Source organism: Hyla sarda, chromosome 1, assembly GCF_029499605.1.
Source record: "Hyla sarda isolate aHylSar1 chromosome 1, aHylSar1.hap1, whole genome shotgun sequence".
Taxonomy (NCBI): Eukaryota; Metazoa; Chordata; class Amphibia; order Anura; family Hylidae; genus Hyla; species Hyla sarda.
The window spans coordinates 408109552-408240110 of record NC_079189.1 but is presented as its reverse complement, the minus strand read 5'-3'; the positions used below and the strand labels follow the sequence as shown (position 1 = coordinate 408240110).

Sequence of the window (130559 nt, the reverse complement as noted above, 5' to 3'; positions counted from 1 at the left end):
ATCCAGATCAGACAATATCCGCTGTGTTCAGACTGCCGTCCAGGTGGGTGGAGCCCTGGGGGGGTGACTGCGCCTTGGCGATTCGCTTGAATGGGGTTATCTCCTGGAGGTCCTTCGCAGGTTTGGTTTTGGCCCCAACTTCAGGAAGTGGGTTTCTCTCCTGTATAGGTGTCCAAAGGCTAAGGTTCTTGTGAATTGGATCTGTTCTCCCCCGTTCTCCTTGGGCCTAGGTACGCAGTGGTGGAGCCCCTTGCCCTACGTATTCGGCAGGACCCTGACTTCCGTGGTATGTCTATGGGAGGCAGGGATGAACGTATCGGATTGTATGAAGATGTTATGGTGTTGTTTATCTCCAACCCCACTGATATGCTCCCATACGTTATTGACCTAATGGACCGCTTTGGGTATTTTTCTGGTTTATTCATCAATTGGACAAAGTCGCTTTTGCATACATATTGGCCCTCGGTTGTGTGTGGTCTTCCGGTTGTTAGGGAGTTTAAGTATCTGGGGGTATATATTAATAGGGACCCCTTTCTTGATCTTAATGTCAACATTCGTTCCCTTATACCATATGTCAAATCAAAATTTAGAGTCTGGGCCACACTGCCTCTATCGGTTATTGGCCGTATTAACCTTATTAAGCTCATTATTCTCCCCAAATGTCTATATGCGCTAGAACATGCCTTTGTCTCACTACTTTGCAACACCCTAAACTAGAGGCAGGCTTATCTCTTCCAATTTTTTTTCTGTATTATTTGACGCGCCAGCTGCGCTATATCAGTCATTGGGTTGTTGAGGAGACAATGCCTGAGGCAGAGCAATCTCTTGATAGATTAGTCCTGTCTATGACCCTGCGACTTATGCTAGAGAGCTCTACTCTGGGTGGCCGCGCATACCTACCCCTCCATAAACTGGCTATAAAAGTCTGGCAGGCCACTAAGGTGATATACTGATATCAGATATACCCTCAGATACCCCGTTATGGCATAACCCGAACCTCACACACATTGATGGAAGTCTGGACCCAGCTTTCTGGCAGAATGCTGGGGTGCCAACTTTAGAACAATTGTACAGTGATAACGTTTTATGTTCATTTGACCAATTGCAATCTAGTCATGCCTTGCCTAGACATAGTTTCTTTAAAGTGGGAATCAAAAGTTTGGGCACCCCAGGTAAAAATTTGTATTAATGTGCATAAAGAAGCCAAGGAAAGATGGAAAAATCTCCAAAAGGCATCAAATTACAGATTAGACATTCTTATAATATGTCAACAAAAGTTAGATTTTATTTCCATCATTTATATTTTCAAAATAACAGAAAACTAAAAAATGGCATCTGCAAGTTTGGGCACCCTGCAGAATTTATAGCATGCACTGCCCCTTTGCAAAGCTGATAACTGCCAGTGTCATGGATTGTTCTAAATCATCATCTGGGAAGACTAGGTGATGTCAATCTCAAAGCTTTTAAATGTCCAGACTCACCTTGCCCCAACAATCAGCACCATGGGTTCTTCGAAGCAGTTGTCTAGAAATCTGAAACTTAAAATAGTTGACGCTCCCAAAGCTGGAGAAGGCTATAAGAAGATAGCAAAACATTTTCAGATGTCAATATCCTCTGGTTGGAATGTAATTAAGAAATAGCAGTCATCATGAACAGTGGAAGTTACAGCAAGATCTGGAAGACCAAGAAGAATATCAGACAGAACAGCTCGCAGGATTGTGAGAAAAACTATTCAAAACTCACGTTTGAATGCCCAATCCCTCCAGAAAGATCTGGCAGACACTGGCGTTGTGGTACACTATTCCACTATAAAGAGATACTTGTACAAATATGGTCTTCATGGAAGAGTTATCAGATGAAAATCTCTTCTATGTCCTCACCACAAAAATCACCGTTTAAACTTTGCAAATGAACATATAGACAAGCCTGATGCATTTTGGAAACAAGTTCTGTGGACCGATGAGTTTAAAATTGAACTTTTTGGCCGGAATGAGCAAAGGTACGTTTGGAGAACAAGGGGAACAGAATTTAGTGAAAAGCATGGGGGTGGATCAATCATGCTTTGGGCTTGTATTGCAGCCAGTGGCACAAGGAACATCTCACGAGTAAAAGGAAAAATGGATTCAATAAAATTTCAGCAAATTTTGAATGCTAACTTCATGCCATCTGTGAAAAAGCTGAAGTTAAAGAGAGGATGGCTTCTACAAATGGATAATGATCCTAAACACACCTCGAAATCCATGGGGGATTACATCAAGAGGCGTAAACTGAAGGTTTTGCCATGGCCTTCACAATCTCCTGACCTCAACATAATTGAAAATCTATGGATAGACCTTAACAGAGCAGTGCGTGACAGACAGCCCAGAAATCTCAAAGAACTGGAAGACTTTTGTAAGGAAGAATGGGCAAAGATACCTCAAACAAGAATTGAAAGACTCTTGGCTGGCTACAAAAAGTGTTTACAAGCTGTGATACTTGCCAAAGGGGGCAGTACAAGATATTAACTCTGCAGGGTGCCCAAACTTTTGCAGACACCATTTTTTGTTTTCTGTTATTTTGAAAGTGTAAATGATGGAAAGAAAATCTAACTTTTGTTGACATAAGAATGTCTAATCTGCAATTTGATGCCTTTTGGAGATTTTTCCATCTTTCCTTGGCTTCTTTATGCACATTAATACAAATGTTTACCTGGGGTGCCCAAACTTTTGATCCCCACTGTAAGTATCTACAGCTGCATCATGCACTTAAAGGGGTATTCCAGGCAAAAGTTTTTTTTTATATATATCAACTGGCTCCGGAAAGTTAAACAGATTTGTAAATTACTTCTATTAAAAAATCTTAATCCTTCCAATAGTTATTAGCTTCTGAAGTTTTCTTTTTAACTGCTCAATGATGATGTCACGTCCCGGGAGCTGTGCATGATGGGAGAATATCCCCATAGGAACTGCACAGCTCCCGGGACATGAGTTATCAGAGAGCAGTTAGACAGAAAACAACAACTCAACTTCAGAAGCTAATAACTATTGGAAGTATTAAGCTTTTTTAATAGAAGTAATTTACAAATCTGTTTAACTTTCCAGAGCCAGTTGATGTATAAAAAAAAGTTTTGGCCTGGAATACCCCTTTAAACGCTCAGTTTCCGTTGGGGAGCCCACCCATTTCAGCCTTTCCACTGATAGGGATTCTGAAGTCCCAGGTACTTAGGGGACTGGTGTCCATCCTCTACACATGCCTTATCCAGGCTATGAACTCATGCTCACAATTGCCAGCTGTTCAGTACTGGCAGTCGCACATTCCAAACTTAACTGGGGATGACTGGGAGGAGATCCTATCTTTGCATATGCTGGTATCCCCGGCAGCCAACAATAAACTTATCCAATTGAACATTATTCCCTACAGCTACATCACTCCCGTTAGACTCCACAGAAAGGGTGGAGTCTAACGCCTGTTCGTTCTATGTCACCAGTCTATTATCTCCTATAAAAGTTCACCATTATTTTCTGGATGTACGGTGGTGTATACCCTATTTGGACAACCTGCTGAGTTCTAAGTTTACATGGCGACTGTTCGGCGGTTGTTAATTTGTTTCTCTGTTCTCTTTAACGTATTTTCTCTTTAACCCCTTAAGGACGCAGCCCTTTTTCACCTTAAGGACTGAGCCCTTTTTTGCAATTCTGACCATCGTCACTTTACGAATTAATAACTCGAAAACGCTTTTACCGAATATTCTGAGATTGTTTTTTCATGACATATTCTACTTTATATTGTAGGTAAATTTTTTGGCGTTACTTGCATCCTTTTTTGGTGAAAAATCCCAAAATTTCATGACAATTTGGAATTTTTCTAACTTTGAAGCTCTCTATTTGTAAGGAAAATGGGTATTCCCAATAAATTTTATTTTTATTCACAAATACAAAATGTCCACTTTATGTTGGCATCATAAAATGGACATATTTTAGCTTTTTGAAAAAATTAGAGGGCTTCAAAATAGAGCAAATTTCATGAAAATTGCAAAATCTGAAGGGACAGATGTTACAGAACTACAACTCCTAGCATGCCTGGGAAGTCTAGGCATGCTGAGAGTTGTAGTTTGGCAACATCTGGAGGGCTACCGTTTGGGCACCACTGTAACAGTGGTCTCCAAACTGTGACCCTCCAGATGTTGCCTGGCTGTCTGGGCATGCTGGGAGTTGCAGTTTGGCCTACCTAGTGGTTGCCACAGTAAAGATCACTTTACTTTCACTTTCATTACCTCCCACCCCTACATGGTTTCCCTACCTGTGCCTGTCTCCAGCGACTATCGGGGGTCCCCAGGCATCTTCTCCTCACGACATCCAGGGGTGTGCAGAACAGGGGGTTGCCATGGCAACCCACTGTTCTGCACTGCCGTTGGTCAGAATCAGTTCTGACCAATGGCAGGAGATAGGAGATCGCAGCACTACAACCTCGCTCCTAGCCCTCAGAATGATCGGGGCTGTCACTGACAACTCCGATCATCCCTATTTTCCGGGTGATTGGGTCACCAGAGACCCGATCAGCCCGGAATAGCAGAAAATCGCATGTCTGAATTGACATGCGATTTTCTGCGATCGCCGACATGGGGGGGGGTCTCAGGACCCCCCCCTGGGCGATGTGCCGGGATACCTGCTGAATGATTTCAGCAGGCATCCCGGTCCAGTCCCCAACCGGCTAGCGGCGGGGACCGGAATTCCCACGGGCGTATGCATACGCCCCACGTCCTTAAGGACTCGGGATGCAGGGCGTATGCATACGCCCGGCATCCTGAAGAGGTTAATGTTATTCACTGTGTAGGCCTCTGTGATATGTACCTCAGGATTTTGTCATTTGCATTTTGTACAAGTCACCTTGTCCATCTTGGCCTTACTGTCCTTTGCTTTTTGTGTGATGTTACTAGAGATGAGCGAACTTACAGTAAATTCGATTCCTCACGAACTTCTTGGCTTGGCGGTTGCTGACTTTTCCTGCATAAATTAGTTCAGCTTTCAGGTGCTCCGGTGGGCTGGAAAAGGTGGATACAGTCCTAGGAAAGAGTCTCCTAGGACTGTATCCAACTGCCGAGCCAAGAAGTTTGTGACGAATCGAATTTACTGTACGTTCGCTCATCTCTAGATGTTACAAACCCTGAGGGGCCATGTGGCCGCTGGTTGTTTACTTTTCAATAAAATGAATTAAATTTTTTTTTTTTTAAAAGTGTGAATTCTGGACATCACTGATGGCAGCCAAGCCCAGCCGCCTCCTCCAGCTCCTGTAATTGAACAGGAGCAGATGTAGGGCATACATTTATGCTTTGTTTCCTTAAGGTGTTAAAAGAAAATGTCTTTGTTACGGATAGCAACCAATTATACCACAAACTTCCTATTTTTCATAAGTGGTATCTACTTTCCTCATCTTTGAAGAAGTCTGTAGATACTTAATCTGAAATTAACCTTTCCCTTCCTTTTTTTCTCCTTGTCTGGTCCTTACCAATTTTACTGTTTACTTTTGTCTTATGAGTTATAAAGAAGCCACTTTGCGTGGCAATTAACACCATTGTATAGTTTTCGCTCAGTACATGTCCCTGTTGTTAGGATTCGGCAGGCTGGTGGTGGATCCTCTGTGTCAGTGAGGGATTGGCGTGGACCATACCGGTGGACCGGTTCTAAGTTGCTACTGGTATTCGCCAGAGCCCGCCGCAAAGCGGGATGGTCTTGCTGCGGCGGTAGCAACCAGGTCGTGTCCACCGGTAGCGGCTCAACCTCACTGACTGCTGAGACTGGCGTGGTACAGAAGGACTAGGCAAGAGCAAGGTCGGACGTAGCAGAAGGTCAGGGTAGGCAGCAAGGGTCGTAGTCAGGGGCAACAGCAGAAGGTCTGGAACACAGGCTAGGAACATACACAAAATGCTTTCACTGGCACAAGACAACAAGATCCGGCAATGCTGGGAAGGGGAAGTGAGGTTATATAGGCGTGGAGCAGGTGGGAGCTAATTACACTGATTGGGCCAGGCACCAATTAGTGGTGCACTGGCCCCTTAAATCTTAGAGAGCTGGCGCGCGCCCTAGAGAGCGGAGCTGCGCATGCCAGGACGTGACAGCTGGGGAACGGGACAGGTGAGCAGATTGGGATGCGACCCGCGAGCGGGCGCGTCCCGCTATGCGGATCGCATCCCCGCCAGCAGTGTCAGTGCAGCGCTCCCGGTCAGCGGGTCTGACCGGGGCGCTGCAGAGCGGAGAACGCCGCGAGCGCTCCGGGGAGGAGCAGGGACTCTGAGTGCTCGGCGTAACAGTACCCCCCCCTTAGGTCTCCCCCTCTTTTTATCTGCTTGTCCCTTCATACGAGACAAGGCCATTGGGAGAGACTCTTGAGTCTCCTTCCAGATAACGGAGAAGTCCTGGGTTACTTCATCTAGGGCAGGAACTCCAGAAGAAGTGGGAATGGGGAGGGGGGGGCAGAGGGTGAAGCTTGCCACGGGGCAGAGTATTACCAGGAAGGGGGCTATGAGGAGGCAAGATCTCTGCTTGCTTTTTGCCGAAAAAAATCAGAAAAAATCCTGGTAAGCCTTGGGAGGGATCGGTAAGGGTGGAACCTCAGGAGTTAGACAAATGGGAGCAGATGTGAGGCATCGTTTGTGACAAGAAGGACCCCAAATTTTGATCTCCCCGGTGGTCCAGTCAAGGGTGGGAGAATGACGTTGGAGCCATGGCAGACCGAGGAGGACTTCAGAGGTGCAGTTGGGCAGAACAAAAAATTCTATTTTTTCGTGATGCAGTCCAATGCTCATAAGCAGGGGTTCTGTGCGGTAACGCACAGTGCAGTCCAATTTTTCTCCGTTGACAGAAGAAATGTAGAGCGGCTTGATGAGACGGGTTACTGGGATGCTGAACCTATTAACAAAAGAGGCCAAAATAAAATTTCCTGCAGAACCAGAGTCCAAGAGGGCCACATCTGAGAAGGAGGAGTTGGCAGAAGGAGAAATCCGCACAGGCACAGTGAGACGTGGAGAAGCAGAATTCACACCAAGGGACGCCACTCCCACATGAACAGGGTGCGTGCGTGCGTTTCCCAAACGCGGAGGACAAATAGGGCAGTCCACTAGGAAATGTTCGGTACTAGCGCAGTACATGCATAAATTTTTATCTCTGCGACGAGACCTCTCTTCATGGGTCAGGCGAGACCGATCCACTTGCATAGCCTCCTCGGCGGGAGGCACAGGGGTAGATTGCAAAGGATACTGGTAGAGAGGTGCCCAGAGATCAAGGTCCTTTTCCTGGTGGAGCTCCTGGTGTCTTTCAGAAAAACGCATGTCGATGCGGGTGGCCAAATGGATAAGTTCAGACAGGTTAGCAGGAATTTCTCGTGCAGCCAGCACATCTTTGATGTTGCTGGATAAGCCTTTCTTGAAGGTCGCGCAGAGGGACTCATTGTTCCAGGCTAGCTCTGAGGCGAGGGTACGAAACTGGATGGCGTATTCGCCTACGGAAGAACTTCCTTGGACTAGGTTCAGCAAAGCAGTCTCGGCAGAGGAGGCCCGGGCTGGCTCCTCGAAGATACTACGGACTTCAGCGAAGAAGGACTGGACAGTGGCAGGATCATTGCGGTCCCAGAGCGGTACGGCCCATGACAATGCCTTTCCAGACAGAAGACTAACTACGAAAGCCACCTTAGACCGTTCTGTAGGAAATTGGTCCGACAACATCTCCAAGTGTAGGGAACATTGAAACAGGAAACCACGGCAGAGTTTAGAGTCCCCATCAAATTTGTCCAGCAGGGACAAGCGTAGACTAGGAGCGGCCACTCTGTGTGGAGGAGGTGCAGGAGCTGGCGGAGGAGATGGTTGCTGTAGCTGTGGCAGAAGTTGCTTTAGCATGGCGGTCAACTGCGACAGCTGCTGTCCTTGTTGGGCGATCTGTTGGGATTGCTGAGCGACCACCATGGATAGGTCAGCGACACCTCAGCAGGATCCATGGCCGGATCTACTGTTAGGATTCAGCAGGCTGGTGGTGGATCCTCTGTGTCAGTGAGGGATTGGCGTGAACCGTACCGGTGGACCGGTTCTAAGTTGCTACTGGTATTCGCCAGAGCCCGCCGCAAAGCGGGATGGTCTTGCTGCAGCGGTAGCAACCAGGTCATGTCCACCGGTAGCGGCTCAACCTCACTGACTGCTGAGACTGGCGTGGTACAGAAGGACTAGGCAAGAGCAAGGTCGGACGTAGCAGAAGGTCAGGGCAGGCAGCAAGGGTTGTAGTCAGGGGCAACAGCAGAAGGTCTGGAACACAGGCTAGGAACATACACAAAACGCTTTCACTGGCACAAGGCAACAAGATCCGGCAATGCTGGGAAGGGGAAGTGAGGTTATATAGGTGTGGAGCAGGTGGGAGCTAATTACACTGATTGGGCCAGGCACCAATTAGTGGTGCACTGGCCCCTTAAATCTTAGGGAGCTGGCGCACGCGCCCTAGAGCGCGGAGCCACGCGCGCCAGGACGGGACAGGTAAGCAGATTGGGATGCGACCCGCGAGCGGGCACGTCCCGCTATGCGGATCGCATCCCCGCCGGCAGTGTCAGTGCAGCGCTCCCGGTCAGCGGGTCTGACCGGGGTGCTACAGAGAGGAGAACGCCGCGAGCGCTCCGGGGAGGAGCAGGGACCCAGAGCGCTCGGAGTAACACCTGTCATATTGCTGTTTATGAATGTTTGTTGTTTATTAAGACAATTACTAGAAACAATTAAAATCATTTACCAACAATTTACACTACAGTGTTAAGATAATGGGTGAGATTTATCAAAATCTGTGCAGAGGAAAAGTTGACCAGTTGCCTTTAATAACCCGATTGCTGTGAAAAATAAAAATCTTCCTCAATTTATTTCAGATACTGCTATAAAGGATTTTTAGGAAGCCAGTCAATCATCTATTTCTTATAACAGTTCCTCTCAAGGGCACCCCGAACAAAGAGATTCATTTTGTAAGGTGAGAGGGAAAAGACCTGGAAGAATTGGTAACAAGTTTTAACCCAGAAATTTAATCTAGCCATATTCTCCACAGCATTAATTTGTAATTGTGAACCTCATTGTGGACAGGGACTTTGTTAGTGATGACAATGTGCAGAGATTGCACAAATGGCTGTTTAGGAAATAACTTTAACATAGCAGACCCATATCATTGGCTGTCAAGCTTTTAGAATGTTTTGTCTATTATGCCATAAAAATAAGATAAAAATCACCTGGAATACACAATTTTGAGGATTTTGGCTGGCTATCATTTTAATGGGGAGTTTCGTCTGTTTCATGACGCAGTTACGTGCATAATCACGTGCTGCGGTCTTGTGACGCGGCTCTTCCGGGTTCAGTGCAGCCAGTTGTGATGGCGTTCGTGCGCCGATTGTCTGCCACAGGTGTTAACATATAAACATAGAATTTGTCGGCAGATAAGAACCATTTGGCCCATCTAGTCTTCCCAATAATCTGAATTCTATCAATAGTCCCTGGCGCTATCTTATATGAAGGATAGCCTTATGCCTATCCCATGCATGTTTAAACTCCCTTACTTGCAGCGACCACTTCTGCAGGAAGGCTATTCCATGCATCCACTACTCTCAGTAATGTAATACTTCCTGATATTACTTTTAAACCTTTGTCCCTCTAATTTAAAACAATGTCCTCTTGTGGTAGTTTTTCCATCTTTTAAATATGCTCTCCTCCTTTACCGTGTGAATTCCCTTTATGTATTTAAAAGTTTCTATCATCTCTTCTTTCCTCCAAGCTATACATGTTAAGGTCCTTTAACCTTTCCTGCTAAGTTTTATCCTGCAATCCATGTACTAATTTAGTAGCTCTTCTCTGAACTCTCCCTAGAGTATCTATATCCTTCTAGAGATAAGGTCTCCAGTACTGCACACAATACTCCAAGTGAGGTCTCACCAGTGTTCTGTACAGCGGCATGAGCACTTCTCTCTTTCTACTGCTTATACCTCTCCCTATACATCCAAGCATTCTGATAGCGTTTCCTGCTGCTCTATCACATTGTCTTCCTACCTTTAACTCTTCTGAAATAATTACTCCTAAATTTCAACATACGATGTACTCTCATATGCCATCTTTAGTTGAAGGCAGCATGAACATAAGATGCTTTTGTGTGTCGGGCCATCGCAAAAACTGCTAACCGGCTGCGCTGACTGCTTTAACTGCTGCCAGATAGCCGTTTAAAGTGCCCTATGTGCCCCACTCAATGATACTTACATGTCCCTGCCACTCCAGCCCATCAGTTCACCGCTGCTCTGCCCTGTTCTGTTGCAGTTATCACTATAAAAAGAGGTCTACTAGAGGGGCTACAAAAACATTGAACTTCATTAAGGCCAATTTTCACCAACTAAGAGACTTCAGTGACATAGTTTGGGACCGTGCCTTCAGTAATAAAAGTAGAGCTAATAAATGTCTTCTCTATTGTATTTACACAGGAAAATCCAATGACAGATAACAGGGGAAGGAATAATTTAAAATTTTCCAGCAAATCTCGTCTGTTTAACCCAGCAAGAAGTGCAGTGCAGCTTTAGTAATATTAAAAATCACAAATCACTTGGCCCAGGTGGCATCCATTCCAGGGTTTTACAGGAATTAAGTACTGTGCTAATTAGACCCTTATTCCTTATACTTAACCCCCTAAGGACCAAGTGTTTCAGTTTTTGCACTTTCGTTTTTTTCTTCCTTACATTTAAAAAATCATAACCCTTTTCAATTTTGCACCTAAAAATCCATATGATGGCTTTTTTTTTTTGCACCACCAATTCTACTTTGTAATTACATCAGTCATTTTACCCAAAAATCTACAGCGAAACGGAAAACAATCATTGTGCGACAAAATTGAACAAAAAATTACATTTTGTAACTTTTGGGGGCTTCCGTTTCTACACAGTAAATATTTTGTTAAAAATGACATCTTATCTTTATTCTGTAGGTCAATTCGATTAAAATGATATCCTACTTAGTCATGGCTGTAAATGTTGGCACCCCATAAATGTTTCTAGAAGATGAAGTATTTCTCACAGAAAATGATTGCAGTAACACGTTTTGCATTTTCTTTGTGTGTATTGGAACTAAACCAAAAAAGGGAGGAAAAAAAAAAAGCTAATTGGACATAAGGTCACACCAAACTCCTAAAAAGGGGCTGGACAAAATTATTGGTACCCTTAACGTAATATTTGGTTGCACACTCTTTGGAAAAAAAGTTACTGAATCAGTCACTTCCTATAACCATCAATAAGCTTCTTACACCTCTCAGCCGGAATGTTGGACCACTCTTCCTTTGCAAACTGCTCCAGGCCTCTCTTATTGGAAGGCGCCTTTTCCGAACAATATTTAGATCTCTCCACAAGTGTTCTATGGGATGTAGATCTGGACTCATTGCTGGCCACTTCAAATCTCTCCAGCGCTTTGTTGCCATCCATTTCTGGGTGTTTTTATGGTATGTTTGGGGTCATTGTCCTGCTGGAAGACCCAAGATCTCAGACGCAAACCCAGCATTCTGACACAGGGCTGTACAGTGCGACCCAAAATCCATTGGTAATCCTCAGATTTCATGATGCCTTGCACACATTCAAGGCACCCAGTTCCAGAGGCAGCAAAACAACCCCAAAACACCATTGAACCTCCACCATATCTCACTGTAGGTACTGTGTTTTCTTTGTAGGTCTCATTCCATTTTTTGTAAACAGTAGAATGGTGTGCTTTACCAAGAATCTCTATCTTGGTCTCATCTGTCCACAAGACGTTTTCCCAGAATAATGTTGGCTTACTCAAGTTCATTTTGGCAATATATAGTCTTGCTTTTTTATGTCTGTCAGTAGTGGGGTCCTCCTGGGTCTCCTGCCATTGCGTTTCATTTCATTTAAATGTCGACGGATAGTTCTCGCTGACACTGATGCTCCCTGAGCCTTCAGGACAGCTTGAATATCTTTGGAACTTGTTTGGGGCTGCTTATCCACCATCCGGACTATCCTGCGTTGACACCTTTCATAATTTTCTCTCTTCCGTCCACGCCCAGGGAGATTAGCTACAGTGCCATGGGTTGCAAACTTCTTGATAATGTTGCGCACTGTCGACAAAGGCAAATCTAGATCTCTGAAGATGGACTTGTAACCTTGAGATTTTAATTTTTCCACAATTTTGGTTCTCAAGTCCTCAGACAGTTCTCTTCTACTCTTTCTGTTGTCCATGTTTAGTGTGGCACACAGACACACAATGCAAATACTAAGTGAACTTCTCTCCTTTTTATCTGCTTTCATGTGCGATTTGTATATTGCCCACACCTGTTACTTGCCCCAGGTGAGTTTAAAGGAGCATCACATGCTTGAAACAATCTTATTTTTCCACAGTTTTGAAAGGGTGCCAATAATTCGGTCCAGCCCATTTTAAGAGTTTGGTGTGACATTATGTCCAATTTGCTTTTTTTCCCTCTCTTTTTTGGTTTAGTTCCAATACACACAAAGTGAATAAACATGTGTATAGCAAAACATGTGTTACTTCATTTTCTAGAAAAATTTCAGGGGTGCCAACATTTACGGCCATGACTGTATATAGGTTTGATTTTGTCGTACTTCTGGAAAAAAAATCATAACTACATGCACGAAAATTAATACATTTAAAATTGCCATCTTCTAACCCCTATAACTTTTATTTTTCCTCGAATGGGGCGGTATGAGGGCTAATTTTTTGTGCCATGATCTGAAGTTTTTATCAGTACCATTTTTGTTTTGATAAGACTCTTTGATCGCTTTTTATTAATTTTTTTAAAGGTATAAAAAGTGACCAAAATGACGCTATTTTGAACTTGGAATTTTTTTTTGCGAGTACGCCATTGATCGTGCAGTTTAAAGGGTACCTCTAATCAAATAAACTTTTGATATATTTTAGATTAATGAATGTTGAATAACTTTCCAATAGCATGTTAATGAAAAATATGCTTCTTTCTATTGTATTTTTCCCGATCAATCCTGTCAGCAAGCATTTCTGACTCATGCTGGAGTCCTAAACACTCAGAGCTGCCAGCCTGCTTTTTTCACAGCCAAACAGGCTGTGAACAAAGCAGGTTGGCAGCTCTGAGTGTTCTCCTTTGTGAACAAAGCAGACTGGCAGCTCGTAGTGTTTAGGACTCCAGCATGAGTCTGAAATGCTTGCTGCCAGGACTGATAGGGAGACCACTAGTGGTCATTTCTTTAAAGTGGAAAATTAAATAGAAAGAAGCATATTTTTTAATAACATGCAATTGTAAAGTTATTCTGCATACATTAATCTATAATATATCAAAAGTTTTTTTGATGAGAGGTACCCTTTAATTAACGATATTTGTATAGTTCGGAAATTTACGCACGCGGCAATACCACCATGTTTTTATTTTTACTCACTTTTTTTAAATCGGAAAAGGGGGTGATCCTGATGTTTAATAGGGAAGGGGTTAAATCACATTTATTAACTTTTTTTTCTTCTTTTTATGCAGTGTTATAGGCTATAACATTGCATACAGTGATTGCAGGCACTGTTCAATGCATTGCAATAAGAATGCATTGATCACTGTTTTCTGCGCTTGATTGCTCAAGCCTGGATTTCAGGCTTGAAGCAATCAAACACTGATCGGACAGCCAGGAAGAAGGTAAGGCACCTCCCATTGTCCTTTCAGCTGCTTGGGACGATTTCACCGTAGCGGTCCTGAACAGCTCCACTGAGCTAGCCGGTATGGATTTCTCCCGTTTTAGACGCCGCTATCAACTTTGATCACGGCATCTAAAGGGTTAATACCGGACATCAGCATGATCGTCGATGTCCGGTATTAGCCTCGAAGCTTCTTTCAAAGATCGGGAGCTGACCATGGATGTAAATATACGTGCGTGGTCTTTAAGGGGTTAAATATTCTATAGTGACAGGGATTGTTCCACAGGGCTGGCACTTAGCAAAGGTGATATCAATATTTTAAAAAAAAGGGCGCAAAAAGTGATCCTGAAAACTATGGGGGAGATTTATCAAAACCTGTCCAGAGGAAAAGTTGCCCATTGCAACCAATCAGATCGCTTCTATCATTTTGCAGAGGCCTTGTTAAAAATGAAAGAAGCAACCTGATTGGTTGCTATGGGTAGCTCAGCAACTTTTTCTCTGGATAGGTTTTGATAAATCTCTCTCTATAGGTAAGTATAACATCTGTTGTGGGTAAGATTTTTCAGGGTTTTCTTAGGGATGCTATTCTGAAATATCTTAACGAAAATAACCTAACATAGCTCCAACATGGGTTTATGCTGGATCACTCCTGTCAGATTAATCTGGACCGGGGTGAAGCTGTGGATGTTGTATATCTGGACTTTTCTAAGCCATTTAAAGGCAATATTCAGTGGTGAAAAACGTATCCCCTATCCTAAGGATAGGGGATATGTTTCAGATCGCGGGGGGATCCGACCGCTGGGGCACCCCGCGATCTCCTGTACGGGGCCGCTACAGCCCGCGGGAAGGGGGTGTGTTGACCACTGCACGAAGCAGCGGCTGACACGCCCCCTCAATACAACTCTATGGCAGAGCCGTAGCGCTGCCTTCGGCAATCTCTGGATCTGCCGTAGCGATGTATTGAGGGGGCGTGTCAGCCGCCGCTTCGTGCAGTGGTAAACACATGCTATCTGACCAGCGAGCCGCAGCCCCGTACAGAGATTGCGGGGGGGCCCCAGTGGCCAGACCCCCCGCGTTCTGACACGTATTCCCTATCATTAGGATAGGGGATACGTTTTTCACCACTGGACTACCCCTTTAATACCGTGCCAGACAAAAGGTTATTATATAAAATGAGGATGCAGGGAATAGGAATGTATATATGTAAATGGGTTTGCAACTGGCTCAGTGACTGGAACCAGAGGGTGGGTATCAATGGAATTTACTCTGGATGGGTGGCAATTAAAAGTGGGGTACCACAAGGTTTTCTTCAATATGTTTATAAATGACCTTATAAAGAGATTATAGAGTAAAATTTCAATCTTTGCAGATAACACAAAACTTGGTATAGTGAGGAGAATATAATATTATAGAGGGATCTGGGGAAGCTAGAGGCTTGGGAACAAACATGGCAAATGAAATTTAATGTGGATAAATCGAAGGTTACGCAGTTGGACAGTGAAAACAAAATGTACACTTATATGCTTAATAATACATTCAGAAAACTACTGAAAAGGGCTTGTGGGTATTGGTGGACAGTAAACTTAACTCTAGTGATCAGAGCCAGGCAGCTGCTGCCAAGGCTAACAAAGTCATCAAGTGAGGTATAGTGGCTTGTGACAAGGATATAGTCTTGCCTCTGTATATATCACTAGTCAGACCACATATGGAGTATTGTATCCAATTTTTGGCACTTGTATTTAAGAAGGATATAGCTGAACTGGAGAGGGTGCAAATGAGAGCTTAAAAGATAATGAATGGTCTGGGAGGATTACAGCACCAAGACAGGTTATAAAGTTTAGGGTTATTTAGTTTGGAGAAAAGACATCTTAGGGGCAAATTGATCACAAGGTACAGAGATATGAATGGACAATTTGAAGACCATGTCAAGGGGGCATCCGCTATGTCTAGATGAAAGAAAGTTTCAAAATTACCACAGAGATTTTTTTTTACTGTAAGAGCAGTGAGGCTATGAAACTCTCTGCCACATGATGGTGCGATAGCCGACTCAAACAGGTTCAATAATATTACAGGTTAGGGATATGTTGTGGTTCTAGGGTGATAATCCTGTCTGCAGTTCCACTTATTGTGGAAAATTCTGCTGACTACACCAACTATGGTTTAAGAATTAGAGTAAAACAAACATGCCCCTCCCCCGACCATGTGCTTTAGAGTCCCCAAAATGGCCACCAACTATATAAAACGGAAGCAGGAAGTACAGGCTAAATTCATAGGGCCTAAATAGGTTTGTAAACACCTAGAAACACTGATTAAGTTTTAATGAAATAATTGTACCAAGTATTTTGGCAGAAATGTCTTGTACCAGCAGTGTATCCCACCAAATTGACAATCACTCCGTAATCAGCAAAGTTAATAACATTTAATAAAACATTAGCAAAATCAAAGACATACATATAAGCATTAATACAATAGTAAATACTCTATGTTTAGCAAACTAGCATGAATCTACCCAAGTGATACATGAATATTTTGTGTAGAAATGGTACAATCAATATACTTATCCATCAAAGGCAAAGAAGCAGAAGATGCTTCCCTCTTGAAGGAAGATCCAAAGTGGCAGATGACCATATGTTTCCCAGTAAAATCCCCTAATGCCCCACCCATTTGGCTTAGTGTCTGCCTACTCTCCTCACATTAAGTGGAAAAACAGGTTCTTTAACCACACCTACTGTGGCTGTGTTTGAAACTAAGCTTTAGACCGTGGGGGCAGGGAAATGTATACTAAATGGGATATAATGGATGTAAAAACACAATTTAAATATCCATTACAGGATACTAAATTTATGGGGACAGAACGTTAATCCAGGGATTTATTCTCATTGCAATATTAAAGTCAGGAAGGAATTTTTCCTTTGTCGTGGGGCAATTGGCACCAGCCTCATGTTTTTTTTTTTTTTTTTTGCCTTTCTCTGGATCAACGCAGTGGTGTTTTAGGTTGAACTCCATGGACTCTTCTTTATTTCAACCTTAAAAGCTATGTTACTGTGAACATCTTGTTTTTACCTTTTTGCCTTCCCTCTCTTGGGAGGCTGGTAAGAATACTGATATTCAGTAATGGTGTCTAGCTCTGCTCACTAACACTATGATTCTAGCAAAGGAGCGTAAGCACATTTATCGATCAAAGAAATCATATTTTATAAATGTCTTGTCCTTAACACTAAGAACCATTGACATTACAGCCTTCAACTTCTGAAAGCAGTGGCATTGGATTCATTTATTTTTTAAACTTCATTGTCAGAGGTGTTTTCTTTTCACAGTGCAAGAAACTATGGGGGATATTTATTAAGGCATGTGCGCCTGCAAGCATAGCACAAGTGGCTAATATAGACAGAGAAACTGACACATTTATGTAACTTTCCATCTGTGTATTCTTTTTTTCTTTGAGCGGTAGAGGGTGTTTAGTAGGAAAAGTGGGTGTGGTTTCACTTATGTACGTCTTTACGCTGGATTTATCATATGCGCATAATTGAGCAAATAACACTCCACCCCAGACCACCTGTACATAACTGCACAATGTTTACTTTAAAGTAAACAAACACATTAATGAAAATCTGCAACTTCAGGTATAACTTTACCATTCATTAAAATTATTTTCACCCATTACTCCTGGTAAAGTGTAGCATGCAAGTTGGGTTCAGTTTTGGGTTTCAAACAGCAACATGATGTTGCACTATAATATTTTAGAAGGTACATCACTCAAAGTAAATTCTGGACAGCTGGACAATATAAATTGCATAGAATACATGCACTAAAACACTGCATAGTATATCTCCCTCAAGATCTTCTAATATATTCAGCTTTAAGCTACGCTCACAAAGTTGATATCGCAGTTACATCCAGCATAGAAATCAACTAAATATGCATATGCATGTAAACGAGCTGGTGTTTATGAACAGTCCTTCAGAAGCAAAGGTGAACATGAGCTACATAAGTAGCATGTTCTTCTGTATTCAAAATCTTAACTGCAGTATCAATTAGGTCTTCTCTTTCCTCCTAAGAAGTGTGAAGACAACCTCAGTAGTTGATCAGACGTGCTCACTGCTTAGGATTTATTTTTTATTTTTTTAAAGGGCACGATTCTGTAGAGTCAGGAAAGTTTTCTGAGATATCTGGCCAGTCAGATTTCTAGGCACCTGTGTGCCAAAATTTTTATGTAAGTATCTTGTCTTTGCATGATGGTACAACTATGCATCTGTATTAATTAAAGCCTGAATTGGTCACATAGGGAGAAATGTATACCTTTTTTCTGTTCAGTTTGTGTGCCTTGGTGCAAGCTTAAAAATATTACAGCACCACCAAGATCAGATGGTGTCACATATCATGGGCTGGATGTGTGGCACACAATGATAAAGCACTCCCTCTTCTTAAGTATTTCCATCTTCATAAGGATACTTCAGTCTGCTTGGTTTCATGCGTTCCGCTTCCCATTTCATGAGTACCTGTTGCAGAATAACCTTTAGCGAGGTTTTATCAAGAATATATTTGCATCAAAAAGTTTGACATTTTAAAAGTCATTCCCCAATTCCAAGAGCTCTTAAAGGAGCTTGTGAAAAACCTGATTCAGGCTTCAATGCTACAGCCCAGTTTTAGACTTGAATACCAAACGCAGACAGGCTAGTATAGCATTATCGCCAAACGTTCATTGACTAAAGTATTGTTGTCCATGTTTCTCCTTGGTTAAGCCCAGCCCATGTATGGAGCTCTCCATCATGTGGTCATAAAACCAGTACCTATATCTTGACAGTCTTCAAAATCCTCTTCTCCAGAAACCATTTTCAATTTCTCCCATAGCCTGTCATGCTTCTCTGTTCTGTCTTCAGCTAGATGAATGCTGTGGGGCACTACAGGAATAATTTTGCCAGTTTCATGGACAAATGGTGGCTGCCAGTGTTCGACCCACAAGGTATACAATTGAACCAAAGTTTCCTAACACTAGTCTGTTCACGTTATAAAGACTATGCAGGCATGGACTAATTTCTTCAAGAATTTGAATCAACTGTACAAAACCTGCTCCATCCTAAACCCACAAAACCTCAACCTACAGCATAGATACAGCATCACACATGACAAGCCAAGGCACCGCCTCCATGTCGTAGACGCCTTCCCGCCTAATTCCAGTCACAATAGCCCCTCCTCCCACTTCAGCTGCGGCGGCCATGTTTCCCTGTCCTTTAAACGACGAGAGTCTAAGTGCAAGGTCACACCAGTCATGTAGCTGACACCTCGAGCATAACGAGTAAAACACGCAAGCATGAGATCCGTAGTTCAATCACCTCCCGTAAAACACGCCAATAAAGCATACTCAGTCGCCGTCCCTATAAGAGCGTGATGTGATCCCGGGCACATCCTGCGCCGCCACAAGCCCCGTCCTGTCCGTAACTCCCCACACTACCGCCTGACTAAAGCCTTGAGCAGGAACGAGCCTTAACCACGCCCCGCCGCGCGCACACTTGGCTCAGCCAACCCCCTCCATTCCGGGGGTCTTACGACTGTCACGTGTCCTGCTGGGCGTGGCCAAGTCCCGATGACGTCGCCGCTGGCTTACTCCTAAGTTTTTCTTCACATTTCGTTAACGCACGTTGTCCTGATATGACGACGCTTTTGGGTTGAGCAGGGCGGGAGAACATCGTCCCATGGCCGGTTTTCACTGAAGTACCCGGAAGATCTGTGTCATCTTTTTCTGCGTTCACGTCTGCCCTGTACAGCAGGCTCGCTTCTTCTAACGGACGCGCGTTCATGAGCGGTTGGGCGGCAACTACCAAGGTTTGCGCACTGCGGAAGGGGCGGGGAAGTGCGCCGGAAACCGAGCCGTGAGAGTGTTAGTGTGAGTTAGGGTTTATGAGTGTGGGATGAGGCATGCTTCGTAAAGGCTAGGTGGACGTGGACTCAGGATCCCTTATTGGTCTGTGACAACGGTGTTTAGAGTGAGGTGGGTGATTGGTTTTCCCAGACATAATAGAACAGTTTTTTGTTTTTTTGCTATTACCTAAAACTGCTGTTAAACAGTCAGAGGAAAGAAGGTTTTTAACTGCAAGAATGGCAAGATTCAATTAAATGGATAGCATAGAAATGTAAATATTACAAGAGGTGATTTATTGCTTATGGCTGGGCTCACGTTGTTTAGCATATGATCAATATGTTGGTGGGAAGTCTGACATCTGACGTAAAGTGGTGTCCTGTAGTATAAAAACATAATGTTATGAATGGAATAGTGGGAAGGTCAGCACTATTTCATCCAGCGAACTTCAGCGCATACGTCTTCAGTGCATACTCATCCGTCAGGTAAATGAGGGTCTATGGATCTCTTTACTGCATGGGCCTGGACCTATCCTGGTGCTTGTGTCAAACAGAGCCCACTGCTTAATGCTGTGTGAACTTAGCCATAGGTTGTATACATTTCTGCATGTTTTCTAATGTCAAGAAACTATTGGTTATATTGTTACATTTTCAGATACCAAGAAAGTCTACTGGCGGATGTTAGTGACGCCACTGTAAGAAAACACTGAAGATATCGCTGTGAAATGGGTTGGGAACGTGATGTGATGCACAAGCAATAAGTATCAACGAGGGTCCTTTACATATGATCAGAGAAACCAGCGATTGACGCATTTTTTGTATTTCTGCCATTTTGTCAGGAAGAGCTGAAATCATGGCCTTTACAAACTACAGTAGTCTAAACCGTGCTCAGTTGACTTTCGAGTATCTCCACACTAACTCGTGAGTATTCTTCATTCCCCAAAGTGTGTGTTGTCTTGTTGATAGTGATAGTTTATATCAGTATACATTTTAAAAACAATTAATTTTGCTGATGTTTATGTTATATTCCATTTAAATGGGGTTTCCCATGATCAACACAGATGGGGGTCCCAGTGGCCGAACCTATCACAAAAATAGGGGCCTTGAAAAGTTGTGTGATGCTGAGACTTCATAGGTTTCTATGAACTAGGCAGATGTGCGGCTGTGTAGGACTAGTAGTCGTAAGCCCAGCAGTATAGTATGGAGGAAACACAAAAGCTGTGTAGAACTGGTAGTAGTGGCTGCCATTTTGACAGATTTGTCTGAGACAAATATACCTTGATGGCAGATGCTTGACACGTGACCGGCTTTAAATGGATACTTCCACCCCCAAACATCTTATCCCCTTTCCAAATGATTTGGGGTTAAAATGTTCTGTATTCCGTACGTCCACGGTGCTGGCACTGAGATTGCTGGGGGGCCCAGCAGCCAGTCCCCTATCCATCTCGGTGGCTCGGGGCATAGCGAACCCTTGGCCACGCCAATCCGACTGTTGCTGGATGTATCACACAGCAGTTCAGGGACCGCTGTGTGATACATCCAGCAACAGTCGGATTGGCGTGGCCAAGGGTTCGCTATGCCCCGAGCCACCACACCTATCTCCTTTCCTACAGCACTGGGACCGCTGTGTGACTGACACACAGGTCCCGGCCCATGCACCCTGAATCACTCCTATGTACTGCTCGTAACACCGGTGAGTTCACTGAGCTTGCACTCGCTCCCGATGCCTGTCAGCATCTTTGAGGTGGGTAGTGCTGGAGGCAGAGAGCATGTTCACTCTCTGCTTCTAGTGACTGCAGCTGCCAGGGGAGATGGAGCTCAGTGAACTCGCTGGCGCCACGTAAAAGCGATTCAGGGTGCATTGGCTGGGAACTGTATGTCAGTCACACAGCGGTCCCATTGCTGTAGGAAAGGAAATAGGTGTGGTGGCTCGGGGCATAACAAACCCTTGGCCACGCCAATCTGACTGTTGCTGGCTGTATGTATGCAAAAGTGTTATTGAGAACCTACAATAAAGTAGATAAAGGTAATGCTGGATTGATATTCTAAGCACATTTAACATACTATTCTTATCACTGAGAAATAAATATTAGCCAGCACCACCGTATACTTTTGGATACTGTGCAGTCAAACTAAGGATGTCTCTGACTCAGGTGGAAATAACAGGAACAAGGTGAGCTCTACACACTAGGAAATAGCAACATATGTAACTCCACAAAGAAAGGAAAAGAAAGCGGAGCGCTCACCATTCCGTGGCAGGCAGATGCGGTGATCCAGAGACCGGACACGACCTGACGAAGCGCCTGGAGGCGCGTAACGGTCAGTGGCCCTATGCATGAGTTCCCCCAGGTCTCCATCTGCCGTCTCCCTGCTTGAACCGATGTCTGGTCTCTGGATCACTGCATCTGCGTGACCTGCCTGCTACGGAATGGTGAGTGCTCTGCTTTCTTTTCCTTTCATTGTGGAGTTTAACATACAATTGTTTCTTTATATGGCCCAAACATCATGACAGTTGCGCTTTAATGGGGTCTTCTGTTCAGGATTTTAATTTCTTAGCCAGAATAGAGGCAAAGCAGAGACCCTCCAGAATTTTTGTTGGAAAATTATTTTTTTTACATCTTACCAAACTGATGTCATGTAAAAGTGTCTAGCACTTTGCAATTGCTGTTATAGTATGTTTTCCCTATTGTTCTTCCATGCCACTTTTCTTTCCATTTCAGCACACAAGAAAATATGTCAGCAGTGTATTAAACAGGTTGTGCCATTGGTTAACACAATGGTCGAAAAAATTTGGCAGAATCCTCCAATTGTATTCAGAGGAGTTTTAATTTTTAAATTTTTTATTTTTTTTTATAAAGCTGGGGCTGGTGAGAGACCAGAGTAGATAAGTACAACTTTCTTTTCCTGACCAGGCCCATATGGAGAAAAAAATAGTGACGCACTATTCTCCTATAAATAGCTCCAGCGGAACTGTAGCTGTGTTTGTTAATGTGATTTTTCTTTAATTACAAACTCTTAACAGCATGCATATGCCACATGAGGCTACATTCACATCATGATTTTGCCATACTGTTTTGAATCAGTTTTTGTTTTGGAAAACGTATCCCTCAAAAACTGACCAAACTGTATGCAACCTTGTGCTCATTACGGGTTCCATTGACTACTGTGTTATAAAAACTGTATACTGTTTTTATAAGGGACACAAAACCCTTTGTAAACAGAAAAACAGGACACAACTAGACACAACACAGTGATAGACTGCATTTTTGTGCACAGCAAAAAAACACACAAAACTGTACAACATCTTACACAACCGGATACATCTTGTTGTATGTTTTTGTATGGGAGGTCAATGTATATTATTTGCTATACGGTTGTAAATGTTTTCCAATACAAAACTGTATATGGGAACAGTATAGAAAAATCGTGATATTTATGCACCCTTACATGTGCTCTAATATAATTTTACATGTTGTTTTACCTGCAAAAACTATGGACATAAATAATCATAAAAAAAATTGCATGGAGTTAGTGTTTTCAGTCAAACACCATCTTTATCCTAAAAAACAACAGCACTAATGACCTCACCAATAACTTGAGTTATGAGAACAGAAAACATGCACTGTTAGTAGAATTTAAATGTACACTTTAAAAATACACCCCCGTGATCCACATTTGAGATTTTAGCATTTCTATTTTAAATTATTCTATTGCGACTAGAGATGAGTGAATTTACAGTAAATTTGATTCATCACGAACTTCTCGGCTCAGCAGTTGATGGCTTATCCTGCATAAATGAGTCCAGCTTTCAGGTGTTCCGGTGGGCTGGAAAAGTTGGATACAGTCCTAGGAAGGAGTCTCCTAGGACTGTATCCACCTTTTCCAGCCCACGGGAGCACCTGAAAGCTGGACTCATTTATGCAGGATAACGCATCAACTGCCGAGCCGAGAAGTTTGTGACGAATCGAATTTACTGTAAATTCGCTCATCTCTAATTGTGACCTTTACTCACTGAATAAATGCAGCTGTGCCCCAGTACTGCTGCACAGGCCTGCTCTTGAATTGACAGTCTCTGTAAATAAATACAATATACGGTGGTCCCTCAAGTTATAATATTAATCGGTTCCAGGGCGACTATTGTTTGTTGAAACCATTATATGTTGAGACCATAACACCATGGAAACCTGGTAATTGTGAATTCTGAAGCCCCCAAAATGTCATCCAAAAATAGGAAAAGGCAAGGATTAAAGAAAAATTAGTATATAACTATTACAGATAAAGCAAGTCCTTACATATAAAAGTAAGAAAGATCTGCTGGAAGCTGTAAATCACTATCTATGTAGCGGACAGGAGCATCTTCAGGGTCCTGTACAGTACACACAGTGTCCCAAAAAAGTAAAATGGAGCTGTTCCCACCTGGAGCAGCTATCTCGTGCACAGGTTAAGAGTAGTACAGAACAGGGGGTGCTACCAGACAGCCCGTCAGTGCATGCACTTTAGGAATACAAGGCTGTTTTTTTTTTCCCCCAACATTCAAAGAGGTTTATTGAAAGAAAATATAACAAACAAAGCATCAATGACATAATACTGTGAATGACCCTATGGACTTATGGGGCCAGAAACAAAGCTGGTCTACAAGTAAATATCAAAAGAAAAGAAAACAAACAATATAGGACCATCAGTCACATTGTGGGATCCAAACAGAAAACGCACCACAAGTATTGATCATAAAAACCAGGAGCAGCAGGGTAAGGTATGACCACCATCTAGATATCAAAGAAGAGCACTAGTGGGCATTAAGAACAGTAGTCTATGGAAACAACACTGGTGCAGAATAAAAGAAGAAACAAAAATGGTAAAGGTCCCTAAGAGAGATTGAGGAACAACAAGAAAAAAAAGAAACAGCAGACAGAGAACAAACAAAGAGGAGGGAAAGAACAGGAAAAAACAAAGAAAGACAATGGACAAGAAACGCTGGTAGGAGGGCCGAGCGCAGAGCGGGGGGAATACAGGGGTTTTACCAGTGAAATGCCCATTCCGATTGGTCGGTTCTTCGGGCCATTGACACTTTTTGAAGATCTGGACTGTCCATAGCATTGTACACTGCTTAAAAAAATAAAGGGAACACTAAGATAACACATCCTAGATCTGAATGAATGAACTAATATGAAATACTTTTGTCTTTACATAGTTGAATGTGCTGACAACAAAATCACACTAAAAGTATCAATGGAAATCAAATTTATCAACCCATGGAGGTCTGGATATGGAGTCACACTCAAAATCCAAGTGGAAAACCACTCTACTGGCTGATCCAACTTTGATGTAATGTCCTTTAAAACAAGTCAAAATGAGGCCCAGTAGTGTGTGTGGCCTCCACGTGCCCGTATGACCCCTACAATGCTCCTGGTGAGGTGACAGATGGTCTCCTGAGGGATGGCCTCCCAGACATGGACTAAAGCATCCGCCAACTCCTGGACAGTCTGTGGTGGATGGAGCGAGACATGATATCCCAGATGTGCTCAATCGGATTCAGGTCTGGGGAACGGGCAGGCCAGTCCATATCATCAATGCCTTCCTCTTTCAGTAACTGCTGACACTCCAGCCACATGAGGTCAAGCATTGTCATGCTTTAGAAGGAACCCAGGGCCAACCGCACCAGCATATGGTCTCACAACGGGTCTGAGGATCTCATCTCGGTAGCTAATGGCAGTCAGGCTACTTCTGGCAAGCACATGGAGGGCTGTGAAGCCCCCCAAAGAAATGCCACCCCACACCTTTACTGACCCACCGCCAAACCGGTCATGCTGGAGGATGTTGCAGCCAGCAGAACGTTCTCCACGGCATCTCCAGACTCACATGTCTGTCATGTGCTCAGTGTGAAGCTGCTTTCATCTATGAAGAGCACAGGGCGCCAGTGGCGAATTTGCCAATCTTGGTTTTCTCTGGCAAATGCCAAACATCCTGTACGTTGTTGGGCTGTAAGCACAACCCCCCCACCTGTGGACCCACATATCACCCTCATGGAGTCTGTTTCTGATTGGACACGTGCACATTTGTGGCCTGCTGGAGGTCATTTTGCAGGGCTCTGGCAGTGCTCCTCCTGCTCCTCCTTGCACAAAGGCAGAGGTAGCAGGCCTGTAGCTGTGTATAAGTGGGCCGACCCTGGAAAATAGTAGGGTGGGTAAAGGGCGGAACAAAAAAAAAAAAAAAAAACAACAAAAAAAAGGAGCCGCCCCAAACCAGCAAGGCATGTGGCATGCTGGGATTTGTAGTTTTCAGCACAGCAAGAAACAGGAAATAGAAGCAAAGATAGGAAAACAAAGTGGGTGATAAAAACATAACAAAGAACAGAAATAGAGTAGCCTAAACAACAAGAATAGAAATTAAACAAAACAAATAGGGTAAGTCAAAAACGGAAAAATACGTTGACCACTGGAGTACCCCTTTAATAGTAGGTAGTAGTACCCCCCTGTAGGTAGTATTGATTGAAGCAGCACAGGCCCAGTGTAGGAGAAGTGTATGTCAAATCCACCTCCATAGGATGCCATTATGTGAATGGGGGAGCGCATCGGCAACCTTTGACTTTTGAGGATGGGCCGTACTGCAGTAAGTAACTCCCAGAGGTACTACCTACAGCGACCCCTAGGTAGTTCCCCCAGGCAGTTTTCGGACCTGGTATCGAGGACATTTGCTCAAGTTTTTGATATTGTGCAAGTGACCGGTATCTGCCCTAACACCGGTATCGGTATTAGGACATCCCTACCATTTAATGTGTATGGGGGCTTCCTGGGACCCCTGTGATCAGACATGTTATCCCCTGTCCTTTGGATAGAGGATAACATGTCTAGGGGCGGAGTACCCCTTTCAACTCCTCTCTCCATTCAAAATACATCAGTGCTTGGCTGAGCATTCATTTGTATAGTAGAATTGTGGGAGATATGCCACCATCAGCATTGCAGAGTACTCCAGTGCAAGCAAATATTTGTGTAAAGAAAGTAATTAAGTTATGTAATACCAGTGTACTTGCATTGCACTTTCTGCAGGGATACCAGGATTTTTCACCAACACAGTTCCAACAAAGCTCAGTATTTCTTACTTGTTGACCACCATTCTGCAGAGTTTGGTCACCATTTGGGCCCAATACTTCATCCATCCCAAGATATAGGGTAGGCTCAGCCTTCCTCCCCAGCCCCGATTTGGCCACTCCCATAAATTGCATATTAATTTGTCCAGCATTTGCTTAGCAGGCATAGGCTTAGTTGTGCAAACGCCCCTTCACTTATACTGTCCAATCACGTTCTGCTCCTTGCGCCTGCATATATATAGAGCAAGAGAGAGATTAGCATGCATTCTATTTTTATAAAACATGTTGTTTATATTTTCAACTCCTTCTTTTACCATGATTGGAGAATTTTCTTTTGTTTGGAATGTTGCTGCTGCTGCTGCGGCATAGATGATTTAAACTATTTAGGCTAAGTATGTTTACCTTGATCATAGCGCGAGCACGCAGTGACGCCAGACATTTTATTGGAGCAGGAGAGGCAGAAATATGTGTGGGGATATGCATATGGGAGGGAGCTGGAGAAGTAATTTATTATAATTTGCTGGGTAGGGAGAGCAGGAGGAATGGCAGAAGTTTGTAGGAATGGCCTTTGTGGGAGGCATCATGGGAGCTGAAATCTCTTACACCATGCTCTTTACTTCCTGCACCAGGAAGCAGCGTGAATTTCAGTTGGCAATAATGGGAGAACATTATGATTTATTTTCAAAATAATCACCTTGCTGGAAAGGTAAGGGTCCAGGCTACATTAAGAGGAAAAGATGTTTTAAAGTTGCCTATATTGTAGTACTCCTTAAAGGAGTATACACTGTGAGCAAAACATTTAACCCCTTAAGGACCAGGCCATTTTACACCTTAGGACTAGAGCGTTTTTTGCACATCTGACCACTGTCACTTTAAACATTAATAACTCTGGAATGCTTTTAGTTATCATTCTGATTCCGAAATTGTTTTTTCGTGACATATTCTACTTTAACATAGTGGTAAAATTTTGTGGTAACTTGCATCCTTTCTTGGTGAAAAATCCCAAAATTTTATGAAAAATTTGAAAATTTAGCATTTTTCTAACTTTGAAGCTCTCTGCTTGTAAGGAAAATGGATATAAAATTGACGTGTTTTTACTTTTGGAAGACACCAGAGGGCTTCAAAGTTCAGCAGCAATTTTCCAATTTTTCAAAAAATTTTGAAACTCTCTTTTTTTCAGGGACCAGTTCAGGTTTGAAGTGGATTTGAAGGGTCTTCATATTAGAAATACCCCACAAATTACCCCATTATAAAAACTGCATTATAAAGTATTCAAAATGACATTTAGTAAGTGTTTTAACCCTTTAGGTGTTTCACAGGAATAGCAGCAAAGTGAAGGAGAAAATTCACAATCTTCATTTTTTACACTCGCATGTTCTTGTAAGCCTAATTTTTGAATTTTTATAAGGGGTAAAAGGAGAAAATGTATACTTATATTTGTAGCCCAATTTCTCTCGAGTAAGCACATACCTCATATGTCTATGTAAATTGTTCGGCGGGCGCAGTAGAGGGCTCAGAAGCGAAGGAGCGACAAGGGGATTTTGGAGAGTACGTTTTTCAGAAATGGTTTTTGGGGGGCATGTTGCATTTAGGAAGCCCCTATGGTGCCAGAACAGCACAAAAAAAAACACATGGCATATTTTTTTTCACTAAAATGTGTGTTTCCCCCCAAATTTCACATCTCTTCTGAGTATGGAGGTACCCCATAAGTTGGCCTGAAGTGCACTACGGGCGAACTACAATGCTCAGAAGAGAAGGAGTGATATTTGGCTTTTTGGCATACCATTTTGGAAACTAGACCCCTTGAGAAACATAACAAGGAATAAAGTGAGCCTTAATACCCCACAGGGGTTTCACGACTTTTGGATATGTAAAAAAAATATATATATTTTTCACTAAAATGTGTGTTTCCCCCCAAATTTCACATTTTGCAAGGGTTAATAGCAGAAAATACCCCCCAAAATTTGTAACCCATCTCTTCTGAGTGCACTACGGGCGAACTATAATGCTCAGAAGAGGAGGAGCGCCATTGAGCTTTTGGAAAGAGAATTTGTTTGGAATGGTAGTCAGGGGCCATATGCATTTACAAAGCCCCCCCGTGGTGCCAGAACAGTGGACCCCCCCCACATGTGACCCTATTTTGGAAACTAGATTTAATAAGTGGTGCAGTGAGCATTTACACCCCACTGGCGTTTGACAAATCTTTGTAACAGTGGGCTGTGCAAATGGAAAATTAAATTTTTCATTTTCACGGATCACTGTTCCAAAAATCTGTCAGACACCTGTGGGGCGTAAATGCTCACTGTACCCCTTATTACATTACATGAGTAATGTGTAGTTGAGGGTGTAGTTGTCAAAATGGGGTCACACGTGGGGGGGGGGGGGGTCCATTGTTCTGGTTCCATGGGGGCTTTGTAAATACAAGTGGCCTTCAATTCCGGACAAATTTTCTCTTCAAAATCCCAATGGCGCTCCTTCTCTTCTGAGCATTGTAGTGCACCCATAGAGCACTTTACATCCACATATGGGGTATGTTCTTACTCAGAAGAAATGGGGTTACAAATTTTGGGGGTCTTTTTTTTATTTTCCCTTGTGAAAATGAAAAATTTAGGGTGACACCGGCATTTTAGTGAATTATATATTTCTTTTCATTTTCCCATCCAACTTTAATGAAAATTTGTCAAACACCTGTGGGGTGTTTAGGCTCACTATACCCCTTGTTACGTTCCGTGAGGGGTGTCGTTTCCAAAATGGGGTTACATGTGGGTATTTATTTTTTTGAGTTTATGTCAGAACCGCTGTAAAATCAGCCACCCCTGTGCAAATCACCAATTTAGGCCTTAAATGTACATGGTGCGCTCTCACTCCTGAGCCTTGTTGTGCGTCCGCAGAGCATTTTACGCCCACATATGGGGTATTTCTGTACTGGGGTATTTCCGTACTTTGGGGGTCTTTTTTTCCTTTTACCTCCCGTGAAAATAAAAAGTAAAGGACAACACCAGCATGTTAGTGTAAAAAAAATGATTTTTTTTACACTAACAGGCTGGTGTAGACCCCAACTTTTCTTTTTCATAAGGGGTAAAAGGAAAAAAAGCCCCCAAAATTAGTAGTGCAATTTCTCCCGAGTACGGAGATACCCCATATGTGGCACTAAACTGTTTCCTTGAAATACGACAGGGCTCTGAAGTGAGAGAGCGCCATGCGCATTTGAGGACTAAATTAGGGATTGCACAGGGGTGGACATAGGGGTATTCTACGCCAGTGATTCCCAAACAGGGTGCCTCCAGCTGTTGCTAAACTCCCAGCATGCCTGGGCAGTCAGTGGCTGTCCGGAAATGCTGTGAGTTGTTGTTTTGCAACAGCTGGAGGCTCTGTTTTGGAAACACTGCCGTACAATACGTTTTTTATTTTTATTGGGGGGACAGTGTAAGGGGGTTTATATGTAGTGTTTTACCCTTTATTATGTGTTAGTGTAGTGTTTTTAGGGTACGTTCACACTGGCGGAGGTTTACAGTGAATTTACCGCTAGGAGTTTGCGCTGCGGCGAAAAATTTGCCGCAGCTCATACTTGAAGCAGAAAACTTACTGTAAACCCGCCAGTGTGAATGTACCCTGTATGTTCACATGGGGGGGCAAACCTCCAGCTGTTTCAAAACTACAACTCCCAGCCTGTACTGACAGACCGTGCATGCTGGGAGTTGTACTTTGGCAACAGCTGGAGGCACACTGGTTGGAAAACCTTCAGTTAGGTTCTGTTACCTAACTCAGTATTTTCCAATCAGTGTGCCTCCAGCTGTTGCAAAACTTAAACTCCCAGCATGTACTGATCGCCGAAAGGCATGCTGGGAGATCTAGTTATGCAACAGCTGGAGGTACACAACAGCTGGAGGTACAAAAAACAGCTGTTTGCTGTTTAGGCATGCTGGGAGTTGCAGCTCTGGAGAGCTATAGTTTAGAGACCACTGCACAGTGGTCTCCAAACTGTGGACCTCCAGATCTTGCAGAACTACAACTCCCAGCATGCCCAGACAGCAAACTGCTGTGTGGGCATGCTGGGAGTTGTAGTTTTGCAAGATCTGGAGGTGCACAGTATAGAGATCACTGTGCAGTGGTTTCAAACTGTAGACCTCCAGCTGTTGCAAAACTGCAACTCCCAGCATGCCTAAACAGCTCTCTGGGCATGCTTGGAGTTGTAGTTTTGCAACATCTGGAGGGTTACAGTTTAGAGACCACTATAGTGGTCTCAGACTGTAGCCCTCCAGATGTTGCTAAGTAACTCACCGGCTTCCGTCGGATCCAGGGAGCTGCGTCGCCGTCCTCTTCTTCCGCCGATCGTCGCCCGCTGCCTTCGCCGATGGGTAAGTGGATCTTCGGCGCCGGTCCCTGTCGGTTTCCCCGTCCTGCCCCGCCTATTGTGGGAGGGCAGGACGGGGAAACCGAAAGTAAACCCCTCCGCCCCCGATCTGCTATTGGTGGTCGCATCTAGACCACCAATAGCAAAGATAGGAGGGGCGGCACCTCTGCCACCTCACTCCTATTGCTTCGAGGGGATCGTGGGTGTCTAGGACATCCGCGATCCCCTTTATTTTCCGTGTCACTATAGACCTGTATGACCCGGAATAGCCGCAAATCGCAAGTGTGAATTCACTTGCGATTTGCGGCGATCGACGACATGGGGGGGGGGGGTCTGATGACCCCCCTGGGCATTTGCGCGGGGTGCATGCTGATAGATATGTTATGTTAATTATACTGTGCCGTAAACGGTGTAAATGTACAAAAACAAAGTCCAAAATTGCTGATATTCGGTCATATCAAATCCCAGAAAAAAATTAAAAGTAATCAAAATATATATGCAAAAGGGATACTGATAAAAAAAAATTACTGATTGTGGTGCAAAAAATGAGCCCTCATAAATTCCTGTATATGAAGATTTGAAAAAGTTATAGGTGGTCACAATAGTGCAATTTTATACATACTAATTTTGTTAAAGTTTTGTTATTCTGTTGTTGTTTTTTTTTATTTTTTTAAAGTGGCACAATACAGTGGTCCCTCAACATACGATGGTAATTCGTTCCAAACGATCCATCGTATGTTGAGGGATTCGTGCAATGTAAAAAGTGCATTTAATACTCACCTGTCCCCGCCGCTCCGGACCGCATCCTCATCGCTCCCGATGCTGTCCCAGGGGCTCCCGATGCTGCTCCGGCGTTTTCTTCAGGATCCTCTGGCTTCTTACGCATCTTCTCCGGGGTCCGGGCATCGCGTTCTGGTGACATTATTACGTTGCTGTGCTGGCACGGCATGCGCAGGACGTAATAACGAAGCTGGAAAGCGAGGCCCGGAAAGGATGCAGAAGACGCCGGAGGATAGCGAAGTGTACCCGGAGCAGCGGGGATAGGTAAGTGAACCTGTCCGGGATGCTTAAACTGCTATCCGACAGCATCTTAAGCATTTTGCGCTGTCGGATAGCAGTTAATGCGATGGCCTTGACATATAAAAGCATTGTATGTCGATGCTGACGTCGACATGCGATGGCCTCTGAGAGGCCATCGTATGTCGATCTGATCATATGTCGGGGCCATCGCATGTCGGGGGGTTACTGTAATAGAAAAGTGTGTAAAGATGGGTGTTATTTTAATTGTATTGACCCACAGCATAAAGATAATTGTTTAATATGTATAATAAGTTTTACCATTAAATGCGCTGCGTTAAAACAAAAAACCCTAAAAGCTGCAAATTTGCGTCGTTTTTTTTAAATTTAAATTTTCATCATAAAAAATATTTTTTGGGCTGTGCTGTACATTTTATGGTAAAATGAAAGGTGTCCTTACAAAGTACAATTGGTTGTGCAAAAACAAGCCCCCATAAGGGTCTGTGGATGGGAAAAATAAGTTATTTTTCTCAGAAGAAGGGGAGAAATAATGAAAACACAAAAATGAAAATTTTCTGTCCTTAAGGGGTTAATCTTACCCTAAATTGTTTGGGGCACTTTACAGTAAAACTGATGTTCTCTTTATTTTGTGGGTCAATACGATTAAAATGATATCCATGTTTACATGCTTTACTATTACTGTACTACGGTACTTAAAAAAATAAAAAAATAAAAATAAAAAACTAACTTTGTAACTACTGTACTGTTCTTACCGTACCTTTACACCCATGTCCCACTCCCCTTCTATGACGGCTATCAGCCGCCAGGACCCGTGTCTAATGCCGGACATCACCGATCAAAGTTGATTGCAGCATCTAAAATGTAAAAAAAAAATAATAATATATATATATCCTGGCACCTCAGCGGAGCTGATGGGGACCAATGCGATGAAAAATGGTGTCCTGATCAGCTGAGGGGATGGCGGGGAGGGCCCTTACCTGCCTCCTGCCCGTCTGATCGGTGCTCCAATGCTCCAGGAAGTTTCAACAGGCTGAAGCAATCAAGCACCGATAGCACTGATAAATGGCATAGCATTAATAAGTGTATGCAATCTGAAGATTGCATGTAATAGTCCCCTATGGGACAAAAAAATTGGGTAAAGAAAAAAAAAAGGTTAATAAATTTGATTTAACCCCTTCCCTAATAAAAGTTTATGACGCGCACCCTCATTTTTCCAAAAGAAGTTGTTTTTACCCAAATATCCTTGTTAAAATGAGGGTGCGTGTAAATGCATGTATACCCAGATAAATCTTTCTGGCACCACAGAAGCCTCTGCGGTTCAATGATTTAAAGTGGCCACTTTAAATCATGTAACTACAGCAACTTTCACAGGGCCAGAGTCCCACCGCCGCCTGATTCCCATGTCCCTCCCTATCCCTGGCTTTCATATTTACCTGTCGGCGTGCTCCTGCAGGCTCTGGTGGCGTCCTGCGCTGTTGCTTTGTGCTGCGCAATGACGAGTGATGTCGCTTTGAGTGCAAAAAAAAAAAAAAACTTGTCCTGAAGGGGTTAAAGAAAATTTGTATGATTAAAATCACTCTATTCTATGATTAAAATCACCCCTATAACTTTTTGGCACGTGTAACCCTACCCAAAACTGAAAAAATACCAAATATAGTGCTTCAGCTACTGGCCATTCGGTCTACCACATTCTGATCTAAATGTCTTCAATAAACTATTTCCAAAGTCCTAAACTGTTGGATCTTTAGCTCATCTCCAGTGTCCAGGTAGGCTTCTCCTGCTTTCACCAAGCTGGTGACTACTCTAGAAAAGTGATTGATCATGTAGATCCTGTTAATAAGGGAGATTTAGAGGCTGTCCTTCATAACCTGGGTACTGAAATGGCTTTTGCCATGAAACCATATTCACCTTTCCCCCCTCTCATATATGTCTTGCATAAAGCAACTGGTCAGGTTATCCATGCTGCCCAACTTTATGCCTGGAATCAATTGATCACCCTGTATGCCGCATTTTTAAAGGCCCTTTAAATTAAGGATTAATGAGCTGAGTGCATACTTCATTTTTCTGCTCTTGTTTCTACCTTTTTCCTGGTAATACCTCATATGTTAATGCTGAACACCTACACTATCTATCATTCTGGATTACTCTGCAGGCCTACTACATGTGGATTGAAGCTACAGGGCATCGGCATATAGACAAATAAAGTAGCATTCATAGCTCCATGAAAATAGACAGTCTATTAGACTTTTAGATTAGTAGGTTAGGCCTACATATAAAAAAATAAACATAAATGTACCGGTCACCCCATGGGTGCCAGCTTTGGTGGTCCAACAGACATGACAGTAATTTTTTGCTCTCTTGAAAGCTGGACAACAACTGTAGGGGCGGTGGAGAGATAATGATGATCTGTGGATTACAGAGCAGGGACTGTGGGGCCAAAGAATAAGCGTAAAGCTGGTACATCTTTAATAAATATAAATTACTTTATAATTAGTGCTTTTATAAAAAAAAAAAACATTCCAGAATACTCTTTTAATGGGAGTCATGGTAAGTGAACACTTCTGTAGCATGCTTATTGCTGCCTGAAAAATATATATGCTAGATGTTTTGTTTTTACATGCTGCCTATACACATCTATCTGAGGGAGATAGGAGGAAGAGTGAGTTCAGAGAGCAGACACAGAGATTTCAAACAGACTAAATGTGCTATGTATTCAATAGATCTTAAACTGAGGTTTGATTTATGGCTTAGTCTGTTAACTATTGCTTCATAATGCCCTCCATGCTTCTCCTTGTTCTTAGGTTGTGTATACAAATTTAGAAGTGTATGGGAGCCATCATGGAGATGGGCTTGCAGTGTATGGGAGCCATCATGGAGACTAGGCTCCACCTAGTAGCTAAGAGACAACTGAACATTGGTGATAAAGCCTGCAGAGAAGAAATCTAGGGGAAAATGCCATGTACAAGTAGTCTTTAATTGTCAGCACAGTCTTCTCTCTTAAGTGAGTGGGCGGAAAATATGATGCTATTATTAATTGCAGAAACATATTAATAGGTGGATTGTAGGTAACCTTCACAGACCTACTGTGAACAACAAGGCTATCTTTCTGGACAGCAATGCTGTAAGTTTAATTGAGTTATCACTGATTATACTCTGCCTTGATTTTTGACTTGAGTGTGTTTCTTGATCTATAACTTGGTCTTGTCACAACCGCAATAGTGTTTGAGAATACACAAAAACACCTTACATTCTATATCAATATTCAGTTGGTGTCTGGTGTGGTTTTGAGTCACACAAAAAGGAGGACTGACAAGTGGTCAAAATCTGTCAATATGGATAAATAACATTTTTAAAGTTTGGTTTAACAATAGTACACCGTTTTTGCATTAGTGGAATATGTCGAGCTGTTGGCCAGACGTACTAAAGGGCAAGTGATTTGATGTCCATTCATCTGCTTGTTTCTATCTCATGTCTGCTTAAAGCATTTTTCCTCCTATAAAAGTTGGCTCCTTTTTTCCTCATGTTGATATATTTTTTTTCCAAATAGGACCACACATGAGTTCCTGTTTGGAGCTTTGGCTGAATTAGTTGATAATGCAAGGTATGTATTTTTAAACCTGTTTTTTGTTTAATGGGGCTTAAAAATGAGAAATATATTCACTGACCACTAAATTCCTTGCCGGTCTACCACTGTGGCCTGCTGTGATGATGTCATGTATATTGTTCACATTATGCTACAGCCAATCTCTGGCCTCCTTCTGCATGTATAGTATGTGACTGCTGAAGCCACCAGAGCAGTGACTTTGGATTTAGGCCTTTAATAAATGTATTGATTATCTAGTATTTGATGTATGCCTTGTTGTTTTTACAGAGATGCTGATGCTACAAAAATTGATATTTTTACAGGTATGTTGGGATAAAACATCATTTATTTTGCTAATATATATTTTATGAAATGTTGCTAAAATGTTTACTTTTGCATGTAGATTGCAGTGCAATATTAAAAAACACATTTTAGAAATCCTGGAAGCATATTTCTTATTGGATATTGTAGTGCAGCCCTTCCACTAGATGTAAAGGACTAGGAAGGTGAAAGGCCAGAATCACAATTATTACCTGTCTACGGGATAATGATCAAGCTTGCATAGGACTGATGGAGATAGGCAAGTTGTCTACTCAGATAGACTTTAAAGAGAGCATCAATGCCCATGCTCATCCACCACACTACTTAAACTGGTGACACAGGATTTCCATTGTTGTGATCAGTGGGCTCCAATGGGTGGGACCCCCAGCCATTAGACACTAATCACCTATCCTGTGGGTAGGTGGGAGGTATTGATATTTGGACATCTCCTTAAACATAAGACAACTGTTTAATGGGTATAACAGTGGTACCTGTGTTACAGAAGTCAAATGAAGACCATCCAATCCCAGTTCTTTTCATAAATAACATTTTCTGTTTCAAACATAATCTAGTACTTAGTTTGGTTTTGTTTCTGCTGAAAAGAGGTTTGTTTGCCTGATGGAAGTCAAAGATATCAGACACTGAGACTCAATGAAAATTCCAGAGAAGCAACTCTGCTAAAAACTTTCTTAAAAAGAAACCATAATAGAATTATCTTGATCAGATCTTCCTTCAGATCATCTTGCTTTAGAGTCATCTAAAAATAGCATTACGAGATAATCCAATGGCAAAAGTTCAGCTGAAGATCATCTGTTCTTTAGGGATAGAGAGCAAAAGTCATTCTGAAATTCCCCAACTGGCCTAGCTTATGTTGTAGAGGAAGCTGTTTGTGAACGAAGTCTGAATTTTTCCAGACAAGAATGACATCCTCTTCCAAGTTGGTATGTTTTACCTATATAAGCATAGAATATAAGGCTGAAAAATGGTTTACTTTGGCATGTAACATTGTTCAGTACAAAACAGCAACCCTGCTTTTTCTCTTTTCAGACAACCTTATTTCCATAATGCCATGCTGTTCCATTCCTGACGCTCGCCAGTGTGACAGTCCGATTCACGCAGGGACTAGATGTTACTTTCTCTTTGCATTTTTATCACCTGCCAATGTGAGCCTCATGAGATGCATAGAGGCAGTGAAAAGTGACTTATGGTCCACACATCAGTTGCTGTGTAAGTTGGACAGGCATGTTGAAGAGCATCAGGACCAGAACAGCATGCTGTTGTGGAAATATAGTCACTTGGTAAGGGAAGGAGCAGCACAGCTGTTTAAATGTACAGCGTTACAACCAGGAAGTAAAGACTTTTTATTTGAAGAGCGGAACTTTAAATTTACCTGAGAGTGCTGCTCAAGCCTGCTCACAGCTGGGTATAGTGAAGAAGCAGCAGTTGTGATGTCAGCGTGCTCCTCAAGCGGATGAACGGGATCGAGGATAGGTTAGTATCATTATCATCAGTGTCACTCGCACTAGCCGCCTGTACCAACAGTTAAGTGCGGTTGACAATGATGACAGATAACCATTAAGTAAGCAGCATGGTTACAGCAACAGGACTAATGAAAACGTAATGTAACTGTTACTTTGTATTTATGGTAAATAAAATAAAGTATTACAAAAATACAGTATAATCATGAATCAAAGGAATCAAGAAAATGGCACATATACAAAAATGACACATAAAATAGCTATTCATCTGAAGAAGCCTACTTAATGTAAACAAGAAGTGAGTGATCACCATAATAAACTCATAGAATTGTCAGGCATTAAGACATGCTGTAGACCTAAGAATCTACTTGGAGTATAACAAGTGGCAGAAGACCTACACCAGGCCCCCCATACTTAATCCAATTCGGCAGTACAATATCTATGTTGGAACTCAAGGAAGGCATAAAGAACAATGGCATTGACTAAATAGTGTGTGGAACTGGGTCCATCCATGGTATGGCAATGGCCCTACGACCAAGAACAATAATCCCTAAAGAAAAATGTGACAATGATGCGCCCACTCTTCCTCCTCATCAAGGATACCAGGCTGACATACTTTAGGATCCAGCAGGACAGGGAAAACTAAAACCTGCAACAATAGGGACACAACAGCACCCCAATATGTGGATATGAAAGTACAATCCCACATCAACTGTTATTATTATTGTTATTATTTAGGGCTCCAGATGGTGACTATAATTGTTGCCAAAGATGTCATTTCTAGACTGCAAAACAGAAAACCAAATCAGATATTGACTTCTCATTGAGGTCCCCTTCTGGACCCCTTACCTGTTCCTGATAGATTGGAGGAGCTTTAAGGTCCCTTGTTTATTTATTCACATAATATTATGCAAATTTAAAGGGGTACTTCACTTTAGATAAACTTATGCCCTTTCTCTATCGGCTCCATTGGGGAACACAGACCATGGGGTGTATGCTGCTTTCACTAGGAGGTTCGACACTATGGCAACAAGAAAAGTAGGCTCCTCCCAGCAGGATATACCCGCCCACAGACACCTGAGGTAATCAGTTTAAGCTTAGTGTCTAAGGAGGTGGACATGGTCTGTAGTTCTCTCCAGACCAGGTCTTATGTTTTATTATTTCCTAGTTAGGGATGTGTTAGATTTTTATTCCATTTTCTTTCCTGTTTTCAGGTGGGGACTCGGGAACTGCAGCTCAGTGTTTCCCCATTGCGAGTAAGGGGGCACAGACATTGCGTATATGCGCTGTTCACCCCTTCTCGCCAACGGTCCGTGCCTGGGTTTGTACCTCATGGGTCCGGGTCACCCTATCTCCCTGCTCTCCTCGCTCGCACATCGTAGCCCGGCATGATGCAGGTTACAAAAGCTGGCTGAAGACTTCATAGGAAGACTTCATGAGGTAAGTTCTTCTGACTGAGGTGAGTATATTTCCCTTTCTCCCTTAGGGGCAGATTTGCAACATCTGGAGACCCTCAGTTTTTGGCCCACCTTTCTCTTGGGTCTAATGGGGCTGGCCTGGACAGGGGGTCCTTTATTACTGTGAGCAGTGGCAGTTTGGATGAGCAGTGGCAGTTTGGATGGGGCACAGCTTACATCACTTTATTCATATATATGTGTGTGTGGAAACGACTGTGTGTGTTTTTTTTTTTTTTTTGTTCTTTTTACATTGAAGCGGCTGACAGCCGCAGCGTTCTTCTATACGGGCGCTCTGAGCGCCGGCTTACTTTCACTTTCAGCAGCGGCTGCTGCCGCCGGCGTCTAGTCCGCTCAGTTCCCCGCGAGCGCACATGTATTCCCATGTGCGCTCGGGGCAAGGAGCGGGTGCCATTACGGGACTTCTTGTTAATACTTTGGTGGCCGCCGAAGCTTCTCAGGGCGCGAACCGACCACCAATCAGCGCTGTGCGCGCGATTATGGTGGCAGGGGCCAATCAGCGGTGCCTCTGCTCCTAACACGCCCCTCCCTTGCTATTGGCCGGCATTTCTCCTCTCTGACAGCCTGGAGACCACCACGGGTTTGAGTCCCAAGGTGGGACAGAGTGTTACATTGTTGTGGTTTAATTTGTTTAATTTTAAGTTTAATTTTAATGGGATGAAAGCAGAAGATGCTGGCTAAGATACTCGAGAACCAAGATTGGGCAAACAGAAACGCCTTTCTTGGGGACCACAAAGAGGTTGGAACAAACCTCGAAAACGTTCCCCTGAAGGAACCGGGACAATTACTCCCTGGATAAAAAAAGGAGCTGCATGGTCCAGGCATCCCGGAGAGTAAGAGGCGACCAACCACCCGAGAAAGTTCGGCGGGTGGGGGGCGACCCTTCAGGCCGAGGAAGGCCTACAGGTACCTGATGGGATCGCAAAACGGCCGGAACGGATAGCCGACCTCTGGGAGGAACGGGCTGGGAAAGAGGAGCCCTCTTTCCGAGATGGCGCCTGGCTGGACCCTTTGTTGGTACCAAAGGTCCGCAGAACCGGAAGGAGGACTTACGAAGGAAAGCGGTTCTGTGAGCCTTATCCAGAGGTGATAAATAACTCTTTTCCGCCCGTCGCCTCACTTCCTGAAGGTGGCGTCTGCATTCCAGGCTTTAAGCCACATGGAGGGACGGTGGCTACCAGGTAGCTTGTGGCAAAGGCAGCACAGTGGCTGCGCATGGATGCAGAACACAGAAAATCTCCATATGCGGAGCATCGGAGAGCCAGATTAAAGAAATCCCCCGGAGGGATCTTGAAGACTACCCTGGCGGAGTTGGGAGACCATACTGAAAGGGCCTTGACACCCAGGCAGAAGCAAAAGCAGGAAGAACCTGCTGCCTCAAAAGGCAAAATTTGCCAAAGCCTCCACCTTCATGTCCACTGGATCCTTGAAGGCAGCCGCATTAGCCAACAGCCGGGTAGGCGCCATAGAGAGGTGGGAAACCGGCGGATCCACAGTAGGAGAGGAGGTCCACCGAGCAATGAGGTCCTTGGCGAAGGAATACCGCGCTTGAACCTTCTTTGTTTCCTGAAACTTCTTGTTCGGGTGCCTCCAGGCGGATACCAGCAGGGCGTAAAATTCAGCTTGAGAGCTGAAAGTCTTGGGTGCCGGTCGGGCACGAAGAAGGAGACTTCTGGAGCAAAGTCCGAAGTTCCTGGGTCCTTTAGATGGAAGGTGTCTCTTATGGCCGCAACCAATGAGTACACCACATCAGGCACATCCGTGCGGTCCTCTGAGTCGGAGACCGAATCAGAAACCTCATCCACAAGTTCTACAGGTGAATGGGAACGAGGTGAGGCAGCCCTGGAAGAGGTCGGGCACAATGAAAGGAAACTTCTGGACCACGTCCGAAGCTCCTGGGTCCTTTAGCTGGAAAGTGTCCCTTATGGCCGCAACCAATGAGTACACCACATTAGGCACATCCGTGCGGTCCTCTGAGTCGGAGGCCGAATCAGAAACTTCTTCCACAAGTTCTCCAGGTGAATGGGAACGTGTGAGGCTGTTCTGGAAGAGAGAGCGAAACGGACCTGGTACGTGTGTCTGGAGAGCCAGAGCGGCGACCCTGGGAGCATTCTCTAGAGGAGCGACGCTTGCTACAGGTCGGAGTAACGGGGTGATGCCTGCGAGGGGAGCACCCGTGCCAGCCAGAAGACTCGGGAGATGAGTCAGATGACACACCCCTATGATGCTGTGATAGCATCAAAAAAGGGGGAGAGCGGGATCCTCCGGAGGGCCGGTGTAGGGAGGGCCTCTCCAAGGCAGTCACCACATAACGGAAACCTGAGCCAAGTCGGATATAGATTGGGAGAGGGAGGGAACCCAGGCTGGAGGGGCGGCCGAACCCACCGAGTAGAGTAGCAGGCGGGTCTGGGGGAGCAGTGGAGCAGGCAGAACAAGCGGTTCAGCAGAACCAGACAGTTTAGAGATACAGAGTTAACAGATTAAATGGAGTGGCTAACACTCCAGTTAACTGTTTAGAGGGAGGCCGTTCTGGGCCTCTCTCACCCAAGACTGTGTTCCATTCCACTGTGTTGCTAATACAGTCTGCTTATCATACTGTTTCACATGCCTTGAGATCCCCATAGACCACAATGTGCCTATTTTAAAATTAAACCGTAACACTCTGTCCCACCTCGGGACTCGAAGCCGTGGTGGTCTCCAGGCTGTCAGAGAGGAGAAATGCCGGCTAATAGCAAGGGAGGGGCATCGCTGATTGACCCCTGCCATCATAATCGCGAGCAAAGCGCTGATTGGTGGTCGGTTCACACCCTGAGAAGCTTCGGCAGCCCTAGGTGGGCGGAGCTAAAGCGCACCTGGCCGCTGAAGTAATAACAAGAAGTCCCGTAATGGCGCCCACTCCTTGCCCCGAGCGCACATGCGAATGCATGTGCGCTCGCGGGGAACTGAGCAGACCAGACACCGCTGGCAGCAGCCGCTGCTGAAAGTGAAAGTAAGCCTGCGCTCAGAGCGCCCGCATAGAACGCCGTGGCTGTCAGCCGCTTCAATGTAAAAAAACAGTAGTTTACACACACACACACACACATATATATGAATAAAGTGAAGTAAGCTGTGCCCCATCCAAACTGCCACTGCTCATCCAAACTGCCACTGCTCACAGTAATAAAGGACCCCCTGTCCAGGCCAGCCCCATTAGACCCAAGAGAAAGGTGGGCCAAAAACTGAGGGTCTCCAGATGTTGCAAATCTGCCCCAAAGGAGAAAGGGAAATATACACACCTCAGTCAGAAGAACTTACCTCATGAAGTCTTCCTATGAAGTCTTCAGCCAGCTTTTGTAACCTGCATCATGCCGGGCTACCGTTTGCGAGCGAGGCGAGCAGGGAATAGGGGGACCCATGAGGTACAAATCCAGGCACTGACCGTTGGCGAGAGGGGGTGAGCAGCGCATATATGCAATGTCTGTGCCCCCTTACTCACAAAGGGTAAACAGTGAGCCGCAGTTCCTGAGTCCCCACCTGAAAACAGGGAAGAAAATGGAATAAAAATCTAACACATTCCCTAAATAGGAAAATAATAAAACGTAAGACCTGGTCTGGAGAGGACTGCAGACTATGTCCACCTCCTTAGACACTAAGCTTAAACTAATTAACTCAGGTGCCTGTGGACGGGTATATCCTGCTGGGAGGAGCCTACTTTTCTTGTTGCCATAGTGTCGAACCTCCTAGTGACAGTAGCATACACCCCATGGTCTGTGTCCCCCAATGGATCCTTCGAGAAAGAGATTTTACGGTAAGCGTAAAAAATCTCCTTATTCACAGGATATGACATAAGTGTGTGATCACAGTGGGTTTGACCTCTAACCACCACATCTTTCACCTCTGGCCACTGCTTCTCCCCACTAAGCGCTCTACAGCACCGACCCCCACCATCAAGACAGCCTTCTCATATTGAACAGGGACCTGCTCAACTATACACCAGCTGAAACGGGTTCCCATCTCAGCCAGTGATTGACTGAACGGGCTGTCACTTTTCAGCACAAGGAGGCTGTCTCGGAAGGTGGGGGGCCATCTGTCACCTCTGGACGCTACTTCTCCCCACTGGGTGCTCCACAACATCTTCCCCCACTTTCTGAGATGGCCTCCTCGGTGCTGAACAGTAGCAGCCTGCTTAGTCAACCACTCGAGAGAAGCAGCATCCAGAGGTGAGAGATGGGGCTCCTTTTTCGGAAGATCTTCATTGCAGGCAATCAGACACTTATCTCCCTAGGATATAAGTCTATCTAAAATGGAGTACCCTTTGAACATCTTAGGACCACTCAGCCATCATACCATTCAGGAAGAATACTCAATCAGTCAGAGATGAACGTACTTTGATGCAAAAAATACATATTTATCTCAGAACAAACAACCATAGCAAACAACCTTGTAAAAATGCTGGAGGAAAAAAGTATCTATTTCAACAGTAAAACTTGTCCTTTATTGAATCAACCGGAAAGTGCCACTGTCGTCTCCATACGAGTTACAGAGGTGCAGGCACGATTAGTTAGGGCATAGGGAGAGCAAACCGATGGTAACTTTTTTGTTTCCTTTGCCCACATCTTTTAAATTCATATCGCAGAGATGTGGAAATCCTATCACCCGATGCCCGGGACATGCCCAGCAGGTAAACATTTTTTTTAATGCTTTTAAGCCCTTCTTTTGGGCAAGCAGAGCTGGACCTCTAATTTTAATAAGGCAGATCCTTACTCGTGCCCGCTCTATACCCGGCGTACCACAGCTGATTCCTGTAGCTGGGGGCTGCCGCTAATAGCCGACATGTAGCATTTGCCACGGCCGACTATTAACCCTTTAGATCGCTGCTGTCGGCTTTGACTGCAGCGTCTAAAGGGACCTTTTAACCATTCCTGGTGGTTTAGTGGGGTTGATGCCCCCCCCACCATCCCAAAAATGGCATAATATATTTATTTATATAATTCCACTATATTTTTGAGTTTTTCAGAAAAACCTCTGCATGTATCAACAAAAATTTACCACTAGTATAAAGCATTCAAAAAGTTATTACTGCTTAAAAAGACACGTCACATTTGAAAAACAGGGCTTGGTCATTTAGGTCAAAAACAGGCCGCGTCCTTAAGGGGTAAACAAAAAGTGACCAAAATAGAGACACTCATCTGAGTGTCAGAGTTGTCAGGTTTACTGCTTAACAAAAGGTAGTGATAATGTCTGGAAATGTGCAATCATATTTTGGTAAAGAATTTAACAAAAAGCACACCCAAATTTTTTTTGTTCTAACCATAACCTACAGTTTTTTCTGTTTGTTTACGACAGTGTCACGAGCAGAATTAAGAGGAGCTTTTATGCTTTGCTTTCTTGATGATGGAACGGGGATGGACCCAAGTAAGATTAATATATTTATTTATGTGTTTTTTGTAATAAATTCCATGTTATAAAGTGATAAAGCTCGAACTTTGTGACCTTTTTTTACCCCCTTTTTTTTTTTTTACTATGCTATTAATAAGCACTTCAGTTTTAGAATCAGTGTTCCAGAGTTCAGACCCCCAGGATCATGTCCTAAAGATCTACCATCGCTATATATTCTGAGAATACCCAAGTCGGTGTGTTGTATGCAAAATGTGCAAAGTAGCTGGCTTGGTGACCACATTTGGCAACAGCAAGCAGGCTAAAGGGGGATGTTGAGCCTTTTTAGCGAGAGAGGAGTTTTTTTTTTTTTTTAAATCTTTTGAGATATTGCAAGCTTTTGTAAAGTTTAAAGGGGTACTCCGGCACTTAGACATCTTATCCCCTATCCAAAGGATAGGGGATAAGATGCCTGATCGCGGGGGTCCCGCTGCTGGGGACCCTTGTAATCTTGCACGCAGCTCCCCAGTTAAAATCAGTCCCCGGAGCATGTCCGCTCCGGGTCTGATTACCGGCGACCACGGGGCCGGCGGCGTGTGACGTCACGCCTCCGCCCCGTGTGATGTCACGCTCCGCCCCTCAATGCAAGCCTATGGGAGGGGGCGTGACAGCTGTCATGCCCCCTCCCATAGGCTTGCATTGAGGGGCGGAGTGTGACGTCACACAGGGCGGAGGCGTGACGTCACACACCGTCGGCCCCGTGGTCGCCGGTAATCAGACCCGGAGCGGACATGCTCCAGGGTCTGATTGTAACTGGGGTGCTGCATGCAAGATCCCGGGGGTCCCCAACGGCGGGACCCCCGTGATCAGGCATCTTATCCCCTATCCTTTGGATAGGGGATAAGATGTCTAAGCGCCGGAGTACCTCTTTAAGGTTAACTAATTGTAGTTAAATATTTTGTGAAGAATATATACAATTATAATAATGAGAATTTATTTCCTTTTCTAATAGGTGAGGCAGCTAGTGTTATCCAGTTTGGACGTTCTGCTAAAAGAACTCCTGAGTCTATTCAAATTGGACAGTATGGAAATGGATTGAAATCGTAAGTAGATGTGTATAGTTACTATTAATGATATTGCATAAAGAACCAAACAAAGGTAATTACTGCTCTAAAATTATGTTAAACAGAATTATTTCTAAGGGTGACCATAGATATTAGATAGAAGTAGGTATATAATTTAAGTGTACCTGTTATGTTAGAAAAAGCTTTCAACATTTTCTAGAGACGGGTCAAAAGTTTTAATTGGTCGAGGTCTGACCAACTGCTAAAAAGAGGGCTAAATAGCTACATGGTGGAGCACTTGTCTCTCTGCTCTTTGTGCACGTGACTGAAAAGATCCCATAGACTTGCATTGAAAGTCTGTCTTAACTTTGCTCAAAGCTGGGACAGCACACACTCCTCCTGCTTTTGTCGAGCGATCGGGGACTGAACATCTAAAACTTTTGACATGTCTCTATGAAATGGCAGCACCACTGTCTGATAATTTCATTAACCTCTTAAGGATGCAGGGCGTACCTGTACGCCCTGCGCCCGGTCCCAGTGTTTAAAACGGGGTCATGCCGGGGCCCCCGCGTCACGCCGGGTCGGTCCTGGCTGCTAATGGTAGCCGGGACCATGGGCTAATAGCGCGCGGGACTATCGCGATAAATTTGCGATGTTCCGATCAGCTAGGACTCGAGCGGAGGTCCCCTCACCCGTCTCCGTTGCGTCCTGTCGACGTTTGATTGCTCCAAGCCTGAGCTACAGGCTTGAGCAATCGAGCCCCTAGAATGCTATACCATGCAAAGCTATGGCTTTGCAGGTATCAGGGTAAAAGATCAGTGTGTGCAGTGCTATAGCTCCCTATGCGATAACACTGCAGAAAAAAAAAGTTAATAAAGGTCATTTAACCCCTTCCCTAATAAAAGTTTGAATCACCCCCCCCCCCCTTTTCCCATTAAAAAAAAAAAAAAAAAAACTGTGTAAATAAAAATAAACAAACGTGCGTAAATGTCCGAACTATAAAAATATATTGTTAATTAAACCGCACGGTCAATGGCGTACGTGCAAAAAAATTCCAAAGTCCAAAATAGCATATTTTTGGTCACTTTTTATGTCATAAAAAAATGAATAAAAAAGTTATAGGGGTCAGAAGATGACAATTTTAAACGTATACATTTTCCAGCATGTAGTTATGATTTTTTCCAGAAGTACTACAAAATCAAACCTATATAAGTAGGGTATCATTTTAACCATATGGACCTACAGAAAAAAGAAAAGGTGTAATTTTTACCGAAAAATGCACTGCGTAGAAACGGAAGCCTCCAATGGGGTTAAAGAAAACTGTCACCCTGATCACCCACACTAAACCCAATACACTGGGTTATAGTGTAGGTGAGCAGGAGTCCATAGAAGGGTCACTTACTAAATTCGGTCCAGATGTTTCTGTGATATGGCCTTCAGAAGTTCCGATGCTGAATTCAGTTAATTGCGCACAGGAGGCGGGGCCCCTTCGCCTGGCTTCTCCTGCCTCTGTTTGTCTCCTTCTCCTGCCGGACCCTCAATTTGCATAATCCTCTTCTGCGACTTGCTTAATTCAACAATGGAACTTCTGAAGGCCATATCACAGGAACAACTGGACGGAAATTAGTAAGTGATCCCTCTTTTAACCCCTGGTCACCCACGCTATAACCCAGTGAATTGGCTTTAGTGTGGGTGATCAGGGTGACAGTTTCCTTTGATGCAGCAATGCCCACTTTTGTCCATTTTGTCATTACATTCATCATTAATCATTGGCACTTGGAAAAGGATGAATTATTTATCTAGGAATAGCGATTTTATTTGAGACAAAGGTTTGTTCTTGGTCTTCTAATTTTCTTTGTGGTTCCTTCATTTTACAATTTTGTACTGTATCATTGCTGTACTGGATCATTACACCAGTATAAACACATTCCACAAATAGTGATACAAAATTTTAGCTCATCACAGTTGCAAACTGTTATACTTCTGCAGTTACGCAAAGCACACAAAGTCCGAATTCCAAACTGACTAAGAACATTGCGTTCAAAATGTTAGTTGCTTCGCTCAATAATGATGGATTTTTTTTTTTTTTGTATGCACTAAATAAAGTATTTGGGCCTTTACCACATGTGCCAGCACTATTCTTCTGTAAGCATACAATACTTTCATTATTTTTGTTGTTTTTATTTATTTACGTTTTATTTTCAATAATTTTTTTTCCAGTGGCTCTATGAGAATTGGAAAAGATTTTGTCCTTTTCACGAAGAAGGGAGATACAATGACTTGTCTCTTTATGTCACGTACCTTTCATGAAGAAGAAGGAATTGATGAGGTTTGCAATTTTATTACACTTGTGGTGCTTTGGAAAGCAACTTGAAATTTGAAATAATAATAAACATAATATTCTGAGCAATAACAATAGGTGTCCTATGCAACTTCGTTGCTTGACCACTTAATAATCTAAACAATAACAGTTGTTTGGCGACCTAAAAAACACAACATATTTGGAATAACCACATGCCGAAATGTCAGAACTATTAAAATATTGGCCCAGATTTATTAATCTGTCTGAAACCAAAACTGTCTTGTTTTGCCCACAGCTCAGCTTTTATTTTACCAGAGCTGGTTAAAATATGAAATCTAAACTGTCATTAGTTGCTATGGGAAAGCTCTGCAGTTTTAGTTCTAGGTAGATTGATATGATCCCGCATGGTAAACTTGGAAAAAATACCAGGTTTGCTGATTGATAGTCACATCATTTGTAAGTAAAAATAAATTTAAAAAAACTATCAAAGTCCAATCAACACAAAAATGGTACTGATAAAAACTACAGATCATGGGCCTTGTGAAGTTCAATTTGTCAAGCAAAATACAAGCCCACATATGGCTCAGGGGATAGAAAATAAGAGTTATGTCTCCTAAGAAGAAAAGGAAAACAAAAAACACAAAAAATTTAAGGGGCACTCTGGTGCTAAACATCTTATCCCCTATCAAAAGGATAGGGGATAAGATGTTAGATCATGGGGATCCCGCCACTGGGGACCCCCACGATCTTTCCTGCAGCACCCCCGATTTTCAGCTGCACAGAGCGAGGATCGTTCTGTGGCTGATGACGGGCAATGCAGGGGACGGAGTATCGTGACGTCACGGCTCTGCGCCTTGTGATGTCACACCCGCCCCATTAATACAAGTCTATGGGTGGGGTGTGGCAGAAGTCACGCCCCCTCCCATAGACTTGCATTGAGGGGGTGGGGCATGACCTCGCTAAGGGGCGGAGCCGTGACATTATGATTCTCTGTCCTCTGCGGCGCCTGTCATCGCTTACCAGCTATCACTTAAACCCAACCCTTTCACTGTACAACTCTATCGAGAGAAAAGGTTGGATGGAGTGCCCATCCACGGAGCTCACAGGGTTATAACTCTTTTGACACGTCTGGACAAGATGTTAAAAGTTTATGTAAATGACAGTGATTCTTTACTAAAACTGATCATCTGTATTTAATGCACAAGTACAGTCAGATAACATTTTCTTTTACCATTCATTGACAATGGCCCAGATGTATCAATCTTCCTAAAATTTTAATTGTCTAGTTTGCTGAAAGCAACCAGTTACATCTCTGCTTTCATATCCTAATAAACTCTGATAAAATGAAAGCTGTGCTGTGATTGGTTGTTATGGGTGAAACCAGACCGTTTCGGTTTCAGACAGATTGGTAAATCTGGGCCAATATGTAGGTGTTTCTTTAATGGAAGAGAGAATGGCAACTTAAAGGGGTACTCCAGTTTAGGAAAATGTATTCCCTATCCAAAGCATAGGGAATAAATGTCTTATCGCGGGGGTCAAATTTCTGGGACACCCACGATCTCCTGCACAGCACTCAGGCTCTTCTTGTGCACACGGTGGGGGTCGACATCATAGCAGTGGCTTCTGCATGTGGCAACACAATTCTTATTATTATAAGCATGGTGTTGTGTGATTTTTAGTGACAGCGAACTTAGGGTGTGAATGTTACTGCCCAATCCTGACAATGGCACTATATTATGAAGGACATGGCAGAACTGGAGAGGGTTTAAAGGACAACCACCAACGTAATTAGGGGAATAGGAGAGTTGCTGTACCGACGGGTTAATAAGTTTGGGGTTATTTAGTTTGGAGAAAAGATTTAGAAGCAATTTGATCACATTATACAAATATATGAAAAGACAGTACATAGATCTTTCTATGGATCTTTTTATACCTAGGCCTGTAACCAAGACAAGGGGGGGGCATCCTCCATGTCTAGACAAAAGTCAGTTTAACCTTTTCAAAGATGGGGATTCTTTACTGTAAGAGCAGTTAGACTGTGGAACGCACTTCCACCTCATGTTGTGATGTGTGATCCATTAAACATGTTCTAGATGTTTTTCTTTAGAAATGTAATATTACAATGTAGAGATTTATGTGGATAGAAAGTTGATCCAGGGAATAATCCTTAGAAACTATGTATCTTAAGGGTATGTTCACATGTATGCAGATTTGGTGTGCAGGATTTTCTGTTGCAGATTTCGATGTAAACTAAATGAGTGAGCACAGCTTCTAATCTGCAGTTACAAATCCTGCGCATCAAATCTGCGCAGGATCCTGTATGTGTGAACGTACCCTTATGCAGGAACATGCAGTGCCATCAAACACATCATATGGTTGGTCCTTTAGCAAGTTAAATTAGGCAGTATGGGATTAAAGGGATTAAACAAAAGCAAAGAGATCCTTGCACTGGGATAATTAAGTATTTTGTTTCTCCTTTAACCTTGTTTTAGGTGATTGTCCCACTTCCTACATGGAATTCAAAAACGGGGGAGCCATTGACAGATAACATGGAAAAATTTGCCATTGAAACGGAATTGATCTACAAGTACTCTCCATTTCATTCTCACAAGGAGGTTATGGAACAATTCAAAAAAATTACTGGAGATTCTGGTAAAATATAGCAGATAGTGTAAAATACTATACTTTTATGTTACATAGTATTTTACATAAAGAAAACATAATGCATTCTATGTTTTTCATAGGTACACTAGTTGTAATTTTTAATTTGAAGTTAATGGACACTGGTGAACCAGAACTTGATGTAGTGTCTGATCCAAAAGATATTCAGATGGCTGGTACCTCACCCGAAGGAACGTAAGTAAGAAGCTGAAAGCTTTTGTGAAATGGCATATTTTAGAAAGTACTAACCTTTTTTTTAATAACTATTATTTTTAATTTTTTTGCCTTTCCAGAAAGTGTGTTGTGGTAAAAAATACAGGCACCTCAAATTCAGTGTAAAAATAAATAAATGCTTGTCCAGCAAAAGAAACATCCTGTGTATGGTGTCAAAAAGTATAATAAAGCAACTTGCTAATATAATGTTTTTGGCCATAGGGCACTGATCTCTCCATATCAGCTCTGTCCTCATGTCACATTTTCTGAAGCTCACAAAGAGAGATACAGAACATGGCCGCATAACTTGTACTATAATTGAATTGCTTCTCAGCATAATTAAAAAAAAACTAACAGGTCATTAGTGTACCTTGTTTACAATTGACCACATCAGTGGTCACTAGTACCCTAAATTTACCATCCATTAAATTAATTTTAAACATAAAACATAACTTTTATTACTGTGCCTATTGTTAAAAACCCAACAGGTGGTCTCTTCATACTGTGCTCAATAACTTGTAAAGCATGTAACTACATGCCACTGATATATGTGAATTGCGGCTGCAGTCCGCAAGTTACTAATGAGAGACCTAACTCTTGTTATTTTAAAATACTATACATATTGACCCCCCCCCCCCCCCCGACGTTTCACCACCAGCCGATGGCTTTTTCAAGGGTTTTTGGGCAAATGGCCAAGATAGAGATACCACCTGTTGGGTTTTTAACAATAGGCACAGTAATAAAAGTTATGTTTTGCGTTTAAAATTTATTTAATGGATGGTAAATTTAGGGTACTAGTGACCACTGATGTGGTCAATTGTAAATAAAGTTTATAACAAATTACCCTCCATCCATAGGTCCTTTTGTGATAATATTAGTGTACCTTGAGATCAAAATATGCAAGTCCATTTGCTTCATCAAGTCCATAAGTCTGGGTCTCTAAACCAGTGTTTCTCTATCGGCTCCATTGGGGGACACACACCGTGGGTGTATGCTGCTGTCTCTAGGAGGTGTGACACTATGGTAATAAAAAAAAGTCGGCTCCTCCCAGCAGGATATACCCGCCTCCAGGCCCTGAGCTAATCAGTTTTAGCTTAGTGTCTTGCAGGAGGTGGACATGGGTTTACTGTACTCTGGTTATTCTCGGCGGCCGGGTCGCTGTAGCTCCACCCACAGGGCCGCCGGAGCTTACTGGAGGCGCGAATCGCCCTCCAATCAGCGCTGTGCGCGCGATCCAGGTGGCGGGGGCCAATCGGCAGTGCCCCTGCTCTGGGAACGCCCCTCTCAGGGGTTAACACTTTACTGACATAGGGGACGCTATTCTGTCCTCTCTCTCTAAACTGACAACTAGACTGCTAGTCTCTATTTTGTCTCTATGACATATTATTCCTAAAATGCCCACTGACTCTGCCTGCTCCACTGCTCCCCCAGTTTCCCCGGATGTTACAATTCCGGTGGATTCGGCCGCCCCTTCAACCTGGGTTTTCTTCCTATCCCAGTATATGGCTGACTTGACTCCAGTCCCCCTTGTGGTGGCTGAGGCCTCACATGACATGGTGTCTACCTGGAAGAGGTCTGCCCTGCTCCGGCCCTCTGGTGGGTCCCGCTCCTCTTTTCCACAAGCCTCACGCTCTCACGAAGCGTAATAGGGGTATTTTGTCTGACTTTTACATTGAGTCTCCAGCTAGATGTGGGCGTCCCTCCGTGGGTCTCGCCTCCCCGTGTCATCTGGTCACAGACATCGCTCCTCCAGAGGACGTTTCCGGAATCGCCGCTCTGCCCCGCCAGAGCCGCGTACCCGGTCAGGGTCGCCCCCCTCCAGGGCTGCCTCCATGCGTTCACTTTCTCCTGGTGAACTGGCGGATGAGGCTTCCGAACCGGCATCTGACTCAGAAGACCGCTCGGATATAGTTGAAACGGTGAACTCATTGGTTGCGGCCATATGAGACTCCTTTCACTTAGAGGACCCAGGATCTTCGGACGTTACTCCTGAAGTATCCTTTCATCGTGCTCAACCAGCACCTCAAGGGTTCAGCTCTCACGCTGAACTTCACATCCTTCTGGAATCTGCATGCAAACATCCGGACAAGAGGTTCACAGGAATGAAGAGGGTTCAAGTGCGTTACCCATTTGCCAAGGACTTTGCCTCTAAGGTGGTTTGCCCTCTCTCAATGGTTCCACCAATTTCCCGCCTCTCTAGGCTACTACACTGCCACTGGCAGAAGCAGCTGCATTCAAGGACTTGACAGACCAGATGGTGGAGTCCTTGGCGGAGTTTGCCTCAGACGCAGCAGGCTCTGGGTCCGAGGCCCTATTGTTGTGGTGCTCACAACTCAGTCAGGGTATCCTGGCGGGATTTCCCCCGGAGGATCTATCTTGCTTTGGTTCTCCAATGCTGGGGAATTCTGTGCACAGCTTCCATGTAGTCAGTCCGTGGAGCTGCCTTTGCTGTGGGTTTCCTAGCGGCCCTCCGCCGCCCCATGTGGCTTAGGGCGTGGGATGTGGATGCCGCCTCCAAAAAGGCCTCTTGCCGAGTTGCGATGGAGGAAGGTAAGGGGGTCTCCGCTCGCGTCCATGCTGGTCGGGACATTGCGATTTTATCGCGATGTCCCGATCAGCCTGACTGAGCTGCCGGGAAGCGTTTACTTTCATTTTCGTCTAAAGCGTTAATAGTGCGCGGCACAACTAATAGCCCAGGGTCCCGGCTATCGTTAGCAGCCGGGACCGACCCGGTGTGATGCGGGTTCATGGTGTGACCCAATTTTAAACACCGGTACCGGGCAAGGGGTGTACAGGTACGCCCTTCGTCCTGACGGAGTTAATAGACAGGCAGGGCATGCCTTAAAGGGAACCGGTCATCAGATTTTACAGTATATAACGCATTGCAATTTGTTATTTATGGTAAAATCTTCTTTCTTACCATACCGGCAAACGTTCCTGCCCGCAGGGATTGTTAGAATAAATAGTTTAAAAGTGTTCCCTGCCAGCCTAGTAAGCAGTCCGCTGGGCAGAGAGCTATACTCGCCTATTCGCGATGCATAGGCTGTAATCATGCCCCCTCAACGTGATTGACAGCCCGGCACGGCCCGTGTAATTGCTCTGCTCCGTCTACTTAGAGAGCAAATCGGTGTTGAGGGCTGTCAATCACGCTGAAGGGACATGATTACAGTGCAGCAGATGGAACTAGGTCAGTATACAGTGGGGAGAACAAGTATTTGATACACTGCTGATTTTTCAGGTTTTCCTACTTACAAAGCATGTAGAGGTCTGTAATGTCTTTTTAACAGTGGGAGACGGACTCTAAAACAAAAATCCAGAAAATCACATGTAATGATTTAAAAAAAAAAAATATAATAATAATTTGCATTTTATTGCATGACATAAGTATTTAATCACCTATCAAGCAGTAAGAATTCCGGTCCTCACAGACCTGTTATTTTTATTTTTTTTAACAAGCCCTTCTGTTCTCCACTCATTACCTGTATAAAAGACACCTGTCCACACACTGAATCAAACAGACTCCAACCTCTCCACAATGGCGAAGACCAGAGAGCTGTGTAAGGACATCAGGGATAAAATTGTAGACTTGCACAAGCATGGGATGGGCTACCTTACAGTAGGCAAGCAGCTTGGTGAGAAGGCAACAACTGTTGGCACAATTAATAGAAAATGGAAGAAGTTCAAGATGAAGTTCAGTCTACCTCAGTCTGGGGCTTCATGCAAGATCTCACCTTGTGGGGTATCAATGATCATTAGGAAGGTGAGGGATCAGCCTAGAACTACACGGCAGTACTTGAAGAGAGCTGGGACTACAGTCTCCAAGAAAACCATTAGTAACATGCTACGCCGTCATGGATTAAAATCCTGCAGCACTCGCAGGGTCAGCACCAGCCAGCGCATGTCCAGGTCTGTCTGAAGTTTTCCTATTACCATCTGGATGGTCAACTGATCCTTAGGAGGAATGGGAAAAGGTCATGTGGTCTGATGAGACAATTATAGAGCTTTTTGGTCTAAAATCCACTCGCCGTGTTTGGAGGAAGAAGAAGGATGAGTGCAACCCCAAGAACACCATCCCAACCATAAAGCATGGAGGTGGAAACCTCATTCTTTGGGGCTGCTTTTCTGCAAAGGGGACAGGACGACTGCATCATATTAAGGGGAGGATGGATGGGGCATGTATTGTGAGACCTTGGCCAACAACCTCTTTCCCTCAGTTAGAGCATTGAAGATGGTCATGGCTGGGTCTTCCAGCATGACAACGATCCGAAACACACAGCCAGGGCAACTAAAGAGTGGCCCCATAAGAAGCATCTCAAGTTCCTGTAGTTGCCTAGCAAGTCTCCAGACCCGAACCATATAGAAAATCTTTGGCAGGAGCTGAAAGTCTGTTTTGCCCAGCGACAGCCCTGAAACCTGAAGGATCTGGAGAAGGTCTGTGTGAAGGAGTAGGCCAAAATCCCTGCTGCAGTGTGTGCAAACCTGGTCAAGAACTACAGGAAACGTATGATCAATGTAATTGCAAACAAGGGTTTCTGTACCAAATTAAGTTATGCTTTTCTGATGTATCAAATACTTATGGCATAAAATGCTAATTATTTATAAAAAAATTTAAAATCATACAATGTGATTTTCTATAATTTTTGTTTTAGATTCAGTCTCTCACAGTTGAAAAGTATGTTGAATAAAAATTACAGACCTTAACATGCTTTGTAAGTAGGAAAACCGGCAAAATCGTCGGTGTATAAATACTTGTTCTCCCCACTGTAGATCCCCACCCAGGGGACTACTTACGGGGCTGGCGGGAGACACTTTTAAATTATATATCCTCACTATCTCTGCATGCAGAAACATCTTCCGGGGATGGTGAGGAAGATGATTTTACCATATATAATGCGTTCCCATGGTAAAATTTGATGAACGGTTCCCTTTAACCCCTTAAGGATGGACCAATTTTTTACCTTAATGACCAGACTCTTTTAAAAAGAAAATTTGACATGTATCTCTTTAACTGGTAATAACTTTAGAACACTTTTACTGAGCGTAGCGATTCTGAGATAGTTTTTTTTTCATGACATATTGTACTTTATATAAGTGGTGCATTTTTGTTGACACATGCAGCATTTTTTGTGAAAAACTCCAAAATATTGTGAAAAACAGAAAAATTTCTGGCGTTTAAAATTTTTTTTTTAATGGTGTACAATGTGTGGTAAAAGTGATGTTATATTTATTCTGTGGGTCAGTATGATTATGGCGATACCCATTTTATATAGCTTTCTATGTTCTTTTTCCTTTTCTGAGCAAAATTCTTATTTTGCCATTCATTTTCCAACAGCCGTAACTGAGTAAGGGCTTATTTTTTGCAGGACTTTTTATTGGTATCATTTTAGGAGATACCTTATTTATCGGCATATAACACGCACTTTTTAGGCTAAAATTTTTAGTCTAAAGTCTATGTGCGTGTTATACGCCGATAAGCCGCTGCAGTTCAATGATTTAAAGCAGGCACTTTAAATCAATGAACTGCAGCGGCTTTGCAGGTGCAGAGACAGCCAACGCTGCCGGCTTCTATGCCCCTGCCTGCCCTGGGGTCTAGAGCCCTGCTGCCAGCGCTTCTCTCCCCCTGGCTATCGACGCCGACAGCCAGGGGGATAGAAGGGGCAGCGGCACCCATTGCCGGCGCCGCTGCCCTGTTGCCTCCCCCATCCCCGGTTGCATAATTACCTGTTGCCGGGGTCGGGTCCGCGCTGCTTCAGGCCTCCGGCGTGCGTCCCCTGCGTCGTTGCTATGCGCTGCGCGGCGCATGATGTCAGTGCGCCGTGCAGTGCATAGCAACGATGCAGGGAACGCACGCCGGAGGCCTGAAGCAGCGCGGACCCGACCCCGGCAACAGGTAATTATGCAACCGGGGATGGGGGAGGCAACAGGGCAGCGGCGCCGGCAATGGGTGCCGCTGCCCCTTCTATACCCCACGGGGCTTATAGATGGCCGCTCACCTTGAGATCTATGCAAAAAAGCATATCACCCACGATATAATCTGGGTACTGTAGTACGAGTCGCTGCTATGCCGATGGGTTGCAGGAGGAAACAAGTCGTCCTGGGAGTCAATATTAGAAGTAGAGCAGGAAAAAACCCTCAGGTATGGCGCTGCAGACTCTTGTAGACAGATGAGGCGGATGCCAAAGGTAATAGGAAAGTCCTCAGCAGGACATTTTATTAAAAAAACTATAAAATGGACAAGATTACGCGTTTCGGGAGGATCCCTCCCTTCCTCAGATCAGGATAAGGACAGTACAACAATAGCAGGTTTATATAGCCCAAAAATGGGCGCCAAAAACACATGGGAGGAGTAACAATCCAAACTTGAAAATCAAAGTACAGGAACAGAAACAGCACTTACATATAATATACAGTATGAATATACATTAGGAAGCAATACAATTACAAATTGTGGTAATATAAGGTCAGGTTATGTGTTGGACCATGACTAGCAACTGCTGGAGAATCGCAGTGGGCCGGAAGCTGTCAGCCGCAGCATGTGAACAGTGTAACCAAGGCACTTCCTGTGTGAGAAGCACGTCAATAGCAGTGAGCTCTGAAGCCGGGCTGGTTGCCCTGGACGCGTTGCTATGCTAGGAGGTCACATGGTCAGCTCTCTACCAATCAGCTCTGAATGTGGTTTCTCCTTACTTGTGAAGGCTGTGAGGATCGTACTGGCAGAGGACACTGACAGGCTCCTATTCAGTGTAAGCTGTGCGATTATTATCTATATGCAAATAGTGCTGTCAGGGGATACTGGCAGCCTGGTCAGTGTGGGCTGTGAGCACTGTGTATATAAGGATCGTGCTGTCAGGAGATACTGACAGTCTCAGACACTTCAGGCTATGTGAATCCTGTGAGGATCGCACTGTTAGGGGATAAGCAGGCATGAGAGGGAGACAAGATGTTAATAGAGAACTATACAGGGATATTAGTCTGTTAATCAGTGCAGAGAAGAAGTAAGCACTGCCTGTATAGTGATCACATTGTAAGGGGGAGACTCACATTGTCATAGGTAAAGATGAAGGTGATATGTAAAAGAGGACATGCTGGTGTGGTATTATGATGTGTAACAGCATGGTATAGTATAACCAGGTATTAACTGATAACAAGATTACTATTTTAGTCATGATCGGACCATGTTAGGTATGTGGTATTGATAGGAACTTGTGTAGTGATAACATATGGAGTGATATGCTGTGTCTTAAGGGCCATAATAGGTATAAAACCCTATATCAACCATTGGTGTATAATGGATCAGAACACCCTATGTAAACAGTACACTCTTTGTAACCTAGTAAAAATATAAATATGTGCATAGCATTAAGAAATATAAATATGTGCATGGCGTTAAGAAATATAAATATGTGCATGGCGTTAAAAATATATGTATATAAATGGGTCTAGGTACTATAAGAACATGTAGTAATGAAAACACATGTACAAATACATATGCACACATGCACATATATACACATATAGGGGGGGAAGGGGTAAACGCTAAGTTTTGTTTTCGCTCCAGCAAAGACTTAGGTTAGTATAATTTCTTATAATACTTTTAGGACAGTTAAGAAGTCATGCAAAGATTTAAGGAAGATAAAAATCTGAGGTTCCAAATGATGAGATTTATTATTTATAATTTATTAAGGACATTAGGTACAAAAATCTGTACGGTAAAAAGTTCAGTCCTGGGCATACATTTGGAGCAGAGCTGGATGTTCTTATGGAGGATTTCTTCAACATAAAGGGAAAAAAAAACTCCCTAGGAGAGTAGAGGCAAAAGAAGAACTCTTTTTAGAGGTGAATGTCCCCGAGGCATCATTCAAACATTGTGTTGTCCACGTACACAAGATCGAGGAAGCAATAGAGTACCTTGTGGGACCAATAGGCTGAACCAACGGAAAGAGTTCTTATGCTAGGATTCCTGTGGGAGGATGGCTGATTGGTTAAAGGGGTGGTCTGGGGAACTAAACTTAAATAGACACTAATGCCCTATCCACAGGATAGGAAATAAGTGTCTGATTGGGAGGGGTCTGACCGCTGGGACCATCCTGAAAATAGGGGATAAGTGTCTGATAAGTTCCCCGGGCTACCCCTTTAATCCAATTTCCCCATGTTTCTTTGAAGCGATGCATAGTAGCCTCTTAGCTTCCTCTACACCTATTGAACTTCTAGATATGCAGGTTCTGAAAGCTTTTCCCCCTTCTTGACCCTACACAATCAGTCAAGTATTGCAGTTTTATAGTCCTGAGATACCTAAACAGGTGTATAGCAAAACAAAATAGTTTTCTTATGTACCCAGTTTTATCGGTCCTTCCCCTTCTGTCTCAAGGGGAAGTAATGGTGTCAATAGTAATAAAGATTGCCTACCTACATGGGTTAACCCCTTCATGACCTGGGGTTTTTCCGTTTTTGCACTTTTGTTTTTTCCTCTTTAACTTTAAAAAAATCATAAATCTTTCAATTTTGCACCTAAAAATCCATATGATGACTTATTATTTGTGCCACCAATTCTACTTTGAAATTACATCAGTAATTTTACCCAAAAATCTACGGCGAAACAGAAAAAAAAAATCATTGTGCGAGAAAATTGAAGAAAAAACACAATTTTGTAACTTTTGGGGGCTTCCGTTTTTACGCAGTACAGTTTTCGGTAAAAATGACACCTTCTCTTTATTCTGTAGGTCCATACAATTAAAATTATACCCTACATATATAGGTTTTATTCTGTCGTACATCTGGAAAAAAAATCAACTACATGCAGTAAAATTTATATGTTTAAAATTATCTTCTGACCCCAATAACTTTATTTTTCCGCATACGGGGCGGTATGAGGGCTAATTTTTTGTGTTGATTGGACTTTTTGATTGCTTTCTATTACAATTTTTTTAGGATGTAATGTAACCAAAAATCAGCAATTTTGGCGCTTGGAATTTTTTTTTTGCTATTACGTCATTCACCATACAGGATCAGAAACATAATAATGTAATAGTTCGGACAATTACGCATGTTGCGATACAAAATATGTGTATTTTTTATGTTTGTACAGTGTTTTATTTACAAAATGGTTAAAGGGGGGTGATTTGAATTTTTATTAGGGGATGGATTTTTTAAATATTTTTTAACTTTTTTTACACTCACACTTTTTTGGCTCCCCTAAGGGCCTATCATAAGCCATCATCAGATGGCTTATATAGATCAATGTAATGCTATTGCATTACATCGATCTATGAAATCTGTGCTTGATTGCTAAGGGCTGCCTAAGTGAGCTCTAAGCAATAACAGAGCCAGGGAAGATGCCGAGAACACGGTAAGACCTCGGTCTACCATAGCAACCCATAGCCCGGGCGGCTATGGGAATACTAGAACCCAGGGAATAGCAACATTTAGGGGGAGATTTATCAAAGGATTTAGACTGGTTTTTCCTGTCTAAATTTGTCGCACAGAAAGTCACAGTCTAAATATGTGCGACTTTTCTGCGACTTTTGCTGTAGAGGATTTTTAGAACATGATGCATGCTAGTCTATTTTAGACGGAAATGCATTGGAAAATGCATTGGTGCTGAATTTATCAAAAGCGACTTTTGTGCGACAAGTCTCATCTGCCCAAAATACGCTGAAATGTCAGACCATGTTGGAGCAGGTCTAAATGCAGTTTAAGCTGTAGACCCTGAAGTCTGAGCACAGAATCTATCAAGGGCTGTGAGACCTTTGATAAATTAGGAGCACAATAGACAGGAGACTACCATATACGCTGGTCTATAAGCATACCCAGAATAGACTAGATTAGTAAATGTCCCCTTAGTGTTTAAATGCCGCGATCTGTATAGCACGATCTCCGATGTCCGCCATTACTGGCAGATGTCAGCTCCGGACATCTCCAGTTCATGACGTGGACCCGACCTGCGAGCCACCGCGTCATGTCCACCCACCTGACCCATGACGTACATGTATGCCATGGGTCGGGAAGGGGTTAATTTCTCTGATCAACTGGCTCCAGAAAGTTAAACAGATTTGTAAATTACTTCTATTAAAAAATCTTAATCCTTTCAATAATTATCAGCTGCTGAAGTTGAGTTGTTCTTTTCTGTCTGGCAACAGTGCTCTCTGCTGACATCTCTGCTTGTCTCGGGAACTGCACAGAGTAGAAGAGGTTTGCTATGGGGATTTGCTTCTAAACTGGGCGGTTCCCGAGACACGTGTCATCAGAAAGCACTTAGACAGAAAAGAACAACTCAACTTAATGAGCTGATAAGTTCTGAAAGAATTAAGATTTTTTAATAGAAGTAAGTTACAAATCTGTTTAACTTTCTGGAGCCAGTTGATGTATAAAAACATTTTTTTTGTCCTAGATAACCCCTTTAATCCTTCTAGTACTTATCAGATGCTGTATGCTCCACAGGAAGTTGTATAGTTCTTTTCTGCATGACCACAGTGCTCTCTGCGGACACCTCTGTATGTGAAAGGAACTGTCCAGAGCAGAAACAAATCCCCATAGCAAACCTCTCCTGCTCTGGACAGTTCCTGACGTGGACAGAGGTGTCAGCAGAGAGCAGGGCCAGCCCAAGACATTGTGGTGTCTGGGTCTAGGAGTGAAATGCTCTTAAAAGTGAAATGGTTATTTTAAAAACGTTCAGATGTCATAGAAGCATTCGTAAATTTTGATCTGTGGGGTTCTGGGAGCTGATAACCCCATGATCTCTTAAACAAATGGGGATAAGCCTTCATCTTAGGGCTGTCCATCCTTACTCACGGAATATGGGCTTTTTAGAAAGTCTTTGAGCTCATCTTTAGCAAGTAAGGCAAAGTGAGACATGGCACAGCGGTACTCAGACTTCACCCTTCCCTCTCCACACACAGGTGAATATTTCTGCCATATTTCTCTGTCCTCTGTCAAAAGGGATATTAAAAAAAATAACAAAAAATATATATCTATATTTGGGTGCAAATTGTGTTCCTAAAGAATTAACACGCTTTTTTTGTTACACGTGCTATTTCATTACACTCATCATATACGGTTTATTTGTTGTATGTATTGTATCAATCCTAATATGTTTTGTCTCTATAATTGTAGAAATATGGATAAATATAAATAGATGTTGCTTATGGTTGGTTTTGTTATCCCTCATAAATGTCTCCATATGTATTTATTTCAAAGGAAGCCAGAAAGGCGTTCATTTCGAGCTTATGCTGCTGTTCTTTATATTGACCCAAGAATGAGAATTTTTATTCATGGTCACAAGGTTCAGACCAAACGATTATCTTGTTGTCTTTACAAGCCCAGGTGAGTAAAGAGAGAGTGCAAATAGGTGTCATCACAACATGTAACGCTAGATTATGTTCACATTTCTGTTTGAACTTTCCATCTCAAGTGGGCACTCTATAAGAAAAAAAAATTCAAATCAACTGGTGTCAGAAAGGTATACAGATCTGTAAATTATTTTATTTAGGAGATGTTTACTATGGGGATTTGCTCCTGCTCTGGACAGTTCCTGACGCCAACAGAGGTGGCAGCATAGAGCACTGTGGTCAGACTGCAAAGAACTACACTCTAAAGCAGTGGTCTTCAACCTGCGGACCTCCAGATGTTGCAAAACTACAACTCCCAGCATGCCCGGACAGCCGTTGGCTGTCCGGGCATGCCGGGAGTTGTAGTTTTGCAACATCTGGAGGTCCGTAGGTTGAAGACTACTGCTCTAAAGCATACAGCGGTGGATTTGAAAAATAGTTTTTTCCTTTGGAGTACCCCTTTAAGGTGTATCATTTTGGCAAACTGTGTAATGTGTGGGTTGGGGCCTCCCGATTGATGATGTCAGTGGAGAAAAAGTATGGAGTATTTTGATTTTAATTTTTTTTTTCAGAGGATTCTGGCAGTGGCTTATCCATCCTCTTTTCATTGATAACAAATGAATGTTTTGCCAAGCTGAATGTTCACGTTTTTTTATATAGTTTATTTTTTTTATTTTTTTTCAGAATGTACAAATATACATCAAATCGGTTCAAAACACGAGCTGAACAGGAGGTGAAGAAGGCAGAGCACATGGCAAAAATTGGTATTGTGGGGACAATAATGATTTTCTTACTATTTAAAATATGGTGATGCATTTTTTCTCCATTACTTAGGATACTTAAAGGGGTTCTCCGGTGGAAAACTTTTTTTTTTTTTTTATCAACTGTTGGCAGAAAGTTAAACAGATTTGTAAATTACTTCTATTAAAAATTCTTCATCCTTCTAGTACTTATTAGCTGCTGAATACTATAGAGGAAATTCTTTTATTTTTGGAACACAGAGCTCTCTGCTGACATCATGACCACAGTGCTCTCTGCTGACACCTCTGTCCATTTTAAGAACTGTCCAGAGTAGGAGAAAATCCCCATAGAAAACACATGGACAGAGATGTCAGCAGAGAGCACTGTGGTCATGTCAGCAGAGAGCACTGTGTTCAAAAAAGAAAATAATTTCCTCTGTAGTATTCAGCAGCTAATAAGTACTGGAAGGATTAAGATTTTTTAATATAAGTAATTTACAAATCTGTTTAACTTTCTTAAAAAAAAAAAAAAGTTTTCCACCGGAGTACCCCTTTAACCCCTTCCCCCTTGTCATATTCTGATGTCATCCCAGTCTGTACTGCGTGTCCCCTGCTGGAATTGTCAGCCAGAGGCTATTCACTCTTTGGATCCTGTGATCAAAGACGACTGCGGGACATAAAGCTGGTTAATCTGAGTTGGCAGTTGGTGGGTTTTGCTGATCTGGACCATGGCAAGGTAATTGCTGGGTCCTGATCAGCTTACATGAAGGCTGGAGGGTCCCTACCTGCCTCCGTGCCGTCTGATCTCAGCTTTACTGCTCCAGCCTGTTTGAACTAGTAAAATATAATGTTCATTAAACCGGCACAGTCAATGACATAGATGTAAAATCAAGAATTGCAGATTTTTGGTCACTTAATATTCCAGAAAAAAATAAAATAAAAAGTGATCAAAAAGTCTCATTAAAACAAAAATGGTACTGATAAAGACTACAGATCACGGCACGAAAAATAAGCCCTCATACAGCTTTGTATAGGGAAAAATAAGTGTTATAGGGGTCAGAATAGGATCATTTTAAGCATACTAATTTTATTTTTAAACTACCGTATATACTCGAGTATAAGCCGAGTTTTTCAGCACGATTTTTCGTGCTGAAAACACCCCCCTCGGCTTATACTCGAGTGAACTCACCACCCGCAGTGGTCTTCAACCTGCGGACCTCCAGAGGTTTCAAAACTACAACTCCCAGCAAGCCCGAGCAGCCATCGGCTGTCCGGGCTTGCTGGGAGTTGTAGTTTTGAAACCTCCGGAGGTCCGCAGGTTGAAGACCACTGCGGCCTTCGACATCATCCAGCCCCCTCTGACCCCCCTTTAGTTCTGTACAGTACTCACCTCCGCTCGGCGCTGGTCCGGTGATGCAGGACTGTCCGGTGAGGAGGTGGTCCGGTGGGATAGTGGTTCCGGGCTGCTATCTTCACCGGGGAGGCCTCTTCTAAGCGCTTCGGGCCCGGCCCCAGAATAGTCACGTTGCCTTGACAACGACGCAGAGGTACGTTCATTGCCAACGTACTTCTGCGTCATTGTCAAGGCAACGCCTCTATTCCGGGCCGGAAGCGCGGAGAAGAGGCGCCCCCGGTGAAGATAGCAGCCCGGAACCACTATCCCACTGGACGACCTCCTCACCGGACAGCCCTGCAGCACCGGACCAGCGCCGAGCGGAGGTGAGTACTGTACAGAACTAAATGGGCTGGATGATGTCGAAGGCCGCAGTGGTCTTCAACCTGCGGACCTCCGGAGGTTTCAAAACTACAACTCCCAGCAAGCCCGGACAGCCGATGGCTGCCCGGGCTTGCTGGGAGTTGTAGTTTTGAAACCTCTGGAGGTCCGCAGGTTGAAGACCACTGAGGGCGGATGATTAGAGGATGATGAAGGGGGGGGGGTGGGATGATGACAAGAGGATGATGAAGGGGGGGTGTGGGATGATGAAGGGGGGTGGGGATGATGACAAGGGGATGATGAAGGGGGGGGTGGGATGATGACAAGAGGATGATGAAGGGGGGGTGTGGGATGATGAAGGGGGGTGGGGATTATGACAAGGGGATGATGAAGGGGGTGGGGATGATGACAAGGGGATGATGAAGGGGGGATGTGTGGGATGATGACAGGTGATGATGATGAGGGTCTGGATGATGACAGGCGGTGATGATGATGAGGATGTTAATGACAGGGGTCTGGATGATGACAGGGGGGATGATGTATTTCCCACCCTAGGCTTATACTCGAGTCAATAACTTTTCCTGGGATTTTGGGTTGAAATTAGGGGTCTCAGCCTATACTCGGGTCGGCTTATACTCGAGTATATACACGGTAGTAAAATAAAACAATGTACTGTGTAGAAACTTAACTTCCTAAAAGTTGCATTGTAGTGTTTTTTTTTTTTTTTTTCAATTTTGGCCCACAAATATATATATATTTTTTTGCTTCACCGTACATTTTGTGATAAAATGAGGGATGTCATTACAAAGTACAATTAGTCTCACAAACAACAATCCCTATAGATAAAAAATTGATTTATGTATTTCTCAGTCACCTTATTGGGGAACACAGAGACCATGGGTATATGCTGCTGTCCACTAGGAGGCTGACACTAGGCAAAAAAAGAAGTCTGCTCCTCCCAGCAGGATATACCCACCCACAGGCACAGAGCTAATCAGTTTTAGCTTAGTGTCACCAGGAGGCAGACACGGGTCTGGAGCTCTCCAGACCTGGTCTAATTTCTTAAGTTTTTTCAGAGTTTCAGCTATAGTTTAGTTTTTCTTTCCTTTTGTTTTTTTCTCTAGCGTGGGGCAACTGGAGCATGGTGCTGCCTGATCCCCCCCCCCCCCCACCTGCGAGCTTGGGGCACGATGCATTGCTGGATGGGCCGTTAACCCCTCCTCACCAGCAACCAGTGCCTGGTGGTGTACCTATGGTCCCCCATTTGCCCCTGTTTGCCAGCTGAGCTGGCTTAAGGCAGGTGGCACTAGCTGGTTGAAGACTTAGTTGGTTAGTATACTTCCTGTGGGTGAGTATGTCTATCCCCCACCTCCACCCCCCTCCAGGACCTCTTCTCCTGGGCCAGAGTTCCCTCTTTCCCTGAACAGGGTGACTTCTATGAACCCTCCTATGGTATCCCATTGTCTCCCTCCGGGGCTGTACGGACCTTGTGGCCGAGGGCCATTCTTTCCTCCTATTTACTTCTGTCTGGCAATTTTGCACCTAGATGGGTGTTGTCCTCCTGTCGTCCTCAATTTTCCTCACCCTTCCAGGCGATACTGTGTGCTCTTTGAGCTTTCAATTACACCTGGTCGCTTGGAAGCGTGGCCGGGGACTGTGGTTTGTTGTCCAGGCCTCTCAGTCCGAGTGGTCGCCTATGTGCCCCATGCTCTAGTCGTCCTCTGGGCCGGATTGCTCTGCGTTTTGGGCCTGGACGTGGATCATGTTTGTCTGTCTCTTCTCCTTTTCCGGTGGCTTCTAGCTCCACCTTCTGAGTTCTTGCCCCCTGCTGTGTGTGTTCAGCTGCCTTCTTCTTATCATTTTCTCTGCTCAGCCACGGTCCTGTGGTTGCGGCTGCCCTCTTAGCAGGTATTCTCCCTTCGGGCCTGTCTGACACGCTTGCCATGTTTGAGTTCTCTTTTCGCTCTCTCTTCCAAGTTTGGGCCCGGCCTTGGGGATCCTGTGCCTTATGTCTTTTCTTCGGAGGTTGTGCTTGCTCTCCGGCCAGGGGTGTGTCCGGCAGGCCTCCGAGGCGACTGTTTCTTGTCGCATTTGGTTAGAGGTTGGACCTCCGTCCCTGCTTGGTTCCTTCCTTTTCGGGTCTTAGCTCTCCCCTCATGCTTTTTGGGGGCTTCCAGGTGGTTGGTTTCCGGCTTCCCCAGGGTCTCTCCTAAGGCGTCCAAGAAAAGGAGATTTTTTTTGTACTCGCCGTAAACTCTCTCCCTCGTAGCCTTCATTGGGGAACACAGCATCCACCCATTTCTGGTTCTTGGTCAGGTTGTTTGTTGCCTGTTGTTACTTTTGATACTCCTACTGCTTTGTGACACAACTGATTAGCTCTGTGCCTGTGGGTGGGTATATCCTGCTGGGAGGAGCCGACTTCTTTTTTTTGCCTAGTGTCAGCCTCCTAGTGGACAACAGCATAATACTCCTGGTCTCTGTGTTCGCCGCAAAAAAAATCCCAAAAATCTTTGTCATTAAGAGATTAACATTAATTTGCAAAATCTTTGTGAATTTATATACTCAACTTTTGTTTTTCATGCAATTTCTAGTTGAAAGAAATTCTTAACCATATAGTTTTAATTAAGAATTAAAATGCAGTTTGGTGAAAAAGGCTAACTTACTCTTCATCTTTTGACAGCGGAGGAAAAAGCACGTGAAGCAGAGAGTAAAGCACGAGCTCTGGAATCTCGTCTTGGAGAGGACCTGGCCCGAGAATCTAGGGTAAGGCTGATAGTCTAAATGTTGACAGAATAAACCATGTCAATGTTTTCAGAAGAGCAGTATTTCTAAACTCTTTTCCAAGTATTGCAATTTTCTTACTATTGGGCAGGTGATATAATTTTCATTGCTTCTTGCAGTTTAGCATTTTCAAGGAGATTTATCAAAACCTGTCCAGAGGAAAAGTTGCTGAGTTTCCCATATCAACCAATCAAATAGCTTTTTTCATTTTTGAAAAGGCCTCTGAAAAAATGAAAGAAGCGATCTGATTGGTTGCTATGGGCAACTCAGCAACTTTTCCTCTGTACAGGCTTAAATATAATAACAAAATATTAAGATACATCTCCCCCTGTCTCCTACAACCAAGCAAAAAGTTAATAATCTCAAAAATGTGAACGTCCTATCTAATGGTGTACAATTAAAATGTAAGTTTAATGTGTATAAAGTATATACATACAACACATCAATGTCTACACATTTACTGGCTGTGATGACATTTGTCTGAACCTGTAGAGATACTGTGCCTCCCAGCATATGTAGCCATTGTGCTACCTAGTAGTTTTTGTATGCAGTTGAGTTACAGGGTAAAACCTTTGTTTGTTTCCTGTCTTTGTTCCTTCTGCTTCCTTGTACCATGTTGCTTCTCTTGTGTATGACCCGGTTTGTTCACTATAAACCCATGCCCATAAGCTTGGCCAGTACCTGGACTTGTCCCTTGCATAGTGTGCTGGGCCGGCCACCACCTACACCGTGATCATTCTCTGAGGTATTGAAAACCAGGGGACTGTTTAGACAATGCCCTCAAAAGTATTCCAGAGCAGAAGGTCAGCAGGTCCACACCCAGGTCCACAGCCAGGTTACACTGGCATTCATGAAAGCACCAACATATTGCACCATTTAGTTTTAAGAAAGCATTATCTAACAATTTAAAGTATAAAAGAGCTTAAGCCTTTCAATACCAAGGAAATATGTCATGACTCATTCTTAGAATGCACACCAGTTGTTCTACCTTTCCTTCAGTGTATATTATATTATATTATCTTTATGTCTTCATTATATCTTGTGCATATAGAATTAGGTGTTTGTCTTTAACCCGTTCAGGACCTAGGGCGTATGGATACGCCTTCTGTACCTGGGTCTTAAGGACCCAGGGCGTACCTGTACGCCCGTGGGAATTGGGCCGGGGTGACTGCTGATATCGATCAGCAGGCACCCCGTGCAAATGCCCAGGGGGGGTCAACAGAGCCCCCCCCCATGTCGGCAATCGGCGCAAATCGCAAGTGAATTCACACTTGTGATTTGCGCCGATTTCGGGTCATACGGGTCTATGGTGACCCGGAATATAAGGGGGATCGCGGTTGTTTAAGACACCCACGATCCCCCTCTAGCGATAGGAGTGAGGTGGCAGAGGTGCCACCCCTCCTATCTCTGCTATAGCAGATTAGGGCGGGGGGTTTACTTTCGTTTTTCCCGTTCTGCCCACCCACAATAGGCGGTGCAGAACGGGGAAACGACGGGGACCGAACGCCGAAGATCCACTTACCCGTCGGTGGAAGCTGCGGGACGGGATCGGCGGCGGTGATCGGCGCGGGCGGCATGTCGTGCAGCAGAAGAGGACGGCTCCCTGGATCCGACGGAAGCTGGTAAGTTGCCTAGCAACATCTAGAGGGCTACAGTCTGAGACTGTAGCCCTCCAGATGTTGCAAAACTACAACTCCCAGCATGCCCAGACAGCTGCTGGGCATGATGGGAGATGCAGTTTTGCAACAGCTGGAGGTCTACAGTTTAGAGACCACTGCACAGTGATCTCTATACTGTAGCACTCTAGATCTTGCAAAACTACAACTCCTAGCATGCCCACATAGCTGTTTGCTGTCTGTGCATGCTGGGATTTGTAGTTTTGCAACATCTGGAGGTCTACAGTTTGGAGATCACAGTGCAGTGGTCTCTATCTGTAGGCCTCCAGATGTTGCAAAACTGCAAATCCCAGCATGCCGAAACAGCTGTCTCGGCATGCTGGGAGTTGTAGTTGCGATCCCTCCAGCTGTTGCATAACTAGATCTCCCAGCATGCCCTTCGGCGATCAGTACATACTGGGAGTTGTAGTTTTGCAACAGCTATAGGCACACTGGTTGGAAAATACTGAGTTAGGTAACAGAACCTAACTGAAGGTTTTCCAACCAGCGTGCCTCCAGCTGTTGCAAAACTACAACTCCCAGCATGCACGGTCTGTCAGTACATGCTGGGAGTTGTAGTTTTGAAACAGCTGGAGATTTGACCCCCCCCATGTGAACGTACAGGGTACATTCACACGGGCGGGTTTACAGTAAGTTTCCTGTTTCAAGTATGAGCAGCTGCAAATTTTTCGCCGCAGCGAAAATTTCTAGCGGGAAGCTCACTATAAACCTGTGCCCGTGTGAATGTACCCTAAAAACACTACACTAACACATAATAAAGGGTAAAACACTACATAAACACCCCCTTACACTGTCCCCCCAATAAAAATGAAAAATGTATTGTACGGCAGTGTTTCCAAAACGGAGCCTCCAGCTGTTGCAAAACAACAACTCCCAGCATTTCCGGACAGCCACTGATTGTCCAGACATGCTGGGAGTTTAGCAACAGCTGGAGACACCCTGTTTGGGAATCACTGGCGTAGAATACCCCTATGTCCACCCCTATGCAATGTCTAATTTAGTCCTCAAATGCGTATGGCGATCTCTCACTTCGGAGCCCAGTCGTATTTCAAGGAAACAGTTTAGGGCCACATATGGGGTATCTCCGTAATCGGGAGAAATTGCATTACAAATTTTGGGGGGCTTTTTCTCCTTTTACCCCTTATTAAAAGGAAAAGTTGGGGGCTACACCAGCTTGTCATTGTAAAAAAATTTAAAAAGACCCCCAAAAGTACGGAAATACCCCATATGTGGGCGTAAAATGCTCTGCGGGCGCATAACAAGGCTCAAGAGTGAGAGCGCACTATGTACATTTGAGGCCTAAATTGGTGATTTGCACAGAGGTGGGCTGATTTTACAGCGGTTCTGACATAAACGCAAAAAAATAAATACCCACATGTGACCCCATTTTGGAAACTACACCCCTCACGGAAAGTAACAAGGGGTAAAGTGAGCCTTTACACCCCACGGGTGTTTGACGAATTTTCATTAAAGTTGGATGGAAAAATGAAAAAAATAAAATAAAATTCACAAAAATGCTGGTGTTACCCAAAATTTTTCATTTTCACAAGGAAACATAGGAAAAAAGACCCCCAAAATTTGTAATCCAATTATTTCTGAGTAAGAAAATACCCCATATGTGGATGTAAAGTGCTCGGCGGGCGAACTACAATGCTCAGAAGAGAAGGAGCACCATTGGGATTTTGAAGATAAAATTTGTCCGGAATTGAAGGCTACGTGTGTCTACAAAGCCCCCATAGAGCCAGAACAATGGACCACATATGACCCAATGTTGGAAACTACACCCCTCACGTAATGTAATAAGGGGTACAGTGAGCATTTACGCCCCACAGGTGTCTGACAGATTTTTGGAACAGTGATCCGTGAAAATGAAAAATGTAATTTTTCATTTGCACAGCCCACTGTTCCAAAGATCTATCAAACGCCAGTTGGGTGTAAATACTCACTGCACCCCTTATTAAATTCTGTGAGGGGTGTAGTTTCCAAAATAGGGTCACATGTGGGGGGGTCCACTGTTCTGGCACCACGGGGGGGGCTTTGTAAACGCACATGGCCCCCGACTTCTATTCCAACCAAATTCTGTCTTCAAAAGCTCAATGGTGCTTTTTTGCTGTTCTGGCACCATTGGGACTTCCTAAATGCAACATGCCCTCCAAAAACCATTTCAGCAAAATTCGCTTTTCAAAAGCCAAATGTGACTCCTTCTCTTCTGAGCATTGTAGTGCGCCAGCAGAGCACTTGACGTCCACACTTGGGGTATTTCCATACTCAGAAGAGATGGGGTTACAAATTTTGGGGGGCATTTTGTCCTATTATCCCTTTTAAAAATTAAAAATTTTGGGGAAAACTAGCATTTTAGTGGAAAAAAATTAATTAATCATTTACACATCCAACTTTAACAAAAAGTCGTCAAACACCTGTGGGGTGTTAAGGCTCACTGGACCCCTTGTTACGTGCCTTGAGGGGTGTAGTTTCCAAAATAGTTTGCCATGTGTTTTTTTTTTTGCTGTTCTGGCACCATAGGGGTTTCCTAAATGTGACATGCCCCCCAAAAACCATTTCAGAAAAACTCGCTCTCCAAAATCCTATTGGCGCTCCTTCCCTTCTGAGCCCTCTACTGCGCCCGCCGTACACTTGACATACACATATGAGGTATTTCCTTACTCGAGAGAAATTGGGTTACACATTTTAGGAAGATTTCTCTCCTTTTACCCCTTGTAAAAAATAAAAAACTGGGTCTACAAGAACATTCCAGTGTAAAAAATGAAGATTTTTGATTTTCTCCTTCAATTTGCTGCTATTCCTGTGAAACACCTAAAGGGTTAACAAACCTTTTGAATGTCATTTTGAATACTTTGGGGGGTGCAGTTTTTATAATGGGGTCATTCATTTGTGGGGTATTTCTAATCTGAAAGCCCTTCAAATCCACTTCAAAACAGAACTGGTCCCTGAAAAATTTTGATTTGGAAAATGTTGTGAAAAATTGGAAAATTGCTGCTGAACTTTGAAGCCCTCTGATGTCTTCCAAAAGTAAAAACATGTCAACGTTATGATGCAGTCATAAAGTAGACATATTGTATATGTGAATCAATGTATAATTTATTTGGAATATTAATTTTCCTTATAAGCAGAGAGCTTCAAAGTTAAAAAAAATGCTAAATTTTCAATTTTTTCATAAAATTTTGGAATTTTTTACCAAGAAACGATGCAAGTATCGACAAAATTTTACCACTAACGTAAAGTAGAATATGTCACGAAAAAACAATCTCGGAATCAGAATGAAAGGTAAAAGCATCCGAGAGTTATTAATGCTTAAAGTGACAGACAGTGGTCAGATGTGCAAAAAATGGCCGGGTCCTACAGTGAAAATTGGCTGGGTCCTTAAGGGGTTAAGTTTTTAATAGTTTTGTTCTGTTTCAGGCTTCTCTCAGGCAGGTGCAAAATGCTGCAATTACTGCCCGTCGAGAGGCAGATGTTAAGAAGCGTATTAAAGAAGCAAAGCAAAGGTAAGTTATTTTGGTAAAGACTAACCATGTCCCTAGTTAAAGTGCAGGATGCATAGCCGGTGTGTATGACTAGCCGCAGTAGTAGCAAATAAGATCAACTCTCTTGTTTACATTATGAATACCAATTCAATACTATAGATATATATTTATACAACAAATAAAATCCAGATTATTTACCCACTCACTGGGGTGCTAAGGTCTCAGGTTCCCGGGGGCCTTTTTTCCATACTCTACACCCACCTCATCCAGGCCAAAATTGCTCACTCTTCCCTACAGGCTGGCGTCCCATCTACCCTCCCTGTCCAATGAGGACTGGAATGAGATATTGTCCTCTCATACCTCAGTAACAATAAGAAGTTTATTGAACTATACATTATCCACTATAGTTATATTACCACTATTAGATTATTAAAGATAGGACACTCAGCCTAAGACTCTTGTCACCATTGCTATGCTCCTAGAGCGAACTTCTAGCACCGTATGTGGGCATTCATTTTTGTAGCATCCTTCTGGTAAGAGGTCCTGCAACTTCTCTCTACCTTGGTAGATCCTTCACCCCCTCGATTATGGAGGTGTGGCCCCACCATGTCTGTCCTTTTCTTTAGGAGACATTGTTTCTTGCTAGAAAGGCGATCACCATGTGGTTTAGAAGAATAGAAAATGCCCTGCTAAGTTTGAGCGTCTGGGGTCCCTGGTGCTCTTCCCCTCTGACCCACTGTTCTTATAATAACTCTCCTAGACTGGATTCATCTGTTCCCTAATAATGTAACTGTCTACTGCATTTATTTTTGTGTGATGCTTACACCTGGCAGCAGCGTTGTTGTTGTTTTTTTTCCTTTCTTTTTGAGCTGTTTGCCTTACTTTCATGCTGTACAACATTGCTTGAGGCTAGGAATGGTAGTGATGGACGTGTTTAAGTTCACATGTTCTACTTTTTCATGTGTGTCTGCTCTTGTTCTGTTGTGGTCTTCCAAACTTTGATTATATCTCATAGGGAAGACACCGATATACAGATTGTATAATGCTTTATTGTATGTTACATTGATGTCACTATTTATTGTATGATTGTCCTTTCTATTGTATAACCTGTATTGCCGACAGTTGTTTACCTTATCAATTATACAAATACAAAATAAATAAAAGAAATCTAGGGAATTGTATAATAAATGGTAAATTAACTTTAAAGGAGTACTCCCGTGAAGTAAAATATATCCCTTATCCAAAGGATGGGGATAAGTTTTAGATCGTGAGGAGTTTGACTGCTGGGCCCTCCCTTCCCGCTGTCTCTTGCACAGCTCCCCGGCAGTTCCCAGGAAGGGAGTATGTCGACCTCCACAAAAAGCGATGGCCAACACGCCACTTCCATGTATCTCTATGGGAGAGCCGGAGATACAGTATTCGGTTATCTCTGGCTCTCCCATAGAGATACATAAAGGGGGTTGACAGGGATCCTCTTCCAGCCCAGAGCCATGCAGTCAGTCAATGCAGGGAGAGGTGGGGTAGATAGGAGGCTCAACATGGCCTCTTTCACATTTAAGCTCTTAGTGTGACCTACAGCTGACAGATTTCCTTTAAGAACACAAAATAACATGCAACTAAGAAAATTTACACATATTTTGCTTTTAGAGCCCTTAAAGAACCAAAAGAGTTAAACTTTATCTTTGGAGTAAATATTGAGAAACGGGAACTTGATGGCATGTTTGTGTATAACTGCAGTCGGCTAATAAAGATGTATGAAAAAGTTGGACCTCAGCTTGAGGGAGGAATGTAAGTATTACCTCTGGTTTTAACAATGTAATTTCACCCATTTTTTTTAAACATTAGTGTGCTTATGTGTGTAAAATAAAATGAAGATTATATTGATGCTGCTTGTAAGAAATCATTTTTTGCACAGCCAATGTCATGTTTTTGTTTTGTTTAATTTTTTATTGTTTTGTGGGGGGGGATTTTACTCCTTTTCCAACATCATAACGTTGGAAAGGTTGTAAGTAACAGGGTAAGAAGCTGAGCCCCTTTCATAAACTATGGGTGCCCACCCCATACATGGTAACTGGATATTACTGTGTATTTTTGTTTAACCCCCTAAATGCTGCAGTCAACAACAACCATGGCATCCACAAGGCTTTCTCTGGATTTTTCAGCTGTTTGCTGGAGCTGCCTAAAGCTATACCTGCAGAGCCCAGACAATCACAACAGCATCTATATTCTGAAAGAGAGTCTCATTAAAGAGACAATCCCTTGAACTGGGATACCAGCTTTATCAAGGTTTAGAGGCTTATATTCAGAACTAACATCATCATAGAGGAATCTATCAGGTTGAGTCTTTAGACCTGCAATTGGGATGGAAATATTGTCTGTAATGGACTCATAGGGGTGTTGCTGAAAACTACAGGGCTCCGATGTGAAAAATTATCCTGGGCCCTCTGACGACCCCCTCCCCACCTTCCCCCAGCCCCGGCCGCACAAAGATATCAGTGACTACAGTAATGATGGGACACAGTAAAGAGAAAACACAATGATAAAAGTGACTCACCCAGTCTTCTCTGTAGTCTATTTTTCTTTTTTATCTGGTCCAGTCTTCTGTGACTTCCCTCTGCAGAGTCTGATGCCCAGACATCATTGGCTCTTAACTTTGTCTGCAGATCCTCATCCTGTATTTGAAGATAATTAAAAAATCCCTGTCACTGTACCATCAGAATCAGAGGCCTAACTAGAGTCTCATGGGCCGCAGGACAAATTTTTACATGTTCCGATTTATCCACACCACACAATGAGCATCTCCCCATCCATCCACACTAGCCCCCAAATCAGCAAAAGGCTGTCTGAGCATGCTGGAAGTTGTAGTTTTTCAACATCTGGAGGCATTCTGGTTGTAAAACACTGCTTCTTTAAGTAACCCCCCTCCTTAGTATGTCCCTTATCCCTCCACACAGTGTCCCCCATCCCAATGTTTCCCAATTAAGGTGCCCCCAGCTGCTGCAAAACTGCAACTCCCAGCATGCCCAGACAGCCAAAGGCTCTTTGGGCATACTGGAAGTTGTGGTTTTCCAATATCTGAAAGCACAATGCTTCACACACTGACATACAGCCCCCCCAAATTAAAGAATGTCACTGGGTAAAATAATGATAGGGCTGGCAGAGGGGGCAGAGCCCTATCATGGGTAAGTTATTCAGGAATCCTCGGCACACCCCAAGCGTTCACCCTTCTCCTCCATGCGCATAGACTGTCCAGAGCTGCATCGATGGGTCTGTGTTACCCAGCGATGCAGCTATGGGCAGCAAGGAGGAGGCAGAGTATAGTGTAGTGGCAGGCTACTGGCTATGGTGCCCAGTCACTATTGCGACCTCTAAAGCTACGCCACTGTGGAATAAGACCCGCGCCTTTTTGCCATGTTTGGAACTGGTCTCAAGCAGATTTGTGGATAATTGATTTTCTCAGCAAAATGATTACAATACTCTATTTTATGGTCCAAGGCATTTTGTTTAGAAAGCTTGGATTAATTTAATATTTAAAAATAAATATAGCAGAAATAAGTCTAAACCCTTTGACTGCTTCTCCTTCTAGGGCCTGTGGAGGAGTAGTAGGAGTGGTTGATGTGCCATATCTTGTTCTGGAGCCTACACACAACAAACAAGACTTTGCTGATGCCAAGGAATACCGACACCTTATGAAAGCTATGGGGGAACACTTAGCACAGTATTGGAAAGATATTGGCATAGGTAAATTTTGTTTGATAATGCAGTACAATAGAATATTGATATTTTAAAGGCTTTAACACTGGAGTCCTGAATTCTGTTTTCCATGTAAACCTTGACACTTGATTCCAGTGTATGATTAATACCATCAGCACCTACTGGAGCTAACTCCAGTAGACTGAAATGGTGTCTGTTGGGTTTTATGTTTGGTTTTTATGTTGGTGGAAAAAAATAGCACCACTAATGGGACCTGACAGCAGTGTGAACATATTGTTAGTGTCAGAACTATTGTCTGATTGTTAAATAACTAAATAAAAAATACCTGTTACTATGTTCATTTTAACTACATGTATCGTGTAAACATCAAGCTTTTAGAAATCATATTGTTAATAACTGTGCTAATTTTGCTATTAAAATTCTTGCGATACATCTTCATGCTGAAAAACGTATCCCCTATTCAGCATAAATATATATGTTTTAGATTGTGTGGGGTCCGACCGCTGGGACTAAAGTATAAGGGATAAGTGTTAGATTGCAGGGGATCCGACCAGTGGGACCAACCGCGATCTCCTGCACAGGGCTTCAGCTCTCCCCGGGAAGGGATCGTGTAAACCCCCGCACGAAGCAGCGGCCGGCACGCCCCCTGTGTGTATCTCTGTGGGAGAGCTGGAGATTGCAGACTTGCACTCCCATAGTACTGCTTCTTCATGCGGGGGTCAAAAGCCCCCTTCCCGGGGAGAGCCAGGCTCCCAATGAGGAGATTGCGGTGGGTCACAGCGGTCAGACCCCCACCCCCCACAAAATCTAACACCATTGGATAGGGGATAAGTTTTTTGGCATTATATATCTCCATTAACTGAATGCCAAAACTGACTATTTTTTTTCTTATTCTCCCACAGCTCAAAAGGGCATTGTAAAATTCTGGGATGAGTTTGGTTACATATCCGCAAACTGGAATCAGCCACCATCTTCAGAACTGAGATATAAACGAAGGCGTGCAATGGAGATCCCAACCACTATTCAGTGTGGTGAGTAGATTGTCATTGTCAAATCATTCATCCCTTTTACATACTGTTTACATTTTTTTTTATATTGTGTCCTTTTGAATTTCTGGTGATTTTTATTTTTTATCTTTTTTATTCTCCATTTCTTTATCTGTATTTAAAAATAATCCTGAAATCTTGCAGTTTTGATTCTAACAAAAAAGCGCTATACTAAGCAAAACTTACCTTTCTGTAAAGAAAAGTTTCCAACAGTGTCCTCCTTTATCATCACAAGCAAGATGACAGTGACAGGTGACACCAGTAGATAGCTAACACACCATTCACAATAGCTGAAGCTCAGACATCAAAGATGTCACAGACCATGCTTAAAAGCCTCTCCCATAGTAGTACATAGGTGCTGCTCTAGACCATTTATGGGGCATGCTGTAAAGCATATATTTTTTGTTTCTCTTTTTTACTTTTTTATTTTCTCAATATAAACAATTCAGTATACAAAACTTTCACCGCTGAGAGAAAACTGATGCCATTATAAGGCTGGGTTCACACTACGATTTGTGACTACGGTTCCCGTATACGGCTGGGAGGAGGGGGCGGGGCTTAATTGCTGCGCCCGCACTCAGCCGTATAGGGGAACCGTATTTAATGCATGTCTATGAGCCGACCGGAGTGAACCGCAGCCTCCGGTCGGCTGCTTTTTTGGCCGTATGCAGTTTCCCGACCGTAGGCAAAAACGCGGTCAACCACGTTTTTGCCTGCGGTCGGGAAACCGCTTATGGACGAACAAGCAGCCGACCGGAGGCTGCGGTTCACTCCGGTCAGCTCATAGACATGCATTAAATACGGTTCCCCTATACCGCGATTAAGCCCCGCCCCCTCCTCCCAGCCGTATATGGGAACCGTAGTTACAAATCGTAGTGTGAACCTAGCCTAATAGTGATGGAGGGAGGGTGATGCTGTGAAAACAACGGGGGGAGGGGGAGCAAACAACAAATCCACCAAAGAAGAAGGGGCAGAGGAGAAAAAAAATAGACAAGGCAGCCAGGAGCTCAATACACCACCAAAATAGCACAAATAGCATATTGGAAAAATGCAATAGGCACAAAGCAATTCAAATCCGGATAATAACAAATTAAATGTGGACAAAATTATTGGCACCCTTAACTTAATATTTGTTTGCACACCCTTTGGAAAAAAATTACTGAAATCAGTTGCTTCCTATAACCATCAATAAGCTTCTTACACCTCTCAGCGGGAATGTTGGACCACTATTCCTTTGCAAGTTGCTCCAGGTCTCTCTTATTGGAAGGGTGCCTTTTCCCAACAGCAATTTTAAGATCTACTTTGGGGTCATTGTCCTGCTGGAAGACCCAAGATCTCGGACATAAACCCAGCTTTCTGACACTGGACTGTACAGTGCAACCCAAAATCTGTTGGGAATCCTCAGATTTCATGATTCCTTGTACACATTCAAGGCACCCAGTACCACAGGCAACAAAACAACCCCAAAACATCATTGAACCTCCACCATATTTAACTATAGGTACTATGTTCTTTCTTTGTAGGCCGCATTCCGTTTTCGGTAAACAGTAGAATGATGTGCTTTACCAAAAAGCTCTATCTTGGTCTCATCTGTCCACAAGAAGGATTTGGTCTTACTCAAGTTCATTTTGGCAAAATTGTCTTGCTTTTTTATGTCTCTGTTTCAGCAGCGGGGTCCTCCTGGGTCTCCTGCCATAGCGTTTCATTTGATTTAAATGTCTATGGATAGTTCGCGCTGACACTGATGCTCCCTGAGCCTGCAGGACAGCTTAAATATCTTTGGAACTTGTTTGGGGCTGCTTATCCATCATCCGGACTATCCTGCATTGACAACTTTCATCAATTTTTCTCTTCTGTCAACGCCCAGGGAAATTAGCTACAGTGCCATGGGTTGCAAACTTCTTGATAAAGTTGCACACCGTGGACAAAGGCAAATCTAGATCTCTGGAGATGGACTTGTAACCTTGAGATTGTTGATATTTTTCCACAATTTTGATTCTCAAGACAGTTCTCTTCTCCTCTTTCTGTTGTCCATGCTTAGTGTGGCACACACAGACACACAATGCAAAGACTTGGTGAACTTCTCTCATTTTTATCTGCTTTCAGGTGGGATTTTTATATTGCCCAAACCTGTTACTTGCTCCTGGTGAGTTTAAAGGAGCATCACATGCTTGAAACAATCTTATTTTTCCACAATTTTGAAAGGGTGCCAATCATTTTGTCCAGCCAATTTTTGAAGTTTGGTGTGACATTATGTCCAATTTGCTTTTTTTCTTCCCTTTTTTTGGTTTAGTTCCAATACATACAATGGGAATAAACATGTGTATAGCAAAACATGTGTTACTGCAATCCTTTTATGTGAGAAATACTTCATTTTCTTGAAAAATTTCAGCGGTGCCAACATTTACAGCCATGACTGTATTTCAGATGTCACATGATCTCCAGGGGAGCAAGGCTTTGCTGCTGTGGGTGGTTGGATAAGCAGGGTGGAAGTAATGCTATTCACCCACCCACTTCAGACATCCCCTGAGACTATGTGACTTATGAAATATTGTCTCTGGCCGCATGGAAAATGTCAGAGACAACTGTAAAATTAAAAGGAAAAGACTTGAACCAAAACATTTCCGGGGTGGTCCCATGCAAGAAAGTGTGACAAAGCGGCAAACTGAGGTAATAGAAGTTTATTACACAATATTTGGCCCATGATGACAACAGTACTTTGCTTCATGGGCTCAAAGTCTAAAGAAAAAAAGCTGGAATACCCCTTTAAAAAGGTACTCGACTGGAAACATTTTTTTTTTTAAACCAACTGGTGCCAGAAAGTTAAACAGATTTGTAAATCACTTCTATTAAAAAATCTTAATCCTTCCAGTACTTATCAGCTGCTGTTATGATGCCCAGGAAGTTCTTTTCTTTTTTAATTTCCTTTCTGTCTGACCACAGTGCTCTCTGCTGACACCTCTGTCCATTTTAGGAACTGTCCAGAGCAGGATAGGTTTTCTATGGGGATTTGCTCCTACTCTGGACAGTTCCTAAAATGGACAGAGGTGTCAGCAGAGAGCACTGTGGTCAGGCAGAAATGAAATTCCTGTGGATCATACAGCAGCTGATAAGTACTGGAAGGATTACGATTTTTTAATAGAAGTAATTTACAAATCTGTTTCTGGCACCAGTTGATTTAAAAAAAAAAGTTTTCCAGTGGAGTACCCCTTTAATTTATGCTAAACTGAATCTCTGCTTCTTTTCTTTGAGAACAGTACAATTCCACTTTTGTCTGATCTGTCATCTGGTTGTAAAAGAATACTCTGCTGAAGGCTCATTTCACACTTTGTCTAACAGCGTATGTGTTAAATGTATGTATAGACCTCATTTAGCCAACAGAGACAAAAGGTATGTACAGTTCCAAAATAGAAGAAAATGTGGCATTCCCCCTCTCTACAGATGACGTTTTCTGAATCAGTGCAATTAAAATTATATGCGGGATGAGTTGTAGTTGGGGAGGAGCACATACAGACCGCTGGAGGGATACCTTCCGACAACAGCCATTTCTTGCATTCAGTATGCAGCTTTTTGGGCTAATGGAAGTGCATGCGGATGCAAGAAACTGATGTTGTCGGAAGGAGTCACTCCTGCGGTGTTTATGTGCAAGTCCCCCTGCTGAATGGAATTTTAACTGCACTGTTTAAGTTATCAGTGGACTGGTGAATTACCCATTCATCTCTATTTCGGAACTGTGGATCATTGTGGACTATATTTATATATTGTGCACCTTTGAAACACGGAGCAGAGGCACCCTCCTAAGTAAGATATAGCAGGCTAAGTAAAGACAGTTTAGAAGGCCGTAGTGCCAGACTTGTATTCTATTCTTATGATTTTGACAAAGGTATTTAATTATGTCATCCGTTCTAGCGGTATGTGTTGGCTTTGCTGAATAGAATAGCTCAGAATTCTTAGTTATTCCATTGAGCTGGATTCAACATGCTGTACAGTATACATTTTTGTTAACAGATGATTGAAGGATATCATGAAGTGACATGCGTCATAGGTATATGTTGGGGAGTGCCCTGATGAATACTCCCAACCAGGAGACACATGTGACATGAATCTAACAGCGTCTTTTTAGTGGCTGCACCTCCCTAGCATTTTATTCAATCTCAGGTTAATCATGTCTGCACCACAGAGCATAATTGTTACTGAACTGGGTTCTTAGAAGTGCAAGGATTTTGTCAGGAAGCCACAACTTTCTTTTACTGCTTTGTTTAACCAAATTTCCACTAAAATATTTATTCTACATACTTATTTGTTAATAACCCTTAGTTTTTTTTAAATGTATTTAGTTGATTCTATTTAAGTAGCAAAATGTGTACTGTACATAGAATCTATCCATAGAATTATGATATTTAAATAGCATTTTCTGGTTCTGGCACTTTCCCTATCTATAACATGTGTTTTTTCTCTTTCCAGATTTATGTTTGAAATGGCGGACTCTTCCTTTCCAGCTCAGTGCCGTGGAGAAGGAGTACCCAGATACGTGGGTCTGCTCATTGAATCCTGACACAGAACAAGATAGGTCTGTACTTTGCACATTGATGCAACTGTTTTATTTTAACAATGGTTTGACTTGTCCACCTGAAAGCTGCTCCCATCAACTGATCCAAAAGAAACCTACTGGAGTACAATACAAGCACTGAATTACACATTCAAGGGGAAATCGGCCCCTAGACATCTTTTTCTTAGATGTCTGATTGCGAACTCCAGCCCGGCACCCCAGTAATCCACATGTTCTGAGTGTACTTCGCTCTGTGGCAGATTACGAGTGACCACAGCTGTCCTGCCCTCCATATATCTTCCATAGACATTAATGGAGGGGACATGACGACTGCAGCCGCCAAAGCCTAGCACAGCCAGCATTCTGAACACTTATGTGTCGTCTGGAGATCACGGGGGGTCCCAGTGGAGGAGATAAGATGTCTAGGTACAGAGTACCCGTTTAAAGCTGGTTTGATGCCCATCAGTTTTTGGAAAATGACCGCACAGTTTTCGAGCCAAAGCAAAGTGAATGGAAAGTATAAAGAAGGACCTCTGCTGGATTAGATTAGATTAGATGATCTTTGGCTTAGCAAACCAAATAACAAACTGCAGTGTACAACTATCCTAACACATTGGTCAACCGTAATCTTTACAATAGTTTAGTTTATTCAATCCCTAGTCAGGGTCAGGTAGGGTAGGTACGCAGGTAGGGTCACAATTTTGCTTGAATCAATTCCTGTGTTTCATTTACACATCAGATATGGAACATGCATATCTGTTGGGTTAATAAAACACACTAATTGATTTCAGCAAAATTGAAATGCTGCTATTTCTTTAATCCCAGTCAGTCCTTGTCCCTGGTGCCGCATGTTTACTAACAGTAGATCTTTTCTGTAATGCTGTTCTTTGTATAGGACATAATGTATAATTTAAGAACAAGTAAAAAAAAAATGCAGGCACCCTTTAAGCACACCAAAAAAGGTCTCTTGCTAAATCTTTTTTAAAGCACAAGTTAAAGTGAAGACCTCTGGGTTTGAATTTAGAGAATAAACACACCTAGATTAGAACTTAAAATATGTTCTTATTGTCTGATTATATTTGGGGGTTAAATGCTACAGTGTTTTCACATATTTGGGATCTAAATGTGGTTTAGGCTGGATTCTCACATGCAGTTTTAATGTTTAAAAAAAAAAAAAACACAAACAACTGCATCAAAGATTTAATGCATGAATTCATCCCTAAAGTGTACGTGTCATTTCAGATAACTTTACAGGATAAGCTGCCGTGTGTGTATGTGAGAAGCCACACTATTTCTGGCCATTATATAACTTGTATATGGTATTTTTCATTAGATACCAAGAAATGGAAGATGGTACAGTGCTGGACCATCTTCCATTTCTTGGTATTGCTGGGTGCTCAGCCAGGCAACGGTCCGTGCACCTCACAGAGAGAGATGAGCTGGACTTTGTTCTTACATTTTTCATTAGATGTCTGCTCTGCAGGCTACATCTCCAGTTTGCAGTTTTCCCAGAGCTAGTGGCTGAAGCTTCCTTCTCCCCACTCCATAGATTCTTATAGATTTACCTTGCAGACACAGGCCAAAGCTGATCTGATTTTCAGGGAAGACTTGAGCAGCGGGAGTGGTTTAAGAACATTTGGGGGGGGGGGGGGATTCATTTAAATTGTCCTACTGTCCACACTATTTTAAATCGGGAAAAAAAAGATGTGACGGACGGCACTTGATGGTTTTTTTGCATTCAATAGAAGTCTATTCACTTACAGGCAATATATAGCAATCTACCAATTTTACCATGTTACTATAGAGGGGGTCAATCTGTATAACCAAGAATACATACTTGGGGTTCTTAGGCTGAAAAGTGAAAGCTTTAAACACGTAGCTATGACAGCATCCAATTACGGAGCTAGTAGTGAACATCTCCATAACAAATCAAATAAACGCCATCTTGAGCACATTTCGGACATTTGGAGTCTGATCTAATCCCTTTGTCATGCACAAACACAGAAGTCTTGTACACATGGTGGAGACTATATGGTTGCATATGACCCTCCCTCATAGACCCCTGACGGACAGAATCTATACATGTTAGATCTTTAACTCACAGATTTTCTATCATTGTTTTATTAACCCCTTAAGGACCAAGCGTTTTTCTGTTTTTGCACTTTAGTTTTTTCCTCCTTACGTTTTAAAAATCATAACCCTTTCAATTTTGCACCGAAAAATCCATATGTGTGCTTTTTTTTTTGCGCCACCTAGTCTACTTTGTAATGACATCAGTCATTTTACTGAAAAATCTACGGCGAAGTAGTAAAAAATAATAATTGTGTGACAAAGTTGAAGAAAAAACACAATTTTCTAACTTTTGGGGGCTTCCGTTTCTACACAGTGCATTTTTTGGTAAAAATGTCACCTTCTCTTTATTCTGTAGGTCCATACGATTAAAATGATCCCCTACTTATATAGGTTTGATTTTGTCGTACTTCTGGAAAAAATCATAACTACATGCACGAAAATTAATACATTTAAAATTGTCATCTTCTGACCCCTTTAACTTTTTTTTTAATTTTCTGCGTATGGGGTGGTTTGAGGGATAATTTTTTGCGCCGTGATCTGAAGTTTTAATGGGTACAATTTTTGTTTTGATCCGCTTTTTATTCCTTTTTTTATGGTATAAAAAGTGACCAAAAATACGCTATTTTGGACTTTGGAATTTTTTTGCACGTACGCCATTGACCGGTTTAATTTATGATTATATTTTTATAGTTCGGACACTTACGCACGCAACGATACCACATATGTTTATTTTTATTATGTTTATATATTTTTTATATGGAATTTGGGAAAAGGGGGGTGATTTAAACTGTTAATAAGGAAGGGGTTAATGTGTGTATTTTTTAACTTTTTTAAAACTTTTTTTTTTTTTAACACTTTTAGTCCCCTTAGGGGACTTTTAGGAGGAATAATATGATTCCTCATGCAGATGAATGTGGTTCTATAAAACCACATACATCTGTGTGCTCCGCGCTCAATTGAGAGTTAATAGCCGCCCGCGGCGATCGCTGCATGTCAGCTATTAACACCGGCCCCCAGCTACAAGAATCAGCTGGGGGCTGGCCAGTATGACGCGGGCTTGAGTCGGGAGCCCGCGTCATACCTGGTTAACGGCCATTGGACGAGTATAGACATCCATGGTCGTTAACCAGTTAAGGCCAGTGGAGACATGCAAAGATAAAATAGGCATATGTAAGTGTGTGCAGTACTTTGTGTAAAAATATGTTCAATTCTCTGTTATGAGTCTCTTACTCTGCTATCCTGTTTTCAGATGTGAGGCTCTGGAGCTGAAACAGAAACTTCCTGTTGGATGGCTTAAGAAAGAAATTTCTACCCAGGAAGAGAAGAAAAAACAACTGAGTGAAAGGATCCTCAAACAACAGGAGAAGTTAGATGCCTTGCAGGTAAAAAATAGGAACATCTATATCAAGTAACATTTCCCTAATATTGTTTAGTTGTTAAATTGAAGTGATTACGTTATTTCATTTTGTGTTTTTATTGACACTTGCCTATTACTAAATAAATTGCAGAAAATATCTACAGTTCGGTCAAGTGCAGACTTGAAAAAGCTCCCCTTGGAAGTTAGCACACGCTCCACAGAGGTAAGTTCCTGTCCCTGTTGTCCCTTGTTTTCAAAAGTTTGCGAACAGTTTGTAATGTAATTTTCTTGTTAGAGTCCTGTTTCAGTAAGCAGACCGTTGAGGCCAAGATCCCCACCTTTACCTGCAGTCTTGAAAGAAGCTGTGAAACCTCCTCCTACACGAATGACCAATGCTGTCAGAAGGGCCGAAACACAACGAAGTCAAGTGTTGAACTGTGAGCAGGCTAGCACATCAAAAGCTCAGTCTTCAGGACCTGTTAAAGCTAGTCAAACTGCCAAGACTCTTAATAAAATAACTTCAGTTGTAAAATCTTCACCATCCTATTCAAAACCTACTGTGGTACAAACTGCCAAATCTCCCAAATCTATACCACCACCACCAGTCTTGAAGAACTTGAAGCTACATGCAGCAAAGAAACCAGCACCAAGCAAAAGCTCTCCGGTAAGGCATCTGATTTACATACTTTTGTGGGGAAAGGGAAGGGTAGTGTGTATTTGGTGACTTCATTTTATACAGGTATTGTGCTGTACAGGTTGATTAGTGTAATAGGGAGAGCCTCCACATACAATAATCACAATTTTTTATTTCTTGGTTTGTTTACCTTTTATGGTGAAATTTAATTACAAGGTATACCACATTTTACATACAGGAAGGCTAGCGAACCCTTTATCTGAGGACCACATTCTTAGAATTCACAACTGGAAGGGTTGGCAACATAATGTTCCCATTAAGAATATAAAAAAATCTTTCGGGGGGAGATTTATCGAAACCTGTGTACAGAAAAAATAATGGTGCCCATAGGAATCTGGGTGCTATAGGCATTTTTAAAAATCTAAAAAGCAGGCACAATATAACACCTCATTACGCTGTACCATTACACAAAAAAGAGAGTAATCAACTAGATGTGCACACTATGGCCCAGATTTATCAAACTGCGTGAGAAAAATTTTTGATTTAACAATAACTGACAGTTAACGAGCTCTGGTAAAGTGAAAGCTGAGTTGTGATTGGTTCTTTTGGGAAAATCACTCTCTATTTTTTTCTCTCACACAGTTGGATAAATCTGGGCCTATGTCTTAAACCCTCCATCCTCTCTCCCCCTGCCCTTTGGGAGGGAGAGAGTGGGGAGAGTGTATATGGAATAATTATCAAAACTGTGATCAAATGCTGTAATGCTCATTCGCCGATGACATCTGGTACCTTCGGTGTTCACCAGACGGAGAATATGCAGCTGATTTGACATCTCTGAGAGAGCATTGCTGGGATTGGTTAGCCTGCTTAGTAAAATGTCATCAGCAAAGAGGTGCATTCAGCGGCACACATGGCACATGTGTGATACCGATGTCCGCTTCCCACTACTATCACCATCAGTACTGATCACGGCATCTTAAGCATTAGAGGAAAGTTGTGAGATTAATCGGACCACCTGCAGCATGATCAGGGGGTTTCGATAAGTAAAGATGGAGGCCAAAGCTCTGCTCACCTGCTCCAGTAATAAAAAGTTTTTATAAATGTGAATAAGCCCCTCCCCTAATAAAAAATAAATCGCCCTCTCTTCCCACTTTACAAATAAAAAATTGTAAAAAATAAAATAAGCAAGCATTTGGTATCGCCACGTGCGGAAATGTCCTAACTATTAAAATGTTATGGTAATGATCCCGTACGATGAATAGCTTAAACACAAAAAGTCCAAATTTGCTGATTTTTGGTCACATCCCATAAAAAAAAAAGATATAAAAAGTAATTAAAAAAAGCAACATATATGCAAAAATGGTACCGATAAATACTTCAGTTCATGGTGCAAAAAATTTGCTCTCCTACAAATGCGTATATGGAAACATAAGAAAGTTGTAGGGGGTCAGAATAGAGAAATTGTTAACATACTTACAGTATGTCTTAAGTTGAGTACACACCTCACATTTTTGTAAATCTTGTATTATATGTTTTCCTGTGAAAATATTGAGGAAGTGGCACTGATGTACAGGTTGAGCACGCTATACTTTACAATGTAGCACACTGTTTAATGTTGCTATCCCCTCAAAATAACTCAGCACACTCCCACTAATGTCACCTTGGCAACAAAAGTGGGTACACCTCTAAGTGAAAATGTCTGAATTGGACCCATAGACCCAGATTTATCAAACTGTGAGAGAAAAAGTGGAGTGATTTTCCCAAAGCAGCCAATCACAGCTCAGCTAATTAGCTCTGGTAAAGTGAAACCTGAGATGTGATTGGTTGCTGTGGGAAAATCACTTTATTTTTTTTCTCACACAGTTTGATAAATCTGGCCAATAGTGTCAATATTTTGTGTGGCCACCATTATTTTCCAGCACTACCTTAAAGGACATCTGCAGCAATAGACAACTTATCCCCTATCCACAGAATAAGGGATAAGTGTCTGATCACGGAGGGTCCTCCCGCGATCTCCCAAACAGGGCCCCCGCATTGCTGCTCTATGTGAGCGGCTAATGCGCGCAGCTTCGACCTTTCTGAGGTAAACGGTACCCCCCTCCATGCCCCCTCCCCTTACAGTTATATGCCTCCCTGCCTCACCCATAGAGATACATGGAGGAGGCATGTCGGCAGCAACATCACGCTGCGGCCGCCATGCCTCCTGCATGGGAGAGCCGTGGCCCCGTGCAGGAGATCGCGGGGGTCCCAGCGGTCGGACCCCGCAATCAAACACTTATCCCCTATGCTGTGGATAGGGGATAAGTTGTCTTTTGCTGCAGATGTCCTTTAGGCCTCTTGGGCATGGAGTTCACCAGACATTCACAGGTTGTCACTCATCCATGATGACATCATGGAGCTGGTGGATGTTAGAGACCTTGTGCGTCCCCACTTTTCGTGTGAGGATACCCCACAGATTCTTAATGGGGTTTAGGTATTGAGACCTACTTGGCTAGTCCATCACCTTTAGGCTGCTTTCACACTGTGAAATAGTTCCGTTTAGGAACTTCCGCCAGAAGTTCCGTCACTATATCGGCGAAACCCGGCCGTTACAAAACCCCTGACAGCCGTGACTAAATTGCATTGCAGCCTATGGGGTTTTGTAACTGCCTGTTTGCACCCGCATATGCCCGTAATTCATTACGGGCATTATATAGTGACGGGACATCGTGGCGGAAAATTACTGCATCTATTTCACAGTGTGAAAGCAGCCTTACTCTCAGATTCTTAAGCAAGGCAGTGGTCATCTTGGAGGTGTCTTTGGGGTCATTATCATGTTGGAATGCTGCCCTGCGGCCCAGTCTCCAAAGGGAGAGGATCATGTTTTGCTTTAGTTTGTCACAGAACATGTAGGTATTTATGGTTCCCTCAATGAACTGTAGCTCCCCAGTGCCAGCAGCCCCAAACCATGACACTCCCACCACCATGCTTTACTGTAGGCAAGAAACACATCTTCCTATTCCTCAACTGGTTGCCATCACAAATGCTTGCCACCATTTGGACCAAAAAAGTTTATCTTGGTCTCATTGGACCTCAGGACATGGTTCCAGTAATCCATGCCCTTAGTCTGCTTGTCTTTAGCAAACTGTTTGCAGGCTGTATTGTGCTTCATCTTTAGAAGAGGCTTCCTTCTGGGATGACAACCATGCAGACCAGTTTGAATCATTGTGCGGTGTAAGGTTTGAGCACTGACAAGCTGACCACCACCACCACTTCAGCCTCTGCAGCAATGACAATGTCTTTATATGACTCTGAGCACTTGCATCAACTTCTTTGGTCGACCATGGTGAGGTCTGTTCTAAATGAAACCTGACCTGTAAAACCGCTGTATGGAGCTCAGGTTCAGGGTTTTTGGCAATCTACTTATAGCCTAGGCCATCTTTACGAAGAGCAAGAATTCTTTATTTTTTTATTTGATATATCCTCAGAGAACCATGGTTTGCCATGTAGCATTTTCCAGTGACAATTATTAGAGAGTGTTGGCACATGAAAAGATATAATAAAATAGTTTTTAAAAATGTGAGGGATGTACTCACTTATGTGAGATACTGTATTTGTGTTAAAGTTTGGCTTTATTTAAAAGCAATACAGTAATAGAAAAGCATGTAACCAAGGGTATCATTTTAATCATACTGACCCATAGAATAAAGAGAACATGTCAGTTTAACCATAAAGTGCATTGCATAAAACCAATATGATAGCAGTCATCACTCATAGTCAAGCTGCCGCTTAGGATGTAAATGTACGTCCTGGTGCCTTAACCCCTTAAGGACTCAGCGTTTTTCGGTTTTTGCATTTTCATTTTTTCCTCATCACCTTCTAAAAATCATAACTCTTTCAATTTTGCACATAAAATTCCATATGATGGCTTATTTTTGGTGCCACCAATTCTACTTTGCAGTGACATTAGTCATTTTACCCAAAAATCCACGGCGAAACGGAAAAAAAAAATCATTGTGTGATAAAATTGAAGAAAAAATGTAATTTTGTAATTTTTGGGGTCTTCCATTTCTAAACTGTGCATTTTTCGGTAAAAATGGCACCTTATCTTTATTCTGTACGTCCATACGGTTAAAATTATACCCTACTTATATAGGTTTGATTTTGTCGTACTTCTGAACAAAAATCATAACTACATGCAGTAAAATGTATAAGTAAAAAATTGTCATCTTCTGACCCCTATAACTTTTTTATTTTTCCGCGTACAGGCCGGTATGAGGGCTCATTTTTTGTGCCGTGTTTTATCGGTACCCTTTGTATTGATTGGACTTTTTGATCGCTTTTTATTCATTTTTTTCATGATATAAAAAGTGACCACAATTACGCTATTTTGGACTTTTGAATTTTTTTGCGCGTACGCCATTGGCTGTGCGGTATAATTAACAATATATTTTTATAGTTCGGACATTTATGCATGCGGCGATACCACATATGTTTATTTTTATTTACACAGTTATTTTTTTTTTTATGGGAAAAGGGGGTGATTCAAAATTTTATTAGGGAAAGGGTTAAATGACCTTTTATAAACTTTTTTCCACTTTTTTTTTTTTTTTGCAGTGTTATAGCTCCCATAGGGAGCTATAACACTGCACACACTGATCTTTTACCCTGATCCCTGCAAAGCCATAGCTTTGCATGGATCAGCATAATAGGGGGTTGATTGCTCAAGCCTGTAGCTCAGGCTTGGAGCAATCAAACCCTGATCGGACGCGACGGAGCAAGGTAAGGGGGCCTCTGCTCGCGTCCTAGCTGATCAGGACATCGCGATTTTATCGTGATAGTCCCAATCAGCCCGACTGAACTGCCAGGAAGATTTTACTTTAGTTTTAGACACAGCGATCAACTTTGATCGCCGCATCTGAAGGGTTAATAGCACGCGGCACAGCGATCTGTGCCGCATGCTATTAGCCCAGGGTCCCATAAGCTGCTAAGCTATCATAAGCCGCCAGGACCGACCCGGTATGACTCGAAGTCACGGCGTGACCCCGTTTTAAATACCGGGCGCAGGGCGTACAGGTACGCCCTGCGTCCTTTAAGAGGTTAAAGGCGTACTCCGGGGGAAAACTTTTATTTATTTTATTTATTTTTTTAAATCAACTGATGCCAGAAAGTTAAACAGATTTGTAAATTACTTCTATTAAAAAATCTTAATCTTTCCAGTACTTATCAGCTGCTGTATGCTCCACATGAAGTTCTTTTTTCTTTTTGGATATCTTTTCTGTCACAAGCACAGTGCTCTCTGCTGACACCTCTGTCCAGAGAAGGAGAAAATCCTCATAACAAACATATGCTGCTCTGGACAGTTCCTAAAATGGACAGAGGTGTCAGCAGAGATCACTGTGGTCGTGACAGAAAAGAAATCCAAAAAGAAAAGAATTTCCTCTGTAGTCCCCTGAAAGTCCCCCTTTAAGTACCAGGATACCAAGATGTACATTTTATGTCCGTTGTCCCTAAGAAGTTATTGTATACGTAAATAAAGACTTACATTATGTGTTCTGGTGCCAAAAAGTTAAACAGATTTGTAAATTACTTCATATCCAGTACTTATCAGCTGCTGTATGCTCCAGAGGAAGTTCTATAGTTCTTTTCTGTCTGACTAGAGTGCTCTCTGCTGACATCTCTGTTCGTGTCAGGAACTAATCACCCATAGCAAACCTCTCCTGCTCTGGACAGTTCCGGACCCTGACAGAGGTGTCAGCAGTGAGCACTGTGGTCAGACTGGGAAAAAATGTTTTATATAAAAGTAATTTACAAATCTGTTTAACTTTCTGGCACCAGTTGATTAGAAAAAAAATTGTATCCCACCGGAGTACCCTTTTTAAGCACACTATGGCTTTGCTTCAGTGATCCATGGTCTCTTTGGGAGGACCTGCAAAAACAAATATTTTTACTATTCCATTTTTTTATGGTTGTCTTTAGTCTGCAGCAGGGATCACACTAAGTAGGTTTCAGCAGAGTAAAACTACTAGGGGTGTGAATCGCCAAGAATTTGGCGATTCGATTCGAATCGCGATACCAGTGTGGCGATTCGATATATCCCGATATATCGCGATACCGTCTAGGTGACGATACATCGCGATATATCGCCCACCTGGGAGCATTCATAGATCCCAATAGACGCCGCTGTCAGCTTTGACAGCGGCGATCTAGTACTCCGGTGCTCACTTTTCTCATGTTATCCCGTCCGGGCTGCAAAATAAAATAAAACGCACTTTATCTTACCTGCCAACGAGCCCGCGAAGCTCCGGTACAGTCCGGTACAGGTGTTCGGTCCCCGGGCTGTATTCTTCTTACTTCCTGTTAGTCCGGCACGTCACATGGAGCTTCAGCCTATCACCAGCGGAGGCGGGACATCGCTGCGGCCAGTGATAGGCTGAAGCTCCATGTGACGTGCCGGACTAACAGGAAGTAAGAAGAATACAGCCCGGGGACCGAACACCTGTACCGGAGCTCCGGGGGCTCGTTGGCAGGTAAGATAAAGTGCGTTTTATTTTGCAGCCTGGATAGGATAAAATGAGAAAAGTGCGCACCGGATACTCCTTTAATAGCCAGCCGCGGCGATTGCCGCATGCTGGCTATTAGCGGCGGCCCCGGCTACTGAAATCAGCCGGGGGTCGCATAGTACGGAGCGGGCACGAGTCGGAGCCCGCTCCATACACCCAGAGCGACGCCGTGTCAGATCCGGCCTGCCCGGCTCCACAAATGTGGAACTTTTATCTCCTGATGCCCGGGACATGACATGCTGTCTCGGGCGTCCGCAGATGAAAATTCCACATCCCTAAAAGAATCGATTCAAAAATATTTTGAATCGATTCTGTTTCGGCAAATGAAAAATCGCGATTATCGCGAGAATCGATTTTTTTCTTACATCCCTAAAAACTACTGCTTAAGGGTAGGGCCACATAGAGCGCATCTGCAGCGTATGTCCTGCTGCAGATGTGCCGATGGCAGTCACAAGAGCGAGCTCCCTGTTTCTGCTGGGTAGCTCTATGTATATGCTCATAGTGGCAGATTTCCCAGCTGCAGCAGGGAGCTCGCTCTTGTGACTGATGTCAGCATATCTGCAGTATGAAATTCACTGTGGATGCTCTTCGTGTGACCCTACCTTAAGTGTCTATTCACACATACAGTATCCTGCACATATTTGATGCGCAGGATTTGAAGCTGCAGATTTTATGGTGCAGAGTTCAATGTAAACTAAATGACTGAACACAGCTTCAAATCCTGCGCATCAAATATGTGCAGGATACTGTATGTGTGACTACACTCTTGAAAATAATCTGTCACTCTGACTTTAGTAGAAAGTGTATGAGCACCATGGGGGAGATTTATCAAAACCTGTCCAGATGAAAAGTTGCTGAGTTGCCCATAGCAACCAATCAGATTGCTTCTTTCATTTTTGAAAAGGCCTCTGAGAAATGAAAGAAGCGATCTGATTGGTTGCTATGAGCAACTCAGCAACTTTTCCTTAGGGCAGGTTTTGATAAATCTCCCCTATAAGACTTATAAATAGCCTGTCTATCTGAAAGTTATGTGTTAGAAACTTTAAAGTGCCTAATGAGGTAAACTAGGGCTAAAATAATGAAGAAAATATAAATTTTTGGTTTTGGATAGTTACTTTAGTTATATCTGTGAACAGTTATTTTTTTTATTTTTATTATTATTATTTTTTTTACCTTTAGTCAAATCAAGAACTTAATCCTAAGCATGCGGAAGGAAAATCTTTAGGCTAGGGCTACACATGTTGCACAAGAGCAAGTCTCATTCAACTTTTGCAGCCAAAATATTTTGTGGGACTTGCTGTCTTGCAACTTGACTGAAAATGGCAAAATAACTGAGAAGCAGCAAAGTCACAGTCGCATGCAACTTGAATTAAGTTCACTGATGTCAAAAAACCATTGAAAAAAGTCACAATATGTAGCATACGACACCATTCACTAACATTACATGTGACGTAACATGATCAAAGTCGCCCTATAGTAGTGATGGCAAACCTTTTTGAGCCCGAGTGCCCAAACTGCAATGCAAGCCAACTTTTTTTTCCCTCAAAGTGCCAGCACAGCAATTAAATCAGAATACCGAGGTTCAAGTTTAGAAAAAACAACTCATACAGTTGCCATAACTAATTAACATCTTTTGTTTTAAAAGAACACAACAGAGTTCAATGATCCAAACACATTAGATTGGCAGCACAGTTCCCCCACATTAGGCTGGCAGTATAAGTCCCCCCACATTAGGTGCAGTATAGCTCCCAACATTAGGTGCAGTACAGTTCCCAACATTAGATGCAGTATAGTTCCCCCACAGACATACAGCCTTCAGCCATATACAGTGTATGGCTGGAGGCTGTATGCCTGTGTACTGCCCACTTCAGTGTTCCGTGTACTGCCCACTTCAGTGTTCCGACCAACGCTCCGGGGTCACAATCTACTGCTATGGCCTACAGGCCATAGCAGTAGGTCCCGGGATCGGAAGAGTGGCGGTCAGAACACTGAAGATGGCATGCAACATACAGGTAACTTACCATGCGCGCGCGTCCTCCTCCTCGCTGCTCCGCTCTGCTGTAGCTATGGGCGCACGCCCGGGACATCAGTGACGTCCCTGCGTGCGCTTCCTCCCAGCGGCCCCTGCCTTTTGAAAGTTAACACGGGGCCATAGAAAGGTAACCGGGGAATCCTTGTGTCCCGAAAAGATCTTTCGGGACACAGGGATGTCCCGAATGGGCTGATGGCGAACTATGGCCGCATGCCCACAGAGGGGGCTCGGTGTGCCATAGGTTCGCCATAACTGCCCTATAGCCTTATACTTCTTAATTTTGGATCTAGTTCTACATTCATGCAAGAAAATGCATTGAGCAACTGCAACAAGATGTGAATTAATCCTTTATTTTCCTTGCCTCAGATACCTTTTTTTTTTTTTTTACCTCCGATCCCATCAAAGATTATAGTACAAGCCTACTTAAAAGAAAAGTGATCCTCTAACAGCTTATGTCTTTACATCTTACTATATTATTCATTATTATTTTGATTCTAAAATCAGGTAAGCAGTGGGCGAAAGAGAAGTTCACAGCAGATAGTGATTGATGATGAGGAAGAAGAAGAAGAGGAGGAGGAGGAGGAGGAGAAGGAGCCAGTCTCTTCTCGGAAACCTGAAAAGGCTAAAAGATCAAAGCTAATTGTAGTGAAACGGGAGAAAAAAGATCTGAATGAAGAAGTTGTTAAGGTAGTAAATAATCAAAATTATCTTTTTATGAACGTTTGCTTATTTATTAGAGAATTGCAATATAGTTTGACTTTTAAGCTGGACACACATGAGGATAATACAGCCACATTTTTACGTTAGGGTTATGGCTGCAATTTCCAGCCCAATGGCTGGTGTAATGACCAAAATTGACAGCATCCCAGATGCACTTAATCCTAGATCACGATCATGCTGTCAACTTGGGGTCATCAGAACTACAGTCAGACTGAGACTTGACTGTAATTCTGAAAATATGGCCATATTATTACCATGTCAGACTGGTCTTTTTGTGCTTATTTTTATTTGAGGTAGTAAAAGTATAAATGTATTTATTGTCACATAGTTGTTTTCCTCCTTTTTTAAATTATAATAACAGAAATCACCCAAATGGCCCTGATCAAAAATTTACATACACCTGAATGTTTGGCCCTGTGACAGACTCAAGGTGATACACAGGTTAATTTCTTACAGATGTGCCTTTAAATTGCAATTAATGTCTGTATAAATAGTCCAGATTTATCAAACTGTGTGATAGAAAATATTAGTGATTTTTCCCCCAGCAACCAATCACAGCTCAACTAAAGAGCTCTGGTAAAGTGAAAGCTGAGCTGTGATTGGTTGCTGTGGGTAAATCACTCAATTTTTTTTCTCTCACACAGTTTGATAAATTTGGGCCAATGAGTTTGTTGGCTAACATGTGGACTGAGCAGGCTTGATGCTGATGCTTCCCTGGGATGGAAAAGGATATGAAAACATATCTAAAGCTTTGAAAAATGCCAGTCAGTACTAGAGATCAACCGATTATCGGTTTGGCCGATATTTTTCGGCCGATATTCACAATTTTGGACGTTATTGGTATCAGCAATTACCTTGCCGATAATGCACCGCCCACCATCAATAGAGCAAAGATCTCCCTGTATCTGTCCTGCATTGTTTTGCGTGAGCCATCTATTAATGGCTCATAAAGGTCCTGGTAACTGCCTGATAAATGAACCGCTTTCATATTCAAAGTTTTAATCACCCTTATCTTCATAATGCAGAGCGCAGGTGCCAAAGATTTTACGTGGCTGTCACGTCCTGATGAAGTGAGAGCTGTGCGTCACCGGGGAGCACTTAACAGAAGTCAGGAGTAGCGAGAGCCCGGCGCATGCACAGTTACACTGCGCAGAGTGCTCCCCGGGGACACACAGCTCTCACGTCATCAGGACGTGACAGCTGTGTAAAATCTTCAGCGCCTGCGCTCTGTATACAGAACACAGCGCTCAGGGGGCATGTGACTCCACGTCGCTAGGACCCTTGCAGAATTGTCCAGACTACAAAAATATAATATTATTGAACCCACACAGTGAATGGCATGCACGCAGAAACTGCAGAAATTCTGTAATTTGGTCATTTTCAAATCCCAGAAGTGGAAAAAAAGAGTGATCAAAAATCAGATTTTGGCCAAATGGTTGCCATTTTAAAACATTAATTTTAATTAATTAAAACATGACAGAAACTATACAATTTGGGTATTGTCTTAATCATGCCAAGCTGAAAACTGTGAATGACATAACAAAGAAGCCCCCCAAATATTACAAATAACAAAACTCGTATGGATCTGTAAATTGAAATATTTATGAATTTTAGAAGGTAAGTAGGTAAAAATGTAATTCACTGTGTCATTAATGTTAATGGCATGACTACCTGGTACTTGGTGCACTGTGCCATACATGTACATCATGCAGTGCAGTAAAGCTACCGTATTAGGCGAGTGCAGACAGCGAGAAGGTGACCCTTATAATGAATGGCTGACCTCAGAAATCCTTCTGATGTTGTTTTGTGACAGGAGTGGTGCCTGCCATCTCTCCGATCAGCACTCCAAGGGGAAGGGGTGGTCTTAGGGGGCGATCGATTTTCTTGGTCTGCCACAGACACCCTTTTCCTAATAAAAATTCAAATCACCTCCCTTTTCCCATTTTTCTAAAAAATGAAATGGTATATAATGGTATAAAGGCATGCAGAATTGTCTGAACTATTAAAATGTAACATTACTGATCCCATATGGTAAACAATAAACACTAGTCCAAAATGCAGATTTTTTTTTGCTCACATCTCAGAAAAAAAGTTATATTAAAAAAAAAGTAATCAAAAGTCACATGCGAAAGTTGTTGTAAAGATAAAAACTACAGATCGCTGTGTAAAAAATGAGGCCTCAAACTGCCTCTTAGACAGCAAAATAAAAAAGTTTTAGGGGATGACAAAAAGGCAATTATAATTAATTATTTTGTTTAAAAAAGTTAGAATTTTTTTATAGTATAACATAAAAACTGTACATGAGTATCATTGTAATTTGTATTGACCTACAGAATGAAGATAACATGTAAACTGCACTGGCCCTCCCCCCAAGCCCCCCCCCCCCCCCACAAAAACAAAAAAAATACCTATACTCTAAAATTCCTACTGAAACATCAGGAACATCGTTTAAAGGAAAACTGTCAGCACGTTCACCTACACTAAACCCAATACACTGGGTAATAGTGTGGGTGAACAGGAGTCCATACAGGGGTTGTTGGGTTTCAGACAAGTTTTTGTCCTGTAAAGTCCCCCTGCAGGAATGTCCCCCACCGGCAGTCATACTTTGGGTCCCGGAGGAAGGTGCCTAAGCCCTCCCCCTTAATCACATATTCATTTTCTTCAACTCCATGTCCTAGGGACGTGTAGTCACACGCCCCCTGAGGGCTTCGCTCTGCATGCAAAGCGCAGGCGCTGAAGTATTTACGTGGCGGTCACATCCTGATGAAATGAGAGTTGTGCGTCCTTGGGGAGTGCTCAACAGAAGTCCGGAGTAGCGAGGGCCCGGCGCATGCGCAGTTACCTTGCGCAGAGTGCTCCCCAGGGACACACAGCTCTCACGTCATCAGGTCTTGACAGCTGCGTAAAATCTTCATCGCCTGCGCTCAGGGGGCATGTGACTACACTTCACTAGGATGTGGAGTTGAAGAAAATGCATATGCGATTAAGGGGGAGGGCTTAGGCCCCTTCCTCCGGGACCCAAAGTATGACTGCCGGTGGGGGACCTGCCTGCAGAGCGCATCTAAAGGGGGTGAATTACAGGAAGAAAACTCTGCGGCAACCCAACAAAAAAAATGTAAGTGACCCCTGTATGGACTTCTGTTCACCCACACTATAACCCAATGTATTAGATTTAGTGTGGGTGAACTTGCTGACAGTTTTCCTTTAATTGGATTTCATTTACGTTTTACAATAACTACCAGAAATATTAGAAAATAACCAAATGTACTTGTTTATGAACCAATAAGCTGAGTATGGCTCACTTTATATTACTCACCACATATCATGTCTTGTATTTTTTTGAGCAGGTTCTGCATGCACTCTCTGACTCTTCTCATGACTCAAATGTGTCATTGCAATCATTGCAGTTGGACAGCCCAGATGTGGATGATATTGTATCCACTAAAGCAGCACAGAAAGGTAACTGATGAAACTTTGAATGTATGCATTCCTGTTTTTCTTTCTTTTCTTTCTCCATTTTGCCTTGTCCCCTCACACGGCTAAAACTAGACCCCCCCATATGTTCACCAGTAGTTACGGTAATCCCTGCAACATCATTGGTGAACACATTGGGGTGCGATTAAGGCCGCTTGCACTTACCTGCATGTGGGAACGCGGCCTTTGTCGAGTAAAAAGTATTTAACTGATCAACATTTATTCAGTAGAGTACTGTTAGATTTGTTTACTTAGCAACCATTTATTCCATTTGTAAAATTACGTTTGGGTTAATACTCAATCAAAAATAGGTTACATTTTAGTACATACATATAATTTTTTGGGGAAAGATGCTTGTTGTCACATTAACTATTGAAGCAGTGGAACTTGCTTTCTAATGACAATGACCATTTAGCTGTTAATCCTTTGAATTTTCTTCAGATAAAGGTTTACATGTAGAAGTGCGCGTAAACAAGGAGTGGTTCACAGGACGTGTTACTGCTGTAGAAGCTGGAAAACATGCTGTTCGCTGGAAAGTGAAGTTTGATTATGTGCCAACAGATACGACGCCACGTGATCGATGGTAGTGTTTCCTATATAAACTATTAGACTATAAACTATGTATTGTTGCCTCTTGTCCAGTTTTAACAAGTTACATGTTTTATTTCTGATTTAACCCCTGTAACAATCATAATAAGCAGGAAACGTCATGCTGCAAAGATATACGCCTGCACTTTTTCAGAAGAGTAGAGGGAACGTTAAAGAGAATGATCTATTGTTTAGATCAAGTTTTATGTTAAACATTTTTTTAAGAATTTCTGGCAATTCCGCATATGTATATGTTTATTTTTTCAAATTATTTTATTTGGAAAAGGGGGGTGATTTAAACTTTTATTGGGAAGGGGATTAATTCACATTTATTACTTTCTTTTTTCTTTTACATTTTATTATGCTTTTTTTTTTTTTTTTTTTTTTTGGGGGGGGGGGGGGGGGGGACTATAACATGCAATCATTAGATTGCTAACACTGTTCAATGCTGTACTATTGCACAACATTAATCGTTGTTCTCTGCACTGCCACAGCAGGCAGAGAAGACATCATACAGCATGGAGGCAAGTAGGGACCGCCAGGTCGTCATGTAAGCTGGGACCTTTGGGACCTTGTGATTATCTTGCAGTGATCCCGATCAGCACCTTTCACCAACCGCCAACAAACAGTGACTGGCTTTAGGTCCTGCGATCAGCTTTGACTGCAGGTTCTAAAGCATTAACAGCCTAGCAGTGGCCATTGCCGCTGCAGGCTATTAGATGAGGCTCCTGGCTAATGTCACAATCCCACTCTGATGCTGGTCCCCCTTCCCATATGCCCTATAGCGGGAAAGGGTTAAAGAACAGATGCTACTATTTTTTTTGCTTTTTTAAACCATCTGAAAACAGGAGTGGCATCTGTTCTTTGCAGTCATTATGATCCACACCTAAGTTTGGCTTCAAAGCTGCAGCAAAAACTGCACTGTGGAAGTGCAGCCTTAGGGTACGTTCACTTGGGTCGGTCTTCTGCAAGTTTCCTGCTGGGGTTTTCCCTTAGCATACCTTTACACTGGAGCACATCCGCAGCGTATTTGATGCCGCGGTTGCACTGCCAGCACATGCAGAGTTAAGCCAGATTGAACTCCCTGCTGCTGCTGCCGTAGCTCTGTGTGTCTGCTCGTATATGTGGATTTCTCCTTGGCAGTCACAAGGGGATACACAGAGCTACGGCAGCAGCAGTAGGGAGCTTGTTCTGCCATAACTCTGCCATAACTCTCAGCCCAATAAATAGACATATCAGCACTAAACATATAGGTTAACCAATATTAGTTAGAGGTAGGGTATGTTCACGCTACGTAATTCCTGTGGTATTCCGCTGACGAACGGAATTACATGCTGTGAACATAAACATCAGTGTGAATGGGTTTCCGTGAGACCCGTTCACACTGCGGAATTTCAGCCGCTGAAATTGTTCCGTGCAAAGAAAGAACATGTTCATTCTTTGCGCGGAAGTCCGCGAACACGGCATAGCCCTCAATGGTGATGGTGCAGTGCCGCGCAGTCCTACCGCCAGAATGGAATCTCTGCTCGTTGAATTCTGCGAGCGGAGATTCCGTTCATAATCCGTAGTGTGAACATACCCTTAATATTAGTGAGAGGTTCCCTACCACCCACACCAAAAGGTCTATTTAGGCATCAGTAAGCACTGACTAGAGTGGGGGTGTTTAGCCAGGTTTACCAATTTTTTTTTTTTTCATATTGCTATCGATAAATATATCAAAATTTTTAAAATACATCCTGTTTTTGATCAACACTATAAATGTACATAATAATATGTGATTTCAGGGTAGAGAAAGGTAGTGATGATGTGAGACTCATGAGGCCACCGTCACCAGAACGAGAGACACCGGATACCCAACAGGCAGAGCCTTCTACCTCTGATAACACCCGAATAGAGCCAGATACAACAGAGCCAAGTGCTTGCCTTGCTCCTGTGGAACAACTTACTCAAGTGCTTCGGTAAGTTGAAGTTCAGAGACTATATACCAGAAACAACACAACATGATTGCAGTCTGTTTCCTGTGCTGCTCAAAATTGTGTCCCCATGATGGCATCATACAGCATCACATTCTATGGCTGTGGAGTCTAGCCGCCTATCAGACTAAGGGTAGGGTCACATGTGCTGTATTTTGCTGCTGTATATTTTCCTACCCATTGAAGTCAATGAGTAGCAAAATCAGCTGTGGAAAATATGCAGCAAAATAAGCAGCGAAATACAGCACATGTCCCTACCCTTAGAGGAGAACTATGGCAAAAATGAACAGGATATGGAATAAGTAGCTGATCACGAGGGGTTCGACTGCTGGGACACCCACTATCTCCGAGTCGGGACCCGGTGCTCAATGAGGAGCATGGGCTCCAGATGGCACGGGCTCCATTCATTTCTATGGGAGCATCAAAAAGGCAGAGTACAGAACTCGGGCATCATTGGCACTCCCATAGAAATAAATTGATCATGTGCCATCTACTGGTAGACAACACGCGCCCCTCAGGGAAAAATGCGGGGTCCTGGAGATCGCAGGGGTCCCGGCGGTCGGACCCCCTGTGATCAGCTACTTTATCCTCTATCCTGTGGATAGGATAAGTGAATTGTCGCTGGAGTACTCCATTTAAGTGTATCTGGTCTTACTTGACTACGGTTTGTGTCGTCCCTACAGCCGTTGCCACCAGTTCAGTGCTTCTTCTCTTTGCAGCTCTCTGTTTTCTGATGACCCATATGGTGTAAGCTAGTTACGTGTTGTGTGCCGTGCTTTTGGATCCAATTACAAGCATGTGTACACTAGGAAAATGACCCAAATGTAGTCACTGAGGGGAATTCATCAAGCTTTTTAGATCTTTTTTCTTTTTTTTTTTTTCTTTTTAAAATTGTTGCATCAAAAGTCTCAGTCACTTCTCCTGCAACTTTTGTGTGACTTTTGCTATAAATCATATATGAAAGTGAACTACCATGTGCAGTGCTTTAGACTAGTTTTATGCAGTGGTGATTGATTCATGATGTGCAACTTTTCTCTGAAAGTTGCACAAAAGTCGCAGCTTCCGTCCTTAACACACTAACCCACACCAATTTACTTCAGCCCTGAAAAGTACTCTAAAAGTCCGCACACACCCCCATGATACCCATCTTTACACACTTTACTATTATTGTACTGCTGTAAAAAATAAAAATAAACCTTTGAGTATGTTTAAAGAATAGTATGTTTAAAATTGCCCTATTCTTATAATTATTATTCCCTATAACTTTGACATTTTTTCGTATATGGGTCTGCATGCAGGCTTATTTGTCGTGCTGTGATTTGTAGTTTTCATTGGTTCCACGTTTGCGTATGTGACTTTTTGATTACTTTTTTTTTTTTTTTTTTATTTTATTTTAAAATGTTATTCTCTTGGGGGAGGGACTTATTCACTTTACATTTTCAGATTTATTTTTTTTAGTCCCCACAGGGGACTATTTATTAATTTATCTTTTTAGATTTAAAATACTAATTTAGTGTTATCTGTGATCTCTGGCCTGCTCGAAGGCCCCGTGATGACAGCAGGAGGCAGGTGAGGAGACCCCCATCTGATTATTTTGGCTGGTCGTGCCACAGGCGATCTGATCAGCCATTGAAACTACCACATTGCTGCAGATGCCGCAATCAATATTGATTACTGCATCTGAGTGGTTAATGGCGAACATCAGCGTGATCACTGATGTCCGCCATTACCAGCGGTCCCTGGCTGCTAGTAGCAGCTAGGACTCGTGGTCTATGATGTGAGTGCAGCTCCTGCGACAGGACTCAGGATGTACATATACATCCTGGTGTGCCAAGTCCTAGTCGCCCAAGTTGCCAAGTTCCAGTAGCACAAGTTGCCTTTAATGTCCGTTATTTTGTTCTTATATGTGTATTTCTCGAGCGCTTCATTGGGGGACACAGGACCATGGGTATATGCTGCTTGCCACTAGGAGGCTGACACTAGGCAAAAAACAAAAGAAGGCTGGCTCCTCCCGGTAGGATATACCCGCCTCCTGGCTCTGAGCAACTCAGTTTTAGCTCAGTGTCAGAGGAGGCTAGACGCAGCTCTGGAGCTCTCCAGACCTGCTCTTTCTTTAGTTTTTTTTCCTAGTTTCAGGTTCAGTTTAGACTTTCTCTGCCTTTTTTTGTTTTATCTAGCGTGGGGCGACAGGAGCATGGCGCTGCCTGATCCCCCACATGCGAGCTAGGGGCACGGTGCATCATGGATGGGCCGTTAACCCCTCCTCGCCAGCAGCCAGCGCCTGGTGGTGTACCTAGGGTCCGGGTCCCCCATTCGACCCTGTTCGCCATGGCAGCTAAAGGCAGGTGGCACCAGCTGGTCGAAGACGCCTGGGTACGGAGGTCCCTCAGGGTGAGTATTGAGGTCCCTTGTGGTAAGTATATTGGGGGTTAATATTTCCTCAACAGTTTCTCCTCCCCTTCTTTCCGGGGGGGGGGGGGGGGGGGGATGTTCAATGTGATCCAGTGCTTCCCTCTGCCGGCATTCTGCTTCTTTGTCCCGCTGAGACACAGGCACCGCTGCGGTTCCTGCAGCTGTTTCTAGGATCCTCTCCGGACACAGGCACCTGGGGGAGATTACTCCTTGTCTGTGGATCGTCTGACCTACTAGTGCTTCCTAATGTCCGACCCCAGTACCTACCCCCCCCCCCCCCCTTCCCGGGAGGCTGCTACTGCGCTGGTCACTTACTTTGCCTGCTCAGGCTGTAAGCCCAAAATGCCAGGCGGTTCCTCCGAACCCACCTGCACGTTGCGGTTTTGATGCGTTTATCATGTGATAGTTGTTCTGAAGCTGCTAGGTCCAAAGGAAATCTGGTGTCCAAAGGTTTGAGAGGTGACGTGAGAATGCCCCGGCCAGCGGCGTCTCAACTGGGACTTTCTCGGTTCGTGGTTAGTCCGGTGGCATTGGACTGTATGTTGTGACGTCACTACGGTAACTATGGAGGTCCACAATACTTTCAACACGTTTCGGAAATTGAAAGACAGTTGAAAGACAGTTTCCTTTGTCGGGGATGGTATGTCTGTGAGCTCTGCTTTTGTATGTATCTATGTATATATATATATATATATATATATATATATAACAAGTTGTGTGCAGTGGAAAAATAGGCCATATCATTCAGCAGCTGTCATGATCTACCGAAATGATATTCGGGAACTCATACCTTAGTATAGCAGCTGAATTGGGCACACCATCACATCCGTTCTTTAGCGCTATTGTTACAATATATATATATAACACCTTAAATCCATTCCTTGTTTTGGCTTAAAAAACTAAAGGTGGGTACATACATAGTTACATAGTTACATAGTTAGTATGGTTGAAAAAAGACATGCGTCCATCAAGTCCAACCAGGAAATTGAAGGGAAGGGTGTAAGGGGATAAGGGAAAGGGATGTAGTTTTATAATTCTGCATAAGCATTAATGTTATTTTGATCCAGGAATGTATCTAACCCTGTTTTAAAGCTGTTAATTGTTCCTGCTGTGACCAGTTCCTGAGGTAGACCGTTCCATAAATTCACAGTCCTCGCGGTAAAGAAGGCGTGTCGCCCCTTTAGACTAAACCTTTTCTTCTCCAGACGGAGGGAGTGCCCCCTCATCCTTTGGGGGGGTTTAACCTGGAACAGTTTTTCTCCATATTTTTTGTATGGGCCATTAATATACTTATATACGTTTATCATATCCCCCCTTAAACGTCTCTTCTCAAGACTAAACAATTGTAACTCCTTTAATCGCTCATCATAGCTAAGATGATCCATGCCCCATATTAGTTTAGTCGCGCGTCTCTGCACCCTTTCCAACTCCGCAGTGTCCCTTTTATAAACAGGCGACCAAAACTGAACAGCATATTCCAGGTGAGGCCGTACCAATGCTTTATAAAGGGGGAGTATTGTGTCCCTGTCCCTTGAGTCCATGCCTCTTTTGATACATGACAATATCCTGCCGGCTTTGGAAGCAGCAGCCTGACATTGCATGCTATTCTGTAGTCTGTGATCTACAAGTACACCCAGATCCTTCTCTACCAGTGACTCTGCCAGTTTAATCCCCCCTAAGACATACGATGCATGCAGGTTATTAGTACCCAGATGCATAACTTTACATTTATCCACATTGAACCTCATTTGCCAAGTGGATGCCCAGACACTTAGTCTATCCAAGTCATCCTGTAACTTATGCACATCCTTTATAGACTGTACCGTGCTACAAAGCTTGGTGTCATCTGCAAAGATAGAAACAGCTGTTAATACCATCCTCTATATCATTGATAAATAAATTAAACAGCAGCGGGCCCAGTACTGAACCTTGGGGTACACCACTAATAACCGGGGACCAATCAGAGTACGAATCATTGACCACCACTCTCTGGATACGATCCATGAGCCAGTGTTCAATCCAGTTACAAACTAAAGTTTCCAAGCACATGGAACTTAACTTACCTTACCTTAACTTACCTGTCAGACGTCTGTGAGGGACAGTATCAAACGCTTTAGCAAAATCCAGAAACACTATATCCACAGCCATTCCTCTGTCAAGGCTTCTACTCACCTCTTCATAAAAGCAAATTAGATTGGTTTGACAACTTCTATCCTTAGTAAACCCATGCTGGCTATCACTTATAATACAATTATCCCCTATGTATTCCTGTATGTAATCCCTTATAAGTCCTTCAAACAATTTACCCACAATGCACGTTAGACTTACCCCTATGGAAGAGGACTACTGGGCTCATTTTGGTGGACATGTGCTTGAATTAAGCAATGAGATGGAAGCAGAAAAATAATACTGAGAATGTGCCTAGAGCTTGACTTTTATTTAATTGATAATGAGGGTTTGTGGTGAATATAATATGACGCAATGCAATTTCTTTCTGTTTCAGGAACTGCTTACGTTATTTTTTACCACCCAATTTTCCTATAACGAAGAGTGAACTAAGTACAATGAGTGCTGAGGATCTTATAGCTTTTCCACTAGTAAGTAAAAAAATTTACCAAAACCTGTATTTTTTGTTTATTCAAATTTATGTAGGATTCACTCTTTTAATTTTTTTTTTAGAAAGATTACTTTAAGCAGTATGAAGTGGGCTTGCAGAACTTGTGCAACTCTTATCAGAACCGTGCTGACCTCCGCGCAAAAACCTCTGAAGAGATGCAACGCAGTGCAGAAAAGAAATGCAAAGAATCTGAAGAGAAGTTGCAAAAATTAAGGACCAACATTGTATCTCTGTTACAGAAAGTTCAAGAGGTGAGATGTGATCCTTTTAAGGCATTGTGTATCTTTTATAGGTTTCAAGACCTTTCTTTTTGCTTAACCCCTTTATGCAAAATCAGGTACATGTACGTGATAAGGGATGACTTCCCGCAACATTACGTACATGTACCTGATGGAAATAAACTCTGCGCTGTGACAGTTTATTGAGCTCAGCTGTGCTGCACAGCTGAGCCTCCCTGAAGCCGGCCAGGGACCAATCACAGCAGTCCCGGGACGGCGATCACTGCTATTGGTCCATCAGTACAGGCGGACCAATAGCAGGGATCTGGCCAGGGGTCTCCTCCTTCCCCCTCTCCGCCGGAACTTCACTGAGTGAAAAGATCGGTGGTGAGGGGGGCCCCATTGGAGGAGGCCACCCGCAGGCACTCAGGATCGGAGCGCAGTTAACCCTGTAGACGCTGCTGTCAGTCACTCTGTCACGGATTGGTTCTCTGCAAAGTGAAAGCAGAGTGACGATGATTGCCATGGCAACCGAAGGCCTGACACTGGCCTCTGTTGTCATGGCAACATGAGCGATCAGTTCCTAACTGATCTATCCTATGCCTGTCAGTACTGACAGACATAGGCATAATTCAATGGAGTACAGATGTGTATAATAGTAATTATGTGTATAATAGTAAAAAAAAAAAATACAATTTTAATAAAGTGATAAAGAATAAAAATGTGAAAAATAAAAGAATTTTTTTTTGAAAAAATATAAAAATAATAAAATAAATGTATATATGTTTATAATACACCCCCAAAAATAGTCCCCCCAAATACATCAACATGTCCTGCAAAAAGAGTCCTCACACAATTGCGTCAGTGAAAAAATAAGTTACAGCTCACAGAATACAACAGCTTAAAAAACATATATATTTTTTTTTAATCATGTTTGTATGTCATAAATGAACTAAAATATAAAAAAAATATATAAAGATGGTATCGCCGTAATCATATCAACCTGCAGTGTAACGTTAACATGTCATTTATACTGCATGATGAACGACCTAAAAAAACTACCGCAGAATAGATATTTTTATGTATACCACCTCATAAAAAATAAAGTAAAAAACGATCAGTGTCACATGTACCCCAGAATGGTACCAATGAAAGCGTCAACTTGTCTCCCAAAAATATTTTTGCACCCCAAGGCCCCTGTAATTTTATATCATACCAACAAAATATCCTAAACTAAAAGGATGCCCCAAAATCCACACAGCACGCCTTCATGTCTGAGGCCTGTGTGAGAGACACATAGTGCACAAAGGCCACATAGGGGATATTTCTAAATATGTCAGAATTCGGGGAATAAATCTTGTGGGGTGTATTTCTTTGTCAACACCTACTGTGTTACAGAAAAAAAAATAGATTAAATTAAAATCTACAAAAAAATAAAAAATTTAAATTCCGCCTCCACTTTGCTTTTATTTCTGTGAAACACCTAAAGGGTTAATAAACTTCTTTAATGTCATTCTGACTACTTTAAGGGGTGCAGTTTATAAAATGGGGTGATTTGTGCACATGCACCTCAATTCCACTTCAGAACTGAACTGGTCCCTGAAAAATCTGATTTTGCAATTTTCTTGAAAATCTGAAAAATTACTGCTAAACTTATAAACCTTATAACATTCTAAAAAAGTAAAATAATGTTTATCAAATGATGGGAACATAAAGTAGACATATTGTAGATGTGAATTAATTTGGTGCGGCATGACTATTGTATGAGCAGAAAATGTAAAATCTAGAAAATCTAGAATAAAGTACAATATGTCACGAAAAAACTGTCTCCGAATCGCTTTCATAAGTGAAAGCGTTCCAAAGTCATTACCAAATAAGTGGACGCATGTCACTAACGTCCATTTGGGGCTCCTGAGGTATGACGCGCGCTCAGCAGGTGACCGCGCATCATACCCAGTGGGTTCCGGTTGCTATAGGCAGCCAGGACTCACAGCTAATGCCGGCATTTACCCTTTAGATGCGACGATCAAACTTGGGTCCAAAAGAAGAGATGCACCTATGAATATGGCTTTTCTACTTCAGAAGTTAATTGTAGATGATGATTTGTCTCATTACAGATGTCAACTTAAAAAAACGTAAAATTCTTTATTTCATTCTAGGACATTGACATAAATACTGACGATGAGTTGGACGCCTATATTGAGGATCTCATTGCCAGAGGAGACTGAACTGTTCTAAAGAACTTGTTTCATGTTTTGATGGACAGAAGGAGAATTTCCTTTTAAAGCCCATGTAAATGTATTCACTGAGGAGGAGCCGATACAAATTACGAGTTAATTTTTTCTTGTAATATGTTTTCTTGGTTTTTACTTAACAGGCATGTGCTTTTTGGAAAGTTTTAAACATTGTAGTTCTTGAACTCATGTCTTTGTTTATAAATATTTATTTTTTATTGGAAATCAAAACACCTGAGCTTTGGTGCTTTATTAAAAAAAGATTCAACTGTCTCAGTTATCATTATTTCTAATTTACAGTGTGAATTGAAACTGTCAATTTTAGGGAGCTTTTCACAGTGCAGTATTGAAGCCAAAACCAGGCATGGATCATAATGCAGACAAAGCATTTGTTCTTTTTTATGATATAATTCATTTTACATTTCAAAAGTTTTTCGCAAATTACAGGCAACACGTATTACAATCAGTGTCAATATCAGTAGAGTAATGACAGAATAACAAAGAAACAGAGCATAACAAAGTGGGAACCGCCTAACAGAAGCAATATCATCCTACTGTGGAGTCGGCATGCTCAAGGCATGGCAATTCGGTTGATCTCGGATGGATTGCTAAATGCTAACAATAAACAGGGCAGATCATCCAAACTGTAACTCAAACAAAGATGGATTGCATATAGTAGACAGAACTTAGAAAAATAAATAAACAGTTATGGTGGAGTGGCAAATGCAAAACACGAGATAAGCATATCACACTATACAGTGCACAATCATGTATACATGGAAAAGGAATTATGCCGTAGTGAAAACAGTTGGTGTTTGGTTTGTGCCCCTTAATTTCCAGGAACCCCACATAGCATAAACTTTAACTGTGACCCTCGCCCAAACCTCCTCCAACACATAGATAATGTTGCATAAGGGATGTTAATTCCGCTAGTTCAGAGGAATGGGGGGCTTACCAGTGGCTGGTAATGACTAACTTGACCAACAATATGATTTTGCATACCAACTGCCTCTCCTGAGGGGAAAAGACTTGTAGGTCAAATAGCAACAGAGCCATTTGAGGAGTTAGTGACAGGAATGCCGACTACTGTACAGATGTCTTTCAACTGCTGTCCAGTAAGCGGTCAGTTAAGGACATGACCATAGAATATGAGAGAGAGTGCCACTTTGCGTACAGCTGCGCCAACATAAATCCGAACAGGAGGGGTACATAGACCTTAATCCAGAGGGCATATAGTACCACCGAAGGTGGGACTTCACTATGGCCTCAACCTGAGAAATGGCTTTCAAAGAGCATTAGGTAAACTTGTAGGCCTTCCGGTGCAGTTCAATTCTATTTCCCACGCCTTCATATAAGTACTAGTTTTAAGCTCTGCATGGTGGGCCATTTCGACATAAATGGGTTTAACAACTTTAAGATGGCACGTAAGATAACAAAAAAGAGTAGGGCTAACCGAAGGCAAAGTAGCGGCTCCTGATGTAAGGAAATGCTTTATTCTCAAGTAAAGAGTTGTCTGGAGGGTAAATGGAACGTAGGAGCGAAAAGAGAGGAGAGTATTTACAATTGTGAAATCTGATGAACTCCCTCAGCAGACAGGCAGAGACATCTAGGTCTATCATTACTAAGGTGAGAAACGATAAGGGGAGATTCTAGTCTATAGCAATCAGATTTAATCCCACATAAATGGTGATCATAAACCCATCTGGAGAGTCCTGGTACTGTGAGTGGAGAGGTTAGGGGTTGGTTTGACTCCCCATGTGTGCGTCATGAAGACTTCGAGGGTCAGGTATAGACATTAGAGAGCATTCGGTCTGAACCCATGGAACCCCAATACGTCTATCCCAGCAAGGGTGAAGTAAGAAAATAAGTGTAGCTTTGTGGTATCTACAGACCTCCCATCCTTTTGTTTTTCGTGGCCACTGAGTATGCCACTCTAGGTCTATGGCCCACTGGTATAATTCATTTTAATTCACACCTGGTTTTAGCTGCAGAACTGCACTGTGTAAGAGAACCTTTACAAACTTCTATAAACTAGTTCCACTGGAAAATGTATAAATTAAATTGGCACTGGACTCAAATATTAATGATAAATCTATAGACTAGGCCATCAATCAATATCAGATCTGCATGACTCTGACTCCTGGCACCTGCCAGTTAGATGACTGAAAGGGCCATGGTGCTGTGCCCCTCTTGCTTGCCAGGCAGAATACCATACATATGGTAGGGGTTGTACCCTGGTATTACAGCTTTTCCCTTTCACTTAAATTGGGAGCCGGCACTGGTTATCATTATAGTTTCACCTCTACATAAAAAAAAAAAGTATAGAATTTGATACGTTTATTTTTAGCAACAGATTTAAGGCTAGGTTCACACGGCTGTTGTCTTCCGTCCTGCTCTCCTCCCCCTTATTGAGGTTTACCGACCTTTCTTTTAACAGACAAACTAACTGTTATCTGTTTGCATCCATTTGGATCCGTTATTGTTCAGATAATAAACCAAAAAATTATTTTTTTGTTCTGAGCATGCTAAGAAGTAAAAACGGATGGATGCAAATGGATGACTTTAAAGGCTCATCCATTTACCATAGACTTCAATGCTAAATTTATTATAACCATTTTTGTTCCGTTTTTTGTTTTTCTTTACGGAGAAAAAAATTACTGCACGCAAAAAAAAAAAACTGAATAGGAAACAAAAGGGTGCAAACGGGTGACAAAGGACTGTAAAAAAAAAAATCCCATTGACAATGGGATCCTTTTTACAGCCGTTTGCAAAAGTATCGAACGGATTGCAGAACGGGCATGAATTTACAGGGACAGACTGCCATGGGAACGAGCCCTAAAAATGATGCCTTGTTAGATATAAGGGGGTTTCTTATTCAGCTAAGTTGTAGCTGAAATTTACTCCAGGTACATGCTAGTTTAATTTAAAGCATGGCCTATGGGCAGCTGCTTAAATAGGTTGTCCCACGATAAAACCTGATACCTTACCAACAAGGGCTGGGTCAAAAATAAAGGTATTTTATTACTTTATGGCCTTTCATGCTTTTGATGCAAACTTTCTGTTTTGTGAACTTAATTAGCTCAACTTCTTACCTGGTGTACATCCTGTAATACTCTTCATGTGTACACTCTAACTAGGAATTCAGCTAACTCTATCACCCTCCCATTGTGTGGGAGGGGGTTTATTCAAGAAGGTTTTGTAGGTGAAAGATATTGTTGGCTGAATGCCTGGCTAGAGTGTCCTTACCAGAAAGGAAGTTGGGCTGATGAAGATAACAGCACATAGTTTACATTAGAAGCAGAAGGAAAGTATTAAAGATCACAGAAAGGTAGTAAATAACTTTATTTACCAATATATGTTCACTTTATTAGACAGTTAAAAATAGGTTTTATCTTCGGACAGCCCCTTTTGAGTGCATAAATGTATTAAAAGGTGACCAGTTCCTAATAAATTTGCCAACTCTCCAAACAAGTAAGGGACAATGTTGTTGAGCAGTACAAGTCAGGGTTAGGTTATAAAAAAAAATATCCAAATCTTTAATGATCCTCAGGAGCATCATCAAATCTATAATAACCAAATGGAAAGATCATGGCACAACAACAAGCCTGGCAAGAGACGGCCGCCCACCAAAACTCACAGGCTGGCAAGGAGCCAACACAGAGACCTAAGGTTACCCTGGAGGAGCTGCAGAGTTCCACAGCAGAGACTGGAGTATCTGTACATAGGACAACAACAAGCTGTACGCTCCATAGAGTTGGGCATAGAGTGGCCAAAAGAAAGCCATTGCTTTCAGCTAAAAACAAAAAGGCACGTTGTGAGTTTGCGAAAAGGCATGTGGGAGACTCCCAAAATGTATGGAGGAAGGTGCTCTGGTCTGATGAGACTAAAATTTTACTTTACGGCCATCAAAGAAAACGCTATGTCTGGCGCAAACCCAACACATCACATCACCCAAAGAACACCATCCACAGTGAAACATGGTGGTGGCAGCATCATGCTGTGGGGATGTTTTTCAGCAGCTGGGACTGGGAAACTGGTCAGAGTTAAGGGAAAGATGGATGATGCTAAATACAGGGATATTCTTGAGAAAACCTGAACCACTCTGTGCATGATTTGAGGCTAGGATGGAGATTCATCTCCCAGCAGGACAATGACCCCAAACACACTGCTAAAGCAACACTTGAGTGGTTTAACCCCTTAAGGATGCAGGGTTTTTCTGTTTTTGCACTTTCGTTTTTTTTTCTCATCACCTTCTAAAAATCATAATGCTTTCAATTTTGCACATACAGACCCATATGAGGGCTTTTTTTTCTTTTGCATCACCAATTGTACTTGTACGGTGCGAAATAGCTATAACCAACATGCTCCTTACCTGGTCCTGCGTGGCTTAAAGTTTTGCACGGCGGTCCCGCTGCTGTTACGCCCTCCGAAATAAAGTCTAAACTGGAAGAAAAACCGTGAGTGCCCTTTCTTTCTTCATGTGAATATTATTATTATCTTATATCTGTGAAGGGAGAGCACCACAGGGTTCTTTCAAGACCATGTCTTTATTAGTTAGGTCCATACGGTTACAAGGATACCTTATTTATGTGGGTTTTATTTTATTTTACTACTTAAAAATTTCTAACTAAATGCACCAAAATTTGTATGTGTAAAATTGTCATCTTCTGACCCCCCTATAACTTTTTTATTTTTCCATATACAGGGATGTATGAGGGCTCATTTTTTGCGCTGTGATCTGAAGTTTTTATCGGTACCCATTTGTTTTGATGGGACTTTTTGATCGCTTTTAATATATTTTTGTAGGTTATACAAAGTGACCAAAAATACGGAATTTTGGACTTTGAATTTTTTTTTACATGTACACCATTGACCGTGCGGTTTAATTAACATTATATTTTTATAGTTCGATAATTTACGCTCGTGGAAATACCACATGTTTATTTTTATTATGTTTACATATTTTTATATGGAATTTGGGAAAAGGGGTTTGACTCAAACTTTTAATATGGAAGGGGTTAATGGGTGTTTTAAAAAAAAAACTTTTTATTCAACTTTTTTTTTTACACTTTTAGTCCCCTTAGGGGACTTTTAGGAGGAATCAGTAGATTCCTCATACAGATCAATGTGGTTCCATAGAACCACATTGATCTGTGTACTCAGCGCTTGATTGATAAAGCCTGGTTCAGCCTGGTTCCTCAATCACAGAGCCGGGACCTGGACGGAAGCAGAGGTAAGCCATCCGGCTACCTCCACAGTGGATCGCCCCATACCAAGTACAAATCTGTTTAACTTTCTGGCACCAGTTGATAAAAAAAAAAAAGTTTTCCACCGGAGTACCCCTTTAACCCCTTAAGGACGCAGGACGTAAATGTACGTCCTGGTGAGGTGGTACTTAACGCACCAGGACGTACATTTACGTCCTAAGCATAACCGCGGGCATCGGAGCGATGCCCGTGTCATGCGCGGCTGATCCCGGCTGCTGATCGCAGCCAGGGACCCGCCGACAATGGCCGACGCCCGCGATCTCGCGGGCGTCCGCCATTAACCCCTCAGGTGCCGGGATCAATACAGATCCCGGCATCTGCGGCAGTTCGCGATTAAAATGAACGATCGGATCGCCCGCAGCGCTGCTGCGGGGATCCGATCATTCATAACGCCGCACGGAGGTCCCCTCTCCTTCCTCCGTGCGGCTCCCGGCGTCTCCTGCTCTGGTCTGTGATCGAGCAGACCAGAGCAGGAGATGACCGATAATACTGATCTGTTCTATGTCCTATACATAGAACAGATCAGTATTAGCAATCATGGTATTGCTATGAATAGTCCCCTATGGGGACTATTCAAGTGTAAAAAAAAATGTAAAAAAATGTAAAAGTAAAAGTAAAAAAAAAGTGAAAAATCCCCTCCCCCAATAAAAAAGTAAAACGTCCGTTTTTTCCTATTTTACCCCCAAAAAGCGTAAAAAACATTTTTTATAGACATATTTGGTATCGCGTAAATGCGTAAATGTCCGAACTATTAAAATAAAATGTTAATGATCCCGTACGGTGAACGGCGTGAACGAAAAAAAAATAAAAAAGTCCAAAATTCCTACTTTTTAATACATTTTATTAAAAAAAAATTATAAAAAATTTATTAAAAGTTTTTTATATGCAAATGTGGTATCAAAAAAAAGTACAGATCATGGCGCAAAAATGAGCCCTCATACCGCCGCTTATACGGAAAAATAAAAAAGTTTTAGGTCATCAAAATAAAGGGATTATAAACGTACTAATTTGGTTAAAAAGGTTGTGATTTTTTTTTAAGCGCAACAATAATATAAAAGTATATAATAATGGGTATCATTTTAATCGTATTGACCCTCAGAATAAAGAGCATACGTCATTTTTACCATAACTTGTATGGCGTGAAAACAAAACCTTCCAAAATTAGCAAAATTGCGTTTTTCGTTTTATTTTCCCCACAAAAATAGTGTTTTTTGGTTGCGCCATACATTTTATGATATAATGAGTGATGTCATTACAAAGGACATCTGGTCGCGCAAAAAACAAGCCCTCATACTAGTATGTGGATGAAAATATAAAAAAGTTATGATTTTTAGAAGGCGAGGAGGAAAAAATGAAAACGTAAAAATTAAATTGTCTGAGTCCTTAAGGCCAAAATGGGCTGAGTCCTTAAGGGGTTATAGAATAGCATTTTAGCTAAAATAATAAGTAGTAAAAGCATGAGAGAGGCAAAGAAAAAACACCACCCCTTAAGGACTCACTCTTTCCGTTTTTGCATTTTCATTTTTTCCTCATCACCTTCTAAAAATCATAACGCTTTCAATTTTGCACATAAAATTCCATATGATGGCTTATTTTTTGCGCCACCAATTCTACTTGCAGTGACATTAGCCATTTTACCAAAAAATCCACGGCGAAACAGAAAAAAAATTAGTTGTGTGACCAAATTGAAGAAAAAAATTAATTTTGTAACTTTTCTGTGGTTTCCGTTTCTACACAGTGCATTTTTGGGTAAAAATTACACCTTATCTTTATTCTGTAGGTCCATACGATTAAAATGATACCCTACTTATATAGGTTTGATTTTGTTGTACTTCGGAAAAAAATCATAACTACATGCAGTAAAATGTATACGTTAAAAATTCTCATCTTCTGACCCCTATAACTTTTTTTATTTTTCCGCATACCGGCCGGTATGAGGGCTCATTTTTTGTGCCATGTTCTGAAGTTTTTATCAGTTCCATTCATGTATTGATCAAAATTTTTGATCGCTTTTTTTTTTCTTTTTTTCATGCTATAAAAAGTGACCAAAAATACGCTATTTTGGACTTTGGAATTTTTTTGCGCATACGCCATTGACCGTGCGGTTTAATTAATGATATATTTTTATAGTTCGGACATTTACGCACGCGGTGATACTACATGTTTATTTTTATTTACACAGGTTTTTTTTTTATGGGAAAAGGGGGGGGGGTGATTCAAACTTTTATTAGGGAAGGGGTTAAATGACCTTTATTAACTTTTTTTTTTCACTTTTTTTGCAGTGTTATAGCTCCTATAGGGGACCCTAGCTGATCGGGACATCACAATTTTATCGCGATAGTCCCGATCAGCCCGACTTAGCTGCCGGGAAGCTCCTTCAAGATTGCTGTTCACAAGCGCAAACCATCCAACTTGAAGGAGCTGGAGCAGTTTTGCAAGGAAAAATGGGCAAAATGGTAAGATGTGGCACGCTCATAGAGACTTATCCAAAGCGACTTGGAGCTATGATTGCCGCAAATGGTGGCTCTACAAAGTATTGACTTTAGGGGGTGAATAGTAATGCACATTGACTTTTTCTGTTATTTTGTCCTATTTGTTGTTCGCTTCACAATAAATAAATTAAATGATTAAAATCCTCAAACAATCCATGTTAATTCCAGGTTGCCAGGCACCAAAATACGAAAAAGTCAAGGGGGGGTTGGGAATACTTTTGCAAGCCACTGTATATATGCACACACTTACCAATCCTCCCCCCTTGTTGCCCTTATGTACGGCTTTCTTTAGGGCATACACTGAGTCAGGCTGTCAGTTCACCTGCACTCTCATGCGCTAAGTAGTTACAGCATTTTGTCTGTACTGTGTATGCTGGTAAGGTGGATTTGGGGAAAGTGCATGCACAGTTCCATGGAAACAGCAGGGTCACAGTTCGGAGAGAAAACCAGGAAGTGATCAAATCCATGGGCGAGAATGCAGCACAGGCATGTAGGTCACTTTAGTTAAAGCGTACCTGTCAGATTCCACAAAAATAAAAACAAAAAGTTACTTACAATAATGCCTAATCCGGACCATGCACATCTTATCACATATTTATTATAAAAATCCCTTTTTTCATTGGCTCATGGTGTTAGAAATCCTCTCAGGGGAAGGGGGCATGTCCCTCCTTGTGGTGGTGGGAGGTGATTGGTGCATACAGGTATGTGGAATTCCTATCGCCCGACGCCCGGGACATGTAGTTCCGGGTGCCGGGCAGGTGAATTTTTCCGTCCCTTAGCCCGGCTTCGAGCAAGCAGGGCCGGACCTGACAAGCGCTGCGCCGCTCTGCAGTCTGTATGGAGCGGGCTCCTGACTCATGCCCGCTCCATGCTCTGCAACCCCCGGCAGTGGAAACTGGCATCCTCTGAAGGCAGAGCAGGGGGAGATGAGAAGCTGTGTACGTCCTCACTCCCCCTGCTCTGCCTTCTTTCTGCAATGCAGACCTGCGGGGGAGATAAGGCGGCGTGGCTTCTTTCTCCCCGTGCAGACCTGTGTCCTCTGCCTTCGCTCCCCCCAGCTCTAGCTTCAGAAAGGTTTGCAGAGCTGAGGGGAGGAGCGGTCGCACGTCTGTACGGGGCGCAAGTTTCACATCGCCGCTAATAGGCAGCATGCGGCGCTCTGCAGTATTATGGAGCGGGCTCCGGACTCCTGCCCGCTCCATACTCTACAGCCCCCGCCTGTTTTCAGTAGCCGGGGCCGCCGCTAATAGCCAGCATGTGGCAATCGCCGCGGCTGGCTATTAACCCTGGTTAAATAATCCCAGCGGCGTCTAAAGGGACCTGTGAATGCTCCCTGGTGGGCTAGTGGGGTGGATCGCAAAAGGCTCTATCAATGGATCACAGAGCACACAGATCAATGAGTTCAATAGAACTCTATTGATCTGTATGAGGAATCTAATGATTCTTCCTATGAGTCCAATAAAGTGTAAAAAAAAAAAAAAAGTTTTAATAAAAGTTTTAAAAAAAACACACATTAACCCCTTTCATGTTAAAAGTTAAAATCACCCCCTTTTCCCATATAAAAACATGCAAACATAATAAAAATAAACATATTTGGTATTGCTGCATGCGTAATTGTACGACCTATTAAAATATAACATTATGTATCCTGTACGCTAAATGTAGAAAAAATACCAAACCACAGATTTGCAATTTTTATAATATCCCCATAAAATAAGTTAAAAAGTGATTAAAAAGTCAGATCAATACCAAAAATGGTACGATACAAAAAACAGATTATGGCGCAAAAAATTAGCCCTCATACAGCCTGGTATGCAGAAAAAAAATAGTTACAGGGGTCAAAAAATGGCAATGAAAAAAATTTGAAAAAGTTCAGAATTTTTTTTAAATTAGTAAAACATGACGTCAATTATATAAAATCAGGTATCGCTGTAATCAGGCGACCTAAAGTATGAAACTAACATGTTACCTCAACCAAAAGGTAAATGGTGCAGAAAAGAAAAACCACCAAATCTGCAAATTTATCTTTTACTATTTCAATTTCACTTCACCTAATATATATATATATATATATATATATATATATATATATATATATATATATATATATATATGTTTTGGTTCAGAGAATATGTTATGGAACAATTAACCCCTTAAGGACCCAGCCATTTTACACCTTAGGACCCGGCCATTTTTTGCACATCTGACCACTGTCACTTTAAACATTAATAACTCTGGAATGCTTTTAGTTATCATTCTGATTCCGAGATAGTTTTTTCGTGACATATTTTACTTTAACTTAGTGGTAAAATTTTTTGGTAACTTGCATCCTTTCTTGGTGAAAAATCCCCAAATTTGATGAAAAATTAGAAAATTTAGCATTTTTCTAACTTTGAAGCTCTCTGCTTGTAATGAAAATGGATATTCCAAATATAATTTTTTTTATTCACATATACAATATGTCTACTTTATATTTGCATCATAAAATTGACGAGTTTTTACTTTTGGAAGACACCAGAGGGCTTCAAAGTTCAGCAGCAATTTTCCAATTTTTCACAAAATTTCCAAAATCACAATTTTTCAGGGACCAGTTCAGGTTTGAAATGAATTTGAAGGGTCTTCATCTTAGAAATACCCCACAAATTACCCCATTATAAAAACTGCACCCCCCAAAGTATTCAAAATGACATTCAGTCAGCATTTTAACCCTTTAGGTGTTTCACAGGAATAGCAGCAAAGTGAAGGAGAAAATTTACAATCTTCATTTTTTACACTCGCATGTTCTTGTAGACCCAATTTTTGAATTTTTACAAGGGGTAAAAGGAGAAAATGTATACTTATATTTGTAGCCCAATTTCTCTCGAGTAAGTACATACCTCATATATCTATGTAAAGTGTTCGGCGGGCGCAGTAGAGGGCTCAGAAGGGAAGGAGCGACAAGGGGATTTTGGAGCGTACGTTTTTCTGAAATGGTTTTTGGGGGGCATGTTGCATTTAGGAAGCCCCTATTGTGCCAGAACAGGAAAAAAAAGCCCACATGGCATACCATTTTGGAAACAAGACCCCTTGAGGAACGTAACAAGGAATAAAGTGAGCCTTAATACCCCACAGGTGTTTCACGACTTTTGCATATGTAAAAAAAAATTAAATAAATTTCAATAAAATGTGTGTTTCCCCCCAAATTTCACATTTTTGCAAGGGTTAATAGCAGAAAATACTCCCCAAAGTTTGTAACCCCATCTCTTATGAGTATGGAGGTACCCCATAAGTTGACCTGAAGCGCACTACGGGCGAACTACAATGCTCAGAAGAGAAGGAGTCATATTTGGCTTTTTGAGAGCAAATTTTGCTCGGGGGCATGTCGCATTTAGGAAGCCCCTATGGTGCCAGGACAGCAAAAAATACCCACATTCCATACCATTTTGGAAAATAGACCCCTTGAGGAACGTAACAAGGGGTACAGTGAGCATTTACCCCCCACTGGTGTCTGTCAGATCTTTGGAACAGTGGGCTGTACAACATTTTTAATTTGCGCAGCCCACTTTTCCAAAGATCTGTCAGACACCAGTGGGGTGTAAATTCTCACTGCACCCCTCATTACATTCCGTGAGGGGTGTAGTTTCCGAAATGGGGTCACATGTGTTTTTTTTTTTTTTTTTTTGCGTTTGTCAAAACCGCTGTAACAATCAGCCACCCCTGTGCAAATCACCTCAAATGTACATGGTGCACTCTCCCTTCTGGGCCTTGTTGTGCGCCCCCAGAGCACTTTGCGCCCACATATGGGGTATCTCTGTAGTCGGGAGAAATTGCATTACAAATTTTGGGGGGCTTTTTTCCCTTTTACCTCTTGTCAAAATGAAAAGTATAGGGCAACACCAGCATGTTAGTGTAAAAAATTTATTTTACACTAACACGCTGGTGTAGACCCCAACTTCACCTTTTCATAAGGGGTGAAAGGAGAAAAAGCCCCCCAAAATTTGTAAGGCAATTTCTCCCGAGTACGGCGATACCCCATATGTGACCCTAAACTGTTGCCTTGAAATACGACAGGGCTCCAAAGTGAGAGCGCCATGTGCATTTGAGGCCTGAATTAGGGATTTGCATAGGGGTGGACATAGGGGTATTCTACGCCAGTGATTCCCAAACAGGGAGCCTCCAGCTGTTGCAAAACTCCCAGCATGCTTGGACAGTCGATGGCTGTCCGGCAATACTGGGAGTTGTTGTTTTGCAACAGCTGGAGGCTCCATTTTGAAAACAGTGGCGTACCAGACGTTTTTCATCGCAAACTTGCAGCCTGATACTCACTGTAAGCCCCCTGCCCATGTGAATGTATCCTGTACATTCACAGGGGGGGGGGCACCTCCAGCTGTTGCAAAACTACAACTCCCAGCATGCACAGTCTATCAGTGCATGCTGGTAGTTATAGTTTTGCAACAGCTGGAGGCACACGGGTTGGGAAACACTGAGTTAGGAAACAATGTTTCCCAACCAGTGTGCCTCCTGTTGTTGCAAAACCACAACTCCCAAACATTCTCAGGCATGCTGGGAGTAGTAGTTCGGCAACATCTTTAGAGCCAGATGTTGCCGAACTACAACTCCCAGCATGCTTGGAGTTGTAGTTTGCAACATCTGGAGGACTACAGTTTGCAGACCACTAATACAGTGGTTCCCAATCTGTGCCCTTCCAGATGTTGCAAAACTACAACTCCCAGTATGCCCTTACTGTCCAGACATGCTGGGAGTTGTAGTTCTGCAACATCTGAAGGGCCAGATGTTACAGAACTACAACTCCCAGCATGCCTGGACAGTAAGAGCATGCTGAGGATGTGTAGTTTTGCAACATCTGGAAGGGCACAGTGGTCCCAAACTGTGGACCTCCAGATGTTGCAAAACTACAACTCCCAGCATGCCCAGATGCCAAGGGCTGTCTGGGCATGCTGGGAGTTGTAGTATACAGGGTCCCAATACAGCAATGCATGTCGCTTTACGGCGACGTGCATTGCTGTAAAGGGCCCGACCGCGGCTGAAGATCCGCTCACCTGTCGCCGCCGACGCCATCTTCCTCACCGGGATCCGGGTCTTCAGGGACGAGGTAAGTACCGGGGCCGGTCCCCAGCACTCCCCCGTCCCCCGCCGCGTCCTCCGGTCTTCCTCCCGTCCTCTCCGGACTTCCAGGGGCCAGGCAGGGCAGGAGGAAGTAACCGCCCCCCCCCCCCCCCCCCCCCTGCGATTGGTCGGTTAACTAACCGAAGAATCGCAGGGGATCGGAGGAGGTGGCAGGCTTGCCACCTCGCTCCTAGTCTTCAGCATGGTCCTGGCTGTCTGTGACAGCCAGGATCATGCGAAATTACCGGGCGGTCGGGTCCCAGAGACTCGATCAGCCCGGTATCGCCGCAGATCACAAGGGCGATTTCCCTTGCGATTTGCGGCGATCGCCGACATGGGGGGGCCTACATGGCCCCCCTCGGCGTTTGCCCTGGATCCCTGCTGAAGGATTTCAGCAGGGATCCGCTTCCGATCTCCGGCGGAGACCAGGAAAAGACCATGACGTATGCATACGTCATGGGTCCTTAAGACCCAGGGTGTGATGACGTATGCATACGTCATGGGTCCTTAAGAGGTTAAAAGGTATCATTATAGTAACTAGTTATGGCTATTATTGGGCGAGGAGGAAAAAACGAGAGTGTAAAAGCGAAAATTGGCCGGACAAGTGGATCGTCATGAGGGACAAGTAGATTTTGCTCCATTTTAGTCCCGTGGACAAGTAGTTTTTTTATAATATTTCCACACCCCTGTGCATATGCTCCTGCAGCCTTGTCCATGAGTCATCTCTTTACTCATGGACAAGTTAATGCTGCTGCGGAACTGGTTAGTGTCCCAGTAGGTTTGGGAACCCTTAGTTGGGGGATTTTCAGGAGCTGTTTTCTTTATTAAATATTCAAAAATTTGAAACAACCACATTACAAAAGGTCTTTAATTTTCATCAGTAACAACATACAAAAAGTTTTTTGATCTGACAGTGCCCATTTAAAAACTGCACATTTGTCCTTCTTCATATATATATATATATATATATATATATATATATATATATATATATATATATATATATATGGTGCACATCTGATTTTACCAACTCTGCCCTTCAAATTTGACATTAAACAAAATGCCAGATGGCAGAAAGTCTTTACAAAAAAATTGTGATACAGGTTGTTTAGCCCAAAAAGAATATCGGGAAAAAAATCTTTGGTGATCACTATTAGCGAATGTGGTCCCATTGTGACTATTAAGTTGCAATGAACACTACGTGACTGCAGCATTTCTGTGCAACCACAATCATTATCATTAGTGGCAAAGCAGTATTGCTATTCTAGGTTGTGCGGCCACACATTGCTTTGTAGTCCAGGTCTAATGCTATAAATAAGAAGGCTGGCTACTCAAAGAATCCATGTAAGGTGGACGCATAAACAGTGAAAACTATGCACAGTTGTATACTTAAGTGTTCTGTTTATTTGTTCTGCTGTAACCAGTTAAAGGAGAGATATCCTTTGTCCTCACTTAAGTGCACAATAACAGACCGGCATTTCAGCAACTAAACACAAGAGGGTAAGTCTGGTTTGACCAACACCACTTCTCATAAATCTTTTAATAGGTGTGTAAATTTAGCCGTAACTGTAATTCACATTGTTAGAATTCTCATTTGTCTGTTTAGAGTAATCAATAAGGGGAAGGAAATGCTTTAGGCTATGCTCACACTCACACTTGCACTGCACTGAAAATCTCCGTGCAGACATTCCTGAGACTGCGGGCTAGGACCGCACAGGACTGCGCCATCTTATAGACAGCATTGCATTCCATCCATTGAATTCAACGGGACTCTGCTGCAGCAGAATCTCTGTGCCGAATTACAATGCGGAATTCTGCATGGAAATTCCAAGGGGTAAACATAGCCTTAGGCTAGGTTTAGACTACGGAATCTCCGTGCAGAAAATTTCCACCCGGAGATTCTGAGTGCGGCCAGCGCTGACTGAAATCAGTTGGCGCTAGGACTGCGCGGACACTGCAGTCTCCAATAGACTGCAATGTGTTCCGTGAGTATTTCTGCCTGAAGAAAGAGCAACGCCATTCTTCAGGCGGAAATTTCCAAGCGGATTTTCCATTCAGAAATTCCGCTTCTCAAATTCGAAGTGTGAATTTGTGAACGGAAACCCACTATACATTTTAACAAGCAGAATTTCCACCTGCAATTTCAAAGCGGAATTGCAGGCGGAAATTCCATAGTCTGGACCTAGCCTTAGAGTTTTCATCCAGAATTGCAAGCTGCAAACCTGCACCAGATTGTGCGTATTTTCTGCTGTGGATTTTGTGTACAGAGTCAATGGCCCAGATTTAGCATGCTGGGCAAATCCGACATATTGCTGTCCCATGCAGAGTAACTTGAGTAATGAAAGCTGAGCTGTGGTTGGTTTCTATGGGCAAATCAGGCCCAGTTTTCAGATTGATAAATCTGTGCCAATTAGTTGAAAATTTGCTGATGCTGTTTTTTGTGCATTCACAGCATTTCTGCCAATAAGAGCCACAGCAATGCAATGGTCTTTTATTCAAAGGGGGTTATCCAGTAATAGAAACACAGAGCTAATTTATTCCAAAAACAGCACCACACCTGTCGTGATATAGGCAGGTTGTGTGATATAATACAAAGCTGCTCCATTCACTTCAATGGAACGGAGCTGTAAAACCACACCCAACCTGCAGATAAACGAGGTGCATTTTCATGAATTAATCAGCTCTCTTTTTCTAATGCCGGATAACTCCTTTAAGGCCATGTTCACACGATGGAATCTCCGTGCTGAATTCTGCAGAAGAATTAAGGACATGTGCCGTAAATGTATGGCACTGTGAGTCAATTTGCGCACAGTATTGAACATTTACTAAGCAGCTATTAAATGAGGGCAGGAGCTGCACTCTCTACATTGCAGACATCAGCGATCAATGCTGATCACGACATCTATAGCGAAACCAGAGGTTCCGGTGGTCTTATCACACCCCAGCAATCACGGGGGGCCAATAAGTGCACATGACCACTGAAGGTCTCTTACCTCCCTAAAGCATGCAGGATGGCTGAGCTTCTTGTGCAGCCTGAAGAGCCAGACTGTACAAGATCACCTATAGTACTATATTACAACATAGTACTGAACAGTATATAGAAATCTAATGATTGCTATTATATGTCCCCTATGGGGGCTTAAAAAGTATGTATAAAAATATAAATCACTCCCTTTTCCCATTATTTTTTTTAATAAAAATAAAAAAACACTACATGTTATCGCCAAGTGCCTAAATGTCTGATCTATTACAAAGCAATATTTATCGCTCCCTGGCCACACTTAGGCCCTATACCCATCAAAACACTTTGCATCTCGCACAACCCCCCCAACACCTGATTTCCTTCAGTCCCTTCTCCCCTCACTCGTTTAATTTCTTACACAGGCCCTTAATCCGAAAAACCTGTACATTCCTCTTCAAGTTATGTGTCTTTGCAACAGAATTACACTGGCTTGAGAGGGCCCTGCAACTAGCTTCACATTCCAAACTCCATCTATCCATGTTCCGCTCTCATTTGCTGGACACCAGGGAGTTGCCATTGTATCTCCTATCTTGGGAGAAGGAACTGGGGTTAACCCTCACAGCTGAGGAAAGGAACCTGGTCCTTTTTAACTCACATGCTTTCTCTCGCTGTGTCAAACTACAGGAGAATCATTATAAATCGTTGGCTCGATGGTATCGGACACCTGAATTTCTCCACCACTGGGGGGCTATCTGATTCGGCTGCTTGCAGGCGATGCCGGGAGGGATGTGGCTCATTGTCCCACCTATGGTGCTTATGCCCAGAAATCCTGGACTATTGACGAGAGGTAGGCCTGTTGTTTGACATAATTATAGGGTGCCACATATCCCTCACTGATTATTCTCGGGTAGGGATTTCCCCCTCCACAAGCAGTCTTTAGTGGCCCACTTGTTGGCAGCAGCTAATGATCTTATCCTCTTACACTGGTTGCAAACAACTCCACCCTCCCCAGCTCAATGGCTGTCGAAGGTGGCTCAGATATGTCGGCTGGAAGAATTATCCAGTTAGAGCGACTGCTCCTATGATGCCTTCTTCAAGGTCTGGTCCCCTTGGTTTCAATACAAGAAGTCAACCTCTATGTCCTCATGATAGCAATAAAAGTGATGAAACCTATGTCACGACCCTTCATCCCCACCCCTCTCTCCTTTTCTTCCCCCCTCCTGCTATTTACACCCCCCCCCCCCCCCGCCCCCATCTTTTTTTCTCCTCCGCTCTCTTTTACTCCCTGTTCTTCCTTCCTCTCTCTCTTTTGCCTCCCTGGTCTTCCAGCCTAACTATTGGCTTGCCACTCCTGTTTCTATATGGAGGCAAATAATATTATTCTACCCCTAGTTATGATGTATTTCTGGATATTGTTGACCGTTACCAGCTTCTTAATTTCCCTGCGGTACAGCTCTGCACCCTATATTTCTGATACGGTATACCTTTACAAGCTTGTTCCACCGTATTTTGGGCACAATGTCAATTCCACTATCGGTGTCTGTTTATTGTTATTGTTTAATTGTTTCTACTTGAAAACCAAAATAAAAATTTGATTGAAAAAAACAAAAATATAATGTTTATTATTCTGCATAGTAAACGGCGTAAATGTAAAAAAAAAATACCAAACATCAGAATTGCATCGGAAATGTTTTTTATAACATGCCCCTAGGGTAAGAGAAAGGAAAATACTTTGGTGCTGCTGCTATTCTTAGACACAATACACACTGCTGAGTTAGCCAAAAACAAGAACCTATTTCCCAGATAAGGAATGTGTAGCACCATATGGTCTAAGTGGGCACTGTCAGATACAAACACTTTGATATGTTGTAAAGCATGAAAAATAGGTTTTGCAATTGCTTTCATTAGAAAATTTTCAGTATTTCATACTGAAAAAGCCAGTCAAACAACTGCCCCCCCTGCCTGCTTGGACACATACTAGTCCTGCTGTGTCCATGCATCATCACCTATGTCATGGACCCACTTCCTTGATTGACAGCTGTGAGTGCAGGGCTTACAACTGGAGGAACACCTGAATTTCTCCACCCTGGTGGTGGAGAAATTCCACTACTGTCAGTGAGGACAAGTTGGGAGTTGTAGTTTTGCTAATGCTAGGGGAGATGTGAGCAGACAGCATACTGAGGGAGGGGGCGGAGACCTGCACAGTGAGGCCACACCCCCTCCCTTTGAGAGGAATTCAGACTAGTGAGCTAAATTAAAAGTGTAATAAAATAAAAGTGCTAGACAAATAAAAAAAAGATGTACATGGTCAGGATTAGGTACTTTAGAGTGAGTGATATATTAAAAAAAATGTTTTTTTGTTGGATCTGACGGGTACGCTTTAAGAAAAGTGTCCCTATCAAAATACAATGTAGATGATGAATGGAGCTCTTACCATGAACAGATGGTTTTGAAAGCAATCTTTGTCTTTATTATACATGAAGCCTCAGACAAACAGAAGGGAGGTTTGTGTGGGGGAGCTATGACACAGGTTGGGTAGGGAGGTGTGTCATTACAAAGTACAAGAAGCCTTCATATGGGTCTGGAGCTGTAGAAAAGAAATGCCTCTTAGAATGTGAGAAGGAAAAAAAAAACAAAATGCAAAAATGAAATTGTGTCCCTAAGGCCAAAATGGGCTGTGATCTTAAGGGGTGAGATCATAAGAACAGAAATCGCCATCACGGCCATCACGGCCATCACGCCCCTCCCATAGACATGAATAGAATCGAGGAGGGGTGGTGTGACGTCACAACCACAGCCACCCAAACATAATGTTCAGAACGCTGGGTGACTGCACAGAGATAGCGGGGGTCCCAGAAGCCAAACCCCCAAGATCAGACATCTTATGATGTCTAGGGGCAGAGTACCCCTTTAAAGGACAATGGGGGGAATCTATAATTGGTTTTACCCTGGTTTTGTGGTTACATTTGTTGCACAGTTCGTCTCAGATGCTGTTTAGACACTTTTCATTGCAGCTTTTGCTTTAGAAGGTTTTTCAAAAAGAACATACCAGTTGTGAAATCACCCCCTTTTCCCATTTTTAAGTACCAGGACAATTTTCGTTTTTGCACTTCCGTTTTTTTCCTCCACCCCTTCAAAAAAATCATAACGCTTTCAATTTTGCACCTACAGACTCATATAAGGGCTTGTTTCTTGCGTCACTAATTGTACTTTGTAATGACATCACTTATCTTTATTCTGTTGGTGCATACAGTTACAAGCATACCCAATTTATGTTTCCTTCTGACCCCTATAAGTTGAATTTTTTTCACATACTGGGCTATATGAGGGCTCATTTTTTGTGCCGTGATCTGTAGTTTTTATCTGATCGGTACCATTTTTATGGGACTTTTTGATTGCTTTTTATTAAAAAAATGTATGGTATATGAAGTGACCAAAAATTAGCAATTTTGGACTTTGGTATTTTTACATATACGTCATCGACTGTGGGGTTTAAAAAAAACTTATATTTTAATAGTTTGGACATTTACGCACGCGGCGGTATCACATACGATTACCGTATTTATCGGCGTATAACAAGCACTGACGTATAACACACACCCCCATTTTAACAGGGAAATTTAAGTAAAAAAATAAATAAAATGTAAAATAAATGACTTGGACTAAATGCCACATCGTCCCCCCCAACTTCGTTTTCTTCTGCACCTCAGTTTGGTCCTGTCCCCTCAAGTGCCCCATCATTCCTTCCCTTTTATCAGTCCCTGTGCCACATTTATCCCTCTCATCGCCACCCGCCATGTCTCATCATCCCCCCATGTCTCATCATTTCCCCCTGTCATAGACCACCACTAGCCATACAGACATTAAGCATTTAGTACCTCCCCCACCATCATTTACCCCTGTCTCATCATCCCCATCTCATCATTTCCCCCTGTCTCATCATGTCCCCCATCATTCCCCCCTCATCATCCCCCCACCCTGTCTCATCATCCCCCCTGTGTCATCATCCCCCCACCCTGTCTCATCATGTCCCTCATCATTCCCCCCTGTCTCATCATCTGAAGGTCCGCAGGTTGAAGACCACTCTTCCCCTTTCCTTACTTGTCTGCGCTTCGGCTGTCTTGCGGGGTCAGTGAAGTAGATGACTTACGTCCTCTCCCGGCTTCTCTGTGCTGCATCAGGGATCTCACTTTTCGGCGGCGACTACAGGAAATGAAGTGATGCCGCACAGAGAAGCCGGCAGAGGACGTAACTCATCTGCTTCACTGCCCGCAAGACCCCCGCTTGACCTGACCCGCCGAAGCGCAGCCAGGTAAGGAAAATAAACAAAACTATAAAAAGCGGGGAAAAGGGGGAATGATGAGGGAAGGGGGAATGATGAGGGAGGGAGGGGGGGGGGGGGGCGGGAGGGAGGGAAAATGAAAAGTAAAACTCACTTGTTTTCTCCTGCACTATCCACAGGTACTGGTGGATAGTGCGGGAGACGCTGATTAAAAGGTAGCGCAGATCCGGACAAGGTAGGGCTCATTTTAATCAGCGTCTCCCACACTATCCACCACACCAGTACCTGTGGATAGTGCGGGAGAAAACAAGTGACAGTTTTCCAGAGCGGGGAGGAGACGCCGCTGGTCACTGATTTAAAGTGGCAGCGGCCATGCTGTTAATAGTTAACAAGCAGACACTGCTGCGGCCGCTTTAAATCAGTGACCAGAAGACTTATCGGCGTATAACACGCAGGCAGACTTTTTGCCTTAAATTTAAGTTTTAAAAGTGTGTGTTATACACCGATAAATACCGTATTTCTATTTTTTATTACATTATTTTTTTTTTATGAAAAAAGGGGGATTAAAACTTATTGGGAAGGGGTTAATTCACTTTTATTAACTTATTTTTTTACACAATTTTTTTCTTAGTTTTCCATAGGGGGCTATGCCATGCAATCTTTCGATTGTATATACTGTTCAATGCTATGCCATAGCATAGCATTGATAAGTGTTATCGGTGCTCTGCTGCTCCAGCCTGCTGAAGCATCCTAAAGCAGCAGAGGACCGATCAAACAGCGAAGAGGCAAGTAAGGGCCCTCCCGTTGTCCACTCAGCTGACTGGGACATCGCAATTTTACTGCAATGGTCCCAATCAGCTCAGCTGAGCTACCAGGAATGTTAACCCCCGCATTTTAGACACCACAATCAACTTTGATCGTGGCGTCCAAATCAGCGATGCCCAGCATTAACCGTGGGTCCTGGCTGCTGATCGCATTCACGCATGCTCAGCTCCTGAGTGCACTTCTAACACCTACGCCCTTGGTTCTTAAAGTGTTAAAGAATATGGGGCTTCATAGACAACTATTACAAAATATGGGGGCAATACACAGTATTAAAGAAGTTCTGTAGTGAAAGATAACTGATCATAAACACTAATTGGTCCCACATGATACAAGCTCTTATATGGCCCTGTAGAAGGAAAATTTAATTATTAAATAAAAGGAGGAAAATATGAAAATGCAAAAATGAAATTTCTCTGTCCTTAAAGGGGTACTCCCGTGGGAAACTTTTTTTTTTTTTTTTTTTTTTATCAACTGGTGCCAGAAAGTTAAACAGATTTGTAAATCACTTCTATTAAAAATCTTAATCCTTCCAGTACTTTTTAGGAACTGTATACTACATAGGAAATGTTTTTCTTTTTGGATTTTTCTTATGTCATGACCACAGTGCTCTCTGCTGACCTCTGATGTCCATTTTAGGAACTGTTCAGAGCAGCATATGTTTGATATGGTGATTTTCCTGCTCTGGACAGTTCCTAAAATGGACAGCAGAGGTCAGCAGAGAGCACTGTGGTCGTGACATAAGAGAAATCCAAAAAGAAAAAACATTTCCTTTGTAGTATACAGCTCCTAAAAAGTACTGGAAGGATTAAGATTTTTTTTTATAGAAGTCATTTCCACATCTGGAAAGAAAAACTATGTAGATGTGTGCAGCTCACAACTATTACGCACCGAGGTCAAACAGGGCAAGCAACTATACCTTAATTGCTAAAAAAGGAAAACCAAAAAATGCAGTGTAGCCCGGACCTTCTAGGTGAGTATAATATGGATATACGAGGATCGTGCTTCAATAATAATTATCATTTATTTATAAAAATAAGATTTCACCACTTCTCACAGGGCCCTTGTGAGAAGAACATACATAATAAAAGGCAACCTAACAATGTATTAGGCAATAGTATTAAAATTATACACTTGGCATAGAGTAATAGAATAAAATAGCAGAGTAAGATCTGTACCATACAAATATATTAGAAAGTTGCTCTTCTAGATGTTTAGGGTAAATATGTCCCTTTTTAGATACAGTAGCAAACAGTCTGTATTATTAGAAATTGTTACCGGTCTGTAAATTGTAGCTCA

At 42.8% G+C, this 130559-nt stretch overlaps 1 protein-coding gene across 7 annotated transcripts; it reads left to right on the top strand.

Annotated features, from left to right (window-relative positions):
• The first annotated feature begins 16048 nt into the window (after positions 1-16048).
• MORC2 (MORC family CW-type zinc finger 2) lies at positions 16049-108601 on the top strand. Of its 7 annotated transcripts, XM_056528625.1 has the most exons (28): positions 16050-19981; positions 20151-20416; positions 34776-34975; positions 35522-35575; positions 35846-35880; positions 44157-44225; positions 45199-45289; positions 47471-47579; positions 50045-50204; positions 50297-50408; positions 61620-61745; positions 62435-62514; positions 66885-66967; positions 72082-72167; positions 73794-73934; positions 75733-75887; positions 76763-76891; positions 81371-81476; positions 84778-84910; positions 85037-85108; positions 85181-85549; positions 94598-94780; positions 98161-98272; positions 98729-98870; positions 100660-100833; positions 105764-105857; positions 105940-106128; positions 108255-108601. In XM_056528625.1, exons 6-28 carry the CDS (start codon positions 44186-44188, stop codon positions 108321-108323), a joined length of 2955 nt encoding a protein of 984 aa, XP_056384600.1. In that variant the 5' UTR covers positions 16050-19981; positions 20151-20416; positions 34776-34975; positions 35522-35575; positions 35846-35880; positions 44157-44185; the 3' UTR covers positions 108324-108601. The 7 variants fall into 7 exon arrangements, with proteins under 7 accessions (XP_056384598.1, XP_056384597.1, XP_056384599.1 ...); XM_056528623.1 differs by lacking the exon at positions 34776-34975 and having other exon boundaries at positions 16049-19462; XM_056528622.1 differs by lacking the exon at positions 34776-34975 and having other exon boundaries at positions 16049-19628.
• Positions 108602-130559: the final 21958 nt, after the last annotated feature.

What these genes read in the sequence shown, in the direction of transcription:
- MORC2 (XM_056528623.1), top strand. Translation starts at nt 20,349, where the DNA reads ATGGCCTTTACAAACTACAGTAGTCTAAACCGTGCTCAGTTGACTTTC. An exon ending in TATGGAAATGGATTGAAATC is followed by an intron (nt 45,290 to 47,470) that starts GTAAGTAGATGT and finishes TTTTTTTTCCAG; the next exon opens with TGGCTCTATGAGAATTGGAA. An exon ending in TTAGCACACGCTCCACAGAG is followed by an intron (nt 85,109 to 85,180) that starts GTAAGTTCCTGT and finishes TTTTCTTGTTAG; the next exon opens with AGTCCTGTTTCAGTAAGCAG.